The sequence below is a fragment of the Culex pipiens genome, chromosome 2 (assembly GCF_016801865.2).
Source record: "Culex pipiens pallens isolate TS chromosome 2, TS_CPP_V2, whole genome shotgun sequence".
In the NCBI taxonomy this organism is placed as follows: domain Eukaryota; kingdom Metazoa; phylum Arthropoda; class Insecta; order Diptera; family Culicidae; genus Culex; species Culex pipiens.
The window spans coordinates 186,976,830-187,080,127 of NC_068938.1; the positions used below are offsets into that span (position 1 = coordinate 186,976,830).

Consider the following 103,298-nt stretch of genomic DNA (forward strand, 5'->3'; position numbering starts at 1 on the left):
TAATACTAAGTAATTAGTAAACTTTATATTCAATCCCAATTATTTTTTTAATCAATCATGAATGTCTATTTGAAGTTGGGAGACTGGATTTATGTTGATTTGTCAACAAATAACTTTATTAATATTAATTTTTCGAAAGGTGTACAAACTTTTATTGCACCTTTTTTGATTTTTGTAATAGCATTTGTTAAATAACTGTTTAGGCCGATGCAAATATTTAAAAAAGTTTTTGTCCCTCGGCCCTGGCCGAGGTCAAGGGAGGGGGGGGGGGGGGGGCAAAAAAATAAAAAAATATAAAAATTTAAATAACAAGCCATAGTCTTCACATTTAAATGAAAAAAGTGTTTTAAAAAGCATTTTACACTAGTTCAGTTGTTTTGCAATCATTAGTTTTCAAAAATTCTAAGATCTGACAAAAACAAAAATTGTATCGAAAAAAAAGATTTTGCATCGAAAATTTTCAAAAAATCTTAAGATTTTTTAATAAGCCCAAACATGCTAAAAATGATTTTAAACGCAGAAGAATGTATTTTAATTTGATTTCAGCTGGTTGCACTTGAATTTTCATTGAAATTTTGAAGTTTATTGTAAAAATATTTTTTTTGCCCCCTGATTTTTCGGGCCAATGTTGAAGGGGGGGGTGACAAAATGCTTGGCATGAGTAGTACTAGGTTTTGTCAAACTTTAAATTGTTTACATGTTTCATCACAAAATGTGCATTGTGTCCAAGGGGTGTAAATACTTTTTTTTACATACTGTTTATTGAATTTTTGTTTCTCTTTTAATGATTTTGATTTTATTCTTGGAATACCGCAATAATTTTTTGAGATTGTTAATGTTTGTGTTTTTTTACGATACGATACGGTTACGGTTTTGTCTATTTCTGGAGTTTTTTCAAAGTTTCAATTAACCAAATTTTGATTTTTTGCTTATTGGGTGTTTTTGAATACTCCTGCCTCAAGACGGTTTAAAAAAATCACAAGATGCAAAAAAAAACAATGGATTATTGGACCTTTTCAAAAAAAAAAAAAAAAAAGAAAAAAAACTCCAGATTTATTCCTTAAGTCAATAGAAGCCATTTTTGTATCATAAGTTTATCCATAAAGGCAATTTTGAAGGATGACCATACAAAATGGGATTGTGAAAATTCAAAAATTGGTATCTTGAGAAGAGATTTTCTAATCGATTTGGTGTGCTCAGCAAAGTTAAAGTTTATGGTAATATTGAAAAAAAAACCCGATTTAATATCACCAGAGGAGATATCGAGTCTTTCTTACAAAATGATGAAACTCCGAAAAATTTATTGGTGCAATTATTTTTTCAGAAACATAATGATACCACCCAGTGAGAATTTGACCTATAGCTTCGAATCTTTTTAGACTAAACCTCGAATGCCATTTTTTTAATCTCAGAGGGATACATTCTGAGTAACAAGATAATTATATTTAATTAAGAAAAACACATTGGAATGACATTATTAGAAAAAAATAAAGGGTACCGTGAACTGGGGTCAATCGGGACACATGGGGCGAATTGGAACAGCAGTTTTAACCATGTTGGAGCACAATATTGTGATTTTTCTGGTTGGTTTCGGTTAGAACAGACTCAGACCAACAAAATGTGTACATCCATTTCCAAATTTAAAAGCTTTAAGTGCTCTTAAAACTGCTGTCCCTATTCAGACTGTAGTCCCGATTCGCCCCAGATTACGGTACTCGGTCTTTAATGTCGATCTATTATGAGAAGCCAGAAAGCACACTTTCACGCGCAGTGTAAAATGCGCAAGCGTAAATGTGCTGGCGTTTATGCTTCGACTTGACGACTTGTCGATCTTTCGAGCGAGAACAAGCCGGGACTTCGAATTAGATGTTCAGTATATAATTTTGTAAAAATCCAAAAATTTAATAGGAAAAATAGGGTAAAAATAAGACGAAAAACACTAATATGGCTCTGGAAATACATTTTGGAAAAGCTTCGAATGGCTTTTGTTTGAAACTGAATTCTTTTAATTTGATAGTGTTATCTGTAAAATAGTCCAAAAAATACCTCTAAAAATGGCTTCAACCACATTTACTGGTAGAACACTGTGAATCGAAAAATAAAATGTTCGTCTCCGACCCCACAGCTACAGATCTGAAATATAAAAATTGTGAGTTTTACGAGCGGTTTTCCAATGATGGAAGACACAAATTTTTAAGAGCGGATACAGACATCGCTCATGTATTTCAGAAAAAGAGCTCTCAAAAGCAAACTTTGAGTTCCGGGTTTAGGGCCAAAATTCAATCGAAAGAGAGCATTTAAACCTTCAATTTAGTAATAGGATTTTTTGCTGGGACGAATCCTCGCCGTGCACGATTTTATTTTAGATTTCTGAGAAAAGCGTTTTCCAAAACCAAACCTTAACCTTTCTTTTGTAAGAAAGGCAAAAATAGGCATTCGGAAAAAAATAATTTGTATCGCTTAAAATTGATCTCCCGAAAGGCCTTTTTTATTTATTTTCAAATAGTTTAAATGTGTTAAATAACAAAAGGTATCTTTGGTGATAGAGTATAGGATCGTGCAAAAGCTGGTTCCGGAGGTACTTGTTTCTAAAGAAAAACGAAATTTCATAAATCATTTAGCAATCAAATTTAAATTGGGAACCGATATTGTTTCAGAGTTTTTTGAAAATTGTTCAGGTTTTTGGAATCAAGAAAATCTTTATGGAGAAAGCACCCATACTTAAAAATATTGAAAAGCTATGAACACATGTCATTTATTTCCTCTCCGTTTAAGATATTTCGTTTGGCAGTAAATTAGATTTTTACCAAGAATCTTTTTTTTCAAATTAATATTTCCTGCACAAGATTTTGCACAAGAGCATTTGTATTTTATTTGTATTTTTTTATTTGTCCATTTTGTGTCGTTGATTCACCCACTCAGTCTCCATACAATTTTGGCAGCTGTCCATACAAAAACGTAAATATTCGAAAATCTGTAACTTTTTAAGGAATTCTCTGATCAATTTGGTGTTTTCGGCAAAGTGAAAATATCTATAACTATTCGGAATTGCAAAAAATAGGTACACGGATTTTTTTTTTGATTTTTGACTAATGTTTTTTTTTTACAAAAACTCAATTTCCGTAAATCCGTATTTTTTTTATTTTCGAGATTTTTTGATGTTTTTGGGGACAAAAACCAGCAACTTTTGAGCCATAGAGAAGCATTGCGTTTTTTTCAAATTGAAATTTCATGCATCAAATTTATATGACCTAATTTTTATGTAAACTTTAATTTGTATTCGAAAAGTACCTTTCAGATTATTTGATAAAGTGCCACGTTTTTAAGCCGTTTATAGCCACCGAAAATTTGATTTCAGCGAAATATTTGCAGTTTTTCGATTTAAAAAGTGGCTATGAGTGACCACTTCTAAAAATATTTTTTTAAGGTTCAGTTGTCCAATTTGCTTTAAAATCGTCTAAGAGACGTTGAAGATTGAACCTCTGGTTGCAGAGATACAGCGGCATAAAGAAAAGAGAAACATGAAAATTAAAGTTTTCTTAGCCCTTGCCCAGAGCAAATCTTTACGAAATCGGTATTTTTTATTAATTTTAATTTTTTGTTTTTTTTTAATCCAGCTGAATCTTTTTGGGGGCCTTGTCCCCTAAAACATATCAAAAAATGAAAAAAAAATAATTTTTTTGTGAATCAAGTTTTAGTGACAAAAAGTGGAATAAAAAATCACCAAAATTTTGTTAAACTTGTATAATTTTTTTCAGTGTAGTCCTTATCCATACCTACTACTTTATCGAAGACACTAAATCGATCAAAAAATTCCTTTAAGGATACAAATTTTTGAATTTTCGTATATAATTTTTGTATGGAAAGATGTTAAATTAGTATGGAAAATTATATGGACAAACTAATGATGTAAAATGGCTTCTTTGGGCATACCGAAGGAACCTAAAAAGTTTCAGTCGGATTGAAAAATACATAAAAATTGAATGACGGAAATCTCAGAGATTTGCTCGAAAATATCCCTCCATTTTTGAATGCCGATATCTCAGTTACTCAGTAACCGAATTTCAATTTTAGAAAATGAAACATTCGCATCTTTTCGAAAACAATAATTTAAAAAAATTTAAACCAAGAGTAATATTTCAGAAAGGCCTAAAATTCAATATGTAAATCAAAAATCTGTACAGTACTTTTCGACTACAAATTATTTTTTACGTAATAAAATAAGGTCAATAATATTTTATGTATGTTATTTCGATTTTTCCAAAATGCATTGCTTTTTCAAAAATTTATAACTATTAGGCAAAATTTTAGACCATACTTCTCTATGGTTCAAAAGTTGCGGGTCTCCTAAAACATATTAAAAAATCTCAGGTTTTAGTAAAAAAATTCAATGTTTTTATTAAAAAAGTCAATTAATTCTTTCCGTGTGCCCATTTTTTCTGAATAGTCCTCATCAATACCTACATCTTGCCGAAAACACCATATTGATCAGAAATTCAGTAACTTTTTCAGCATTTTGTAATACGTGTTGTATTTTTTTGTTGAAATTAGGTATTTTTTCATAGTTATATTTAAGAAACTGTTTTTTTTTTCTAATTTTCATTTCAGTAAATCGCCTTTTTAAATGTTGGTACAAAAGATGTTGAAAATTTCACAATTTATCATTTTCTTAGGCTTTTATAAACGGTAAATATTCAATTCTGTTAGATTGTGATATCGAAACGATTTCTTTATCTGGTTTGAAGTCTGCTGATTCGGTCTTGATAGTCGAATCTATCTATACCCCATATGAATAACTGGTCGTTACCAAAGCCCACTCCACGGCACTGGCAAACTCCAGGATGCACGAGAGGGCGTTAACTAACCCGGTTTGACAGGATTACTGGTTCGGGTTTTGTGTGGTAAAAGGAAGGTAATTACCCAAGTAACCAATCAGCACTAAAACAAGTCAGATTGCAGCACTACAAGCGCTTTACCAGCTGTCGGTTACAGCTAAGTTGTTTTGACATCTGCACTAAATGCGCTTTTACAGCTGATATGCAACCGGTTTTGGACTTTATATTTCTGATTTCCAGCTGGCCTCTACTGTTGTTGATCCAACCCTGCACAAAACGTCAAAAAATTGGGAGAAGCAAAAATGTTGCTCTCTCCCTCTCTTTCATCTCTCCCTCTTCCGATCTATTTTCGTTTTGTACGCAACTGCATTGCCGATGAAGCTGAACCACTGGGGAGGAGCCGATTTTTTTGTTTGAAATTGAGATGTCGAAGATTCGATGCCAGGAGATGTTGCCGCTGATGAGTGGAAGTTTTCGAGCCTGATCCCGCACGGCCAGTGTGGAGATGGTTTAGCATAGCTTGTTTGACACCTACAATTGCTAGTACTTTGCGAGCTTGATTGCGGGACTCAAATTGGGAATTTACTGAGGTGAGCATCGAAGACGGCAGATTTCTCCAGTACCGCCGGGAATCGTAAGAGAAAAAAAAACACTTCAAAGCTAGCTTCACCATAGTGGCCGAGAAAATCCAACCTGCAAAAATCTAGCCTTTAGAAGGATCATTTAGTTTTTTCCACAAAGAAAAGGTGCTCGCAAACACCCACAAAATACAAGTTTTGAACGAAGAAGTTGTTCAACCAGCCATAAATATTCTTCTCGAAGAATAAAAACATCAGGAGCATAAACAACCTACGATGAATCTCAGCCATCGACTGACAGCCGTTTTTTCCGCTGGTTTGTTTTGGTCGTACTGGTTGAAGGAATGAGCGAGCAAGAGATATTTTTATTTTCGTTTATATCGTTCTCTCTCCTTCACTCCTCAACAGTGTTGCCAGTAAAATGGGGAAAAATGCAGCAGTGTTGCTAGGAGCAGCATTAAAACTGCTGCATATCAGCTAATACTACAGCAGTTGTTTTAGAGCTGATTTGTTATCATCCTAGCTGTTTTATGACTGATTTGCTGTAGAATGCTGACAAACAGCACATTTATGATTTCTCTTAGTGCTGGATGGTTACTTGGGTACCATGCAAAAGCCGGATACCGTTTGGCACGAAAGTAAATTTCACTTAAATGTGTACGGCTGTTTTTTTAACACTTGGTGTCAAAAGTGAGTATTGATCTTGTTTATTTGCACACTTATATCACCGGAGACCTGCGTGTCCGTTTGACTTAATCAACTTCCAACAACTGACAGCTCCAAAAATAGTGCTCGGCTTTGACGGCACGCCAAACCTTATCAGCGTTGTTCTAGTATCATTCTAGAAACTCCCACGCCAAGATAAGGAACACTATCAAGTGTAAAAGCCTTGACAACTTGCTGGAAATTCCGGACATCCACTTACTTTGTATCGAAGGAGTTTTATTGAAAAATATCTTGTTTTTTTTCTTCTTAAAGACTCGTTCTTATCAATTAAATTGTTTGATTAACTGCCGCTGCAAGAGCAAGGATTTTTTTGGGAAACCTTGTGTGACATCCGAACATTTTGAAATCCGGGATCTCGTCGAAACGCTAAACACGTGTTGTGTCGTAGTGAAACAAAGCGAGTCTTCAAGGTGAGTGTACCCACGAAGATCCGGGACACTTGAACCCATATCTTCAATCAACGGTGCTCAATTAGCCCGGGTATCAAACCACATTACCCAGTTTTAAAGACCCTCCCACCTCCGAGACCAACCCCTTCCAGTGCAGTGAGGGAGAAGGTGTTAATTGGCTTCATGCTCCGAAAAGCATGAAACCGTAACACGCTATCAGATAACTCCGGTCACGACCATTTTTGGCACGGATCAGTAACTCGAGTCGAGTCGGCATGGTGACCCTCTCACTACCTTGAGACCACAGCGAATGCACACAAATCCTCTCGGCTTATACTCTTGCGGCTCTTCAGCTGGGACTGTATCGAGTTTCTCCAGAAATGTTTACAGAAATTACGTCACGTCGCAGTGGTTTTGATATCACCTGTTATGGGAATGAAAATAGAAAGAAAAGCCATGGCAAGAAATTTGGTTGAACATAAGGTTCGAACGAAACGATCGGGACGATGAAAGAAAAATTGAATGTGTACTTCAGGACTTAACTGCATCAACTTACAAAGGAAAAGGTGGGGCAACTTGATCCTTTTTTTGTGTCGCTCATAGGTCTTTTAATTTATCACAAAACTAAAAACAAAAATAAAAATAAAATGTGTAGGCCTTATCACATAAGTATGACTTTGTGAATGAAAGTTGCTAAAAGAAAAGAAAAAATCTTTTTCACTCAACAAAACACTCATAATTTAGCAAATGGCACCTATCTTCCATCATGACCATCTTTCCAAATCACAAAAATTGTCAAAATATCACCACTGATCATTTCCAATATGTCACCACCAAGATATCAGCATATCAAACAAACCATCAAAGTGATCTTCTACCCTGCGGAACTAGTTTCAACCCGATTTCCTTTTAACATTCATGCTTATCATTCCGTGAGATTTAAAAAAAACCACCCTGTACCAAAAATCACGTCACAAAACATGACCTAACAAGCTTCCGCTGTCGTCATCCGGGTAGGGGGGCGCTGAGATTCTCAGAAAATGTCTTCCCAGCCATTTTCAGAGGAAGATAATTTTACACATTACTAAATTGAATGGCTGCAGTTTCGCGGGCAATTTTTCCTATCATATCTTCGGTTATCATGTATCCTCTTCACGACAACGGGACGTTTTTTTTAGATTGGTGAAGTGAAATACCGAAAATGTTGTTGGTATAAAAGACTTGACCTGGTTGATTGGACGTCAGTATCATTTAAACTCACTCTAGTGACTTGAATAGTAGCATCAAAGAAAAAAGTGTGATTCTGTGTTGAGAATGAAAGTGTTTCTGCTTGTGGTGACCACCCTGGTGGTGGCTACCAACGCCCAGGGCGAGTCCAAACAGTTCATGTCACCGATGCCAATACCTTCGCCATCGATGCCACCTCAACCCTCTCCCGGAACTGGAGGCGGCGGCGGCGGCAATGGAGGAAATATCAACAACTGCCCCCTGGACTCGAGATGTCCCGCGGTGAACCCGGCCACGCCGGTCCTGCTGCCCAACGGTGTTTGCACCCGGTTCCTGAAGTGCCACAATGGCCGTGCCTGCCAGTACGACTGTCCTCCGGGACTGCACTTCAACCGTGAGAAGCTGGTCTGTGATTGGCCGGAACAGGCGTGCTGTGACCCGAGCGTACCTTGCCGTCCAGCTGACAACGGCAATGGCAACGGAAATGGACAAATCCCATCGCCATCTCCATCTCTGCCACCAACCTGGAACCCAGCGCCTTCCGCTCCGATTCCCCAGCCACCGACCTGGAGCCCTTCGCCATCCGTTCCAGTTCCTCAACCACCAACGATGGTTCCTCGGCCACCAACTGCTCCGATTCCCCAACCACCGACCTGGAACCCAGCGCCTTCCGCTCCGGTTCCCCAGCCACCGACCTGGATCCCATCGCCATCGGTTCCGATTCCTCAACCACCGACGATGGTTCCTCGACCACCAACCGCTCCGATTCCCCAACCACCGACCTGGAACCCAGCGCCTTCCGCTCCGATTCCCCAGCCACCGACTTGGAACCCAGCGCCTTCCGCTCCCATTCCCCAGCCACCGACCTGGATCCCTTCGCCATCCGTTCCAATTCCTCAACCACCGACGATGGTTCCTCGACCACCAACCGCTCCGATTCCCCAACCACCGACCTGGAACCCAGCGCCTTCCGCTCCGATTCCCCAACCACCGACCTGGAACCCAGCGCCTTCCGCTCCGATTCCCCAGCCACCGACCTGGAACCCTTCTCCACCCGCTCCCGTTCCCCAGCCACCCAGCCTAGTTCCAATTCCCAACCCACCAACCCTCCCCCTTCCCCAACCACCAACCGCTCCAGTACCTAACCCCCCTTCCATGCCTCCTTCCATGTGGGGATAAGCCCGGAATAGCTTCCGGAAAGCGATAAAGCGACTTTGATGCTTGTATTAGAATGTAATTGTCAAACTGAATCACACAATAAAAAAAAATGTATCTGTGAAAGAGCAGAAACAATTCTGGTTGAAGAACTACAAATCTACACCCAAACGATTGGACTCGAACACAAAATGCTACGTGACATCACCTTCATCAGCGAACATCGAAACTGTCATGCAATTTACGTAAACATGGCCGAAGCAAGAGATAATGTTCCCAATTAGGTTTTACGCCAACTCTGTTTAGAGGTTAGGATTTTGACAGCTCGCGTCTGTGCAAATTTGGGTACGTGTGCGCTTTGGTTCACACGAGCTGTCAAATGACGTCAGGGCGTAAACCGTAATTAGGAATATACACGATGTTTTGGTCACGGTATCATCGCTGCAATCATTAACCACCCTATCGTCCGCTGACCTTGTTGGCACTGATGTGATCATGGTCATGGTCATCATGTGGTATTCCAAAGCTTAAAAATAGTAACAAAAACAATCATAGATAACTTCAAACATGCCTTCAACAACATATCAGCATATCAAACTAGTCATCAAAGTGATTCTCATTACATTCTTGTTTAAAAAAAATCACCCTGTACCAAAAATCACGTCACAAAACCCTAACAAGCTTCGCTGTCATCATCTGGATGGGTCATTCCGGTAGACGGTCGATGAGATAATTTTACACATTTTCAGATTGAATGGCTTCAGTGCCGCCGGTCGTGTTTCCTATCAATATTTCAGTTATCAGGTATCCTCTCCAAGACAACGCGACGAATTTTACCAACCTGCTGATAAAAGTTAGGGAAAATGATGTTGGTATAAAAGACTTTAGCCAGTTGATTGAGAATCAGTATCGTTCGAACCTAGTCTAGTGACAAAGAACAAGTGTGATCTGTGTTGAGAATGAAAACGTTTCTTATTGTGGTAACCACCCTAGTGGTGGCTATCAACGCCCAAAGCGAATCCAAACAGTTCATGCCACCGGTGCCTTCGCCATCGATGCCGCTACCACCGATTCCCTCGCCATCGATGCCACCTCAACCCTCTCCCGGCACTGGAGGCGGCGGCAATGGTGGAAACATCAACAACTGCCCCCTGGACTCGAGATGTCCCGCGGTGAACCCGGCCACGCCGGTCCTGCTGCCCAACAGTGTCTGCACGCGGTTCCTGAAGTGCCACAATGGCCGTGCCTGCCAGTACGACTGTCCCCCGGGACTGCACTTCAACAGTGAGAAACTGGTCTGCGATTGGCCGGAACAGGCGTGCTGTGACCCGAGCGTACCTTGCCGTCCAGCTGACAACGGCAATGGCAACGGTAATGGACAAATCCCATCGCCATCCCCATCCCTGCCACCAGTCTGGAACCCCTCGCCATCCGTTCCAATTCCGCAGCCACCAACCTTGACTCCAAGGCCACCATCTCCATCTCCATCGCCATCCGTTCCAATTCCGCAGCCACCAACCTTGACTCCAAGGCCACCATCTCCTTCCCCGTCCCCAATCCTTCCACCGATCCCCTCGCCGTCCGTTCCCCTGCCACCGACCTGGAACCCATCTCCGTCCGTTCCGATTCCACAGCCGCCCGGTGGCGTTCTGTGGGGATAGGTGAGTGTGGGACTTTGATGCTTGTATTCGAATGTAATTGTCAAACTGAATCACACAATAAAAAAAAATATCTGTGAAAAAGCAGAAGCAATTCAAGTTGAAGAACTTCAAATCTACACCCATACAAATCAACTAGAACAAGAAATGTCTCGAGACATAACTGTCGATCTTCTGATGCACTGCGAATGGTCGCACAAAGAGAAATGGAAAAGAACACAAATCGTGGTGATCGTGCTATCTTGTCGCATGTTGTGTTAAGAACGCCGTTTTGTGCAGCTTTCAATACCTTATCTTTTGACCTTTGCAGATCCCCACAATGCGATCTCAATCCTGAGTTATTCAAAAAAAATCTGGTGAAACTCCGTGCATTGTTGTCACTCTTCATATCGACGCTGTCGTGCTTTCTTGTCGCACGTCGCTTTTTGACGTTCCGAAAAAAACGACTTTTTATGTTTGACCTTGAATAAACAAACACGAGAGCATGCAATGTAAGCAATAACAAACATTTTGCAAGCAGAACAAAACCAAACTTTTTGGCACCCTCAGCAAACGTCAAACCAATACAAATTGCTGCCGGATCTGTTTTCCGGATCTCTAGCGGAAAAGATCCGGCAGCAATTTTGTATGATTTGACCTGGGTGCAGAATAGTGGTTCGCAAAGCGGCCTCAATTTAGAACTGTCAAAGCGGAACCAATTTACTGTTTGCAAAATGATACCAAGAAGTATCGATCTATAATTAATTTTATCAGGATTAAAAAAATGACTCGAGCTTTTGAATTATTTGAGGTCAACAAATCTTAAGATACAAATATACAGAATATCGAAACTTCTATTCGGCTGTTCTTCTGGTTCACAAAATTCCAATCACTTCTGACGCAATTTTTCGTCACATGTAAAATTAAAAAAAAGCATCTTTTGGTCGCCCATCGTTTAGTCTACGAACAAAAAATGCGCGAAGCACTTAATTTTTCAACGAAAACATTAACATCAACAGATCCAAAATGTTTCAAAACAAGCAGGGCCTCGCCTCGAAACGTCATACAGGAACAAAAGCTGCGTACCGAAGAATGGCGGTGGACGCGTTGACGTTTTGGAATTTTGACAGTCTGGAACGTATGAATTACCCTAATATCGCACATCATAAATACTGATTCGGGGTAATTTGCTAATTTGTTAACTTGTGCCTTTTTATGGAAATTACTTTTAAAAAGTGTTTTTATTCGAATTTAACATTATAATTAATTGCTATTATAGTTTGGGAGCGTAATACCAGTATAAATTCAATAATTAAATTTTGTTTTGTCTGAATTTGGGAGGCATTCATCATTTCATACAATTTTTGGAAAACTTATTTTGTATTTTATTGCCTAAAATAAAATAAATATATCAGTGCTAAGGGGTTGGAACCGGTGGAATCGGGTCTTTTTGGTGCGTTGGAGTTGGAATCGACGAATTCTGAGAAGCTGGAGTCAAAATCGCTAAATTATCTGCAGTCGGAGCCATAGTAGGCTTACTTTTTGTCAATTTTGTATGGACACTGTTGTTGGAGTTAGAGTAGGTTTCTAAGTCGGATCTTTTTGGAGTGCTGGAGTCGTAAATCTCCAGAAGCGGAAGTTGTAGTCGGATTCGCTTCAAAACTATGTAGCTTTGCAATGATTTCTTGTTGTTCGAAATACGTATATTCGGAGCGAATGTTTGAAAAAAAAAAAAAACGTAGACAAACTATTATCTTTTACAGTTTTAATTTTCTTGAAATAAGTACATTCTTGTGTTGCAACTTCTCCAGCTTCCGCAACGGAACATCCCCGGAACGTGATTCAACTCTTTCAGCGGAACTTTGCCTCGTTCGGAGGGCGCAGCTCTGTGCAAGGGCGTTCTTGTCTCATTCTCCTGCTCTTCAAGCGGAACGTTGCTTTGGCCGATCAGAGCAGAGATCAGAGCACTGTCGCGTCCAGCAGGTACTTTTTACTGCAAACCAGCGCTACAAAGATTTATTTTCAATGTACTCATAATATACTCAACAATCGACCAAAAGAACATACCTGCTAGTAGAAGACTTGCCATCCGCGTAGCCGACATAACCCGCTGCTGCAGTCGCAATCACCGGCAGTATTTTGTGATTCTCCGAAGTTTCCACATAAATACAACGCAATTTACATTTAGCAGCAGCAACTAAAACTATTATTACTTTTGAATCAAGAAAAAAAATCGTGTTTACACTTCGCAATGTTTATAAACAAACGCCGCCATATTGCCAATGTTGTTCGGTAGCTTTTTTCAGGCCATCGCCGGGGCCCTGAAAACAAGTCACTTCAGCAACAAAAAATATGTCACGCTTGAGCATGAACAAAGCCTTCTACTTTGTTTATGTTTACAGCAGTAGTGCACTTGTAGTAGTGAGGAGCAGTTGGGAGCATTCGAAAATCACGTTACGCATTCTGTCTTTTCAGCACCCAGGGTTTGACGTTTGCGGAGTGCACAAAAAAAAAATTAAACAAATCACTTCGTGCATCGGCCAATTGGGTACTAAAGCCCTATGTAAATTTTTATGTACAACGTTAAAAAACATGATTTAAAACCATTTCTGATCACTTTTTTTTCATTTTAATGCAAATTTTTTTTTTGACAAGACAACATTTTTTCGATGGATTAACTATGTCCCCCTTGGAACGAGCTGTCAAGTAGGAGCTTTTCTGTCAAGAAGGACCGCGAGATTAATTTTTCAAAATTGATTTAAAAATCCATTTTAAACTCTTTGTGGTCGTACAAAGGGTCATTGTACTCAGAAAAATAAGTTTTATCGCTGTAAACAATAATATCAGCAATCTAAGCTTCATTTTAGGACCCAATTCTGTGCATTGTCCTTAAGCTTGGTTGAATTCGGTTGCTGGAGTCCCGAGTTATATTAACATTTTTTACGGTAATCGAGCTCGTACTTGTGTCAAACGCGTTCTGACCTGAAATCCATTTGCTCTTTGTGGCACTTAAATAAATTTTCAGGGTGTGTCAAAATAGAACGACATGATTGAACCACGGATATGAAAACGGATGTTTTTATTGAATATCTCAGGATTGAAATCGAACTTAGGAGATCTGTAAAAGTCAAAAGGTGAGGCATTGTGAGCTGCACAAAATGACGTTCTTAACTCAATTTAGCCCAAAATGCATGTGCGACAAGTTAGCACGACAGTGACGATATGAATGAAGTTTCGATCTGATTGTGCTTTCTTGGCACACCCTGAAAATTGCCACAAATGTGACAACCGCGGCCATAGGGAATTCCGTCAGAACGCGTTTGACACACGTAGGTACATCTTTCTTTGCATTCGTGTGAGTGCCACTCCGTACCACAAAAAGAAAAAAAACAAAAACAAATGATCAATAGACCGATAAATCATAAAAATCAAAATCAAGCTGCAAGCTCGGACTCATTCATCAATCACCGGCCAATTAATAGATCTCGTCGTGTTATCTGCGATCGTTAAACTCGACACCAACAAACAACATGACTTTCCAAATATACAATTTTTTTTATTCACCGGCTTAGCACGGCTTAAGAAATTTCGGTTCGGATATGCCTTTTTCCATTAGTTGGAGCTAATCGCTGCTGACGCGCGAGCGCGCCCGCTGACCAACATCTGTCAAAACGGTTACAAAATGTTCCCTGCAGCGACTTCGACCGGCAACAAATCGGAATTGCGTAATAATATTTAGGTTGCAATTTTTTTTGTTTCATCTATCTATTACGTTTTTTTTTTTCGTTTTTCCTCTTTGATCGATGTCATGTTTGCGGGTTTGTTTTGGTTTTGAATTATTAATGAACGTTTATTAAACGAAAACGAAATCGATTGCACTGGTTGTGAGTCGAAAATTACTTCTTAGAACTTTCTCTCAAGAAATCTTTAGTCATATATTTCTAAAGAAGAACAAAATTTTGGGTCGAAACGTCATTTGAGAAAAGTTAGACCTTACATCTCTGTTTTTGTTTGAAAAGTTGCAATAACTCAATCTTCAAGATGATTGTAAATATACAAAAGGAAAACTAAAAAAAAAAATAAAAAAAACCTTCCAGCAACAATTAAATGATACAATGTAGCCAAACTATTTTTATCCTATTTACGGTTGACCAATCGTGACGACCCGATCACGTTGCATTTCTATTGGCCCAAAGTGTTCAATTTTTTCGCACACATTTTGCTGCATCCATAAATTCAGGTTTCTGCCGTTATCTAGCTGCAGAAACTTCGCGAAAGAAAGTGAAATGAAAGCCGCGGCAAACCAGAGCATGACAAATTTAATCCTGATGGGTGCCACTGGCATGACCACTCACTGCTGGCATGCCAGCTTGGACTCCGACTAGGTGACCGAGGCTTATCAATCACTAGAATGGCATGTGTCTATGTCCAGTCTGGAGCAGGATGTTTGTGAGTGGTGAGAGCCTAACGGTCGTGACAAGAACTTGAGAGTTGAGTAGATTGCGGTTGCGTAATATCCGTCATGCGAAAAAGGCATACACAGCAAAAAAATGATAGTTAATTTGCATGCAAAGCCTGCACATCACTTTCGTAAAAAAAGGCACTTAATATATTTAACACACTGCATGTACATTTGTTGTCAACACAATAAAAAGTTTTAATCGATGGGATTCAAACCCAGCACCAACAGTAAGGACTGGCGCCTTAGCCCGCTCGGCCATTAGACCGATGAAGAATGGAAAGCATGGCAACATCTCTGCAACTAAGGGTCGTATCAACAAAGTTTAAAAAAGCAAAATATAGAGGATTTTCTCAGCTTTTCATACATGCTTTTTTCAAAAGAGCGCTAACATGGTTACTAAATGAATAACTGCGACTATTTTCAAAAAAGTCACTTAAAAATGGCTTTAACTTCATTAAATTTTCGCTAGAGTACAAGTTTGACTTAACATCGAAAAATGAAGTTGATAAATTTTTGCGATCTATATTTCGATTTTTTGAAAAAATCGGTATTGATTCAAATACTCATAACTCGGTCAAAGATTTTTTGCACATTCGGGAAATTTCTGAAAAGTTGGTATTTTATGTCCCTAAAACCGGACGTGCATCGGCACTTAATAGCACTTCACCACATTTTGAGATGATTGCCTTCGTAAACCGGCAAAGTGAATCTTTGCTCACTGTGCATCAAAACAAGCTTTAGTTCGATGCTTTTAATAATCGTTGTTCACTATGTAATTAGGATTAGCAAAAAATTAATAGTGATTTGAATATCACAAAAATTTCAAGTGCTAAATGTGCTATTTAGCACTCAAATAGCACTTCATCACTAAAACTAGCGAATAAGTGAAGATAAAGGTTTCGGTCGTTCAGAACCTCATAGTGCAATGAAAAAAACATACTTTAGGCACAAAACAAATTGATATGGTGCCTTTTCCAAGCCATGACCTTAAAAAAACTGTCAAGTGCTATTGAGTGCCGATGCATGTCTGCCTAAAACATATCAGAAAATAATAAAAAATAAAAAAAAGTGTTTTTTGCAAATCAATTTTTAGTGACATAAAGTGAAATTGAAAAGCACCAAATTTGTTTTTACCGTGTTTATTTTTTTTCCATACCTCCAACTTTGCCGAAGACACCAAATCGATCAAAAAATTCCGTCAAAAGATACAGTTTAAAAAATTTCACAAATCATTTTTGTCTGGACAGCTACCAAAATTGTATGGAGACTTGTATGGGTGAACGACTGACACAAAATGACTTTTTTTGGTCATAGGGAAGGCCTCCACAAAGTTTTAGAAAAATCAAAAATTGCAAATAAAATTCAATTCCAGTTTTGCTAGAGAATTGCTTTATAGAAGTCTTACTAAAAAATTTGGGGAGCTAAAAATATTTGACAATCGGAAGAAGGTATTTTCTGTACAATTTAATGACAGAGTCAAAATCTGAAAAAAGATAAACTGGCTCCGTGGCTTAATGGTTACGGCTTCTGCCTCACAAGCAGAAGGTTCAGGGATCAAATCCCGGCCGGTACCTTTGAAATTTGGAATCAGGAATTTGAACTTTGAATATGAACACAAAAACTAAAATGAAACAGGTGGGATTCGAACTCACACCTCCACCGAATTGGTGGTCTGGGACGCTAAGCAGTCGGCCATCAGAAGGTTTACAGTGAATTGATCCGTAGTGTTGAAACATGTTTTATCTCTTTCTCATATCAAATACGCGCTGATCCCTGATTTGCCTGAGGGGATTGGAAGTCTAAATATAGATTGAGTTTCCTTCAGATGCTTGCTTCTATGTTTAGGCGGGGCTGAACAATGCCCAGCGACCTCGGAATTGGACCGCAAGGAGCTCTGTCATTCTGAAACGGGTCGTTGGAAGCAGCGCGAGGGCTATCACCACCTAATACCCGGGACTGAGATAAGTTGTATCAGCATTCGGCATATACAAAGCCTGATATAAACTATACTTTCCCATAATATCGCTACCGGTTAGCGGGTATTGGATTGGACCACACACACAGAGTCAAAATTTGAAAAATACGTGAAAAATCTCACTTTTTCTTGCCAAACATCGAAAAAGTTAGTTGATTTTTTTATATTTTTGCCACTGAATAACAAACCTTCATTTGGCATAATTTGGCAGAAACATGATTTAGAAATACTTATATATTCTTACTTTTCTAATTTAATGAATGTGTCAAACTACCTTTAAGACTATTTTTGGATTTTTATTGAAAATAGTCCTGTAACACAACTTTGCAAAATATTTGCAACAGCTTAAATAAACGAACAATTTTGCAATCAAAAAACACTCAACTGTAATGGAAATAAAGTGCGCCGTTTTCAAGATTAGGCCACTTTGAATTTAATTATCTTTTCTTTTTCTTTTTTTTTTGTCTCTATTTTGGAACAGTAGATTTATAACGAAAAACATATTTTTTGGATGATTTGGAAAGAATCTTTCCAGCTTAACTTTATGATGATATCTGAATATTTCCAACCAAAATCTTTTATTTGATCTAAATGGAAGACTTAATGGCATGGCATGGCATGGCATGTTTTATAAGCACAACATTTTCTAAACAGGGAAATATTTTACATAAATACTTTCCATCCTATTAAATTCGTTAGTATGTTATGTCAACTGACTCAAAAACAAACCAACACTTTAGTTCCTTGTTTTCAATACCCTTTCCTAGTTAAACATCAATCCCAACTCAACGAGCTACCTCTTGTGATGCAAATCAATATTTATTGGATCGCTCGTAAACGTCTCGATCCGCTAACCTGGTTACCATAACACGTTGATCGTAGCCCCTGATTAAGGTAGGACAACAATACTGTCAGCTTTTGAAGCAGATAAAAAAAACAAACAAAATCAACTTCCACGTCCAACTCAACGCCAACACTCGGGCCAGATTTAGGGATTGAGGAAGTGTGACGGACGGTAAAAAAAAGTGGCGGTCTCTTAAGGCCCTGTTAAGTTAACTGCTGCTCCGTTTTGCGAGATATGTCTAGACCGGGTGTTATCAGCGCCGTGGACCTGTTTTTACCTTTCCGATGTAAAACCATGTTTTTTTTTGCAAACGGACGCGCGAGGGAGGGCGAGATGACTGACATGCGTGTGCGAAAGAGATCATGTTCCGTATAAGCACCGTTGATGAAGTTGCGCAACTTTTGACAAGTTGTTTTGTTTTAATTCGCCGATATCGTAAATTAATTGGGGCATGAATAATGTAACTCTCACGAGGGGATTGGCCGTCACATTAAGGGAGATAACGTATAAGGTTTCCCGCAGGTTGATGATATAATCAGAAGTTTGAGGGGGTTGCATAACCGCAGGCTAATAAGGGAAAGTTGTTGCGACACTTCTATTACGGACTTCAGCTCTAAAGAACTATGTTTTGTACATTCATCAAACTGCCCAAGAAACAATCGTTTCCTGGGCCATTTCTGTCAACTTGTCAACAAGTCAATCTGTCAACCTGTCAAATGTGTTCCTGCTCAACCTCATCAGGTAAATTATTCCACGCTGTCACAATTGTCAACTTTAACAAACCCATTGAATTCCCCCAACCTTGTCCTTCCTCGTGCTCCTTGACATCGTTAATAATTTCGCACCACCTTCACAGAGCGCCCAACTTTTAATGTTGATTTCGCCACCCCAGTGCCAAAAATGGCCATCACTCAGTCCTCGCCTGTACGTCACTTTACGGTTGTTCCCTGATAAGCAGTAAGCACAATATCGTCCCTCGAGCTGCTTTTTTCCCATGTCCATTGACACTCGTTGATGGCGTGGAAATGTCCCCTCTGTCCACGACCGCGTTCGCAACAAAAACGTGCAAAAAACAGATCACTGAATGAAAAGAAAAAACCTTCCGCAATGTGACCATGTCATGCACAACCGATTCAACCTGGGAACCCGGGGTCCAATTGTGTGTTTGTTTTTGTGCACCCCTCACGTGTGACAGGTGTTGCTGCAGCAGGAGGAATCCATTTCGTTTTGCAAAAAACAAAACCTGTTTCATATGATTGCTGATCGTAAGGCACTCGGTCGGTTAGATCGATTTAACAATTTAATTGTAGTTCGAATACAAAAAAAATTAAAACAAAAATGACAAAAATGACAAAAATGACAAAAATGACAAAAATTGACAAAAATGACAAAAATGACAAAAATGACAAAAATGACAAAAATGACAAAAATGACAAAAATGACAAAAATGACAAAAATGACAAAAATGACAAAAATGACAAAAATGACAAAAATTACAAAAATTACAAAAATGACAAAAATGACAAAAATGACAAAAATGACAAAAATGACAAAAATGACAAAAATGACAGAAATTACAAAAATGACAAAAAATGACAAAAATGACAGAAATTACAAAAATGACAAAAATCACAAAAATCACAAAAATCACAAAAATCACAAAAATCACAAAAATCACAAAAATCACAAAAATCACAAAAATCACAAAAATCACAAAAATCACAAAAATCACAAAAATCACAAAAATGACAAAAATGACAAAAATTCGAAATAAATGTGAGTTAGATGGATGAATTCTGAACAACTTCTTTTGTGATTTGACGTGGAATTACACAAGCAGCCAACAACAGTAACGATGTGGTCCAAAACAAGACGCGATGCTTGCTGCAGTGTCTCTCGCTTTAAATGGGGTTGCCCCCGAGGGGGTGCAAAAGAAAGCACGAAAATAAAAACATTTCCGCGGAAGTTGATAAAGCGTGCGAAGTTTGCAACAGTTTTTTTTTGTTTTTGTCTTACCCTATTAAAGAAACAAGAGTCGGGGCTGGAGTCTTGCAGAGAAGAATGGTGCGATAAATTTCCCTGCTTGGCGCACTTTTCAGCGTTCGGTGAAAATCTGTCACCAAGAAACACTCGGCTGTGGAGCAGGAATTCGATGTAATGGCCCTTCTGAATGGCGGCTTACAAAGAAGCGGTTTACAAACAAATGTTACAGAGGAGGGGAAAAAACAAAAGCAAATAGGCTGACAATGAGCTGTGGAATGGTGAAGCATTGCGGTAGTGCTTGTTGACCCTTGCACAACACTTGCCGGGCTTGGCTTTTCTGCTGAGATGCTTTGCTGTGAGGAACTCATGGAGAGTGAAAGTTATGCGAGCTGAGGCGGTCGCTGAGAGATTGAGAAGAGAGAATGCTGAAATTTGATTGAATTGAGAAACTTTGTAGTTAAATATTAAAAAAAATATTTGTAATAGTTATTCATGTTCTAAGCTTTTTGAAATGAACAGTTATATTTTTTAACCTTTATTTTAGAATGGATTTCTAAAGTTTTTTTTTGAATAGGTCCTATAAACATATGAAAGACAAAAGTTTATTGGACCTTTTAAAAAAACTCTAGATTTACATAATGTCTTCGTGTTTGAACATCAACTAAAACAACTCGACATTTTTAAAGTTGTTGTCAGTAAACGATTCATTTTCGTCAAGGTATGATAGAATTGGGTTCTCTTAACATGTTCCAATCGACCGAATTAAATATTTTTTGATTTCCTGTCAGTAAATAAATTATTTTCTCAATTTTAACGCTTTTTTATCGTTTTATAAAGTTTAGTGGAAAATGAAAACTAAAAAAATCGAAATGTGAAAAAAATAAAAAATTTCCATACAAAATTGAAATGCTTTAACAATTTGCTTAACTCTTCGAAATAAAACGTACTTTTGAAAGCACACGATTTTTTAGTTTAAGAGGTTAAAACTTTGAAATACTGGTAAAAAATATCGCTCCGTGGAAAAAATCACGAGATTTTTCGTTGAAAAATATTTCACGATATCCAGGAAATTTAAAAAAATCTCAGGAATTTCTGTTTAATTTATTTTATTTTGGAAAAGATCACCCAAAATGCCAAACAAATACAATAAAAATAAATGCGGGTCTTATTATTTTGGCCAAAGAACTTTCATGCCAAATTTCAGCCAAATCGAGCATTTTTAATTGGATCCTGCTAATTTGACGTGGAATCCTAATTGAATTCTAACTATTGTTGTTATTGAACTCCCAAGGAATTTTCAAAATTTGAGAATAAAAAATCTAGCCTCTTATTTACAAAGGTCGTATGAAACTTTGAAATTCCATTGCGAAATAATTTTCGAAATTCTTGAGAACTACTCATTAGAAAAACTTATTTTCATCGATTCGAATTCTTTTTGATGTTGTATTATAGAAAATTATTCTAGAGTACTTTTTCAAAACAACCAATGCGCCTATATACATAGGACCTTTAGCAAAAATTAGCGAGAATTGTTCAATTTCCGAAGTCCGAAGAATAGAGAAAATTGTAGTTATTTTTTCAGATTTTCAAAACCATTTTTTTGGAGTTAATTTTCTTTGAAGAAGTCTTTTTAAAACGAATAAAAATCGAAAATATACAGCCGACTCTTCGGTTGTCAATATTCAAGGGACAAACGAAGAAGAGAATCATCAGTTCACAGAACTCAATTGAAAATATTTTTTTCGCTGTACCTTGCTTTGGGAGAGAATCATGGAGCAAATTTAGCAAATAAAACAAGTACAAAAAAAAGAATAATTAAACTAAAATTTCATCACTTTTGAGTTTATGCTGCAATGTTGTTGGGAATCGCGAAAATACTATATGTTTTCTCAGACAAAACTATCATTTTCACAAATACCAAGGATTCATCTTCTAAAAGGCACAGTTTGACGTTTTTAAATAATGATCAGCCTAGGGGGTGAATTCCTGGGATCCCGGGAAATTTTCAAAGCAGTCATAAAATCTATGTTTTCATTATATTTGTGATGTTTTTCAGCTTAAATCATAGAATTAGCTCAAAAATGTTAATTGGTGATAAGCTACACTTGAATCTGAACAAGGACAGCAGTCTTTAGATAGTTTATAACACATTAAAAAAAGTTCTTTGATTTGCTTTGGAATTTAAGTGAACTACTATTTTCAATATATTTCTTTTATTTATTTATTTGTATTAGTTGACTAGAAAAGCTTAAACAATTTTATTGAAACTGTCCAAAAAAAATAAAGAAATAAAATTATACCAGATAATGAAACACTTAGGATGAGTTAAGAATTTTTTTATGTTTTATGTTTAAAACATATTTTGAAAAATATCTTTAAGTCACTAACGCCAACTGGGGATAATCGGGACTGCAGTCTGATTAAGTACAGGAGATTTTCAAGCAATAAATTTAGAAATCGTAGTACTAATTGTTTTGTTCTGTTCCGGTTGTAACCAAAATCAATACAAACAATCAGCTCCAGATGCCAGTTGTTGATGAAAAAATGTATTTTTTTTAAATATAATACTTTTTTCATCTTTAAAATGAATAGTTACACGTTACTATTTTTTAATTTTCGTTTTTTATAGAAATAATATCTGCATTTTTGGAAGTTTTTTTTTTTTAATTTCTCTTACTCTTGTTAGTGTTTTAGTTGAAGAAATAATTGTTCCAAAATGGATTATGATGCAACACACAGCTGAAAGGAAATCCAAAACTCTGTTATGCACTGTAAAAAAAATTATTGTATCTTTATTATTCACCAATAAAACTGAAATGAATTAGAAAAATAATAAATAAAAAAATTTGAGGATCTGTAAACTAAAATTTTAACATTTTTCTTTAATAAGCTTAATTAATGCTGAAATATACCGAATACAAATTTTAATGCTTTAAAAGTTTTATCGATTACTGAGTATTCGACTGATGATCTATTTCCACGACCAAATCTGATTTTCCAGATCAAAATTTGATTGATTTCGGGAATTCTCGGGACAAAATATAAAAAAAAAACCCCGGGATTCGGGAATTCAGGTTTGAAAAAATCTTGGAGGAGGGGGGTCAAAAAGCCAAAATTTTGCGTTACGTACGTTACGTTGTGAATTTAGTCAATTGAAACCTTACCAATGGCCAATTTGACGTTATGAATTCAAAGTCACCCTGTTTTGAAATTATTATTTTTTAAAGCAAACTTTTTTTTGTGAAAGCGTAGGGGAGAGTGGGGAGACTTGATCCCCGGGGAGACTTGATCCCAAGCCTGTATCTCGTCAGCATGTGGGTAAAACAATTAGCTTTGTTCTAGAAAGTTGTGCGAAATTGACTAAAACTCATTGTAGAAAACAAAGAAAAAAAAATGTTTAGATTGAGTTACACACATATTTCGAAGAAGTGCTGCAAAAAACTTCCAAGAGATCTTTTTTCTTTGTTTTGATAAGTATAGAAAACACTCAAAATTTATTCAAAAAAATATTTTTATACATGAATTGTTTGATAAACATATCAACTCTAAAACCCTTACGCATTTGACGTTAAATTTATCGTCATACTATTTTTACAATCAATTGTTTAAAAAAGTGCGTTTAGGGAGACTTGATCCCTGCATTTTTACAGTCACTGGAATCAGCCTCAAGATTAAATAATTTGGCTGGGTTTTCGTATATAGTTTCCTTCAGTATAGTTGTACATAACTAACTGCAGTTTTTAAACATGCTCAATTTTGGTCTAAAAAAGAAAATTTTAAGTTTTTAAATATTTCACATGCTAAACTTGTTATATTTTGAACACAAACGTACAGGTTTAATGTGAAATTGCTGTATCTTATAGAAAATTAAAAGTTTGGATTAATAAGAAACATTTTGCTTAAGATTTCTTCAAAATGTTGAAAGAGGGATCAAACTTCCCCCAACATTTTGAAAATGCCGGTTTAAAATATTTTTATAAAACGCTTGGCATTATTCTAAGAGTTTATCTGATGAAATACCCTTATCAGCCAAACATAGTTGAATGTTTAAGCTTTCAATTCATGCAAAAAGATCATAGTTTTGTGAGAAATTGACAGAGTTATGTGCGATACAAAAAAGGGGATCAAGTCTCCCCACTCTCCCCTACATGAACACTGTGTGACCTACCTTACCTACCTACCTTAGTACAGGTTTTAAAAATGTCTTACCAGTTCAATAATATTTGAAAAATAAATTGAATTCCTATCAATGTCACCCCGGTTTACGGTACATACAAAGTTTCGAGGCAAACGGATAGAAATCCTTTATGCAAATCAAGTAATTCTGTGTTGTTAAATTTGTAAACATTAAAATGTTTCCAAAATTGTCAACATTTTTGTCGATTTCGTTGTAAATGTTTTCAAAATCGACAACATTTTTCCCAAAATCGAAACAAATGTTGACGGATATGAAAACACCGGGTTTGCTTACAGGTTTCAAGTCGTGCAGTGGGAGAGATTTAGTTAATAACCAATTTTTTTGAATTTTTCTACTTTTTTCCTTTCATATTTCTTCTCTACTACTTTTTAAACGACCTCGTGAGGCTACGTTCAAGCCGCCACCTTTTGTTGACCGTTAAGTGATCATTCAAAGTTTCCCGTCCTGACCTGCCCAACCTGCCAAGCGCCAAGTCATTGTCGGCGTCGAGGACGAAATGGAACCCAGTTTGAGGCGAGAGTACTTTTACTCTTCCCCTCAAACTGTAAACAACCCCCCAAAAAAAGTGGCCAAACCAGGCCTTCTTCAGCTGGCAAGTGGCCTCGCTGAAGGCTCTCGCGGAATCGTTATGCAATTGATGATTGTTTTATTGCTCATGATTGATCGCTTTTTTTTAAAGTGCGATCCACTTTCAGGGGCGGTTCAGAGAGCAAACGGTTTTAGGACCTGACCACAAACCGTCGTCACCGCCGCTACGATCAAACGGCCCTGCTGAATTCCACGCCGCCGTCTATCGCCGGCGCGTATTTCTCCAAGGTATGATTTAACCGTATTTTTTTCGATTAGATGACGGTTTATTCCTTTAGAGCAGGCTCGTCGCGGGTAGGTGCAGAGTTGGCCACGAACAACCGGAGCGGAGTTTATAGGTGTTTATCTGCACCCGGAGGGGTTTGCTGCTTTTCCCCCTTCTTGTTTTGGTCTATCGAATTAGGAAGTGTATGACGACGACGACGACTAGGACGTTATGCAATGGCCGCGCGCGCTCGTGTTGATTGAGAGAGCGTTGAGGTTCAGGTTGAGGGGGCCACCCTGGGACACACGCCCTCCGGCAATCGGCCACCGTCCCGGGACGAAAACAGATTTGCTATACATACGACCTGGCCAGACGTCGTCAGCGGTGAAACCTAGGGACACTGGATTGAGAGGTAGTTCCAGCAGCAGCAATCATCTGGTGAACAGGTTCGTCGCTTGATCACGTTTGTCTGCTGAACACGCCGATTGATGTCGTCTGATTGATTCGGTTGCCCGATTATGTCACTGTTACGGTTGGAGGCTGCGTGCTGCTACTGAACTAGCCGGGAGAGAGAGGGCTGGGATATAATTACGATAATTTTAAATATTAGGTCAATTATACAATGTGATAGCGATCGGGCGTGACGAGCGGTAATTGTGTTTGCGTGCGTCGCCGCCGCCAAGGAGTTGCTGATAGACATGGTTTAGACGTTAGGTATTTTTTGTACAATGTTTCGTAATCTAGATCAAGTCAAGATTGGACGAAAATTAAACATTTCTATTTGGAATTAGTTTGACAACTCAATCATTTGTTGTTATTTTAATTTAGTATTCTCTCCATCTGCAGCATTTTTTTTTTTGTTACTTTTACCCTAAATAATAAAGGTCTGAAGTTGTAAATAGTGTTAATTTTTTAATTTGCACTCTTCAATGTTGAGTGGTCTTATTTTTTTTTGGTAATTACTGGGAAAATCCAGATTGAGTTGCGTTCTCAAAAAAATTCTTCCACACCGTTAGCTTTTTCACAAAAAATTATTAAATAGAAGTGATCCTTCTTTAATATTTAAATTTTGCTCACTAACTTTTTTTTACAAATCTTTGATGCACAGCGAAGCAAAAAATAGTTCAAGTATCTTAGTTAACATAAAAACTTGTGTATCGTCCTCGCCTCAAAAATTTCTCATTAAATCGAGAGGCAAAATCATAGCATGAAATTTTAATTTTCTCAGAAACAACTTGAATAAACAAAATATTTTAAAACATATTATTACGTTTATTTTTGTACGTTTGATTCTATAGGGCACTTTAAGCCGTTTTTGCGGTGCTGTACATTATTTTTCAAATGATTTGACTATTATTTTCATTAAAATTTTGAAGTTTTTTGTTGCCACCTGATTTTTCGGAACAATTATGAATAGAGGGCGACATAAACTTTGAAAAATATTTGCAACGGCCAAGGGGTTTCCAGCAGTTTACATAAAAACTTGTTTATCCTCCTCACCTGCTGGATTACTGACCAGTCTGAATTGAATTGCCAGGATTACTAGCAATATGTCACGGATTACTTTTGCTTTCCCAGAATTGCTGGGGATTATTAGAAACTAAACGAAATTGCTCAAAATTGAAATGAATTACTTGGAATTAGTGCCTAGCTTCCAGTATATTTTAAATGAAGTTTATTGATAATTTCTGAATCCATATTTTATTTTATTTTTTCTCACAAAGCATGGCTGAATTGTATAATAATATAATTATATGAATTATACAGAGCGTATTCAGAATTTCGAAAGAAAATGCGAATCCGCGCATCCGAATTCGCTAATAAGCTTTCTACACAGATATTTTTACAGAATTCGGTAAAATTTTATCGATTTTTCAACTGATAAACGATTGATTGATAAAATGTGTACCTTTTCATTGTATACATAACCGAATGATCTGTAAATCTTAACTGGTTTTTTGGTAAAACAAGACTGTTTTTTTCTAGCTTACTGAATTTCAGTAGTTTGTGAAGGTAGAATTTGAGGTTATGAAAAGCCAGTTTTATTTAAGAGCGAGTTTTGCACCAGTGTGTAACAGGTCATATCGAGGTGCTCCGATTTGGACGAAACTTTCAGCGTTTGTTTGTCTAAACATGAGATGAACTCATGCCAAATATGAGCACTCTGTGACAAATGGAAGTGGGGTTAAACGGGCATTGAATTTTGAGGTTAAAAAAACATTGTGAGATCACGGTCTCATGCACCCTCCTTGTAACACTTTGTCTCGCTTGTCCCCTCTAGAGCGTGACGTACTTTATGGATGACGCCTTATTTTGTAGTTAAATAACAAACAATGCGCTGTTTTGAAATAATATTTGCGGTCTCATTTTGAGCCACCAGCCAATAAAATAAAAATGTACAAAAAAGAGTTTTTTTTTTAAGTTGTTCGAACACTTAGTGCTCAAATTCAACCCAATGACGAATCATCTCTGCGATACGGCTATACGCAGTAGGCCTGGCCGCTTTAACGCTTGTGATGTTTCAATGCATTCTAATGCAATGGCACACTGCAAATATTAATAAATGACAAGAAGAGTGCTAGGCGTCATCTAACCTAAGGCACTCTCCAGGATCCCTTCGAAAGATTGGCTGCGCTAGGGTCTGATTAGATTAGATTAGATTAGATTAGATTACAACATTAAATGGTTCACCTTTTCTTAATCTCACAAGTTCCTACTTTTTGAATCTCAAATAAGTTTTTATAAACTTTTAAAATAGATTGTTAATAATTTCCAAAAAAACCTGTTTCGATTATTTCAAGCTATGCTGAAAACAAATAGTTGGCACTAGTGATCATTAATTTGGATGTTTTAATTCAGTAAAACATACAAAAAAAGAAGGCAGAAAATAATGTAAAAATCACAAAGTCTTAAACTACGACAAAAATGCGAAAAAAAAATCACACTTTTTCGTGTTTTTCAGTCAAACTCGCAAACAAAGTTAAATGCATGCAGACTGACGTTTCTGCAAAACAAACAAAGCAGGCAAACTGCCAAACTGTTGAACAGTAAGGCAAGTTTTATCATTTGTTTACCGTAGTCTAACACCTCATTTAGCAATGAAAACATAATTTAAAAACTAACTTAATCCACCTATGTGGTTGATGCCTTCCTCACTTTTTACCAAATAGGGTATATGAGTGGTTTCATCATTTTTTTAGATCCAGAAAAAGGGAACACAATGTATAACTTATGTGGTCATAACTCGAGACAGGGTTGCCAGATCTTCAATGTTTTGGACTCTTTGGAAAGGTTTTTCAATTACCTAACCAACTATGGGTCGGAAGATGGATCCGGACATAGTTTACATGCACTTAAGTGAGATCCGGCATCAAAAAAGTACATAAATATCACTTAAGTGGTCATAACTCGAGACAGGGTTGCCAGATCTTCAATGTCTTGGACTCATTAGAAAGGCCTTTCAATTACCTAACCAACGATGGGTCGGATGATGGATCCGGACATAGTTTACATACATTTAAGTGAGATCCGGCTTCAAAAAAGTACATAAATATCACTTAAGTGGTCATAACTCGAGACAGGGTTGCCAGATCTTTAATGTCTTGGACTCATTGGAAAGGCCTTTCAATTACCTAACCAACGATGGGTCGGATGATGGATCCGGACATCGTTTACATGCATATAAGTGAGATCCGGGTATTTGTGAAAACACATTTTTATACATAACTTTTGAACTACTTATCGAAACTTCAAACAATTCAATAGCGATGTATGGGACCCTAAACCAAGTCGAATGCAACTGGTTCGATCAAAATCGGTTCAGCCAGTGCTGAGAAAACTCAGTGAGAATTTTGGTCACATACATACATACACACACACATACACACACACATACACACACACAGACATTTGTTCAGTTTTCGATTCTGAGTCGATATGTATACATGAAGGTAGGTCTAGGAACTTTTAATAGAAAGTTCATTTTTAGAGCAGGATTATAGCCTTACCTCAGTGAGGAAGGCAAAAGGGTGAAATATTTCCGAATTTGTTTCCATTAACGAAGTTGACTTTATAGCTGTCGGCCACCATTGCTAGTACCAACCACTAGAGTCTTCCTTTTTATCTACAAGGACTTCTCCACCCTGGGCTCCTAAGTGTATGAAAGTATGGCACGGAGCGATGGCGCCAAATAACCATATTTACACAAAGAATTTTTTTGGATTGTGAATCCAGTGCGCGGTCCGAATGATCCACACGAGTGGGACTGATCATTTTTTATGAAATTAGGCTTCTTTTTTGTTAGAATAAAAAAAATCATTTTTTTTTTAAATGGCAATTTAACATATATTTTGTTGAAAATAAATTTTCTAATGTTTTTTAGCAAAGTTTTATTGATTTTGAATGTTCCGTCAGTGGGGGTGACTATGGGTCAAAAAACGATACACCTCTCGTGATTTCTTAATAACAAAAACAATTTGAATAACATCGAAAATCTTTTATCGTAGAATTGTTTTTAGATATTTTACTAACATTTTCCCAAAATATGGTGTAATTTGATGGGTTCTACCTTAAATGGCAATCGTTTGAAAATTGACCCAATCTCACCCCTTTGAGGGGGTGACATTGGGTCAAGTGAAACTAAAATGATGCTCAAATACAAAGATATAGTAAAAACAAGTCATCCAACAGTGTTTCTGGTTCGAAGGAATCGTATTGACATGCTAAAATATTTGAAGTCGAGATTTTCAAACATTTGGGTACCTTTTTGATGAATTCACACAAAAAATTTAATATGTTGATTTTTCGAGAGGTCATTTTTGGCCAAAAACGTACCTCTACTTTAGACAGCTGCTTAAATGACAGGATTTGTTCTAGGAACGAGATTGTTTTCAGAAAAGGCATCTTAAGATGTCCCTTGCACAACCCTTTTAACAGAATTTAGTTTCATTGAGAAGTACCTGAGAAATGGTAAAATCCGTAAAAAAATCACTTTGGCCCAATCTCACCCTCCAGACTCAATGTCACCCCCACTGACGGTTCTTATTGACGTTATTATTTTAATTTGAACACTTTTGATCTTAAACTCGGTTCCCCTCTTTGATTTTCTTTAAAAAAATGTGTTGTTTAGTCATAAAAAGTGATAAGTCAGGCAAATTTTTTTTAATACTTTTTTATTCATATTTTTTGCAGCAGATGATTTTAAACAAATAAAAAGAGTCAATACTTATTTTTTGCATTATTTGATGGCACTTGGGAAAATTTTATTTCAGAATCCGATCAAATAATTGTATTGTATGAACTAAAAAAAATGGTTTTGGACCAAATTTGAATTTTTGTTATAAAATAATATTCAGAAAATTTTTAAATTGTTGATACTTTGTAAAATTAACCAAGAAAAAAAATCTCAATTATTTTCATCATACTTCATCATGTTATGGATTCACGTAATATAATGACTGCATAAATGTTGTTGAGTGAAATTATTGACTAGTATTTAATTTATGATATCATCATATTATGATTTTTCAAACACTCCACGCAACTTGTTTGTTCAAGGCACACCCACATTTTATCACTCATTCCATGCAAAAAGTCGCAAAACCTACTAAAGGGTCACTTACTCACCTACAAAGCCCCTCTCACCCCAAACGAGAGTGAGAGTTCCTCTCAACTTTCCTCAATTTCCCACAACAAACACCGTTCACTCACTCTCACTCTCACCCATCGCTAGCGTCGCGACTTCTTCTCGCAGTCGCGTCGCAGGTGAGAAACGGAGGCGTGAAACTAGTTTGGCCGGTGGTCACCCCAAGCCGGGAGCGTGACAAAGTCGTTTGTCACAAGCCCGCCACAACTTGGTCGGATGCTGCAGCCCGGGAACTCTCGCCGATCTTCACCGCGGAGGGGGCGCGCGCACGAAAGGTTTAATATAGAGCAGCCGGTCCGGGCGGACCCTAGCCCATTTGCCCGCCGTCAGTACGCGCGATCGTGTCCGTCCTGTCAACGTTTTGCGACGCCGGAGAAAGGATCCATTTCGCGGGTGATCACGACCACTCGGTTAATGAGGCACGATCGGTGGTGAAGGTGTGCGCGAAACGTCAAAAAACAAAAGACGAGATCGTCGCGACGCGAGTCGGAGATCGTTGACGAACAGAGAGAGAGAGAGAGAGAAGGGAAGAGATACGAAGATCGCGCGCGCGGTTGGGACCCTGCGACGCGCCAGCATCCAAGACCCGCATATCGGTTCGAGATCGCGAACGGTTCGGACGGGTTTTCGGTGGACCCCTCTCGTCAGGTGTTGAGCTTGGAAGTTGTGTCCGGAGAGATTCTGTGGGGTGCACCTTTGGGGTTAGTGTTGGGACCCCTCGAGAAGGTCGAAGAGAACGGGAAAGTTGGCACCCTCAAAGTGAAAGGGAAAGGAAGAGCGAAGGTCAAAAAGTGAGATTTTGGTGAAGAGCAATACAAAGTGCCAATTTGAACCAGTGTAACTCTGGCGAAGATCGCCGTTGAAGATCACCAACTGTTTCCGGAGACGGGGAGAGAAGGATCATGCTGAGTGGTGCTGCACCTGGCCACAACTGAACAACGACAACCAGCTTCAGCAAACAATCGCCAGCGAAAAAAAAAAAAACAAGAAGTGTGGATATACCATTGATGAACGTCTTGTGCAAACGGGGTAAGAGAATGGTTCGGAATAATTGGGACCCCCTCGGCTTGTGGAAATTTGCCTGCGGAACGAACTCGATTATAACCTGCCCGCAGGGGCCATTTTTGGACCCTCTGGTGGTCGTTCCGTTAATTTAACGCTTCTCGTCTTCGTTTTTTTTTTCTTTCTTCATCACAACAATCCCACGTGGAGTTTGTTGGTGATATAAACTTGTACCTGTCCAAAAAAGGGCATTGCGTAACCACGTGTGTGAGTTGAGCTTTGAACGCAAAGTGTGATAATTGATTTATGGACTTTCTTTTGCAACTTTTTTCACGTTGTTCACGTTGTGTTGCATTTTCATCAAATTGGTGCTAATATATGTGATTTGGACCCCCCAAAAAGGTGTACCAAATTGGGACTGTTATGCGAGATTTGGAGAGTCCCAAAGAGAGAAACTTTTTAGCGTGTAAAATGGGTGAAAAACAGTTTCCACATCAAGATTGGGAGAAAATGAGAATAATTGCACCGTCGCTGTGATAATCGGCAGCGATATTCGGCGTGTTTTTCTCCTGACGGAAAATGTTTTTTGATCGATTACCCGTTAATAGTGCGACTAATAGTGCGTGTGTCGGGTGTTGGGCGTTTAAAAGGGAAACAAGCGGTTCGCACCAATTGCAGCGGAGTGCTTGTGTGTGATTATGATGATGGGAATAATTTTTCGTCTGTTTTTTAATCGTTCGCGTGGAAATGAAACTGTGGGATGTCGAGCGTTTTGTTTCCGGTAAAAAGGCGTTTGTTACGTGCTAAACTCTGTGATTATGTTTTTCACATGAATTATCAATTTTTGGTGTGATTATGGAGATCGATTCGGTTTGAAAGTTGGACTGATGCTTTTGATTATCTGTTATTTAAAAGTAACTTTGTTTTTTGTAATAGAAAAATGTAAAGCATTGCGTATGAATCAGCTCAATATATCGTGTAATGATTCTAGTTTGTGAATTACAATTTTAAATGTTGAATTTGCATGCTTAATTCGTGATTATGAAAATGTTGTTATTCAGTGACAAATTGAACAGCTCCACTGGTTAGGTCCTAAGCGCCAATTGCTAACAAAGCCGTTTTTAGATCGGTTCTCGATCAATTAATTAATTATTCATTTTAAATTCTTCAGATTGATCATCTGCATGTCTTTTAAATGCTTATTTCTGAAAAATAAACTATGCAAATTTGATTTATTTTAGAGAATAAAATACAAATCATTTTGAAAAACCTCAAATGGTGGCTTCTTTTTATTGGGATTTTCTGATCGATTTGGTGTCTTCGGCAAAGTTGTAGCTAATGATAAGAACTATTCAGACAAAAATAGCATAAGCATTTAGACAGCTTGAACTATTTTGAAAATTTCGAGACAACATGTAACTATTTGCAAAATAGTTCCAACTGTCAAAATGATATTCAGCCCTTTTCTCGCGTTACTTCAGATATTTTAGAAGACAAAAAGTGCCAACTTTTGAGCAGTAGGAAATGCCGGACGTTTTGTTTTTAGTCAAGTTAGGCCGATGCAAATATTTAAAAAAGTTTTTGTCCCTCGGCCCTGGCCGAGGTCAAGGGGGGGCTAATAAATAAAAAATATAAAAATTTAAATAACAAGCCATAGTCTTCACATTTAAATGAAAAAAGTGCTTTAAAATGCATTTTACACTAGATCAGTTGTTTTGCAATCATTAGTTTTCAAAAAATCTAAGATCTGACAAAATCAAAAATTGTATCGAAAAAAAAAAAAGATTTTGCATCAAAAATTTTCAAAAAATCTTAAGATTTTTTAATAAACCCAAACATGCTAAAAATGATTTTAAACGCAGGAGAATGTATTTTAATTTGATTTCAGCTGGTTGCACTTGAATTTTCATTGAAATTTTGAAGTTTATTGTAAAAATATTTTTTTTGCCCCCCTGATTTTTCGGGCCAATTTTGAAGGGGGTGGGGTGACAAAAACTTTTAAAAATATTTGTACCAGCCTTATGATTTTTTTTAAAAGGTTGTATTTTTTGGAAAGTATCAAAAATGCACAGAACAAATATCAAAACTAATTTTTTTATGCGATAGTACTTTTGTAAATTTTTGAGAAATTTTTTTTTTGTTTTTTAGTCGATTTTTAAGTTAAATTATTCCCTTTTTTATTTTTAAAAATAGTATCCATCCTTTTCGACCATTGAAAAAAAAAAACAATCGAAAAGCAGAGATAATTCTCTACCATTAGGTTTTTTAGACCTTGTTGGTCCAACGTGCTGAAATAAAACCTTGCAAAAATGAAAAAATACAAAAAAAAGTTTTTGGAAGAGCTTATGTTCATCCCAACCCGATCAGACGGTAATAACTAAATTCATGCAATTTCAATAACAAATACTGTAAAAATAACAGAAATTGTTATGGATTCTTCTTGAAAAATCCATTTTTTTCATAAGGGTTAAATAACAGTTTATGGTATCATAACAAAATTTGTTATTGGTCTGATATTGATTTGAAGCCAAAACAACTTTGGAATAACATTTTTTGTTATGGAAGAATACTGCCAACTGTTATTGAGATGATCGGATTAGTTGTTAAAATAACAAAAAATAATAACAAAGATTTGTTCGAAGAATAACTAAAAATGTTATTAGTCTGTTATTACAATAACAATCCAATAACAAAAAAAATCATAACGACGAATAACAAATCTTGTTATAAATAACATAAAATGTTATTGGCCTAGTATTTTCAAATATCAAAAAATGTTATTCCCAAGTTATTTCCGTCTGCTCGGGAATTGACTTTTAATTTTCAATCTATGATAAGTTGAACAGATTTTCAATGTATAAAAGTGAAACTTGTGTGAAATTTTGAACATTTAAAAAAAATATTTTTAGATTTTTCAAATACCGACGCACATTTTAATATGGCAAAAAAATATGATTTGAATGGAAAAGAAAATGCAAGAAATCTCGACAAACTTTTGGTCTTTTTGAAAACATTAGTTAAAAGTTGTTATTTCATTATAAAAAAATTGTATTTGTTTTTTTTTTCAATAATGTGTAATACGGTACTGGATACAAAACAGGATCCTAAAAATATTTTTTTCTCACAGGCTTTCTTTAACATGATCATTACTGGTTTTGAGAAGACCGGTCGGATAGAAATTTTTCAAAAAGATAAGATTGGCCTTGGCCTGCGTTATTTGAATGTTGAATTTTGCAAAGACATGGCCCTCCCCTTGAACTTTATCTCGTAGCATGGGAAAACAAAAAAATATGTAAAAAATGGAAATATGTCATCTTATTACAAATACTATTTTAATATCTTAAAAACTACTGGTCCAAAGGAAAAGACATCACTCATTGCACGCAACCCTTCAAAAATTCACAATTTTTTTAGTGAATGAATAAGGTTAAAATTTAGGGTGATATTTTGGTAAAATCTCAAGATTATGTGGCTACAACTGTCCTTTTAAAGAATAATGACAATATCTCTGAAGTGATAATGTTTAGTTAAGTTCTTCAAACAGTATTTTTGTATTTCCGTTTTTAGGAACTTGATAATAATTGATTTTTTTAGAACATCTTTTCAGTAATAATGTTTTGTTTGAAAAAAAGCTTATAAAAAGCTAAATGTTTAAACTGAAAATAAAGGTAGCCGCAAATATTTTCAATAAATTATAAAATGTTTCAAATTAAGAAATTTCATTACTTCAAGGAAGTATATTGTTGTACACTTCTTTTTTTTTGCGGGTTTAAAATTATTTCAAATATTTTGTATTATATTTTTAGTATCAGAATCATTGCCTTTTTTTAAATAAATGGTTGTGTTAAAGAAGTTAAATTTTAAAAAACTTGCAACAACCAAAGAATTTTGAACTTTTTAAAGTTAATCAAGGTTTTTAATTGCTATCGACAAAAACAATTACAATACAAATAAAAACAAAACAAAAAATAAATTAAATTAGCACATTTACATGAATCTAATTTGCAACACTGGTTTTTAAATTGTTTATTTTAAAAGAACTTTCTAAAAAATATGAAAAAAATCGTTAACTTTTTAACTTCTATCAAATATAAGTTCTGGCCCGCCACTGCTTCAGAAAAATCAGATTTCTATCCATGCAGTTGATTGCAAGTAAACCTCTATTCAAATTCAGTGCAGACGTGAGCCATCAAAAGCGACGATAAACTTATAAAATATTTACAACGGCCTTAAATGCCAATCAATTTACACTAGGATAATGAAACCTGCAAAATCAAGAAAACAAAGAAAACAAATAATTCTGTTGGACTTTAAAAATCTTTTTTTTTTCGCTGGTGTTAGGAAATGCCCAAAGAAAATAGATAATTTTCCGCCAAGTTACACCATTCGCTACCCCTGCTTTCAACGTGGTTGTTTTGCAGACTAAGACACCGCGCGCACCAACTGTACCTTGAACTTGCACCGCGCAAAGACCTCGGCCTCGGTCTCTACTTGACGCGGACCACCTAATCCACCCTGACTTAACGACCTGTGCGCTACTGCTTGCACTGCGGTTCAGCATCCTCCAACGCCAAGAGTAATGAAGACAACCTGAGAAGCATCTGTTGCTGCTGCATGTGACAAAACGGTTTAACAGTTCGTTAACGACGCACAAGTGAAATAATTTTGCCTGGGCGCGGTTGTCTCGAAAGTGGTCAACAGGTTCCGTGGGGGGGAAATTATGACCACCTGGTGGCGGTGGTGCAGGTCCCACAACACTACGTCACGTAGCGATTGAAGACGAAGAAGTTGGCGGAGGTTGTGGAGGAGTTGTTGTGTACAACAACACCAGCATCACTAGCAAAAGATGAGGTGCGGAGACGATAATAATGAAAATGCAATTGCAATTTATTCGTTTTGCGTCGCCACCGTCTGGGAGGCTCCACGGATTCGGCGTAGCAATTTAACTGATAGGAAAGAGCAAGGTGGGATCATTAGCAAATTTTATAAATTATTTAAAAATATAAAACTTCCCTTAAAAGAAAAAAAAAAAAAAAATAATAACAAGTAAATTGGCAGATTTTGTGTCAGAAAAAAAGTGTAATAAAAATGTGTTACCTCTATAATTGTGTAAATTTACATCTGTTTATGTTTGATTTTACTTATTCCACATGAATTGAGCTTAAATCACATCTGAATAGAAGTAATATTCAACCATCACATTTTCAACTTTCCAAAATCCAGTTTTGTTAGCTGTGTAAAGAAAAATTTGGGTAAATGTCACAAAGTTTTATTAAACGATTTCATTAGGTTTTATCCGTTGACAAAAATCGTTTCCTGCTGATTGCACTTCTAAATTAGTTGAAATTGTGATGTTTTAGCTAAAAAAAAGCATTCTTTGGATGGTTATTGCGTTACCAAATTGGCACATTTTTGGATTGAAGACTCGTTGAACAGGTCAAGTGTGCATGATGAAAGCTGATTTTGAAAAACATAAAAATCTTTAAAATCATTAAAATCGTTTTAGGGTTCTTCAAAACGCATCCGTTCGTTTCGTGTCCGTTATTTTTATATTTCTACACCAGCTATGGCTTTAGCCCGGAATCCGCCCCCTAGCTCCGGCCCTGATGTATAAGATGACATGAATGCCAGCTCTTGAATTATGGCGCAAATTGACAAATTTAACTTGTCAATTTAAAAAATAATATAGTTTTTAAAAAAATATATGAAAAAGTTATCATTTGACCATTTTAAATGGAGAAATTCATATTGATTTTTTTTTGTAAAATCTCAACTTTTTCACTCAGTTGAAGTAATGAACATGCTCAACCAAAAAATTGAAGAGATCCAAAAATTAACCAAAATGAAATTGAATTGAAGACATTGAAGAATTGCAATCATCTTAGGTTTGATAATTTAACCTTCTACAACCCAACCCGCCTCTAGACGGGTTTTGATCTAAAAAATCGCCAAAAATACGTTTTTAAACCAATTTTTGATCTTAAAAAATCATTGCAAATATTTTTTTGAAAATCTATGGGTTGGATGTTTTTCTTGTTTTATGCGGGTTTTAAAATGTCATTTTTTAAGGGTAATCTTTGGCTGTATTTTTGACTAACATTTCCTATTTATATTGAAGGTAAAATGTGGTATGCAGTAAATTTTGTTGGGTCTCAGACTATGCCTCTACGTTTTTTTTACAATTTGAATGATAGTGGTGCCATTCTGTATCAGAAAAAGTGAAAAACAAGCAAAAAATTAAAAAATGACTGTTAAAACATAAAAAATTAGAAAGAAAAAATGTAATGATAGGAGGTGATAGAACAGGCCAAATACTACCAAAAACAAAGTTAAACTAAACAAGAAAAACATAAAGCAAGAAAAGTTAATTTTTTCGTTAAATAACTATTGCCCAGAATGAAAAAAATCGAAAAAAACATTGGGCAGTAGAGGGTTAAATATCTTGCAATCTTATAACATGTTTTTAAAACCAAAACATTAATTTCGTTAAAATCTTAGAAATATATATAGTTATAAATTTATTCCTTGCAATATAATTGTTTATCTGAACATTTATGAAGGAACGATCAAATTTTGAATGTTTAGTAATTCCGTAAAACAACATATTAAAAAATCAGAAACGACGGATTGCAACATTTTTTTGTCTATTTCGGAAAACACTCTTTAAATTTGTTATCTTGAGTGAATCGTTTGTATGCCGTCAAGATAAGTGTCTAGCTCGAAAACAATATTGAAAATTATTATTTTTCGATACAAGTGTAAAAAATCTGAACTTTTCAGTACTCCATTGGATGCTGAATTAGTAGTTAATGCATCAAGTTGCAAAAACAAGATTTTTTTCAGCACAAGTGCTGAAAAAATCAAGTTTTGCAACGATTTCCATACAACATTATTTTTCAATTCCAAAAAACACCCATTGAGTGAAATTTTTAGTCAAATTTTCATGCATTTTGTCAATAAATCGTTTGAATAAAAAAATGTTGAAAACAGTTACTTTTTAAACCAAGTGCTGAAAAGTTCAACTTTTCAGCACCCATTTCAGTGCTGAAAAGTAGAAGTTTTATGCATTTATTTTGAAAAGTGTTGCTATTCGATTCTGTTATTTTTGGTACAGAAAAGTAGGCTTTTACGTCGTTCAAGAATGACAGGAAAAGTAAATAGTTTCACGACGGAATTGCAAAATAGTAGTTTATGCAACAAGTTGCAAAAAGAAGATTTTTTCAGTACGTGTCGTACATTTATCCAACGAGGTTCACCGAGTTGGATAAATACGACAAGTGCTGAAAAAATCAAGATTTGCAACGAGTTCCATACAACATTTTTTGCATTTCTGAAAAACACCCATTGAGTGAAATGATAAGTCAAATGTCATGTATTTTGTCAATAAATCGTTCAAATTAAAAAATGTTGAAAAGTATTACTTTTCAAAACTAGTGCTGAAAAGTTCAACTTTTCAGCATCCATTTCAGTGCTGAAAAGTAGAACTTTTCAGAATTTGTTTTGAAATGTGTTTCTATTAGATTCCGTTATTTTTAGTAGACAAAAGCAGGCTGTTTCATCACGCGAGAATGACAGGAAAAGTAGGAAGTTTCAAGACGGAATTGCAAAAAACTTTTTTTGCAATTCCAAAAAACGCTTTTGGAATAGAATTTTAAGTCAATCGTCTATGTAATTTGACCAAACGACCTACTTTTCTCTGCTATAAATAAAAGAATCGTATAGTAATACTTTTCGAAACGTCATGCGAGAATGACAGGAAAAGTAAATATTTTCATTTTTTATAATTCCGTCGAGAAAATACTTACATTTCCTGTCATTTTCAATCGACGAAATGGCCTACTACTCGACACTTGTGTCGAAAAGTAACAGCTGCAAATTTTGATATTTTCAGCATTTTTTTTGCAACTTGTTCCATAAATTACTGTTTTAGTTTTGATATTTTTGACGATGAAAAATAGTTTGGCAGAAAAAGTTAAAGTAGTTTCACAACAGAATTGCAAAAAATGCTTTTTATGTACAAAAAAAAAAAAATCATGGTAATACACAGAAAAAAAAAAATCATGGTAATATTACATCTGGGAAGGCGTACATCTTTTATGTCAGAAAAAGGTGTAATTTTACCTCTGGAAATGTGTAATTTTACCGCTTTTCTGGTGTAATGTCACTTTTTTAGTCTAAATTGAGGTAAAATTACATCATAAAAGAGGTAATATTCAACCTTCCAAAATTACAGCTTCCAAATTTACATTATTTTTAACTAAGTACTGTTTTTTTTAATGATGAACAGAAGGCCGTTTCTTAATTCGAGAATGATAGAAAGAATAAGAATTTTCAATAGGCCCCCCCCCAACTGCCTTACGTCTTCAACTGGCCTTCAACACTGCTGGGTTTGTTAAACAGTAACTTTTTATCAGGGAATTCGCTGAATAGATCCAGCTCTAAAATTCTAGATTTTTTTTTGAAAGGTCTTATAAGCTATTGTATTCTAGCATTATTGTTTAAAAAATCTGGTGTTTTAAAGGTGACAACTAACAGTATTTTGAACCCACCGTGCCCCCATCATCATGCGTATTTGCAGCACACAGACTTCAGCACAAACGGAGAGGATTATATGGCGAGCCTCCTCCTATTTTGAACAAGTCGCAGATTCGAATCAATTAACGCTATAACATTTAATGAATGACTTTGGCGATTTTGTTTTCCTCGCACTGGCTTCTGCCTTTTTTCCTCAATTTTATTTTCAACTTTTTGTTTTCGCGCTTCTTCTCGAAATGTTTACGGAATTACCAGAAAAAGCACCACTTCAACAACTTGACTGAAGAGATCCACCCAAAGAAAGAGCGAGGGGTGGCGAACTTTAAACGAACATCGATTAAGTCGCAAATAATTTCACCTGATGAGTTCGGCGCTCGAAGTCGAAGTTGAGTTGTCGGTGGCGGTGGCTAGTTAGCTTACCGTTTGGGTTGATGATAGCTCTAGGCTGCCGCCTCTGACCCAGTCCAGTCCAGTGTGGACTTGAAGAAATGGTAATTGAACTCTTTTGCCTTCAATTAAAGCCGCAGTTGGTTCAGTGGGTTTCTCACGCGTTCGCGGTGACTTCAACTGCCCAGAGAGACTCTTTCTTGCTCTCTCTTTTGGGACGGTGCATAACACTAATTATTCGGAACATTTTGGCACCATTTTTGGGGGGTCTTTCTCCGGGGGTCTCTCTCTCACTCGGTAAAGTGGGCTGGCAGTATTCAATTTCGCGTGGCAGATATAATGTTTGGTTATATCGGCACTTTTGACCGGGTGGCGCCACTGCACTTTTGCACTGATATACTCGAAAAAGACCCCCGCTCGAAGAATTATGAGGTTGATGTGGTTTGGTAGAGTTCCAGTTTGAGGGGCACCAGATTTGGGGCAGTAATGTCGGTAATGGAAACGTTTGCAGTTGTGGTTGGACATCAATTGGTGTGCCGGTTGGTGTTTTGTTGTTGTTGTAATCAATCAATGCATGTAATAATACAGCACTCTAATGATGCGGGTGGATTTTGATCCGATAATGATGATTTGTGCCACTGTTAGTTTGAATGTTTTTTCCTTCTACAATGGTTAAGCATTAGTTCTGCTGTGTGTAATGCTCTTTTTCGTGATTTTTAATTCTGCAATATTGATTTGGTTGAAACTATGTTAAATGAAGCTTATTCACACTAGTTGTTCTTACTAAATATTCGAATTTGATACGAATGACTGTATCTTGAGAATGTGCAATTATTCAATTCAATTCAATTTGTGTTTGTTACAATTTAACAGTTCTGCCTCAGGATGTTACATTTGCAATTCAGAGATTTGGAGAACCTTTTAACTGAGATCAATTCAATCTTAAAAATGTATTTTGCGTTTTAATTGGTTTTTGGAAAAGTTTTTTCATGGACTTATTTTTATAAGCTCCTTTTTGTTGCTGGAAGCTTTTGAGCAAAGTTGTCTTTTCAGAAAAAAATCCGTTGGATTTTTTTACCTTTTTTGGTCTTTTTTTTATCGCTTAATTTTAAATACCTTTTCCCCCCACCCTTCCTTTAAAATCAGCCCAAAGATTCAGGGGGCAGAAAAATAAGTTTTCGAAAAACTTTAAAATTTTAATAGAATTAGAAGTTTAATCAACTGAAAAGTACTTGCAATGCATTTTCCTGCGTTTATAATCATTTGTGAAAAACCGATGTACAGTACCGTAAAAAATTTTTTTTTGCTCGAAAAAACTTACTTAATCCACCTAAATTATTGATGCCTTCCTCACATCTTACCATGTATGGGCCAAACAAATGATACGGAAATAATTTTCATCTGGATTTCAAGTTTTATCTTTGTTTCGATAAAGTTCAATTAAGATCTAGTATCAAAAAATATTCACAGAGTTGCCATATCTACGATCTTTTGGACTTGTTTGGAAGGGTTTTTGGATTACCTAACCAACGATAGGTTGGAAGATGGCGTAATGTTCGTACAGAAAAGTGAGATTCAACTACAGAAAAGTACAAAAATATCACTTAAGTGGTCATAACTGATCATCGATGTTTTAAACTCGTTTGAAAGGTCTTTCGATTATCTATCCAACGATATATTACATGATGATATTTGGTACAATTTAGGGTCATTTATCTAACATCCGGATATTCTTGAAAAACACAATTTTATTCCTAACTTTTCAACTATACATACTTATCGAAACTTGAATTTTGTTGAAACTCAAACTATGGAACCCTAAACCGAGTCAAATGCGACCGGTTTGACCATAATCGGTTCAATCAGTGTTGAGAAAACTGAGTGAGAATGTTGGTAACACACAGACACACAGACAGACAGACATTTGTTCAGTTTTCGATTCTGAGTCGATGGGTATACGTGAAGGTGGGTCTATGAGCTTTATGTAAAAAGTTCATTTTTAGAGCAGGATAATAGCCTTACCTCAGTGAGGAAGGCAAAATAAATAAATTTTGTAAAAAAAAAATGCAACGACCTTAGGAAAATTCTAAAAAGGTATCTTTTGTGCCAGAGTTTTGCATTTTGCATAATCTGGTACTGGAGTCATGACTTTGGGGAAAAAAAATTATTTTAGGAAAATGTCGACCAATTGCTAATCTGAATGTTAAAGACTGTTTTTGCCTTCCTCACCTTACTGAGGAAAGGCTATAAAATCACTTGAAAAATGAACTTTTTAGTTAGACCTCCTAGACCTACCTTCATTTGTACATATCGACTCAGAATCACCTGCTGAGCGAATGTCTGTGTGTTTTGCTGTATGTAGACATGTGTACCGCATCAATGTCACTTGAATATCTCGTCACTGGCTGAGCCGATTTTGACCGTATTAGCCTCATTCGATTCGTCTTGGGGTCACATAAGTCCCTATTGAAATTTACAAGATTTAGTGAAGCACATCAAAAGTTATGCTAAAAAAACTGCTGCATATAAATTTCACAATTTGCAAAAAAGGGTGGTTTTTGCATGGAAACCTGCTATATTATATATTTTTAGAAAGGTTCTGAAATAAACTTTCTTGTGGATTAAGAATATTCAAGATCTGACTTACCTATCTAAAACTAAACGTTTTCATAAAATTGAATTTTTTCGGCAATTTAAAAAATATTTTTCTTAGGAAAAGCACACATTTTTTTAAATTTATATTTATTCAAATTTCTTTTCCATGTACATTCATTCAGTTAAAATATTATTGAGTGTCCAATCACAAACGATGACTTTTCACCTCAATTTTAAATACTACTAACTTTCATTTATTCATGAAATATTGTAGCTTTCGCTATTCAGTGATTTCAAATGTAGGAGGTCCTACATGTACAAAAGGGAAAAAGGATACCTTTAACTAACTTATAAACTATATAAAGAGCGGATCAATGCAGCTGAAGACTGCAATGATTTTTGTCGAAATGCATCAATTATCTTATTGGACATAACATCCAAAGTGTCAACTTCGGCTAATTGATGAAGTTCACTGGTGCTGAACCAGGGAGGAAGTTTCAGAATCATTTTCAGAATTTTGTTCTGAATCCTCTGAAGTTTTTTCTTCCTGGTTAAGCAACAGCTTGTCCAGATCGGCACAGCATAAAGCATGGCAGGTCTGAAAATTTGTTTATAAATTAACAGTTTATTCTTGAGACAAAGTCTAGAATTCCTGTTTATAAGTGGATACAAACATTTAATATATTTGTTACATTTAACCTGTATACTTTCAATGTGATCCTTGTAAGTAAGGTTTTTGTTAAAAGCAAGTCCAAGATATTTCACTTGATCCTCCCACTTTAAATTTACCTCATTCATCTTTATAATGTGATGACTTTTTGGTTTAAGAAAATAAGCCCTTGGTTTGTGAGGGAAAATAATAAGTTGAGTTTTTGCAGCATTTGGAGTAATTTTTCATTCTTTCAAATAAGAATTGAAAATATCCAAGCTTTTTTGTAATCTTCTTGTGATGACACGAAGGCTTCTACCTTTGGCGGAGATGCTTGTATCATCAGCAAAAAGTGATTTCTGACATCCTGGGGGCAAATCAGGCAAGTCAAAAGTAAAAATATTGTATAAAATTGGACCCAAAATGCTTCCTTGAGGGACGCCAGCACGTACAGGCAGTTGATCAGATTTGCTATTCTGATAACATACCTGCAGAGTACGATCCGTCAAATAATTTTGAATAATTTTCACGATATAAATCGGAAAATTAAACCTTTTCAATTTCGCAATCAATAAAGGTTTGCCAAACACTGTCAAATGCTTTTTCTATGTCTAGAAGAGCAGCGCCAGTTGAAAAGCCCTCAGATTTGTTACTCCGAATTAAATTTGAAACTCTCCACAACTGATGAGTAGTTCACCCAGAACTGGGCATCGGCATACGAGAGAATAAAGAACACGATTCGGTAGTAAAATGGTACTGTGTGCGGACTGAGAGGATTAATCCCGAAATTACCGAAAGTACTTTACTCATGGGATCATCTTCAAAAAAAAGTTCATCTATCAAAAAAAAGTACCGGTACCGAGACTCGAACCTAAGACCTTCGGCATATTGAACCGTGCCTTTGCCGTATGGGCCACCACGGTTCGGTGACTAAGTGGCGGTCATGTGTCCATATAAGCCACTCAATAGGATGAACTGTTCCAATGAACGAATGAACACGCAAGAGGACTATACTCTCGCAAAATAGCACTTTCCTCACGTTTCTTTTCGTGAGGACTATCCCCTCGTTCTTTAACTTTGGGTGTTGAATGCCCAAGGCGAGGAAAAGCACACATGCAAAACATATTTGCAAAGAGGTCAGAAAATTTCCTACACTTTCTACTTTTTTTTTTCGTAAAATCGCGATAACTCGTGATGATTCTAAGTAGGGTTAGTGAAATTTCACGATTTTGCGAAAAGTGTGAAATCCGTGAAATTTTGCTTTTTCCGCAAAATCCTATGAAATGTTATGTGTGTGTGAAACTGTAGTAATTATTTTTTTTCCAAATGATTTATTAAACTCAAAATGGAATGAAAATAATCTTATGAAATACTGTAGAATTAAGCGAATGAATATCCTTGTTTAATTACTTACATAGAGAATTTGCAGCAAAGCTAAAAGACACATGTCGCCACCTATGAACAAATAGCGTAAACCTATGATTTTTTGAAAAAATGTGTTTGTTTCTTCATAATCAACATTTTTATAAAACTTATGCCGGATTCGGATGAGAAAAATTATTTCCAACAATTTGGTGTACAACTTTCCAATATTTGTTTGATTTTTATATGAGAAAACTGTAAATTTATAAAAAGATAGTAATTTGGACTATTTGGCAAGAAAGTCTGTCAAAAATCAATAAAAATTGTTGAATATACGTTAACACATCTGTTATCAACTATATAACTGTTTATTTCATTGATATAAACGGGGAAACTCATTTTTTCGTGTTCCAAAACATGTTTTTTTAAAAAAAGGGTCACAAATTTTTGCGCGCCCAAAAATTGCTGTTCAGTATTTTAAAGCAAATAATTTTTCTCGTCTTTTGCAACTAGTTTTATTAAGATTGATGCAGGGAATCATGAGAAATAAGCGATTTTGTACTTAAATCCAGCAGGAAGGAATACGATTTTTGGCAAGTAACCTCATTTTGGCGCCACCTACATTTGAAACACAGTCGCGCTGCAAAACCTCAATAGAGTTAGTGATTTTTTACGATTTCGTGGACGGCGTGAGATTCGTGAAATTAATCAATTTTCTAAAAAAAAAATTTCAAAATAATAACATAATAAATATTTTATCTATTCAGACTATTCAAGTATATTTTATTAGTTTACAATTAAAAAACTTGATATGAACCAGTAGAATAGTTGCTCAGATTTTTAATTTATTTAGAAAATAAGTTTAGTAATATTGTCATTCACCGTAATAAAAAAATTACTGCTATTTTATTTGAAAAATATTGTTTTATAAGAAATCAAAAGCTTTGTTTTATTTAAATTAAATAGACAAATTAAAGGTATTTTTTATCTTTGAAATCAACATTTAAAAACATTTCAGATTCCCGAGTCCTGTTTAATTTAAACAATATTTGATCATTTGAGTGGATAATTCCCGTGAAAGTTTTAAAAAACTACTTTGAATAAAATTTTCGATTTCATTACGAATAAATTATGCTTGCTTATTGATTCAAAAATTTTAATAGGGAGATGAAAACATTGAAAATTATTTTTATTGTGCTAAATGTCGCAAAAAAATCAAATAATTTCACTCATTATGCTGGACAAGATTGTTAAATCTTGCTTTGATATGAAATTCAATAAAATAAAATGAAGCAAATCCGGGGATACTTTTTTGCTTTATTTGTCGAATATTAAAAAAAGTAATTCATTAAATGAGAATACGCATGTCCTACATTTTGTTTTAAAATATATAAAGAGCCCATTCATAAACTAGGTGGAATCTTTTTGAAAATTTGGAGAAATTTTTGTGTCATGCTCAAATTTATTGAAATTGTTTTAAGTTTATTACAATAATGTAAAATGAAGCATATAAAGAAGTTTCTGTAATTTAAACATAAGTTTTTCAGAGCTATTATATAACATTCCGTGAAATTTGCTTGAAATTTGGTGTTTTGTAATTGAGGTCCTCGTGAAATTTACAATTCTCGAGCGTGAAAAATCACTATGTCTAATTATAATCAAACCCCCTATGTTTATATTTTTTGTAATTGTCTGCTTAACAACTTTGTAGAATATTGTTTTCTCTAAAAAATAACCCTGAAAAGTTTAAAAAAACACGAACGACCCTACGGTGTTAATGCAGATTCGAAAAATATTTCAAATCTGGAGCATCATTTGAAAGGGGCGGTACGACATTGCTCTTACGGCCTTTCAAAACACACGTTAAAATAGGACGTTGCTCCAGAAATTTTCCTTAAAATGAAATGTAAAAAAATTACTGTTGGGTAACGGTAACGGTAACGGGTAACGAAAAATGGCAAGGTTTTCAAACTTTTTTTGTACTCTTTTCGATGATAAATACGTTTTTTTTTAATTTTTGAGTACGCCATCAAATCGGACGTCCAATTTTACATTCAAATCCCTTTGACACAAAATTTCAATCTCATCACCGTTTTAGGCTGCAAATGATTGAAAATCACCTCTTTTTTCGCATGTTAAAAAAATGAAGGGGTCGTACCGCTCCTCCGTCACGAGATATCAAAAAACGGACCTCGCCCAAGTAATTTTTTTCCAGGAGTTCTACAAGAGCTCTTCAAGATAGCTACAGCATAGCAGTTTGGACCGCGGTAGGATAAAACTCTCTTCAAGTACTCTTCCAAACTCCTGAAGATGTTTTGAAGAGAATTTTATCCTACCGCGGTCCAAACTGCTATGCTGTAGCTATCTTGAAGAGCTCTTGAAGAACTCCTGGAAAAAAATGTTACTTGGGCGGATTGGTGATCAGGGACAAAAATTACCACTTTATTTTGATTCTGTACATCTCAGCCTTTTCCTCTCGAAAAAAAGAAGATCATCTGAAACCCGCCAGTTCAATCCATCACGCCACGTGACCCTTCAATCGCACCCAATTCAGGGCTCGCTTATTTGGGCCTGTCTTCAAGCCCTCAATCATCTGCACAGGGGTAGTGATCCTCCCAACCAATACATCATTTTCATGCCATGGTGAACCTTTTGAAATTGCAATCTCCGGAATCAACTTGTCTGAAATCAATACCGCCGGTTACGCGTGGAAATGATTAATGTTTTTTCCCTAGCAATATCGTGCAGCAGTACTGAAAGAGACTCCTCCCCGCCGATTGGTACGAAAACACCTCGAATCTGGTTCCGGCAGGGGGACCCTTTTGCACGATCCGATGCCCTTTCCAAGGGCTGTGTTGTTCCTCAGAATAAATATCAAAAGGTGCCTACCTTAATGAACCTCCCCACGTCTTTGGCTTGTTCCTCCTGCCGTGGATCTTTCCAGAGGTACCTCTTCGCGGTGTATCGAGAAAGGTGCCAACACACTTTCTATTTGCGCCGGGAAAACATAATATTTTTATTGGATTATCATTCGCGTGGCACTTGTTCAAGCTGGGCGGTATTTTACGACCTTTGGAGGATTGTTTTTTGATGGGCTTTTTCAGGTTGAAGTGCTTTCAATAATTAGTTAAATACCTAAGAGATGGTTGAGGATCTTGACATTTTAATCCCGTTTTGAACGTCTTGTTAGAGCAGATTTATTTTTATTCATTATTTTGATTTCGGTTTATTTTGAATTCGGGTTAGTAAATTATTATTCTTTTTTAAAAATCAAACGAAGACATATCATGCTAACCAAAAATCAAAACATTGAATTGACATTTAGGTTGCTGCATCTGAAATTAGAACTGCTGTGGAAAAAAAAGTATTTAAAAAGTTGCCGCAATTACCATCAAATATCAATATTAGCGATAACTACCTTATACCTCCTAACTACCTGCAAATCGTTAAAAGTTCGAAATCGTTACCTCCTGGGGAACTTATGCTGGCCCAGGTCGACGGTTTGCGTATCTTCCTCGCCGAGACTCCGCCGAACCCATCGCTGGCTTTTTTTTCTACCGGTGGCCTGTAGAGCAAATGTTTCGCTTTCATACCGCATTGGGGCTCACGACTATAATAATATTTTTAAATAATAAAAAATAAGCAAACAACAACTGCCACACGCAGCAGCAGCCGCCGTTGCTGCCGCTGGAGTTGTTACGTGATCTGGCCATTTAAATCCGAGAGACCCCCTCGGGCGGACCAACCGGACAACAGGCAGGTGAACCTGGTCAAAATGGCCACAGTCGTCATAATGCAAGTCGGATTTGGCTGATGAGCGCGCGCGCGCGAGCTTAGTTGGGAGGAGGAGAGAGCACCATCTGTGGGCTAAGCTTCTCCGGAAGGTCTGGTCTGGCTTGAATGGAGTGGCCGCGGGTGCCGCGCGCGAGGTTGCAACATTGACCTCCCCTGCTGGTTGTTGTTGAGGGACGGAAGACACGGAGATAAGTTGGAGGAAGTTATGGGTAGTTTTAGCAGGTGGTTGAACAATGTAAACAAACAAATGTTGTTTTTTTTTGATTTTTTTTAGCATTTTTATGACCATTTGCATATTTCTTTAAACATATTAACTCATTCGATTTGGATTTTCAGCTGAAGACAATAATGATTGCAAAACAACCAGTGTAAAATGTAATGCGTCTATCCGTGGATTTCCAGGGTCAATATTGTCGGGATTTTTCCACAACCGAGAATTTCCCAAATTCCATGATTTTTTAGATTTTGTCCTGGTTTTCCCCAAATTTGAAAAAAAAAAATATATTTAGTAAGCAATTCTCTACCAAAACCGGAACTGGATTTTATTTGTATTTTTTTATTTGGCTCAAACTTTGTGGGGGCCTTTCCTTTGACCAAATAAACTATTTTGTGTGATTGGTTCACATCCATACAAGTCTCCATACAATTTTGGCTGCTGTCCATACAAAAATGGTATGTAAATATTCAAACAGCTGTAACTTTTGAGTGAATTTTCTGATCAATTTGGTGTCTTCGGCAAAGTTGTAAGTATTGTTGAGGACATTTGAGAAAAAATAGATACACGGAAAAAAGCATTTGCAGATTTTTTTATCAACTTTTTTTTCACTAAAACTCAATTTCCCAAAATACGTATTTTTTGATTTTCGAGATTTTTTGATATGTTTTAGGGGACAAAAATCCGCAACTTTTGAGGCATAGAGAAACATGGTCAAAAAATCTGCCACCGAGTTATGAATTTTTGAAAAAATAGTGCTCTTTGGAAAAAAAATCGAAGTTTCATGCAAAAACAAGTTTGACATTATTTTTGAATGCAAAATTGAATTTGCAATCGAAAATTACTTTACAGATTTTTTGATAAAGGGCTCCGTTTTCAAGATATAGCCACCGAAAGTTTGATTTAAGCGAAATATTTGCAGTTTTTCAATTTTTTAAAATAGTGACCATAAGTGACCATTTCTAAAAATATTTTTTTTTGAGAAGTTCAGAAAATTTGCTATAAAATTGTCTAAGAGACATTGAAGATTTGACCTCGGGTTGCTGAGATAGAGCCACTTTAAGAAAAAGAAACACGAAAATTGAAGTTTTCTTAATCTCACCAAAATAACCCACCATTTTCTAATCGACGTCGTCGTGCTATCATGTCGCACCCGCCATTTTGACGTTCCGAGAAAAACGCGTTTTAATGTTTGACCTTGAATAAACAAAAACGAAAGCACGCAATGTAAACAATAACAAACACGTTTTGTTTGGCTGACCATTCTGTGCATTGTCCCGAAGTTTGGTTGAAGTTGGTTGCTGGAGTCCCGAGTTATAATTACAAATGTTTACGGTAGTCTAGCTTGTACGTGCGACAAACGCATCCTGACCTGAAATCCCTTTGCCCTTTGTCGCACTTACATCAATTTTCAGAGAGTGACAAGATAGCACGACAGGATTGAAACTTCTTTTATATGTAGAGTGACAAAAATTTTCGGAGCTTTTTTGGTTTTCATTGAATATCTCAGGATTGAAATCGAATTTCGGGGATCTGTGAATGTCAAAAGATGAGGCATTGTGAGCTGCACAAAATGGCGTTCTTAACTCAATTTGGCCCAAAATGCACGTACGACAAGTTAGCACGATGGCGACGTAATGACGATATCTCAGCAACTAATGGTCCGATTATCAATGTTAAGACATGAAAATTCGTGAAATTTCCGATCTTTTGGCCCTTTTAAAATGTTCCGCAAATTTTTTTCTGTGACCTATTTTTTCTCAAAAGTCCTCAACAATACCTACAACTTTGCCGAAGACACCAAATTGATCAGAAATTTCACTCAAAAGTTACAGCTGTTTGAATATTTACATACCATTTTTGTATGGACAGCAGCCAAAATTGTATGGAGACTTGTATGGGTGCATCAATGACGCAAAATAGCTTATTTGGTCATAGGGAATGCCCCACAAAGTTTAAGACAAATAAAAAAAATACAAATCGGCCGATTTCGTAGAGAGTTGTTCTAGTCTAGAAATTATGATTTGGCTGTAAAAAAATGTGAAACATATGAAAATTTAGAAATTGATTAAAGCTGTAATGCAATAATATTGTGCCTATGTCAGGATAAACAAAGGATTTTTTTCATTGCACAAATATGCAAAAAGCCCATTAAAAAATGTATGTGAAACATTTTTATTATTTTGAATAGATTGGATAAAATATTTGGGAATGGTTTTTGTGTTTTTATTTGCAAATGATTCTGATATTTTTGACTGATTTAGGATAAAAAAGGAACATAACATTAAAATTAGTATAATGATTTACTTTTCCCTATTCAGACTGTTATCCAGAATTGCCACAGTTAATAAAAGTGACGTACATTACATCATCAAATTGCAAACTAATATTAAATTTACCATTGACATATATTTTTTTGCCTTCATTTTTTTCTAACAATATCAAAAAAAATATTGAAAAAATTAATTGAAGAAAAGAAATTTAATTATAAGAAACTTATTTCATCAGAATCATATTGGATGAAAACTGTAATAAAAATGTTTAAATTATCCATTACACATCAAAATACATTAAAAATAAATTTAAATGGTATCAACTACACAGCCAAAAAAGTTGAATTTTGGAAGGTTGAACATTTGATTGGTATTACCTCTTTTTTTGAGTAATATTTCCCAAAAAATATGAAAAAATATGAACTTGATGAAAATTCATCAAAAATTAATAAAAATTCATCAATGCCTGATGTCAAATTAATCATTTTTTCACCCAAAATCTGTCTCCATTTCCTCATCATAATTTTTTCTGCGCATAAACAGTTTAAGTTGTAGTCTACATTATCACCAGTTGATGGTCAACTGATTCTATTATTTCAAAAGCTTCACAAATGTATTGAAAAAAAAAATGGTTTTTGCAATTCCGTCGTAAAACTCCTAACTTTTTCTGTCATTCTCGAACGATGAAACAGCCTACTTTTCTCTACCGAAAATAACAGAATCGAATAGAAATCCTTTTCAAAATAAATGCTGAAAAGTTCTACTTTTCTGCACTGAAATGGGTGCTAAAATGTTGAACTTTTCAGCACTTGTTTGGAAAAGTAATTCTTTTCAACATTTTTTAATTTAAATAGTTTATTGACTAAATGCATGGACATTTGACCTATAATTCTTTTTGAAGCGTGTTTTTCGGAATTTCAAATATGTTGTATGGAACTCGTTGCAAAACTTAATTTTTTCAACACTCGTCGTATTTATCTAACTCGGTGAACCTCGTTAGATAAATGTACGACTCGTGATGAAAATATTCTTTTTTTGCAACTTATTGCATCAACTACTATTTTATTACGATTTTAAAAATATTTCGGGATCCAGGGATTTAAAAAATATTTTTCCCATTCTGCGGGAAAAAGAAAACCAGGGAAAAATTACCGCCCCAGTAAAATGCATTTTCGAATACTTTTTGCACTTTATTGTGAAAATTATGCCCGGTTATTTAAATTTTTATACCATTTTATTTTTTTTGTTTTATTGATCAGCAAGAGTTGGTAGCCTTAATTAGCTTCAATCGCATTTATCGCATTTATCTGTCAAAAATTTCTGTATATATTGTGGATTGGTTGATGATAAAATTCTGTATATAGATCCGCTAAATATCTAGCGCTTTAAATATTGTTTTATTATTCCATGTATATTCATGATCTTGAATAAAAACATAGAATATTTATATAATTTTCAACAAACTTTGAAATCTTTGGCAAATCAGGACAAATGTTAATTAAGACAACTGTTTTTGTCAATTTCTTTGCTTAATGTTTTGAGTTTTTAAATTGATTTCGATTAAAACAGGATCAGAACAAAACAAATAGTACTCGTGTGCATGTTCAGACTGTAGTCCTGCCTTTCTCCAGTTGACGGTAGTGACTTTAAACTGATTTGTAAAATATGTTTTATATGAAACATGACAGACTTAACATATCTAAAGTTTTACATTGACTGACATCATTTTATTTGTTCTCGTTTTTAGGCAATTTAAATGATTTTTTTAGGCTTTTCAAGACATGTCATATAATGAATAAATTAAAAATGCGTGAGAGACTTGTTTAACTTGAATCACACTGGATTAAAAATTGTGGTGCATTTAAGAATCAAAGCATAACAAAGAACAAACAAATCAAATGAAGTGTAGATTATTACCTATTAATAGTATTTAGCTAATTATATGATTTTAAGCTTAAAAACATTACAAATATTATGAAAACATAGATTTTGAGCATGTTTAAAAAATTTCCCGAGATCTCACGAATACCTGGAGTTTAAAAGAATATTGTTTCCCGTTTCCCGAGAAATTCAAAGTTCGGGGCAATTGGATGCCCCATTTGGAATTATAAAACCCTTCTCACAATCTTCTGAAGCCAAAAATCATTGTTTAGCATTCCTTTAACACGGACTTATGGGACCCCAAGACGGATCGAATGATACCAAAATGGTCAGAATCTGTTCAGCCAGTGCCGGGATAATCGAATGCAAATTTTATTTGAAGTATTTTCAACTTGAATAAAAATCTCTTTAAAAAAATCGGAAATCTGTATCTTTTCAGTTAAAATCAAACTTTTATTATCTTTATCTTGAAGACGGTGCACCTTATCAATTTTTCATTATTTTTTTTTCAACTAAAACTCTATTTTTCCAAAAGCTGATAAATTTTTTACATACTTTTCTATTGCTCAAAAGTTACAGTTTGTTGTCCAGATTTTTTTCTAAATAGTCCTCATCAATATTTACAACTTTACCGAGGACACCAAACTTATCAAAAAATTGCTTCCAGAGATACAGATTTTCGAATATACACGTACCATTTCAATATGGACAGCTGCTAAAAATGCATGCAAATAATGATGCAAAATGGCTTATTTGGTCAAAGAGAAGGCTCCTAAAAAGTTTGAGCCAATTAAAAAAATATAAATAAAATCCTTTTCCAGCTTTGGTGGAGAATTGCTCAAATTATAAAAATATGTTTTATTATTTCTGGAGCAACATGATAATCGGGCAGATAAGCATATTGACAGTTGGACTTTTTTCGCAATGCATGAAACAAGTTGGTAACTTTTTCACAAAACTCCAAGTGTAAAACGATAACTGGCCTTTTGACACTGCGAGTTTTGATAAATAGTTTTTATAAATAAAGTTTTGGGATTTGAGAATCCAAATTTTCCTACTTTTATGGCGTTCGTGTCTTTAGATTCCAAATATTTTTTGTTATTTTTCACAAGGAATTGAATATTTCCACCGTGCATGTTTAACCCGTAAACACATTCGCATAAAATCAACAAAACGAAGGCAGCAAAAAATCCGTTCCTTCTGTAACAGCTAGTGGGTGCAAACAAACATAAATCGAATGAGAGGAGGCACAACCCAGTCATTCGCCGTGGTAAACACCCACTCCCTGAGGGCATTCCGAGAGGGAGGGAGGGAGTGAAGCATTATGTTGCCGTTTTGTTTGGCGCGCTATTTTTTGCTCTCTTCTAAACCTTTGCGGCTCGTTTTGCAGTGCAGCAGTTTTATTTTCTTTTTTTTTTGCTCCCCGTGTTCAGCAAACACGACATTAGCGCTTGTAAGCCATGAGATACGGCCGGAATGATTGTGTTATTATGTTTTCTTCCTTTCTTCGGGACGGATTTTTTTTTCTGAACTCTTATTTATGTTTCTATTAGCTAACGCTGTTTGAGGGGGATGGGGGAAGGTGACATGCTTTATTTGTGTCGAGCTTTATTTACACACCCCCGATAATGTGTCTTGGTTGTCTTGGCTCGGGAATGGATGCTGGGTTAGAAAAGGGGTTTGATGCTTTGATCGGCAGATTGATGGATATTGTTCACCGGGCGAGTGACATAAATTGGATCCGGATTCATGTGCCCTGGGAGTGTACTTCCGTATTTGGGAAAGTCACGATTCTGTGAGTGATCATGATCATTTGGAATTCATATGAAATTATGTGAAAAACAGTTGAGTGAACATGACAAACTTGGTTAAAATGAAATTTATATCAAGATTTTTCTCCTACCAAAAACTTTTACATGTGACTTTTGGGAAACTTTTGATTCAATTTTCAATGGTATAAAATTAAACTACTGTGAAATTTTCTGCTCTGTACTGTTGAGGTCTTTTTTAGAAATTTCGGATTCAAGTGTTACCTTATAAAAATAAACTCTTATTTCACGGTGAAAAATGAGTTCCCAAAATCGTGAGCAAGCTTTCATAAAAAAGGGGAACCTCGAACAAAGTGTTCAAATCCCATGATACGATTTTGAAAAAAACGTACTATGAAAATTGAACACTTGTTCACGATTTTGGGAACTCTTTTTTCACCGTGTTTGGAAATTTTCTAGTTTTTTTTTTTCAATGTTTTATTTTTTATCAGCGAACCAAACCAAAACTCATTTATCACTATGTGTTTACTTTAACATGGTGTATCTAAAAATCGATCAACAAAGTCAATTCAATTCAATTCGGTTTTATTGGTGAATAATCAAGATACAATGAGTTATTTTGAAGTGCATAACAGAGTTTTGGAGTTCCTTACAGCTGTGTGTTGCATCATAATCCATTTAGGAACAATTATTTCTTTAACTAAGGCACTAGCAAGAGTAAGAAAAAACTATAAAAAAAACTTACAGAAATTGCAAAGTTAGAGGGATAGAGGAAGAGAAAGCTTATATCTAGATCACAGGTAATTTATCCTTTGTAGATGTGTTTGATCATCAGTTCCCCAAGGGCCAGGAATTGTTCCGCCTTGTTCCGGCAGCTCCGAAACCGCGTCATCATCTCCCCCGCGAGAGCAAAGAACTCCGGCAGGGTGAAGAGATCTTCCCCGGTGACTTCTTTCTGGGCCGTACTGCCGCTACCGGCAGCGACCACGCTGGCGAACGAACGCCCCCAACCAGGAGGGAACGCTGAGTTTTCCGCTGGAACCGTACGCTGTCCAGCTGCAGGAACGGCTGCGCTCGTACTTCGCTGAGGAGGGTGGGACGCTTTCTTCTTCCTCTTTTCCTGCTCCTCGAGGTAGGCCTTGCGCGCGACGCATCCGCGGTAATTGCCGGTATGGTTGCCGTCACAGTTCGCGCACTTTACACGCGGCTTGGTTTGTTCTGCCTTGTCCCCCAAGTCCGCCTTTCGTGGTAGTGCGCACGCCTCCGAGAGGTGTGACTCACCGCACTTCACGCAGCGGGGCCGGAGGTTGCAGTTCCGCGAGCCGTGTCCGAATTTCTGGCAACGGTGGCATTGCGCTACGTCCGTCGGGTTCTTGGTGTAAAACCGCCAGTTTACCCAAAAACCGTCCAACGTTTTAGTCCGCCGCAGGTCTTGGATCTTGGCGGTGCCGCGGTCGAAGTACAACAGGTACAGTGTGTGCACACCCGTGACTGTTGTCTTTCGCGAGAGTACTTTTATCTCCCGCGGTTTTATTCCGGCGTCCGAAAGGTGACCCTTCAGGTCGGAGATCGGACGGTCTTGATAACCCTGCAAGACGACCTTAACAGGGGGCTTCTCGGGGTTGAATGTGTAGAAGTTGAAGTTGCTACGCTTCAGTTCTTCAAACACCAGGTCGAAATTCTTTTTGGTCAGTGTGATCACTTGCACTGCCGACTTACCGATTTTCAGACAATATCCGAGGCCTTCCAGCAACTCGTCAACATCGTCCGCCAACGTGTCCAAAACAAAAATTGGAGGTGGTCTACGTTCCACTGGAGAGTTGTTCTTTTTTGACGTCGGCACTTTTTTCCGTGCACGACCATCATCGTCGTCGTCGTCGTCGGTAGTGCTGCTACCGTCGGTGTTGTTGTTGTTGTTTTCTTCGTCGTCGCTCAGCATCTGGAACTCGTTCCTGATGGGGATGTTGGCGGATGTTGATGTGCCACTGGTCGTGGCACCGGAAGTACCGGAACGGGTTCGCACTGGTGATCTTGGGACATATCCGGGATGTAGTAACTTTTTGTCGATGCCTTCAGCGCTGACGCTCCCCTGCGCGATGGCGGCCGACACGGCGTTGGTTTGTTTACCTTTTTGCACACGGCCGGTAGACGAACTTCGCGGGTTTTTCGAGGCCGCACTCGAACTGCCACGGCCACGGCCGGCCTTTGGCATGCTGGAGAAGCAAACTCGCGGGTAACCACAATCAATTACTGCGAACAAAATCGAAAAAACGATGGAGCACTGAGCACTAGCTGCATGCTCTCGTGCGTACACGGAGGGAGCTGTGGATCAACAAAGTCAAACAGCAACAATTGTTGGATTTTTTTCTTCGATTTTTTTAATTTTTGGTTTGGCGGTGGTGTATTTTATTCACAAATATTTTAAATTTTCACAAATAAAAAAACAAAAAATCGTTTTAAAAAACTAATAACTTTAAAACGGTGCACTTTATCAAAAAGCCATTTGTAGAGCAGACAATTACAAAAATTTTCATTTGTAAACATAAAGGCTTTTCTTGTAACCATCACGAGTTATTACGATTTTACGAAAAATAGATTTGAAAAAAGTTTTCTTAAAAATAAGTTACAATTACAACATGTCGTCGCCATCGTGCTAACTTGTCGTACGTGCATTTTGGGCCAAATTGAGTTAAGAACGCCATTTTGTGCAGCTCACAATGCCTCACCTTTTGACCTTCACAGATCCCCAAAATTCGATTTCAATCCTGAGATATTCAACAAAAACCGAAAAAACTCCGTGCATTTTTGTCACTTTACATATGAATGTAGTTTCAATCTTGTCGTGCTATCTTGTCACTCCATGAAAATTGATGTAAGTGCGACAAAAGGCCAAAGGGATTTCAGGCCAGGAAAGTCAGGATGCGTTTGTCACACGTACAAGCTAGACTACCGTAAACATTTGTAATTATAACTCGGGACTCCAGCAACCAACTTCAACCAAACTTTGGGACAATGCACATAATGGTGAGCCAAACAAAACGTGTTTGTTATTGTTTACATTGCATGCTCTCGTTTTTGAATATTCAAGGTCAAACATTAAAACGCGTTTTTCTCGGAACGTCAAAATGGCGGGTGCGACAAGATAGCACGACGACGTCGATGTACTGCTTATGCTTTTTATAACATGACGTTATCTACCGATTAGAACTAAAAAAATGATTTATAATAATCATTTAAAATATAATCTGTTACAAAATCTTAAAAAAATAAAACAAAATTCAGATATCGAACCAAATCATAAAATTTTGTGAAAATTTAACAGGCCTCAGTTATCTCAAATTATTTATAAAAGGCTACATTTAAAAAAAAAATATTAAAGCAAAACTAAATTTACTTGATCTTGAAGTTGAAATCATCTTAATTTTTTAATTTAACCTTCAAAATAAAATTGGAGTAATTTTTTATGATTTTATGATTTTATTCAGTTACTTTAAAAACATTATAATTATAAAATTATCACGTAGAAAACCAAAATTCATTGAAATTTCAACTATGTTTAAATGAAGCTATTCAATCATTCTACCTTGCTTTTGTGATAGCATTGTGATGCTGAAAATATTTTCTTTCTCAGCAAATAATGTAAAAAATTTCAACAATGTTAAAACTTTCGTTGAAATTCTTTATCCCTAATCATAGCCTATAACTGTGCCGGAAACTCCAAATCGATCAGAAAAGTTCAGACTCGATTTTCCGAAGGCCTCGGAAAAATGTCACTTCGAATAATCGAATAACGAAAAAAAAATTCCGCTGTCTTAATTTTGGATTGTCGAACTGACCCCTAAACTACGCTAAAGTGATTTAGAATTATTAATTTCAAGATGGCGGCCAATATGGCGGTGATGAAATATTGGAAAAATGCATTTTATTATTTGATAGGCAAACAACAATTCAAATTTGACTAAAATGATTTGAAAGTGATTCGATTTGCTGAAGTCCCATACAAACCTTCGGATAATCGAACTTCGGATAGTCGAAACCTTCGAATAATCGAGTCTGGATTGCATTCACAAGCCCATTTTGTATGACCAGCCCGTAAAATTGTATTGGGCCTTGTATGAAATTCTTTTAAAATAGGAAAGCATGGAAAAAGTTTCACCAGATTAAGGAAAAATTAAATAAAAAAAACGAAACAAATATGCGAAATTCTAGAGCTTTATTCAGGGGCAAAATGGCCTACTTATCATCACCCAAAATATCAGTGCTGGAAACTTCACTTATTTTAATGAATGATCATTAGTATTTATTTGAATTCACTTTTCGTTAATGTTATGGTTTTTGAGCAGTTCTCTACAAAATTGGTCTTTTTTTATTAATTTTAATTTTTGTAATTTTTAATCCGACTGAAACTTTTTTGGTGCCTTTGTTATGCCCAAAGAAGCCATTTTGCATCATTATTCTGTACATATAATTTTCCATACAAATTTGGCAGCTGTCCATACAAAAATGATACATAAAAATTCAAAAATCTGTATCTTTTGAAGGAATTTTTTGATCGATTTAATGTCTTCGGCAAAGTTGTAGGTATAAATATGGACTACACTGAAAAAATACACACGGTAGAAAAATTGGTGATTTGAGTTTAACTTTTTACCACTTAAACTTGATTTGCAAAAAAATACTTGTTTTCCTTTTTTTCATTTCATGATATGTTTTAGGGGACATAAAATGCCTACTTTTCAGAAGTTTCCAGAATGGACAAAAACTGTTCCAAATGGCATTTTTGGTGACAGAAAATACTCTCTTAAAAATTTCATATCAAATTACAAAAAAAACTTCTAGCTGCTCATTTCTAGAAGAAACTCATCGGAGTATCAGTCAATTACATTAAATGTCTACAAACAACTGATTCCATCCAAAAATTGATGTTGATAGTCCGGTGTCTGCAGAGAGTAACCAGAAAACAAATTAAAACATCAATTCCCGCGCCCAAACCGGAAGAAGGCGCCGTCGCCTGTGAACAAATTTCAGAAAGAGGGGAAGACACACTTTGTTTGCCCTTATCTGCGATGTTCATCGCCGCCGCAATGGACCGCGAAACTGAAAGTGCCCAAAACCACCGTGCCGCCACGCAGAGATGTTCACACGTTGATGGAATATATCTTACTTTGGTCGGCTCCCTCGTCAGGTGAAGAGTCATTCCGGGGTAACGAAAGTTTGGCAGCTCAACCGGACTGGGGCTACCGAGTTACCGAAACAGATGAAGTCTTTATTATCTTTTTTTTAATTAAAAATTCCTCTATATTTATTTTAGAAATTTTCTTTACACTTTAAATATGTCATTTTATATTTTTGAATTTTTTCGATATAATTCTAGCGACAGTCATCAAAGGGTTAAGCAGTGGCCACGACCTGGCCAAGTCCATTTTCGGAAGTCCGCCAACTTTCGCTCCCATGGGAGACACATTGTGTGTATTGCAGGGTAGTGCATTCGCTCAGTCAGTCGCGGTGTCACAGCCAATTAAAATGATAAAAACTCAATTTCCTGACGGGGCCCAAAATCGGCCAACTCCGGCGACACGTAACCTGACCTTATCTGATCAACGTGAAGACGATATGAGGCGGGACGGTCACTTTAGATCTACAAGCGCCACGATGAATTGTGATTTTTTTGTTGTAGTGAAGGTGGCGTTTTGAGTAATTTTAAAATTACTTTCATGTAAAAAGTCTCGTCACATTTTCCCTTGTCTTGACCAAATATCTCAATCACTTTAAAACCAGCACCACTGCAGAGGCCCATCAACGACATTGTTGCTGCCCACCGCGCATAATATAATTGAAAGTAATCATATTTCTTCCCTTTAATTTCGACTCAAACTCGGGACCGCCAGGCAGTGTGGCCTTTTGCCGCCACGATTCGATCCGCTTTAGAAAATTGCAGCTTTTCCCCCGGCGTGGACTTGGGCATTAAAATGTAGAAAGAGACTGACCAGTGCCGCGGACTTGCAAGGAAGGAGAAAAAAACAAATTAATTTTTAATTATGTTGGTAATAAGACTTACGGTGAAATCTTTTCATTAGACGGAACCTTAAGGTTATCACGTTATCGACGGTAGCACTGTCGATTTATCGCATGGTTCATGGGAAAAAAATGTAGAGTGTTAGTGAGAAAAATAACTTATGTTATGATGTAGAGAAATGGTTGTTTCGGTGGTTTGATTAAATTGAAATTCTTGAAATTGAAAATAAAAAAATACAGATTAGACTCGATTATCCGAAGTTTTGATTATCGCATTAAAAAAAATCGCATGTTTTTCATGAAATTTGAGTTCTGCGACCTCATTTTAATCAAAATCGAGTCCCTGTTAGCATACCAAAGGCATTTTCTCAATATTTCATTATCGCCATTTTGGCCGCCATCTTGGATTTAAAAATTCGGAATCACTTTAGAGAAGTGTGGGGGACAAAGACGAGCTCAACAATCAATAATAAGACAATAATTCGCGATTTAAAGCTCAAAAATTCCGACAGATGGCGCAAAGCATCGAAGAATGACTATTCAAATTTTCGCTGCTCGGTTACAAACTTAAAATTGAATTTACAGCTCTTAGAACAACTTTTGAGAAAAAATTCAAGTAGTACGAGTGTAAACTTTTTGCCCTCTATAAATTAACGCAATAAAAAAAATTTGGAAAAAAAAATAATTTTGAAAAAATAATATTGTTTAAAATGATAGAGCATCAAAAGTTAACAAAGTATCAGCTCGAATTTTTGCTCAAAAGTTGTTTTGAACGTTGGAATTTAACAAAACAGAATTCGCATACATAACCTCAAAGGGCGGAAATTTCAATCGACATTCTTCGCTCTGTTCTGCTACTCAACACTAGGTGTCGCATGTCGTTTGGCTCTTGAACGGCAATTGGATTGTCCTAAGAATCGATTATCCAATACGATTTTTTTCCGAGGCCTTCGGATGTTGGAGTCTGGACTGCATTTCCAAAAACACAAATTTCCATTTCCAACTAAATTGACATCCTTCCTTTCCTCCACCTTGGCCAGAGCCCTGGAATAAAAACTTTGAAACAGATTTGCATCGGCCTAATGCTTAAAATAATTTTGGAATTGTTTGTGATGTGATGCATATGAGTCATTTTTTTTTTTTTTTTTTGTAGAAGATTTTTAGATGTGCCTAAGGTTTTTGCTTTCTTTCAACGTTTTGCTCTGTGACCTTTTCTTGAAGAATGATTAAGTAGATGAAAGTAGAACGAGGTGACTTTGATATCACAGCTAAAAACTAACTGAATCCACCTATGTGGTTGGAGCCTTCCTCACTTATTACCAACAATGCCTGATGTGATGGAATTGTACAAACATTTCATCTATTTTTTAGATCCGGAATAAAAAAGTACATAAATATCACTTAAGTGGCCATACCTCGAGACAGGGTTGCCAGATCATCAATGTTTTGAACTCGTTGGAACGGTTTATTGATAATCTAACCAACGATGGGTTGGATGGTGGATCCGGACATAGTTTACATACATTTAAGTGAGATCCGGTTTCCAAAAAGAACATCAATATCACTTAAGTGGTCATATCTCAAAACAGGGTTGCCAGATCTTCAATGTTTTGGATTCGTTGGAAAGGTCTTTTGATAACCTAACCAACGATGGGTCGGATGGTGGATCTGGACATAGTTTACATACATTCAAGTGAGATCCGGCTTCCAAAAAGTATATCAATATCACTTAAGTGGACATATCTCGAGACAGGGTTGCCAGATTTTCAACGTTTTGGACTCGTTGGAAAGGTCTTTTGATAACCTAACCAACGATGGGTCGGGTGATGAACCCGAACATAGTTTACATACATTTAAGTGAGATCCGGATATATGTGAAAACACATTTTTATACATAACTTTTGAACTACTTATCGAAACTTCAATCTGTATAAAACTCGATCTATGGGACCCTAAACCAAGTCGAATGCAACAGGTTCGGGTCAAATCGGTTCAGCCAGTGCCGAGAAACATGAGCTAGTTTGTTGGTCACATACATACATACACACACACATACACACAGACATTTGTTCAGTTTTCGATTCTGAGTCGATATGTATACATCAAGGTGGGTCTACGACGTTTTTATACAAAGTTCATTTTTAGAGCCTTACCTCAGTGAGGAAGGCAAAAGTAGTAATCCTGCTGCGTGTAAAAGGCCTGGGTGTAAAATAAATATTGCATTATTTTATGCAATTTTATGTGATTTTACGCCCTGAAATATGTAGCACATCAGTATGGGAAACCTACTTGACCGAAATGTCAAGCTCATATATGCGTTTATCCTTACAGTTTTTTATCGGTCTGATGGCCGAGTGGGCTAAGGCGCCAGTCCTTACTGTTGGTGCTGGGTTTGGAACCCGTCGGTTGCAACTTTTTTTTATGTTGTAAAAAATTGTACATGCAGTGTGTAATATTAAGTGTATATTTTGACGAAGGTGATGTGCATGCTTTTGCATGCGATTTTACCATCGGATTTTTTGCTGTGTAGGTTTGAGATTTTTCCGCAAATGCAACACGTACAGTATGGTATGGAGTGTTCAAAGTACTTCTAAAAGAAGTTTTCATAAAATTTTGAAATGTTTAAAATATTTTTTAATTGGAATCAGTAAAATGATGTTGATGAACTGCATGATTTTCTCATGATTTTCTCAATGAACATGTTTTTAAATCGGAAATCGGAATGCATTTTCGGATTCTATAGACAATTTCAATTAGGAGAACGTAAAATAAGTTTGTAAGTAAATATTATGTGTTTTTGAAACATAACTTAAAAAATCCCAAAATTTCAAGGCATTTCAGCAGAACAAATTTCATATAAAATGTGAAAACTTTTGATCCGTGCTTCGAATGCAGTTATAGTGCTACAGAAATTTCGATTTAAACAAGGAAAACTAAGACTATCAAAGTCACCCTGGAATTCAAAATAAGAATTTTTAACGGAACTATTTTTTTATAAAAATAGAGCCTGGCCCAGGCCTTCCCCAGAACATGTTTTAAAAAACAATTATCTTGAGAAAGCAGTTGGAAAATATATTCCAAAAATAAAATGACATACCATCAATGTCACCCCGGTTTACGGTATATAGGACCTTTTACTTAAAAAAAACTCCAAAATCAAGATTCACTCGGATCTTTTTGAAACCGTCGACAAAGTGGTTGGGGTTCATATTTTCAAAACAGTATCCACTTAGTTTATGGATGGTCCCAATCACTTAAGATTTCTCAAAATTTTATTTTGTTCTTGATACCCTAATATACAGTTATCAGCACAAATAAATTTAAAAAAATCGCTAAGCGAAGTCGTACATATTCGACCTAATTGAAAACAAAAATTATAACCCATTACTTAGTTGTTTTCTCGGAAAATTTGAGCATGAGCATGAGCATGAGCATGGTTGACTGCCAATGAGCTGCTACTCCGTTATTGACAGATCAGCTGAAGTTAAACAATGAATCTGTTTACCCTCTGAAGATCCCTACTTTCTTAGTCAATACCGGCGCTCTCCCAAGAAGCCTGCAGTTCAACGAAAGGGAGGAATGTTAGTCCGATAGTTGAAGTTGCAGACTCATCAAGCACAGAGTTTTTCGCTTTATACTTGTTGATACCGCTTGAGACCGTTGAATCCACAGCATCTCCTTCAAGCATCACGTGATTAATAATTTTTTGGGTTAGTTGGATAAGGTATTGGTTTTTCGATGCCTTCCGAGCTACGACGCTATGGGGAGGATTTTCATAACAGACCCGTAGGCGAGCCTTCCGAGCAACGATGCTATGTGAAGGTCTTTCTGATTAACACACAAAATCACTCACACACAGTTATTTTGCTCCACTATTAACTCGACGATCCAAATTGTCAGTGCGTCTTTCGATCATTATGTAAAAATGGATTTTTCACCGCAAAAAAATAAAACCTTATTCGAAAAATTTTAACACAATCCACCCGACGCCGCACCATGGGGTATTTCCATATAAGCGAGCGGCCAAAAATATTTTTTTGCTTTTTTGTGACTTTTTTGTGTTGTTTGTACTTAGTATAATGAAAACAAATGAATTTTGATATTTTTCCAAAAAAAAGTTTAATTTTCGATTTTTTCATATATTTGAGGCCACATGCATTAAAGTGGTGAATTTTAATATTCTTGCTCTGTCTATTTGATGCACGGAATGGCGGTTTATGCTATGTTAAAGTTTCTGATTTACGTTCAATCTCCCTCCCCTTCTTCTTGAGTTAAAATCCACCTCTCTTTGAATGAATTTCTAATTTTAATAAACGTACCTAAGTACCAACAAAGTCATGAATATCAAATCAATTTCAAAACATGCATAGTAGGTACATTATTTCTTCCTCTGCAGGTAAAATAATATGCTTTTAACCAAGCGTATACGCGAAATCATTAATTTTCCTGCATGAATCAAAATATTCAAAATTGCATAACTCAAAAAGTGCACATAAGTGCACTTTGAAATTTAGAGACAAGTTAGGACATGGTTCAAATTTTAGGCTGCAAAATTTTCAGATCGCACAAATGCACACAAAAAAAGTACTCCATTAACAAAGTTGAAAAAAACTAAATTTTGAATAATAATCCATTTTTTTGATTTTTATTATTTTTTTTAGCGTGTAAAAGTGTGTTTTGAAAAATGTTATTGAAAAGTTGAATCAATTACCTTTCTGAATATATATAATGATGCAGGAAAAAATACATAAACAGCTACACAGTACAACTATGAAAAATAATCATTTTTTTGTCAAAAAACATGTTTTTTCTTACCATTTTCGCCTTTGAAGGTCTGCAATTCAGTGAATTTTGATCCTACAACTTTCAAACTCCGGATTTTTCTTAGTTAGAATGTTTATTTTCGAAAAAAAATACCAAAAAAAATAATTAGAGTATGTCGGTTTTTCGATTTATGGCCGCCTGAAACCCCATAGTGCGCCGTGCCTTCCGATCAACGATGATATAGGAAGGGCTTTGAAAATCACAAAAACAATCACTTTTCACTCCGTATATTTTTTACGACCACTCGCTCTCTTTGCCAATTATGCACTGATGACACTGCATTTTCAGAGGGTAATATTCTCCTCGCAGCACACAATTCACGACAAAAATGCGAAACTAAAGGCACACCATTAGTTGTTTTCTCAAAAAATTTAAGAGACAAAGAAAGCATGTCAATACCTGTTAAGTATTCTGAAAAATATCAATTAACGATTATCGATACTTATCCAATAAATTCGTCAAGAAGATTCATTTCCTTAATTTAAAATTTAAAATCCAAGCCACAGATCTGAAAAATTCAAAATAGGTACTTGAGAGGTAGTATTTATAAATTTTTTAAAATGCCATTTTAAATGCATTAAAATAATTTTTAATCAAATTTTGGATTAGGGGTAAAACAGGAATTCGCCTATTTGATACAGTATTTGACGTATTGATCACATGATAAAAAAGATTTTTTTTTTACCAGGAATGTTTTATTTAATTATTTTTAAATCAAATTTATAATTAACGTAAAATTTCCCCAGGATTCCGAATATGTAAAAATTGAAACCTCTGTAGGTCTACACACGGAAAGGGGATCGATCGCCAAAACAGCGACCGAATTTTGCTGGGTTGGTTTTGCTGATATCAGCGAATTTTTTCTCTAAACCAGCGAAATTTTTCGCTGAAAAAGGTGGCTGCGCGAAATCAAATTCAGCAACTTGGTTTCGCTGGTTTGTTATTTCCGAAACGGTTTCTTTTCCAGCGAAAGTTTTCGCTGGTTTGATACACATCCTTCCGACAGCCGTCATAAATGTTTGTTCACGTTTGGAAGCGATTTGTGGCAATCGAATTGCTTTAGGGGTTTTTTCAAAACAAAAAAGCATGAAAAGAAGCACGTTTCCATAAAGTTCTCGCAGCAGAAAAATACGGTGCAGTGAAGCTGGAGATGTATTTGTACTGCTGCATAGATGAGTGCACAAATTGTCGCAGGTGGCAGCAAGGCGAGGAACTTGACCATGGCCGCGGAACAGTTTGTGCTGTGGCAAGTAAGTACAACCTGGCTGGACTTTCTTTTAATTCTGCGTAAAAGCGTAAAAGAACACCAGTTCAGTGAAAAAATCCGCTGGACCAGCGAATTGTTTCCCAAAACCAGCACAATAATCTACTGGTTGATTTTGGTACGAGCTGCTGCCGCCGGAAAAAAACCCGGTCGTCAGCGATAGAAAACGCTGATCCAGCGTAAAAGAACACTGGTCCAGTGAAGAAATCCGCTGGACCAGCGAATTGTTTCCCAAAACCAGTACAATAATCTCCTGGTTGATTTTGGTGCCCTGCCGCTTTTTCCAAACCAGCGAGAAAATTTTCTGATTCTAGCAAAACTGATCCCCCAAACAGCGACATTTTTAACCAAACCAGTGTTTTTTTTCACTGGTTTGGTAGAATTTCATCGGTTTCCAAACCAGCGAAAAAAATTAGCGATTCTAGGTAATTTTTGTGCAGGCTGAGAAATTAGCGAAATTTTTCGCTAGTTTTAGCGAACTTTATCGCGATTTGGCGATGGATCCCCTTTCCGTGCAGAGCAAAAGTTAAGTTTGTTATAGAAAAATCGTAAAACAATGAGAAAAACTGCGATTGGCTAAAAAGTTAATTCCGTAGGCTTAAAGTCCAATTACCTATCTTTTGACCTATGGGAGTATGAGTGTCAGAAGCTGTTGCAAAAATATATTAAGGTTTATGTTACTAAGAGAGTTGGAATTGATAAAGCTTTACACAAATGCGAGCAATTTTAAGATTTTTTTTAAAATGTTTTTTGGACCCCAAACTTTAAAGCCCGTTTTACCCCGCTTCCCTTTGACGTAGAGGGCTCATATTTGGGATGAGTTCATTTCATGTATAGACAAACAAACGCTGAAAGTTTCATCCGAATCGGTCCAGCTCGATACGACCTGTTACACATTGGCGAAAAACTCACTCTTGACCATTTTGAAAACCTTTTGAAATTTTGGAAACATTTGGCGCAAACATAACTGTTATGATGTCCAAAGCATTTTGTAATACTTTCTTTCATGATTTTTTTTTTAGAGTTTTGAATTTTCAGGAAATATTTTTATGTTGCTTCTCCATTTGCTTTTATAGCAAAATATTATAATTAGGTATACCGACTTGGCTTGTTTATTGTTGTTTGTGCTTGTAGTACATTACGGAATTCTTCGGTAATTCAGGGGCAATCAAGATGAAACCTGGAATACCAAATTGTTTTAAAAACTGAGGAAAGGTAATGAATATTTCGCATTTTTTTGTATGTTAATCTTACCTAACATACCAACGACATCCCATTTATGTAAAGGTGCATGTTTAATAATATGAAAAATAACATTGAATTGTTCACATCAACATATGAACTACCCATAATTGAAGAATTAACTATTATCTTATATTGTCCAAATAGATATTTTTGCACAGAGTGGTAAAGATTGGTCCAATGGATGTCCAATTTGTGCTGGTATGATTGCAAATATGGGTAGTGAAACTACAATTAAATTATCATACATTTTAAAATAGCAGTTTACGCTGAATCATGCCCGCACGATAAAAAATGTAAAGTTTTCATTTGCACTAAAAGTACAATGGTTTGATTCCAATCGAAACTATGTGCCACTTATTTGTTAAACAAGGTTAGCAAAACAATAGTTATATCAACCACGATTAACTTTAAATCAAAATCAACTAATTTCGCATGTGATCCGGCTGGAGCAATAACAAATTCGTTGATAAAGTTACAGCCTCGGTTACAGCTGACATTTTTCGGCTTCCAGTCTAGTGGCTCTTCAAAAGTGCTCACTGCGTACAGGAATCCATTCGCGCTGGTACCATTCGGCAGTTCCTTACAGCCGTACAGACCGGTATAATTTTCGAGTCGTTCCAGTCCAAAGTTTGCCTCGCTCCATTCGTTCGGTTTCCGCCGTCGTCGTCCAATCCAGACGCTTAGCGGAGGTAGCTGGCCAGTCAACGGATCCGGCTGTTGGCAACGCAGGGTTACATTGAGGACGATTGATTCCGACGAGGACACGAACATTTCTACGACGGGTTCGGGCTGGAAGTGCCACGCGTCGAACGTGTTGAACGGGCTGCGTCCGAAGTCTTCCGGAAACCATTGGGTTACTCGGCCGTGGAATGGTTCGACTTGAATAGGTGGATGTATTGGACATCCTGCGTTTTCAATCCAACAGGCCACACGATGGGTTAGCAGCAGAAGGTTGATTAGGGTGAAGAAATCCATTTCGACTGAGTAGATGAAATTTAAGGGATTTCTTTTATTGTGGACAGGGACAAATGGCCTTTCAGAACATTCATTCTAGTGAAAAGAAATTGACACAATCATTCGTTAAAATGTGAATTTTCGTTAATGTATTTATTGTTGAGTATTTTCTCAATTATTCTTCTTCTGCCATCTACTTCTACCGTCATCTGGAGTGAATTGGAACAGATGCATTAAGCACAGACAAACAGACTTAAATCTCTTTTTAATTCCATCAATCAGGAATTTAACGGCTACTTTGAATTTATCATTCTCGCATCAACCACTAGTATTGGGATGGCGCTACAGGCACATTTTACTTTGACGTATCAGTTTTTGTTTCGTGCTGCACTTTTATTTCGCTTGATGTACATTAATGTAATTGAAGGCTTTTCAACAATCGTTCCGGAGTTGGTCGGGACCAAGTTGACCAATTTGACTAAGTGAGGAAGGCAAAACAGAGATGATTTTGCAAAGAATTCTAGCATTTTTTCGCACTTCAAAGTAACCCTAAATGATATCAAATTTTCTTTTTCCCTTTTCCCGTCAGATTCCGCCGTTAGATGATCCAGGATGCTGACGACAGTAACGTTGGTACTGGTTGCGTCCGCCATTGTGCGGATAGGCCCCACAGCCGCTCAAGCCCCGCAGCCCTCGAATGACCAAAGTGGCCACCCCAAGCAGTCGCGACAGATGCTGCTGCCGACGGTGCCTCCCGATATGGTATTAATACAAGAAATGCGGTTTGAAGATTATTCAACTCAAATCCAATCCTATCTCTACTCCAGTTCTTCCAAACCCTGCCAGCCGATTCAGCCCCACCGCTGGTCGCCGCAGTCCCGACGATCGCAACCGTTCCAGCAACTTCCGCTCTGCCCAAACCCGCCGGAGCAAACTACGAGCACTCGATAGCGCTGGGACCGAACAGCAACTACTACGTGTACTACTCGGACAACGTTCAGGGATCGCAGACTCAGAGACAACAGCAACCTCAACCGACGTACTCGTACCAGCCACTCGTTGGGTAACAACACACACTCCTGTTCAGAAACGTTACACGATTTGGAGCCCTTGCTAATGCGCGTTTCCTTTTAGGTTCCCGGACGAGCGCACCAACCAGGTGATGTTCAACCCGAACGTGGTCCCGTTCCAGTTGGTGACGCTGGTGCAGCCCACCCTTGACGATGCCCTGCAGCAGGAGAACGCCACCGACGAGGCGGCTGCCGAACGATCACCGAACTTGAACGAGGAAGGCATCCAGAAGTTGGTGTCCTCCACGCAAGATTTGGTCACGAACGAGGACGTTGTTAGTATAAATAATGCTGAAGAGGAGAAGAGCGACCAGAAGGAGCTGGTTGCGGTGGAGCCGACGAAGGGAAGCTCTGACTCGGATAGTGAGACTAGCGAGAGTCACAAGGAACCCAACGTGGCGGACAACCTGGCGATTCCGACGTTTCAGAACCCAATTGTGGTAGGGGAAATGCCGGAAGGAACTTCGCGGAGTCTTCGATCGGGAGACAATCTGTTCAAGCAGATCAACGTGGAGATCATCGGGGAGTCGGACGATCACAATAAGGGACAGTTTCTTAAGGAGACGATCTTCTCGAACCAGGTAACGCCGGAACCGTGTGACGATGACGCCAAGTCAACGCAGGTTATTGTAAAGCATGAAGTTACGACGATTCGACCGGTCACCGCGAAGTTACGCGGATCAACGGCTTCTCGACTGAGCACCCGCTATCGTACGACAACGGTGGCTTTGCCTTCTACCACGCCAAAGTCGGTCTCGAATCAGTACTTGGCACCGGTCCAAGCCGGACCGCGACTGTCAAACACCAACAATAAGAACATTGACGATTGCATCGATACGATCCTGCAGGCGCCGAAGCAAGATCAAGGCGTTGAGCGGACGGTCGTGGAGGTTCAGAAAAGCATCAACATCAAGAACATTGTTGTGAATCAAGAGCAACCGAAGCCTCGCAAGCTGGAGTTTGGAACTCGTACGAATTTGGTTCCCCAGCCGATCGTGATCGAGAAGCCGGTTGATCGAATCGTTAAGCAGAACGTCTACATTGAGAAGCCGGTGGATCGTGTAGTCCAACAGCCGGTTTACATAGAGAAGCCCGTTCCGCAGCCGGTGGATCGAATTGTGGAGAAGAAGGTCCCGGTTCCTTACCCAGTCGATCGAATCGTTGAGAAGCCTGTGCAGACGACGGTCCACGTGCCATACCCGGTCGAGAAGCACATCCCGGTGCATCACTACATTGATCGACCCGTTACGAAGACCGTCACCGTTGAGGTTCCGGTTGAAAGAATCGTAGACCGACCTGTTCCAGTGGAGAAGATCGTCACCAAAGAGGTTCAAGTGCCGTACCCGGTGACTCAAGTCGTGGAGAAGATCGTCGATCGGCCCGTTGAAACCGTCGTCGAGAAGCACGTTGAAGTTCCGGTCCCGGTGACCGTTGAGAAGGTCGTCGAGAAATTTATCGATCGCCCAGTCCCCTACCCAGTCCAGGTGCCCGTTGAAGTTCAAGTTCCCGTACATTACCCCGTTGAGGTCCCCGTCGGTGTCCCAATTCCCTACCCCGTAGAAAAGCTAATCCCAGTCATTCACGAACAAAAACCAACGCACGCCATCATCAAAACGACCACGCACCACACGCACGATAAGCTCTTTGACTTCCATAAATTTTTCGGAGGCAAGAAGAAGCACTACGTCGAGCACATCTATCTTAAAGCACCGCTACCGCTGGCCAAACCGCCATTCCACTACCACAACCCAACGTACCCCAAGAACGATCTTCACTTTGGCGCCTCGATCGCCGCCCCGTCCTACATCGACGTAGCCCAGGTCAACGTTCTGCCGCACCACTACGCGGACAAGCCAGCCAAACCCGTGTACAACCTCCCCCCGTACGGAGACGTCATCTTTGGTAAACCATCTTACGCCACGCACTTCAACCACTTTGCTCAGTACCCCCAACCGCTAATCGATCACTCGCATTTTGTAGGCAAATTTACCTACCAGCCGCAACACCAACTGCAACCCCAGATATTCCAGCACCAACACCAACCCCAACAGATCTTCCGGGACGACTACGTCGGGCCGACGCCCCTGCTCGAGGACCACTGGGCCGTCAAGAGTGACGTCAAGTTCCGGCGGAGTCCCGCGTACGGCAAGAGCCTACGCATCGAGTACGGGGGCTTCAAGCCACCGCTAGTGCCATCGCTGGAGATTGACGAGAACGGAGTGCCGCTGCACAAGGAGGACAACGACAGCGTCAAGTAGTGGGAGGGAGCGGGTGCGGGGGAAGCTAGAAGAGGAAACCATTGCATTGAGAGTGTTTGGTGAGCGGCAGGATGGAACCGGGAAGGATGGACTCTGTGTAGATATATCTGCTGCTGCCACACCTACCATGCTTAGCCACACGATTTATGCTCATATTTTAAGGAGAATGTTGTATCGTTAGTGCATAAGTATTTATTGTAATTTTACACGCATATCTGGTAAGAATGTAGAATGTTTTATTATGAATAAAGGTAGTTGTTTAAATTAATGTATTAATTTATTTTTTGAAGAAATGCTATTGAACTACTTTTCTAGTGTTAATAACCAAAAAAAAAAAACGAGCCACGTAGTGGTAACGCTTCGTGGGCTGTAGACTGAGGTTCAAATTTCGGCTTGGACCAACACAACTAGAGACTCGACTAGAGATCATTTCCTTTCTGGATTCGATTGCATAGTAAAGGCACATCGGTAGAACTTGAGATTCAAAAAGAGGGATTTATACAGTGCTGCCTCTAGCGGTGGAGAGCTCCAACTTTTATAACAGATTTTATAATAGATTTAACCGAGGGGTTGATCAACAGCACGATTTTTTCTCCAGCCTGAGCAAATAACTCGAAACACAACTTTAGAACCCCTTGACTGATAGAAACTGGAATAAACTGTTATACACATAAAAGAAAACAACATCGTAGCTGGCCATGTAAAAAAAAAACAATTATCTAATGTTTACAAATTTCCGTCCATCTTCATTTTCGTTCATATTCCATTGCGTCCTAAAAGAAACGGATTTCCATAAAAAAAATCCGATGAAAAATGTTTAGTGTGAACATCACTTGATCGAAAACTGGGGAAGTGCTCTCTGAATGGATTATTTTCCGGTGGTTGGGGATAGTTGGATTTTTATGAATCTTGTACAAAGAAGACATAAGTTGAACTGAAATAATCATTACGCTTGAAAGGTACGGTAGTTATTTGTGTGCGTGCAACATGGAGTTAAACTTTTCGAAGTGCCATGGGAACCTTCACAGAAACTGCACAGAAAGTTTAACTCCATGTTGCACGCACACACTCTCACTTTTAATTTCTCGATGGAGCACTTCCATTCGAGCAGTTTTTGCTTTTTTTTCAATGATTTCTTATGGAGTGAACTGTCAAAATTGCTCGACTGCGGGTGTTCCATTGTTAAAGCTCTATTGTGACGACTGGAAATGTGAATGTGCCCACTGTGCATTCGCCGCTGGACTCGAACTCGGCCCCAATACCGAGCCTCGACTGTCGTTGACAGCGCAACCTTGTTTACCTGGAGTTGTCATGTGAAGGGAATAAATGATTCTGTTGATTGATTGAAAACTGATCACGCGCATTTTTATTACTTGACGAAAATCGTCTGTTAAATTGGTAATTTGTGCGGTTTATCTTTACACCCCAAGACCGGGATTCGGCCAACCTCCGGTGGTCTGTGGGGTCGTAAAAGTGGCGACGAGACGGTGACTTTTGGCCGTATTTTCAACCGGCAAAAGTTGAACCCGCGAAGGAGGAGGCAGCACACGGCGAGATGGAAGGTGTTCCGGGAAAGGTCGTCGTTGGCGTCGGCGCGGTTCAACAGCGAGGTTATGTAGCGGAGTTGTTCCGACGTGAGCAAGAGGTGGTTCAACGCCAGCTGGCAGAAATGCACCAGCAGCAGCTGGACTTCATGCAGCAGCAAGGACACCTAGTGCGGGACATCTTGGCGGCGCTGACCGCGGCGGAACAGAACCTGGAGACTCGCGATGGCGATCGAGCGCGCCACGAGGTGAACAACAACAAAGAAATTGAGGTTAGTTTCGGTGTAAGTGGACATTGTGTGGAGCATCTGGCCACGTCATCGACCGAAACAACGCTCAACACCGGTTGTCAGCTGGTGAACCCATCTACATTTGGGCCAGGAACGGCCGCGGATGCCCTCAAGGCGGATTTCAAGAACTCGGTGCCGGCAACGATCGGAACATTGGAGTTCCAGAGCACAAAAGCAGCTGTTCCTGTGCTGGCTGGACTGGAGTGGATTTTTGACCCGGGAGGCGATTACGAGAACCTGTCCCAACCACCCGGAGCGATAGTTTCGCTGGGTACGTCGCAGCAGCTGACGCAGTCGACACTGGCTGGACCGCAGTGCACTTTTGGTTGCCTTGATGACGTCAAGGGCCTGTGCCGGAAGGTGATTCTTCAGACGGGGAGGAACACGAACACTCAAGCGCTGAATGCCGATCTGAAGGCGTTCGGAAGCACCCCAAACCAGTTTGTTGTGGGTGGTGCTTCGCCAGTAGAAGTAAAATTCGAGCGCATTCGAACGAAGTTGGAATTCGAGCCGCCGCCATCATCACCAGCAACGTTGGTTCAAGCGAACGAGCCCGATCGGATCGATTCACGCAGTTGGAAATGTCCACCACTCGAGATGGTGTGCGTGAAACGAAGGTTTGTCAGTAAGCGAAACTGGGAGCCTGGTGCTGAAAGAGATTGTGTCAGCATTGTGATGATTACTGGCCGGACACGATCGCGCGCTAATCGCCTACTTGGACGGGCTGACTTGGATCCCGGACCGGATGCAGCAGTGTTGCCAACGATGCTCGTAGTCATCTGGCTGGAACCATGGAGCTTGACGAAACTGAAGTCGTGTGCAGCACTTCCGACGTTTTGGGAGGCTTCGCATCAACCGGGAAGTATGGCGCAACTAACGACGACTGGTGTCATGGACATCTTCCGACGCAGCTTCCCGTTGGCCCAGTTTTTTACTTCATCCACATCAATGTCAGCCCAGCAGTCCACATCGGCAGGAAGTGGACGTGCCCCGTCGGTACAGGTGCCATGCTGGTCTTCAGGTGAAGATCGACGCAGTGGTCCGACCTGTACTTCCTATTTTAAGTGGGGGGATATTGTGACGACTGGAAATGTGAATGTGCCCACTGTGCATTCGCCGCTGGACTCGAACTCGGCCCCAATGCCGAGCCTCGACTGTCGTTGACAGCGCAACCTTGTTTACCTGGAGTTGTCATGTGAAGGGAATAAATGATTCTGTTGATTGATTGAAAACTGATCGCGCGCATTTTTATTACTTGACGAAAATCGTCTGTTAAATTGGTAATTTGTGCGGTTTATCTTTACACCCCAAGACCGGGATTCGGCCAACCTCCGGTGGTCTGTGGGGTCGTAAAAAGCTCCTAACACGATCCACTTCAAATCAAAATCAAAGAATTTTTCACTTGATTCTTCAGGGGTTGGAGTTTCTAAGGCCACTGTTCATATGGTTTGATCTTGAGTCTGATTTCAGCGAGCAATAACGAATTTATTGATAAAGTTACAGCTGCCTTTTTTTTTGTCCATTCTGTTGCCTTTTTTCCAAAAATGCACTCTGCGTCCATGTCTCCATACGCATACGTGTCATTCGTCAGTTGCTTACAACCGCTCAGAACAATCCAAAATTTTAACTTTGCCAGAAAAAAGTTTTCTTCGCTCCATTCGTATTGGTTCCTGTCAGTGATCCCCGTGCACCGCGTTCAACCGCGTTCTCTGTTTTCTGTACTCGATCAAACACCAGCACCGCGTGTGCACGCGTACAAGCAAACCTAAACTCTGCCGTGTACAGTCTGTACGCGCACACGAACCTCGAGTTTAAAACCGAACCTTGCACCCCGGGTACAAACCCCGTGCAAGCCGACGACGCAGAAAAGAGAGAAAAATAGTTCCCTCACGCTCCCTCTGCTGTAAAGCGGTGTTTCATTCTCCGCTGCAGTCACACTACAGTGTTTGCCACAGAGAGAGTGAGAAGCAGTCATTTTTTCGTCTCTTTATACGCTCTTCGCTCGCACGGCGTTGTACCCGATGTGTGCACCCCGTGTTTACACCGCGTGTAAACTTGAGTGCGCCGTGCGGGGAGAACTCGAACATGGCAGCCTGGTATGTTTGAGGTTCATTTGCACTGAAAACTTGTACGGCGTGTACGGCGTGCGCGCGTTTCGGGAAGACTGGTTCCTGTCGTTGTCGTCCAGTCCAGACGCTTAGCGGAGGCAGCTGGCCAGTCAACGGATCTGGCTGTTGGCAACGCAGGGTTACATTGAGGACGATTGATTCCGACGAGGACACGAACATTTCTACGACGGGTTCGAGCTGGAAGTGCCACGCGTCGAACGTGTTGAACGAGCTGTGTCCGACGTTGTCCGGAGCCCAATTAAGTATTCGGCCATAAAATCGGTCATAGAATTTTTCGGTATGAAGGGCATTTCGACTGAGTAGAGGAAATTAAAGAGATTTCTTTTATAGCGGTCATTGAAGCAAAGCGCCGTCATAATAGGAATTTCCGATAATGCATTTATGTTTATCAATTTGAACACACTTTCCTGTTTGTAACAATTTTCCTATTATTTTTTGTGTATTTCCGCCATCAACTCAATTAACCTACGATAGAAAAGCTTTTCTTCGCATGAAATCATACATTACGCCTGAAAGTTAGCTATCAACGAACACACCACACAATACATTGCTCGAATCAGTGCCCGGGAACGATCGTAAGCTTACCGTTTTCTCTTTGATCGAGTTTCAACTGAAAGCTCTTCCAGTTTCTGCTACTCTCCGTATAGTGTCGCTGCAGGTAAGTTTGATGTATTATCGCTCAAGTTGGCGCTGTCGTGCTAACTTGTCGCAGGTGCATTTTTGACCAAATTGATGTAAGAATGCCATTACCCAGTCACGACGTTCTAGCAGGATTCTAGCAGAGTTCTCACAGAGTTGGATATTCTTACAGCATTCTAGCAAAAATGTTCAACCGTTCTAGCAGGATTCTGGCAGAACCAGCTCTGCTAGAATATTTCGTGACTGGGTAGTGTAGTATTTAAATCCAAGCTAACATTTCAAAAGGGCGTAATATTGAATGTTTAAATCTTTTAAAATGTCAGTCTTGTTTAAAAATTAGAAAATATTGTTTTCGAAAAAATCGAAAAATTCACAAATGATTCATATTTCAACATTGTAAATCGGACCATTAGTTGCTAAGATATCGACGTTAGAAAATGGTGAGTTGTTTGGGTGAGACTTAGAAAACATAAATTTTTCTGTTTTCAAATCTTTGCATGGCAATATCTCAGCAACTAAAGGTCGTATGAACAAAGTTCAAAAAAGCAAAACATAGATAATTTTCTCAGCTTTTCAAAAATATTTTTTTCAAAGGTGGGCAAACAAGGGCACTTATTTTAAAAAATGAATAACTGCGACTATTTTCAAAAAAGTTACCTAAAAATGGCTTTAACTTGAAAACGGTGCACTTTATCAAAATTTCACTAAAGTACTCTTTGATTTCAAATAAAATTTAACATTGAAAAACGATTTTTTTTGCGGCCAATATTTCGATTTATTGTTTATACTGTCGAGTATAATTTTTTTTCAGTGTAGTCCTACCCATACTTACAACTTTGTTGAAGATACCAAATCGATCAAAAAATTCCTTCAAAAGATACAGATATTTGAATTTTCATACCTACATCATTTTTGTATGGCCAGCCGCCAAATTTTTATGGAAAATTATATGGACAAACTAATGATGCAAAATGGCTTCTTTTGGCATACCAAAAGCACCAAAATTGTTTCCAATTGGATAAAAAATACAAAAATTATTTTAAAAAAAGAGAATTGCTGTTTTATAATTTTATATATATATTTTTTATATTTTTTTATATTCACGTATTAAATATCCAAAAATTAAAAAAAGCACTCAAGAAGAATAATAAATAAAATTTAAAGCACGAATCAACAGTATAAGTATTTGTATAAACCTAACAGAGTTTATTAGGCCAGCGAAAGAAGGTCAATGCTGCCAAAAATAAATGAATTAAAATCAACAAAAACAACATCAGAGCTTGAAAAACCTACCAAATAGAAAAATACATAAAAATGACTTGAAATTATTTTTTTTGCAATTCCGTCGTGAAACTACTTACTTTTCCTGTCATTCTTGAACGACGAAATAGCCTACTTTTCTGTACCAAAAATAAAAGAATCGAATAGCAACACTTTTCAAAATAAATGCTGAAAAGTTCTACTTTTCAGCACTGAAATGGGTGCTGAAAAGTTGAACTTTTCAGCACTTGTTTCGAAAAGTAACACTTTTCAACATTTTTTTGATTTAAACGATTCATTGACAAAATACAAGAAAATTTGACTTAAAATTCACTCAATGGGTGTTTTTCGGAATTGCAAAAAATGTTGTATGGAACTCGTTGCAAAACTTGATTTTTTCAGCACTCGACGTATTTATCCAACTCGGTGAACCTCGTTGGATAAATGTACGACTCGTGCTGAAAAAATCCTCTTTTTTCAACTTGTTGCATAAACTACTATTTTAGTTTTTAACTTTTTTTGTTTTTCTTTTTTAGTTTATTGAATGTTAATCAAAACTCGAGTCCACCAAACGATGTAGATTTAAAGTTGTGCAATACGTGAGATCTCTGATATGAAATTTTGAGATAATCATCGGGTTGGAGTTTGACTTGTTTAATGACTCTTTGCCAATGTTGTAAAAATGTATTTTTTGGGGCAACATAAACACGAAAATCTGTTGTTTTACAGTGGAATCTCTGGCTGTCGATCTTCTCGATATCAATATTGCTCCAGCTGTCAATAAGTTGTTCAGTCCCTTCAAATAGATTGCTTTGATTTTTCAATCTATAATTAAATTTTGATTACTCCCGCTCTCGACCGTCCCATCAATATCGACAACGAGAGAGTCCGCTACTAAAAGTGGCTTCAAAAATTGTCTAAAACAATCAAGAAAATGGTAAAAGTAGGGGAAATCTTCGTATCTTTGGCAGGTTAAGCACTCGCTCCTAACTCCATCCAATTAGCTGATTTTTACTATTAAAATAACTAATTTTGCACAACTTTTGATAGAAACTTGCTTGCTCACTTTTAATTGAGCTATTTATCACTCGATTTCAGTTAAAAACGCTTTTAATGAGCTGTAATCGAATGTCAAAGTGCTGATATGGCAACATTAGAGGCACGCTGGAATTAGATGCTGTTCCCCTAAATACTCGGAATTGATAAAGAAAAAGTCAAAACAAACAATGTTAAAGTTTTTGAAGAACAAAATTATGTACAGATCTTGAATTTATTTTTGAATATCCGATTCACAGTATTGATCAAAAAACCGTAATATCTCTGCAACATTTGAACCTTTCAACACAATTTTTTAATAATTTTTTTTGCTTACGCAATAATCATTTCTTAAACGTAATTGTCGCAGTCTCCAAATTTGATTAATGAACCTATTGAAAACAATTATGCACACGAAGACACAAAAATCGGCACGGATGCAGGTACTTTACAAATCAAACACACCGAGTTTGCAGGTCAATCTTATTATGCGAATTTAGAAAATTCAAAGCGTATGATAATTTTGCTGTACAAAATTGGCACGGTAAACGTATTAAAAGTAATGTTCAAGACTCAATTCTTTTTAAAATAAAATTAAAAGTAATTGGAAACCAAACAAACAATCAAAACCGAATGACCGCGGATATCAATTGCGTTTAGGGGGAGAGGGGGTAATATGCACCCCCGGGCAAAATGCACCCCCTGTTTTTCTTGGTATTTGGAAGAATTGTTCGGGAAAAAATCATAAAAATTGAAAGCTTATTATTGCTAAACCATGCTGGAAAAATTTGAGCTTTGTAGTTTAGCTTAAGTTATTTGAAAAACATTATAATGTTGTGTTTTCATCTAATTTTCATTGAACTTTCATTATGATTTTTGGACAATATAAAAAGCATTTATTGATATTGTAAGCTTTGAAACAGATAGTTTTTGCCATAATCTTCATTATTCTGTAGATAGATGAGTCCAAAAACATCAAAAAATGTATTTTTAATTAAATTTTCTACAAAAAGCATAGTCGGGGCAAAATGCACCGCTGTGAAGCTCCTTTGTAAAAACAGCGGTGTCATCTAGTGGTGACTAGTGAAAACTGCTTTTACCCGGTGCATTTTGCCCCAATTAGGTTTTACGCCGACTCGATTTGGAGGTTAGAAAGGAGTGCACTGTTTATATGGACTATATGTTTATATGGAGACCATGTAAACAGTGCACACGAGCTGTCAAATGACGTCACGGTGTAAAACCTAATGTTGCGGTGCATATTGAGAGATTCGACAGAAACGTGCACGCATCCTGGTGGCGAGTAGAAGCACTACGCAACGATGTTCGGAATGACAGCGTGCTTGGAAATATTTTTTTTTTGCAGTTTTTGATTTTTATTTCCTTCAAATATTTTTTAACGTTAATGAAAGTTATTGTAAAGTGTGGCAATCGCATAAACGAATTGAATGATGTATAAATCATAGGGGCTGAGTTAATTTTTCATGTTTTTTCCTCAAATTTACCAAAAAGATCTTTTGAAAAATTGATTTAAATAAGATTTATTTGATTGATAATGCTCCTTATGTGTGTATTATTGATAGAACAAACTATAAGAGTCATATTACAGCATAATTACAATAATTTTCTCAAAAAATTGCTAGTTATTCGAATTTTTTCCAAAAATTTCCAAAAAATCACCAAAATGCATTTTTGAGGTCAATATTTTGGTCAAACGGGAAGAAAAGTAAAGTTTAGACACTTTTACATAATATTTCATCATTACTTTTAACTTTTGTAACATTTAACTCAAGCTATCCAAAATATCGATCATCTTTTTAGAAAAATCGTTTAAATAAAATTCCAGTCACAATTAATCACGCATTATGATCGTTAGCGAAATTGCCACACTTTGCAATACCCCACTTTTCTGAAAATGCTTGATTTTTCATTATAAACGCGATTTTTCCCAAAAAACTGCTCAAACTGTATGGGGGCTGTCATTCCGAACACTGCTGGAACAACAGCGAACCTAGCGGAAAAAAACGTCGTCGAACTCTTCAATTGCCCCGCATGGTTGATTGAAATGAATCAGAAATGTTTTTAGAAATTTTATATTTTCGAACAAATTTGAGGTTTTTTAAGACTTTTTTCACATGGATGACAAAGAATAATAGTTGGTTTAGAACATCGAACATAATTCTTCCACAGTACTGCTGTAATGGTTGAAAAATCACAGTTTTCCCTTAAGGGGTGCATATTACCCCCTCTCCCCTTAAATGATCTGTAGTGAGTTCGAATTTGTCGTGGTGAGTTTCTGATCACTCAAACTGACCGTTAAATATTGATCGATAGATTTTTTTTAATGCGCGTCTAATTGTCTGTGTGTAGTTATGGTTTTCTTAATTTGAAAATATTATTATATTTTTCTAAAACTTTTTTTGAATAATGTTTAAAATTGAATGAATTCGTGTAGAAAATATTATAATATCCATAGGTTCATACCAAGCAATCGATCATAATTTGAATCAGCAAAACAGCCATAAATCATGATGTAAACAATACATCGAGGTTTGCCAGTAAAGCCAGGGTGGGCCTGCCCGCTCGACATGCACCTGTTTGTAATACTAAACTGTCCAATTCATGTGAGGAAAGGCACTTTTAATCGATCGCTAAACGAGCCTCGTTTATGCCCATCGTTGTCGCTGAAGAGTCGATCCACCTCGTAACGATATCACCTCTACTGCTGCTGCTAAATGAAGTGTGAGCTGTTTTCCTCATTGAAAGTCTCCGCCACCGAAACCAGTTCTGGAAGCTCCTCGAACGACTCCACTTCCCAGATTATGCAACACACCTGGCCACGGGGACATCACCTGGGTCTGTCTGAGGTGGTGATGTCTGTGACATGGATCTTCGTTATATTGACGAACGATCGGTTTGAACAGCTTGTCGATCATCCGCTTGGCCGGAAATTGGCGCGGCTCATGACCATTTTGGAGAGAGCGATAATCGTTAAACGGAATCGACGCGGACAGGTTCCGGATTTCCCTCAAATGGGGTGGCCTACTTGCGGGTTGGACGATATTGGAACGTTGTTGGTTGGACTCTTAGTTGATGACCTAATTAAGCTTGTTTGTTTGACGGTGGCGGAAGCTATGAGAAGTTATTATGCAATGATTGAAGACACTATAAACAACATTTTATTACATAATATTTGATAGCAAAACAGAAAAAAATAGTCAATAAACAACCCAACTCTCATAAGCAAATCCTTAAATCACGCTCTCGACAGCATAAACCGATTACGCACCTGATTTGCATTGACTCCCATTGACACAGATTGTTCAGCAATTGCATTCCGTGCATAAACAAAACCCACTCTGATTCAAATTCGCAAACTCGATCTCGATGGAGCAACCCGGTGAATGACGCAACAACTGCCAGGAAAAGAACCTCGCTGAATGAATTTTGCAAAAACACAGCCAAGATGAGTCCTCTTCTTGCGATCTCACGTCACACGCGTTGATCGATCGACCACGTGGGTAAGGTTTTATGCATGATCAACGGCAGCGATCGTCGATCACGTGCGCCATTTCTCCGCCGATGACCACAAGCTCGAACGGCGCAACAACGGTTGCGTTTTATGCTGCGGAATGTTTTGCGCCCTTCTTCGCCGGTATGCTGTCAATGCTGGATTTATGGCTTTTGGTGGAGATAACTCTTTGCGAGACTAGTACATGTTTTTCTACAACTCCATAATGTCTTCAACTTTTTTTTTGAAACAGCAAGACAAAAAATAAATGTATTGAATTGTTAGTATTTGAATTTTATTTTCAAAATTTGCAAAAGATATAATTTTTAATATTTATAACAATAAAATCGGATACTCTCACATTTTCTCCTAATAATTTGTTCGATTTTCTGCTTATTTAAACAGAAACAGAACTAAATTCATAACCAAGACAAATTCGTGTTTTTAGCCTTTTTAAAAGATTGACCTTGATTTAAAAAATCTTAACTATTTATATTGTAAAGAAAAGAAAATTTCACAAAGTTTTATTTTAAATAATTAAAAGAATAAAACAAACAGTTTCCATGACACTAAGAAAACTAATTAAAAAAAAAACATAGAGAGGCTGCATCTCAACAAATAGTTAAACACTGTAAATTGTAGGAATATTTGTTTTTTTTTTGTTAGAGTTTTTTCACAGAATTTTTTTTTTAATAAAAAATATAGTGAAGTCTTGAAAGGTTATTTAAAATTAAGTTTGTCGACATTAATTTCCATTAATTCCAAAAATTACAATTTTTCAAAAATGCATTCATTTGATACCTAATCAAAAGATGCTTTTAAAAACTTATTTTTTTGTTAAAGTTAAACAAAACAAAACAAAACAAAACAAAACAAAACAAAACAAAACAAAACAAAACAAAACAAAACAAAACAAAACAAAACAAAACAAAACAAAACAAAACAAAACAAAACAAAACAAAACAAAACAAAACAAAACAAAACAAAACAAAACAAAACAAAACAAAACAAAACAAAACAAAACAAAACAAAACAAAACAAAACAAAACAAAACAAAACAAAACAAAACAAAACAAAACAAAACAAAACACAACAAAACAAAACAAAACAAAACAAAACAAAACAAAACAAAACAAAACAAAACAAAACAAAACAAAACAAAACAAAACAAAACAAAACAAAACAAAACAAAACAAAACAAAACAAAACAAAACAAAACAAAACAAAACAAAACAAAACAAAACAAAACAAAACAAAACAAAACAAAACAAAACAAAACAAAACAAAACAAAACAAAACAAAACAAAACAAAACAAAACAAAACAAAACAAAACAAAACAAAACAAAACAAAACAAAACAAAACAAAACAAAACAAAACAAAACAAAACAAAACAAAACAAAACAAAACAAAACAAAACAAAACAAAACAAAACAAAACAAAACAAAACAAAACAAAACAAAACAAAACAAAACAAAACAAAACAAAACAAAACAAAACAAAACAAAACAAAACAAAACAAAACAAAACAAAACAAAACAAAACAAAACAAAACAAAACAAAACAAAACAAAACAAAACAAAACAAAACAAAACAAAACAAAACAAAACAAAACAAAACAAAACAAAACAAAACAAAACAAAACAAAACAAAACAAAACAAAACAAAACAAAAAAAAACAAAACAAAACAAAACAAAACAAAACAAAACAAAACAAAACAAAACAAAACAAAACAAAACAAAACAAAACAAAACAAAACAAAACAAAACAAAACAAAACAAAACAAAACAAAACAAAACAAAACAAAACAAAACAAAACAAAACAAAACAAAACAAAACAAAACAAAACAAAACAAAACAAAACAAAACAAAACAAAACAAAACAAAACAAAACAAAACAAAACAAAACAAAACAAAACAAAACAAAACAAAACAAAACAAAACAAAACAAAACAAAACAAAACAAAACAAAACAAAACAAAACAAAACAAAACAAAACAAAACAAAACAAAACAAAACAAAACAAAACAAAACAAAACAAAACAAAACAAAACAAAACAAAACAAAACAAAACAAAACAAAACAAAACAAAACAAAACAAAACAAAACAAAACAAAACAAAACAAAACAAAACAAAACAAAACAAAACAAAACAAAACAAAACAAAACAAAACAAAACAAAACAAAACAAAACAAAACAAAACAAAACAAAACAAAACAAAACAAAACAAAACAAAACAAAACAAAACAAAACAAAACAAAACAAAACAAAACAAAACAAAACAAAACAAAACAAAACAAAACAAAACAAAACAAAACAAAACAAAACAAAACAAAACAAAACAAAACAAAACAAAACAAAACAAAACAAAACAAAACAGTTTTGTTTTTAGTTTTTAGTTTTTAGTTTTTAGTTTTTAGTTTTTAGTTTTTAGTTTTTAGTTTTTAGTTTTTAGTTTTTAGTTTTTAGTTTTTAGTTTTTAGTTTTTAGTTTTTAGTTTTTAGTTTTTAGTTTTTAGTTTTTAGTTTTTAGTTTTTAGTTTTTAGTTTTTAGTTTTTAGTTTTTAGTTTTTAGTTTTTAGTTTTTAGTTTTTAGTTTTTAGTTTTTAGTTTTTAGTTTTTAGTTTTTAGTTTTTAGTTTTTAGTTTTTAGTTTTTTAGTTTTTAGTTTTTAGTTTTTAGTTTTTAGTTTTTAGTTTTTAGTTTTTAGTTTTTAGTTTTTAGTTTTTAGTTTTAGTTTTTAGTTTTTAGTTTTTAGTTTTTAGTTTTTAGTTTTTAGTTTTTAGTTTTAGTTTTTAGTTTTTAGTTTTTAGTTTTTAGTTTTTAGTTTTTAGTTTTTAGTTTTTAGTTTTTAGTTTTTAGTTTTTAGTTTTTAGTTTTTAGTTTTTAGTTTTTAGTTTTTAGTTTTTAGTTTTTAGTTTTTAGTTTTTAGTTTTTAGTTTTTAGTTTTTAGTTTTTAGTTTTTAGTTTTTAGTTTTTAGTTTTTAGTTTTTAGTTTTTAGTTTTTAGTTTTTAGTTTTTAGTTTTTAGTTTTAGTTTTTAGTTTTTAGTTTTTATTTTTTAGTTTTTAGTTTTTAGTTTTTAGTTTTTAGTTTTTAGTTTTTAGTTTTTAGTTTTTAGTTTTTAGTTTTTAGTTTTTAGTTTTTAGTTTTTAGTTTTTAGTTTTTAGTTTTTAGTTTTTAGTTTTTAGTTTTTAGTTTTTAGTTTTTAGTTTTTAGTTTTTAGTTTTTAGTTTTTAGTTTTTAGTTTTTAGTTTTAGTTTTTAGTTTTTAGTTTTTAGTTTTTAGTTTTTAGTTTTTAGTTTTTAGTTTTTAGTTTTTAGTTTTTAGTTTTTAGTTTTAAGTTTTTAGTTTTTAGTTTTTAGTTTTTAGTTTTTAGTTTTTAGTTTTTAGTTTTTAGTTTTTAGTTTTTAGTTTTTAGTTTTTAGTTTTTAGTTTTTAGTTTTTAGTTTTTAGTTTTTAGTTTTTAGTTTTAGTTTTTAGTTTTTAGTTTTTAGTTTTTAGTTTTTAGTTTTTAGTTTTTAGTTTTTAGTTTTTAGTTTTTAGTTTTTAGTTTTTAGTTTTTAGTTTTTAGTTTTTAGTTTTTAGTTTTTAGTTTTTAGTTTTTAGTTTTTAGTTTTTAGTTTTTAGTTTTTAGTTTTTAGTTTTTAGTTTTTAGTTTTTAGTTTTTAGTTTTTAGTTTTTAGTTTTTAGTTTTTAGTTTTTAGTTTTTAGTTTTTAGTTTTTAGTAGGTCGCAACGAGCCACTCTCGTGCGTGTTCAAGCAGATGTTCATCGGGGCTGTCAAGAAAAGGTAGAAGTAGATGTTTACTCTGGTAAACGTTTGTCGATCGCATATCGATTACCAATCGGCTGAAGAGACCTCTACCGTACCACCGTGGTCGATATCTGATGGTCGCGGTTCGGAGCCACCAGAGCCTACCTGCATGCCATATTACGTGAACAATTTAAAGAGTTTTGCCGATTTTGCAACGCTACAATAGCTGAAGCAGAAACAAACGCTCAGGGGCTGCTGCTGCCGCTGGCCACAATTGGATGATTGATGAGTGGAGATGCAAATTTGTAGGTGATTAGGTCGGCCCGCGGAGCCATGTGATCTTTTCTTGTCGCACACTGTCGGCCCACGTGGGCTTCTGAGGAGAGCAAAAAACATGTGCATCAGTAATGTCGGTCAAGCCCCGGCTTGGTCAAGTGCCCAGCAGCATAGCTGAGAAGGTGCCAAAACACAACAACCTAATTACCAGCCACATACCAAGAGGTACACGGAGGGAACTTTTCAGGTTGTCAACGAAATTATTTGTTTACAAATTTGTAATCAGTGTTGTCGTATGTTAAGTTGATATCATTACTTTTTTTTAAATGAAATTTCTTTCCGTGTATCCACCAATTGTGAGTACCCTTGGCAAGTACGTTTGATGATATCGCACACGACGTGCGATTGGAAATCAATTAAAATGAAATTAGCTTGATTTGCCCGATAGTCGCACTTCCAACGGTCGCCGGCAGCCAAATCACGTCGCACCTTAAAATTGGAGCAGGTTTCGCACATGCGTTTCCGCGTGCGCCGCCGTGAGAAGTATGTTTATTACCTTTTTTTTTGCGTGACACAGATGCAGCTCATGTCTGCTCAGATGTTGCCAAGTCGGTATCACATCATAGGCCCGTGGCCTATTTGCATGATATGACGAGACCATCAGCCCCAACGCAAACGGATCTTGGAGAGCCGTTGAAACTGGAACTGGAATTCATTGCACGCATTTCCCGGCTTGGTGCGGCGCAGAAAAATTATGATGCTTATGTAAGGACTTCGGGTTGTACCAGTTTGTACTGTGATGACGCCTGCGGGTTGTGTCATTTTGCAGAAAAGTTCCTAATCGGTATGCTGCGTTTGTTTGGTCTGGTCTGGCAGCACTTCCGAGAGGTCCAAGGATGGTGTGAACAAATAAGAGATTCATTGCTTTAAATGTTCAACATTTCAATTTGAAGCCTTTGCTTAGATTTTTTTTAACATCCAGAAATTATTTATAATAAATAGATGCAGGTTCTCTGGGACTCTGATAAATGATGAATATTAATATTTTTTTTATTTTCTTAAATCTTTGCATACGAGCAATTTTTTTTAAATCACAAAATTGTTTTAATTTTTCCGCTAATTGATCCATACTTTATGTACTAATGTCCTTTTATTTTTGTCGTTTAAATACTTCAAAATTACGTGAAATTTTCCCAGAATTCCGAATATGACAATATTTAGATCAAAAAGTGCCGCTATGGAAGCGTACAGGGCAAAAACTAACGTTCTAAAATGTTTTTATCGAAAAATCAAAAAACTATGGAAAAAACTGCGATTGGCCAAAAAGTTAATACCGTAGGCTTGTAGTCCATTAATTCCCTAACTTTTGACCTACGAGCAATTCTCTACGAAATCGGTATTTTTTTTTTCAATTTTAATTTATGTATTTTTTAATCCGGCTGAAACTTTTTTGGTGCCTTCGGTATGGCCAAAGAAGCCATTTTGCATTATTAGTTTGTCCATATTCCAAGCAAATTTGGCAGCTGTCTATACAAAAATGATGCATGAAAATTCAAAAATCTGTACTTTTGAAGGAATTTTTTGATCGATTCGGTGTTTTAGGCAAACTTGTAGGTATGGATATGGACTACACTGAAAAAAAAGGTAAAAAAAAAATTGGTGATTTTTTATTAAATTTTTTGTCACTTGAACTTGATTTGCAAAAAACACTACTTTTAATTTTTTTCATTTTTTGATATGTTTTAGAGGACATCAAATGCCAACTTTTCTGAAATTTCCAGGTTGTGCAAAAAATCGTTGACCGAGTTATGAATTTTTGAATCAATACTGTTTTTTTTTCAAAAAATCATAACATTGGCTGCAAAAAATTTTCAACTTCATTTTTCGATGCAAAATCAAATTTGTACTGTGGTGAAATTTTGATAAAGTGCATTTTTTTCAAGATAAAGTCATTTATTGGTAACTTTTTTTGAAAATAGTCGCAGTTTATCATTTTTTAAATTAGTTCACATGTTTGCCCACATTTGACAAAAATATTTTTGAAAAGCTGAGAAAATTCTCTATATTTTGCTTTTTTGAACTTTGGTGATACGATCCTTAGTTGCTGAGATATTTCCATGCAAAGGTTAAAAAACAGGAAAATTTATGTTTTCTAAGTCTCACCCAAACACCCCACCATTTTCTAATGTCGATATCTCAGCAACTAATGGTCCGATTTACAATGTTAAAATTTGAAACATTCGAGAAATTTTCCGATCATTTCGAAAAAATATATTTTTTAAATTTTTAAACCAAGAGAAACATTTTAAAAGGGCGTAATATTGAATGTTTGGCCCTTTTGCTGCCAAATTTGTATGGAAAATTTTATGGACAAACTAATGATGCAAAATGGCTTCTTTTGGCATACCGAAGACACCAAAATAGTTTCAGTCGGATTAAAAAATACCAAATAAATCGAATGACCGTAATCTGAGAGAACTGCTCCTTTGGGTGTTGGAGGCTGTTGCAAAAAGATATTAGGGTTTTAAAAAAATCAATTTTTAACAATAATTCGCAACAGCGATGAGAAAAAGTTAAACCAATCATAAATGTCTATGTCACATTTTTAAGAGCTTCAAAAGACCTTTCGAATGCATTTAAGAGAGTTGAAATTGATGAAGCTTTAAGTAAATGCGAGCAATTTTAAGTTATTTAAATGTTTTTTGGACCTCAAACTTCAAATTTTACCCCACTTCCCTTTGTCGTAGAGGGCTCATATTTGGCATTAATTAATTTATATATAGATAAACAAGCTCTGAAAGTTTCATCCAAATCGGAGCACCTCGATACGACCTGTTACACATTGGTGAAAAACTCGCTCTTAATATCGATAAATTTCTACCTCATATTCTCATGGAAAAATAATTGTTATTTCAAAAAAGTGATTAAAAATGTTTGGAAATATTTTTTTTTATAGAAAAAAGCATTCATTTAGAAAATCCGCATTTCCCACTTATCAAGTTAATCTGCAACAAAACAGTTCAAATAAAATCACAGAATCGCCTCCAAACTCTCACTTTCGTTGGTGCAACGTTGCTCCGGACACCACTCCGACGCCTTCGACGACAGTGGTTCCTCGAAAGGACCAGTCAAACCACTTTCCCACGTCGGTTGAGCAATCGCGATGTGACCAGAAGTGACTCTGGTTTTTTTTTTTTGCAATTGCAGCACATACACACACATGCATGTATCAAAGCTAAGGGAAGCTATTGATTGGTGATAATGAATTCAAATCAGGACCTGCGGGGATCGTCGGAACGCGCCTTGCCGTCGAAACATTTCTTCGAAAGTCTGCAGGCCGGACCAGAAGCGTGCAAACTTTTTATGCTTCTGCTACACGTATGGATCATCCCTAAGTTACGTGGCGGCAACAAATATGAGCAAAACAAAAATTGTTCAGGGACACCCCCCTATTCCGCCCAGTAAGCTGCATCGCTCTGCTGTAAGTGATGAAGTGCGTGACGCCAGTTCGCGTAATCGCCGGGCGGGCAGGTCTTGGCCAGGGCCCGAGCAAACCGGGTGACCAGGGCGACCCGACACGGCCGGTGTTATGTAGCAGAGGCTTTTTTACGTTTTACGCATTTTTTTTAATGTTTTGCAAAATGCAATCCGCAACCAACTGGTTTTTGCACTTGCAGAGGGTAGGTTCATCTGGTGTGGGTAGAGTCGTTGATTCCGGTTGGCCGGAGGTCTTCCATCAGGAGAGTGTATTGAAGGCAATGAGCGGCCCCGTTTAATTTGCTGGAATTGCTGTTATCAAGGAGTAAATTAGTTTGTTAATTTAAGAGATTATTTCATGCCGGGAGTTTGGAAGCAGCATTGGATAATGGTCTCTTTTCAATTTGAATTATGTTAAGTTAAGAAAAAAACATTTTATCAAAAAATCTTCTTAAACGAATCAAAAACTCACCTGAAATAAAAAAATCTTCCATAAATAATAACTACGTTAGCTAACGTTTGTTTACCGCCTTGCCCTGATAAAAGTCTGACTAACAGGATATCGAAAACAAATAAAATTATAATACTGTCAAATAAAATTATAATTACTGTCAAAATATTTACCTTTTTTGACAAAAGTGGCAGTGTAGCAATCTATTTGCCATCGGTAAATCCACACCAACTGTTGTCACGAACTTTCAACTTTTGCAGAAATAGGGGTTTTCCTACTCAGTTTATGTTAATTTAAAACTATAGTTTTTGAAAAGCCTTGGAAGGAAGAATCCAAGAAGAAACAAGATCTGAAATTTTTTAAAAGGTTCAATTAACAAAAACATTTTTGTTGCGCAGATGCACTTTGAAAATAGAACCAAAGTTTCAGATTTTTTTCCGTTTTGTGTCAAATAGTATCAATATAAAATAAATACTCGTCTTATTTTGGGTAGACGATATTTGCCAGTAAAACCAATGCATAATACACGTGGGAAATTTAATTACAAAGTTTTTTCTCAATGATTAAGGTCAGGGGTTTTTAAAAACACCTAAAAAGCAAATAACAAATCTTTGTTTAATGAACTCGAAAAATGCAATTTAGAGACTCCAGAGCCGAAATATTTGATTCTTAGTAAGAGAAAATGTTCAATTCTCTTTTTTTATCTATAAAATAATAAACTGTAATGATTTTTTTTTTAATATTAGCATTTCTACAGTGAAAATCTAACTAACAGTTTCCGAAACAACATAATTTGAAAAAAATGTTATTGAAACTATTTTTTCACAAAATATCAGCAAATTTTATAAAATCTTTCGAAGCTTCTTGAAATATTTTTTGCAAGGAGTTTTTTATAACAATATTATTAAATTGCAATAACTAAACACTTTTCAATTCAATTTTATGCTTCTGTGCGGATAACTTGAAAGCCATTGTGAATCGCAAATTTTATTTTACACCAAAATGATCATTGAAATTTTGTTTTACAACTCAAGTAACATTTTTTTCCAGGAGTTCTACAAGAGCACTTCAAGATAGCTACAGCATAGCAGTTTGGACCGCGGTAGGATAAAACTCTCTTCAAGTACTCTTCCAAACTCCTGAAGAAGTTTTGAAGAGAATTTTATCCTACCGCGGTCCAAACTGCTATGCTGTAGCTATCTTGAAGAGCTCTTGTAGAACTCCTGGAAAAAAATGTTACTTGGGAATATATTAGATTTTTCCTAAAATCAAATATTTAAAAAAAATATCATAACTATGTTACCAGCTTCTGCACCATTCTAAAAACTAGCACACAAAAATATTCCTTTTTCAGCAATATCATTGAGAAACTACTTACTTTTCTGGCATTCTTGAACGATAAACGGCTTATTTTTCTCTACTAAAATTTATTTGAAAAAAAGAAAAGTAATACTTTTCAAGTCAAGAGCTGAAAATCTCTTCTTTTCAGTATGGAATTGGGTGCTGAATAGTTGAATCAATTTGTGTATTGATTTAAAGCCAATTTAAAAAAAAATCTGGAAAGGGTTCAAGAATCATATTTTTCTGTATTTAAAACATTTTTCCAGAAATCATATCTATGATTTTGGAAGTGATTTTCTATTACAATTTCCTCATTTTTAAACAGAAAGTTTTACTTTAGACATAAGTTTTCCTAAGTAAAACAAAAAACCACAAAAAATGTGGAATTATTCCTTTCTCTAAAGTTTTACAGCAATTTCCCACGAAAACAGCATGGATAAAAGAAATGTGCTTGGATCGGGCTAAAAATCGGACAGGATTGGACTCTATTGGCAATAAATAGATCCTTTTTTACCATTAGGTTGCGCCGTGTTAGGGTGGTCAAAAATTGCCATTTTCGTGATGTTTCGTAAATCCACATTTTACAAAAAATCATAACTTTGCGTCATTTCAAACAATTTCAGTAGTCTTGGATGCAATTTGAAAGGTGATTAGTTGGCAATTCATGGAAAAATAGTTTGATGAGCGAAAAAGTCAGCCTAACATTTGAAAAGGTCGAATGAAACTTTAAAATGCCGTTTTGAGGGTGTCTGGACCATAGAGCTTATATCTAAATGTATTTTTATCGGATTTCTCGGACAAGTTTACGTAAAAATCTCAAATTGGGTAAGGACAACAGGATTCTGAGATAGGGGGAGAAGGGTAATATGCACCCCGGGACAAACTGCACCTACTGCTTTTCTCGGTATTGGGAAGAATTTTCCGGGAAAAATCATAGAAATTCGAAGCTTAACATTGCAATACCAAGCTGGGAAAATTTGAGCATCATTTTGTATAAAACAGCTTAAGTTATTTGAAAAACTTAAAAATGTTGTGTTTTCGCATAATTTTCATTGAACTTTCATTATAATTTTTTGACAATATTAATAGCATTTATTGATATTGTAATTGTTGATTTATATAGGTTTTGCCATAATCTTCATTATTCTATAGACAGACGAGTCCAAAATCATAAAAAAATGTATTTTTAATTAAATTTTCTGCAAAAGCGTAGTTGGGGCAAAATGCACCATCACGGTGGTGCTCGAGGATCTTTAGTAAAAACAGCGGTGTCATCTAGTGGTGACTAGTGAAAACTGCTTTAACCCGGTGCATTTTGCCCCGTTGTTGTAGGGGGAGAGGGGGTCATATGCACCCCCTAAGGAAAAACTGTGATTTCTCAACCATTACAGCATTACTGTGGAAGAATTTTCTTCGATGTTCTAAAACAACTATTATTCTTCGTCATCCAAGTGAAAAAAGTCTTAAAAAACCTCAAAATTGTTCGAAAATATCAAATTTCTAAAAACACTTTCGATTCATTTCAAACAACCATGCGGGGCAATATGCACCGCAACATTGGGGCAAAATGCACTAAAACAACGGGGCAAAATGCACCACAACATGGGGCAAAATGCACCGGGTAAAAGCAGTTTTCACTAGTCACCACTAGATGACACCGCTGTTTTTACAAAGGAGCTTCACAGCGGTGCATTTTGCCCCGGCCACGTTTTTTGCAGAAAATTTAATAAAAAATGCATTTTTTGATGTTTTTGGACTCATCTATCTACAGAATTGTGAAGATTATGGCAAAAACTATACACCTCAACACTTACAATAACAATAAATGCTTTTTATATTGTCCAAAAATCATAATGAAAGTTCAATGAAAATTAGATGAAAACACAACATTTTAAAGTTTTGCAAATAACTTAAGATGTTTTTATACTACGATGCTCAAATTGTTCCAGCATGTTTTAGCAACGTTAAGCTTCCAATTTCTATGATTTTTTCCCCGTAAATTCTTCCAAATACCGAGAAAAGCAGGGGGTGCATTTTGCCCCGGGGGTGCATATTACCCCCTCTCCCCCTAGTGCATTTTGCCCCAATGTTTTGGTGCACATTGCCCTGCATCGTTCTTTGAAATGAATCAAAAATGTATTTAAAAATTTTATATAGTCGATTCATTTTGAGGGTTTTTATAGACTTTTTCCTCATGGATGATGAAGAATAATAGTTATTTTAGAACATTGAACAAAATTCTTCCACAGCAATGCTGTTATGGTAGAGAAATCACAGTTTTCCCTTAGGGGGTGCATATTACCCCCTCTCCCTCTGTGATTTAAAAAAAAATAAAAACTGGGGTTTTAGGCACGCCACGCGCAAAATTGATTTTTTACGCTTAAACTGCGATAAATTTAAATTTTTAGCGATGACCAGCTTTTTGATTTATAAAAATTGAAAGCAAAATTTGAAAAATAAATACATTAGATTGATATTGTTTAAGAGAAATATTAATGATATTGTGACGAAATCTTATGGGTAATTCTCCGCCAACTCACACAGCAGTTGCCCCGACCCCTCTTCGATTTGCGTGAAACTTTGTCCTAAGGGGTAACTTTTGTCCCTGATCACGAATCCGAGGTCCGTTTTTTGATATCTCGTGACGGAGGGGCGGTACGACCCCTTCCATTTTTGAACATGCGAAAAAAGAGGTGTTTTTCAATAATTTGCAGCCTGAAACGGTGATGAGATAGAAATTTGGTGTCAAAGGGACTTTTATGTAAAATTAGACGCCCGATTTGATGGCGTACTCAGAATTCCGAAAAAACGTATTTTTCATCGAAAAAAACACTAAAAAAGTTTTAAAAATTCTCCCATTTTCCGTTACTCGACTGTAAAAAATTTTGGAACATGTCATTTTATGGGAAATTTAATGTACTTTTCGAATCTACATTGTCCCAGAAGGGTCATTTTTTCATTTAGAACAAAATTTTTCATTTTAAAATTTCGTGTTTTTTCTAACTTTGCAGGGTTATTTTTTAGAGTGTAACAATGTTCTACAAAGTTGTAGAGCAGACAATTACAAAATTTTTGATATATAGACATAAGGGGTTTGCTTATAAACATCACAAGTTATCACGATTTTACGAAAAAAAGTTTTAAAAAAGTTGGTCGTCATCGATCATGGCCGTTCATGGTCACCCGCGACAGACACGGACGACGAAACAAAGAGAAACGCAAAAAGTAACTTTTTCAAAACTTTTTTTCGTAAAATCGCGATAACTTGTGATGTTTATAAGCAAACCCCTTATGTCTATATATCAAAATTTTTGTAATTGTCTGCTCTACAACTTTGTACAACATTGTTACACTCTAAAAAACAACCCTGCAAAGTTAGAAAAAACACGAAATTTTAAAATAAAAAATTTTGTTCTAAATGAAAAAATGACCCTTCTGGGTCAATGTAGATTCGAAAAGTACATTAAATTTCCCATAAAATGACATGTTCCAAAATTTTTTACAGTCGAGTAACGGAAAATGGGAGAATTTTTAAAACTTTTTTAGTGTTTTTTTCGATGAAAAATACGTTTTTTCGGAATTCTGAGTACGCCATCAAATCGGGCGTCTAATTTTACATAAAAGTCCCTTTGACACCAAATTTCTATCTCATCACCGTTTCAGGCTGCAAATTATTGAAAAACACCTCTTTTTTCGCATGTTCAAAAATGGAAGGGGTCGTACCGCCCCTCCGTCACGAGATATCAAAAAACGGACCTCGAATTCGTGATCAGGGACAAAAGTTACCCCTTAGGACAAAGTTTCACGCAAATCGAAGAGGGGTCGGGGCAACTTTTCCCGATTTCGTGTGAGTTGGTAGAGAATTACCCTTATATTTAAATTTAAATTGGACACGTTTCATTCCAGTAACAAAACATAAATTCATAAGATCAACATTCAAATTAACCATACATCTGCAAAAAAGCAACATGTATTGAGCACGTGCGGAGTTCATCAAAAGTGTACTGCCCCAAATGATGATAATTTATCCAAAAATGCAGAACAAGAAGAAAAGATTGTTGCTCTTTGTGATCCGCTCGAGAGTTCAAGCAGAAAGGAATGGTTTCCTCTCAATATCGCACCGTCACTGCGCGCGCAGAACAAAGCCGGAATTGCGAGGAGATCCATCGCCAATAACCACTGTGATTATTCGCAGCCTGTGTGAATGTGTCAAGGACTTTCCAGCCGTTCAACGTGTTCTGAGCTTTCGATTCTTTTTGTTCTCGTTTTGGAGATATTCGCGCGTGGCCAAAGCAATTGATCGCGATGGGCGCGAAAAATTTAAACAAGTTCAAACGTGCACTCACTCACTCACTCTTTGGGGTGAGAGTTTTGTGTCGGAGGTGTCCAGCAGTCTGACTGACCGACGCACGTTAAATGGCCAATTATTTGGATCGGTGGCCGGAATTTGAAGACAAAAGCTGTGAAATGTGGGGTTGCGAAATAATAGACCGAATAACAACCAAATTGGATAAGTGTATGTTTGGAAATTTGGGGACGTGGGGGTGGATGAATCTTGAATGCGAGCAATCGTTTGGTACATTTGTATGCAAAAGCAAAAAGGTGGAGAAATTGGCAGAAACAAAGTTAGGGAATTGGCGCCATTCCCAGACGAGCTACGTAATTGATAGTTTGATGATTGCGCAGATAAGATAGTCTTTAGAAATACTTCCGTCAACGAATTTTAATCAACTGAAGGTTTCAATATTTGGCATACATTTTGCCAAGTAAAAAAAAAAGAAAGACATGTGAGAAAATTTAAACAATTCATCACGGAAATAAATATTGTGTCACTTTGATTAATCCAAGACCTTTAAGCATGCCAATCTACATCGACCTTGTAGCGGTTCTGTATTTAGATGGAATTTATTTTGATTTTACTTGGAAATCAACATAAAGGAAACTATTGGTTTTCAATTCGTATCAATTCGTCTTATATTTTGGCACGAAAAGCTGTTTTTGATTTGTAGTTTGGTTGGGTGTTTTAACAGAATACATTACTGTAAATACAAAGAGACGAGTTGTTCCTTTTAATTCCACTATATAGTTTTAATATCTTGACAACGGGACACATAAAAACTACTTTTCCAAAAATAAATAACAATAAGAAAACAACAACAATAAAAAACTGGTTGCATTTTGAATTGACATTTTGCCTTGCTCTTTGAAATTGAAATATAAATCCACAGAGAAGAATTCACAGAATTACAATATCAAAATGAAATATTAAAAAAGTGCACATTGACGTCCAAAAAATCGCAAGCACGCAAACGTTTCATACCACTCAGTTGCTTATATCGACTAACGACAAGAAAAAAATTAATTGGTAAATTTTATCGATGGGTGATCTTTATTGAATATAAAATATCAATATTCCAAACATGAGTTCTAATTTAAATTTATGAAAAATCATGCGCTTTTTTCAAAAGAGTCTTATGAAGAGTCCAGACCCATACTGCCCCTGATCGCATAAATGTCCCATATGCATTTTCATCGATTTCGAGTTATTGGTGTAGTTTAGTTCAAAATCGTGTGCTCTTTCAAAAGAGCCAGCACTTTGTTCTAGAAATCAAGAGGAAATCCAGTTTTTGTATGGGACAAACTTCAAATGCGTTTTTCTCAGTTTGCTGTTTTTGCATATGGGACACGAGTGCGATCTAACTTGAACACAAAAAAAAACAAACAGAACAGATATTCTTAAATTTGATTTTTTTGTAAAAACGACTCTTATTTCTTATCTCTAACTATGGATTATTTCATAAGTTATTTTTTCGGAACGATCGCACATTTTTTTATGTTTCCTTTTTTTACATTTTTGCATGCTTCTGTTTAAATTATTGAATATAGGCACAATAACATACAATAACATACAGAAATTGGAAAAAATTCTAATGGCAACCTATTAAATAAAATCACATATAACTAAGGCTACCAACTCTTGCTGAGCAAAAATCCGAATACTTTACCGACATAACACCATGGTTTAACATAAAATGTCAAGGAATTATTTAGATAAATTTGGAATTTGGGAATTAGACATATTTTTGTTAAACGTTCAAAAGTTTACGAAATATCAAGTTTGCTTTTACGAATAATATCGTTTCAAGTGTTTTACGAAAGCATTTCTAGAGCTTTTATTGGAAAGGTCCTATAAATACAAGCACAACACAAGGTTCTCACAAGCTTTAGAAAGCCTTTTGATCTTTTATTTGATAAATATGTTGGTTTATTGGACCTTTTTTTTTAAAAAAAAACTCCAGAATTATTGACAATCAAGTTTGAACTGAGGAAAACTTGGAAAAATATGCAAGTTATCTCTTTAAAATCAAACTGACAGTTAAATAAAAATGTCTAATTAGCAAAAGCTTTGACCCAATCAAAAAAGCAATGAATTTTTTAAAAAGTTGTTAAAATTCAGTACAAATCCGTATTATGCGAAAAATTCCGTACAAAAATTCCGGCCTGTTTAAAATCCGCGGGGAGGGTCGAAAATCCCTACGGTAAGGAAAAATCCGTACAGTTGGTAGCCTTAAATAGAACTAAGCAAAAACAAAAATGTTCCGAATTCATCCCAAAAAATGGCTTAAATCCAGCAAAAACCAGTATGGATAGCCTTGAATCAAATGAATATTTCATGATTTTTTTTACCAGTATCAATCAATTTGATCACATTTTTCAGCTGAAACGTGTCTTGCTACTATTCTCAAAGTAAAAACATTCTAGAATGTCTTAGTTTAACATTACATTTCAGCTCATTTGGTTATGGTTGGGTGTTTATATCCTTGATTTTAGTTTTAACCATAACTTCAATGTTTTATTGATAAAATTTAAACAAACGATCGTTAGCTTAAGGAGGTACTAATCTGTGACAAACAATCAAGCAAACAAACTCGCACTTTTTCGAATGTCAAATACGTTTGCCAAACTCGCAAAATTGTTTGCGACAAACTCCAAAACAAAGCAGAGATGCATGCTGTCGCTTCTGCAAACAAATGCAGGCAAACTGCCAAACTGTCAAAAAAGGTGAGTTTGTTGGTTTGATTGCCATAGTCTAATACCTCCTTTATTAAAGTTTATTTTGTCTTGTCTATTTTTCAATATTCTTCTAAATTAGATCATTTTGAACAATTTATTGAAATTCAGACTGTATACAACCGATCCTGACCTGATCCTAGGACAATATCTTGGTTCTGGTTTGCCTTGAAATGAAAACTTCGTTTAAACTTTATTGTTTTTTTTTTATTACACATAACTCACTAATTTAGAAATTATTGTGGCTCTGGCACCAAATCGAACTGAACGGTTTCCACTCTCGCCGCACATTTTCTACCCGCCTTTTTTCTGTCAAGCTTTATTTGGTATTTTTCGATCAGTGCACAGTGGGAAAAAGGGCCTAAAAAATTACCGCAACATGATTTCGCGCAAACCATCGATTGCTATACACTAAAAGGTTCGTTTTTGCACATGGAACAATAATCCGATGAAAAATCGTACTGCACGGACCGGTGGCCGGATTACAGGCCACCGGAAGATTAAGATTTTTGGAAAAGTATCTGATTTATCCAATTGCAAACTGATACGCTTTCTTCTACCATGAATAGTCATGCAAAACAATCCTAGAACGATATTAAATACCATAGGACCCATCGGAACCGGTTCCACCGATCTCCGGTGGCCACATCCGGAACCGTATTAGGAAACAACGTATACCAGTCATGCGACGTATCAAACTTCTTGATTTTGGATGGGGACATAAGTTATTTATACTCCTTTTTTGAAAACATGAAGTTTGATATGTCGCAAGAGTGGTTTCAGGAATTCGACAAATATGATCTTCGGATGTGGCCACCGGAGAACCTGGGAATCAGTCAAAGATACAAAAATACTGCTTAAAAATACTTTCCATCCAAAATCAAGAAGTTTGATACGTGGCATGACTGGTTTACGCTGTTTCCTAATGCAATTCCGGATGTGGCCACCGGAGATCGGTGGAACCGGTTCCGATGGGTCCTATGGTATTTAATTTTATTCTAGAATTGTTTTGTATGACTATTCATGGTAGAAGAAAGCGAATCAGTTTGCAATTGGATAAATCAGATACTTTTTCCAAAAATCCGGATCTTCCGGTGGTCTGTAATCCGGCCACCGGTCCGTGCAGTGCGATTTTTCATCGGATTATTGTTCCTGGTGCAAAAATGAAGCTTTTGGTGTATAGCAATCGATGGTTTGCGCGAAATCATGTTGCGGTAATTTTTTGGACCCTTTTTTCCCACTGTGCAGTGTGTAAGCCAAGTTTGTAGTGATTCCTATATCTTGTTTTGATTGACGAAAATGTATGTCGGTTGGTAAACACATCTTTGTTTTCGTTTATTTTATATAGAACAATTTATTTTATACCGAACAAATTAAAATATTTACAATTTTTACTTGGAGAAATGGCCAACATCATCATCCAAACCTACGGCAACAACACGCAAGGACTGGTACTATTTTGTTTGACAGAAAATGCGGGGAGAAAAAGTGCAACGAAAATGGAAATTGCTCAGTTTGATTTGGTGCCACAGCGACAAAATGTCATTTCAGTGACGTTTAACCTCGAGTTCAATACATCAAGTCGTTGCACTCAGAAATAGAGTTGATAAGTTTGCGAAGCGTAGTGTCAGATAAGTAGCCGCTTAAATTCGATTTATTTCCGAAACCACAATATTATGAAATTACCATTTACAGCCCAGATTTGATTATCCGAAGTTCCGAAAAAAAAATAGGAATAATGTATCCAATTATGATATTATTCAGCTGTCTTTTTTTAGGCGTTGAGCTTCAATACAACTCTCAAAGATCAGTAATGCAAAATGGCGGCCAATATGGCAACGACTGACTTTGAAAACATTCATTAAGTAGAAACAGGCAATTATCTACTAAAATGTGACTTATTTGGTATCGCTGAACTAGAACTCATCATTATATTAAAAAAAATAGGAATAATGTATCCAATTATGATATTATTCAGCTGTCTTTTTTTAGGCGTTGAGCTTCAATATAACTCTCAAAGATCAGTAATGCAAAATGGCGGCCAATATGGCAACGACTGACTTTGAAAACATTCATTAAGTAGAAACAGGCAATTACCTACTAAAATGTGACTTATTTGGTATCGCTGAACTAGAACTCATCATTATATTAAATGGTCTAATTTTTTTTTTCATTTTATAAATTGATTGTAAGTTTATGAGGATATTTCATGATTAAATTAAAATTAGCTGCTGTAACAGACTAGTTGATTTATTTTTTGGCTGAAGACATTAAAAATATAAAACGTGCACTGGATTTTGAAATTCCGTTTTTCTAAAATTTCAAAAAAATCATGTGCAAACCTATCTATGAAAACTATAGAACATGTTTTAATATTTTTTGAATATCTTTTTTTCAAACTGGCTTTTATCATTCACATGGGATCCACTTGAGTCTCACCCCAAATATGAGAAAATTTGGCCAACAATGTGATGAGACACGGCGTGTTTTCTGGGCAACCTTAAGGAGAAAAAATAGTCATCACTACTTTCAAAAGTGTCTTATAGGAAATTTTCTCAGCTTTCCAATGCTTCTAAGAGCGAAATGTTTCATCGGGAAATTTCTGAGATATCTCTATTTTAAGTTTTTTCTTTTTAAATCCTTGATCATTTATTGGAAGCTTTTAAATAACAGTCCAGGAAACTTGTCAAATGATGTGTTTCATGTGTTTTTTACTGACCAAAATGTGCAAAATAAGACAAGAAAACTCTTTGTAGAAGGTTGAAAACCGCTAAATATTTTGAAAATTAAGTTTTAACCGAATTTTTGAATATGTGGGATTTATTCAAATAATGAAATAATAATACCGTATTGAAATATTATTTTTACAAGAACAAATAGATTATTACATAATTGTTGTGTACAAATAACACCAGTCTGCTCTGATTCAGCTTGGAATTAGCTGATACAACCGAAATTTCTACAGGTTTGAGATTGATAGCCCTATCACACTGGTATTACAAGATTTTTATGAATAAATATCATATTTCCTTAATCCAACATTAACTAGTTGCATGGATACAAAACATGTTTTATACTCGAAATTATATTGCAAATTACTGTTGCTAGCTTCAGGAGAAATACTTTTCATTAGAATGAAATGATTGCTTCAGTTTGTTTGGTATTAAATGATCAAGGAATTAGCAATATTTTAGAAGTTTATAAGACTCTCATCTTCAATCTCATCTTAAAAAAATATTTATGTCTTGATTATTGTTCAAATAGTTTGGAATGAAAGTTTCTGTTAGATTTTTTTTGTTAAAATACTATTTAATTTTTGTTCAAACAAAAATAAATGTTTGTGACGGTATTTTCAGAATTCTGAATTGGAAGACTCGAGTTTTATTGCTACTTTTAAGTGCATTTTCTACAGAAAACATTGTATAAAATTTTATCTTTATTTTATACTCATGGAAATATTACTTTTGAAGCTTGCTACAGTAATATGTAGTACATTTACAAAAAATATGTAATTATCAAATAATTCTTGTAAAAAATACATTTTTATACTGTTTTATGATTTTAATTTCTGAATAAATCCCATATATTCAAAAACTTAGCCAAAACGTAATAGTTTTCTGAACTGTTAGTATAAAGTTTCCAATAAATAATAAAGGAATTTAAAACCAAAAAACTTAAAATAGAGATATCTCAGAAATTTCCCGATGAAACATTTCGCTTTTAGAAGCATTGGAAAGCTGAGAAAATTTCCTATAAGACACATTTGAAAGTGGCGATGACTATTTTATCCTAATAAGGTTGTTCTAGAAAACACGCCGTGGAGATGAGATTACATGATTTGGATGTTTGTAAGTGTAAATGTTAGTCTGTAGTGTATTATCTAATAAGCATATAGTTTTGTAATAATAGTAATAATAATAGATGTTATAAATATAGTAAATAAAATAAATATAAATATAATCAAGATGATCCAGGGAGCTGT

General features: G+C 36.2%; 2 protein-coding genes across 3 annotated transcripts; both read left to right on the plus strand.

Annotated features, from left to right (window-relative positions):
* Positions 1 to 7,759: 7,759 nt before the first annotated feature.
* LOC120428719 (uncharacterized) lies at positions 7,760 to 10,667 on the plus strand. The gene is made up of 2 exons (XM_052707066.1): positions 7,760 to 8,924; positions 9,869 to 10,667. Exons 1-2 carry the CDS (start codon positions 7,843 to 7,845, stop codon positions 10,569 to 10,571), a joined length of 1,785 nt encoding a protein of 594 aa, XP_052563026.1. The 5' UTR covers positions 7,760 to 7,842; the 3' UTR covers positions 10,572 to 10,667.
* Positions 10,668 to 30,673: 20,006 nt separating this feature from the next.
* Positions 30,674 to 72,804, plus strand: LOC120428721 (uncharacterized). 2 transcript variants are annotated; one of them, XM_039593794.2, is made up of 5 exons: positions 30,674 to 31,475; positions 69,800 to 69,972; positions 70,038 to 70,273; positions 70,345 to 72,182; positions 72,261 to 72,804. In XM_039593794.2, exons 2-5 carry the CDS (start codon positions 69,823 to 69,825, stop codon positions 72,536 to 72,538), a joined length of 2,502 nt encoding a protein of 833 aa, XP_039449728.1. In that variant the 5' UTR covers positions 30,674 to 31,475; positions 69,800 to 69,822; the 3' UTR covers positions 72,539 to 72,804. The 2 variants fall into 2 exon arrangements, with proteins under 2 accessions (XP_039449728.1, XP_039449726.1); XM_039593792.2 differs by having other exon boundaries at positions 70,345 to 72,804.
* The last annotated feature ends 30,494 nt before the right edge of the window (positions 72,805 to 103,298 follow it).

Bases quoted from the DNA above. Each gene is read 5' to 3' on its own strand.
- LOC120428721 (XM_039593792.2), top strand. From the start codon at position 69,823: ATGCTGACGACAGTAACGTTGGTACTGGTTGCGTCCGCCATTGTGCGG. The intron at 69,973-70,037 runs GTATTAATACAA...TCTCTACTCCAG, and splicing joins CGACGGTGCCTCCCGATATG to TTCTTCCAAACCCTGCCAGC. The intron at 70,274-70,344 runs GTAACAACACAC...GTTTCCTTTTAG, and splicing joins TCGTACCAGCCACTCGTTGG to GTTCCCGGACGAGCGCACCA.
- LOC120428719 (XM_052707066.1), top strand. From the start codon at position 7,843: ATGAAAGTGTTTCTGCTTGTGGTGACCACCCTGGTGGTGGCTACCAAC. The intron at 8,925-9,868 runs GTGGGGATAAGC...ATCTGTGTTGAG, and splicing joins CCTTCCATGCCTCCTTCCAT to AATGAAAACGTTTCTTATTG.